The 143197-nt window shown below is 47.1% G+C and overlaps 3 protein-coding genes and 1 pseudogene across 7 annotated transcripts; 1 reads left to right on the top strand and 3 right to left on the bottom strand.

Moving 5' to 3' along the window:
• Positions 1–25671: 25671 nt before the first annotated feature.
• Positions 25672–96695, top strand: DHRS7B (dehydrogenase/reductase 7B). 5 transcript variants are annotated; one of them, XR_015715838.1, is made up of 8 exons: positions 26504–27174; positions 59741–59919; positions 67508–67617; positions 82750–82966; positions 83513–83605; positions 86932–87084; positions 89294–92072; positions 94894–96695. XR_015715838.1 is itself a non-coding variant. In XM_087825725.1 (8 exons), exons 1-7 carry the CDS (start codon positions 27071–27073, stop codon positions 89497–89499), a joined length of 1062 nt encoding a protein of 353 aa, XP_087681851.1. In that variant the 5' UTR covers positions 26504–27070; the 3' UTR covers positions 89500–89516; positions 94894–96659. The 5 variants fall into 5 exon arrangements, 4 of the variants coding, with proteins under 4 accessions (XP_087681852.1, XP_087681851.1, XP_087681853.1 ...); XM_087825725.1 differs by having other exon boundaries at positions 89294–89516; positions 94894–96659; XM_087825726.1 differs by lacking the exons at positions 26504–27174; positions 94894–96695 and adding an exon at positions 25672–25717 and having other exon boundaries at positions 89294–93395.
• Positions 93859–107047, bottom strand: TMEM11 (transmembrane protein 11). Its single transcript, XM_087825728.1, has 2 exons — positions 104517–107047; positions 93859–94737 (listed from the first exon to the last, which is right to left on the bottom strand). Exons 1-2 carry the CDS (start codon positions 104528–104530, stop codon positions 94221–94223), a joined length of 531 nt encoding a protein of 176 aa, XP_087681854.1. The 5' UTR covers positions 104531–107047; the 3' UTR covers positions 93859–94220.
• Positions 107048–120054: 13007 nt separating this feature from the next.
• NATD1 (N-acetyltransferase domain containing 1) lies at positions 120055–137030 on the bottom strand. The gene is made up of 3 exons (XM_087825722.1): positions 136919–137030; positions 126101–126219; positions 120055–123918 (listed from the first exon to the last, which is right to left on the bottom strand). Exons 1-3 carry the CDS (start codon positions 137022–137024, stop codon positions 123802–123804), a joined length of 342 nt encoding a protein of 113 aa, XP_087681848.1. The 5' UTR covers positions 137025–137030; the 3' UTR covers positions 120055–123801.
• Positions 132337–136562, bottom strand: LOC107542214 (glycolipid transfer protein pseudogene; annotated as a pseudogene).
• Positions 137031–143197: the final 6167 nt, after the last annotated feature.

Below are 143197 nucleotides of genomic sequence, written 5' to 3'. Positions count from 1 at the left end.
GGGGCGAGGTGGAGCCCGCGCCCGCTGCGCGGTGGGCCCGCTGGGCGGAGAGAACGGCCGGCCGTTCAGGCCAGTCCAAAGGTATCACAGGTTTTAAAAAATAAAGATGATAATGTCATTGCAGTTCAAGCTGCAGGGTTTGGTGGACTGAGGACCGGAATGAAGCATTTGTGGTTAGAGCAGAGGGCAAAGCGCGCCGGCCCGCGGGCCTCGGGGCCCTGCGCGCGGCGCGCTCCCGCCTCCCGCCGCTCGTGCCGTCGGAGGGCGGCCAGCCCGCGCCCTGCGCAGAGCCACGCCCGCCCCTCAAGTTCTCCACCCCGCTAACCTGCTTCATTTTTCTCAAAATTTGATTGTTTACTTTTTATTATTTATTCCCAATGTAGCATAAAAACTCCCCGAGGGTAATAATTTTTGTGTTTTATTTGCCTCCGTATCCCCCAGTGCCCAGGGTGGTACTGACTACATGCAGGTTCTCAAAATTACCTGTTCAATTAATTAACCCAAACAAACTGTTAAGATCATTCTCAGAATAAAACACTGATTAAGTAAGGCACCCTATGGATATGTTACCGAAAAGAGTATCAGTTTACTAAAAAGTGAATCACAAATAGTTAATAAGTTAGGAATTGCAAATTAATGTGATTCACCTCTATATTATATGTAAGGAATATTCCAATATTACTGGGCTTACACATATGATTTGGTTTCAAGAATGTGTACTTAGAATTCAGGCCTCTAATATCATAATATATTTATCAATATGTCATTTAACAATGGAAGAATTCCGATGTACTCTACTTGAATTATAAGTAATGATTTAGAAAGCTCTGTAATCATAATAGCCTTACACATAGGTAAATTAAAACAGAATGTATCCTTCAGAAGCAATTTCCAAAAGAGGCATGGACAAAGCTTTCTAGTACAGCATTTTTTGCCAGGGGAGTTGAAAACACCTTAAATGGCTATTAATAGAAGGATGATTGAATAAACAATGGAATTGCCATTCTAAGAAATACTATTCGGTGGTTTTAAAAAAATGAAAGATCTATAAGTACTAATATGGAAAGGCTATAAGTTAATAAAACAAATTGCAGAAAAATACAATATGCTCACATTTGTGAAAAATAATACTATATGTAGGTGTATATTAAGGGCTTCAAGAAACAAACCCATCAATCATAGTTACCTTCTGTTAAAGGATAAAGTTAATGTACAATGTTTGAATTTTTTAGGATGAAAATCCTATTATTTTTTACTTGCAAATCACCAAAACTTAAAAAGAAATGATGAAATGTCACGATACAAGGGAACATAAAGAAACTAAAGCCCCCCTGGCCGGGCGTGGCTCAGCGGTTGAGCGTCGACCTAGGATCCAGGCGATCGGGGTTCGATTCCCAGTCAGGGCACATGCCCGGGTTGCGGGCTGCAGCTGTTCAATGACTCTCTCATCACTGATGTTTCTATCTCTCTCTCCCTCTCCTTTCCTCTCTCTGAAATCAATAAAGATATATTTTTAAAAAAAGAAAAAAAGAAACTAAAGCCCATGGAAAGGGGACTTGCTCAAGTTCATAAATTCACACTGTTCCAAAAGTTCTATTTCTTCATCTATCCAGAAAACAAGATAGAGTGCTAAATTAGAGTCCTGGCTTCACCACTTACTATCTGTGGAACCTTGGGCAGATTCCTTAATTTTCTCAACCTGTTTACTTATCTCTTACGTTTTTATTGAAATTATTGGGGTGACACTGGGTCACAAAACTACGCAGGTTTCAAGTGTACAACTCAATAAAACATCATCTGCACAGTGCATCCTGCGACCGTCACCCCGAACAAAGTCTCCTTCTGCCCCTACTTTCCCCCATTTGCCCACCTCCACCTACTCCCCACCCCCTTTCCCTCTGGCTATCATCATCACACTGTTGTCTGAGTCTGTGTGTGTGTGTATATATGTATACACACACATATGTGTATGTATGTGTATATATAGGGGGTTGCTTAATCCCTTCAACTTCTTTCATCCAGTACCCCAGCCCCCTCCCCTCTGACAGCTGTCAGCCTGTTCCACGCATCCATGCATCTGTTTCAATTTTGTTCATCAATTTATTTTCCTCTTCATTACATTCCACATATAACTGATATTATATGGCATTTGCCTTTCTCTGACTGGCTTATTTCACTTACCATTATAATGTACAGGTCCATCCACGCTGTTGCAAAAAGTAAGATTTCCTTTTTTTTTACAGCCAAGTAGCTTTCCATGGTGTAAATGTACCACAGATTTTTTAATCCACTCATCTACTGATAGGCACTTGGGCTGTTTCCAGGTCTTGGCTATTGTAAATAATACTGCTATGAACATAGGGGTGAATATATTCTTTTGAATTAGTGTTTCAGGCTTCTTAGGATATATTCCCAGAAGTGGAATCACCGGGTCAAAAAGCAGCTCCATTTTTAATTTTTTATTTTTTCCTATTGGTGGCCTGACCAGGAATCGAACTGGCAACCCTTTGGTGCACTGGACCACACCCAACTAACTGAACCACGCCAGTCAGGGAACATTTTTAATTTCTTGAGGACACTCCATACTGTTTTCTGCAATGGCTGCACAATCTGCATTCCCACCAACAGTATACTAGGGTTCCCTTTTCTCCACATCCTTGCTTGCACTTGTCGTTTGTTGATTTATTGATGATAGCCATTCTTACAGGTGTGAGGTGATATTTCATTGTGTTTGTTTGTTTGTTTTTGGTTAATCCTCACGCAAGGATATTTTTTTCCATTGATTTTCAGAGAGAGTGGGAGGGAGGGGGGCAGAGAGAGAGAGAGAGAGAGAGAAAGAGGGAAACGTGGATCGGTTGCCTCTCATATGCGCCCAGACTGGGGATTAAACCCGCAACCCTAGTATGTACCCTGACCGGAAATTGAACCTGCCACCTTTGGGTGCACCAGATGACACTCGTACCAACTGAACAACACTGGCCAGGTCACCTTTGCCCATATTTTAATTGGGTTGTTTGTCTTCCTGGTGTTGAGTTGTTTAAGTTCTTTATATATTTTTAATATTAACCCCTTATCAGATGTATCATTGTCAAATATATTCTCTCACTCAGTGGGTTCACTTTTCATTTGTTGATGGTTTCCTTTGTTGTGCAAAAACATTTTAGATTGATGTAGTCCCATTTGTTTATTTTTTCCATTGTTTCCCTTACCCAAGAAGATATATCAGCAAAAATATTGCTACAAGAGATATCTGAGATTTTACAGCCTATGTTTTCTTCTGGGATTTTTATGGTTTTGTGACTTACATTTAAGTATTTTATCCATTTTTAGTTTATTCTTGTGTACAGTGAAAGTTGGTGGTCCAGTTTCCTTTTATTCTGTGTACCTGTCCAATTTTCCCAGCACCATTTATTGAAGAGACTGTCTTTACTCTATTGTATGCTCTTGCCTCCTTTGTCAAATATTAATTGACCACTAAGACATGGGTTTATTTATGGGCTTTCTGTCCTGTTCCATGGATCTATATGCCAGTTCAAATGCCAGCACCATGCTGTTTTGATTACAGTGGCCTTGTATCAGATAGTGTGATTCCTCCAACTTTGTTCTTCTTTCAGAAGATTGTTGAGCCTATTCAGGGTCTTTTTGGTTCCATATAAATTTTTGGAATATTTGTTCTAGATCTGTGAAATATGCCATTAATATTTTAACAGGAATTGCATTGAATCTATAGAATGCTTTGGGTAGTATGGACATGTTAATGATGTTAATTCTTCCAATCCATGAACATAGTATATACTTCCTCAATTTCTTCTTCAATATCCTATAATTTTCCAAGTACAGCTCTTCTACTTCTGTGGTTAAATTTATTCCTAGGAATCTTACATTTTTTATTGCAATAATGAATGGGATTTTCTTAATTTCTCTTTCTGATAGTTCATTATTGGTGTATAAGAATGGCATGATGCCTGGCCAGTGCAGCTCAGTGGTTGAGCATCAACCAATGATCTAGGAGACAGCGGTTCAATTCCTGGTCAGGGCACATGCCCGGGTTTTGGGCTCCATCCCCAGCAGGGGGCTTGCAGGAGGCAGCCCATCAGTGACTCTCTCATCATTGATGTTTCTATCTCTCTCTCCCTCTCCCTTCCTCTCTCTGAAATCAGTAAAGACATATTAAAGAAAAAAAAAAAAAGAATGGCACCAATTTCTGAATATTAATTTTGTATGCTGCTACGTTGCCGAATTCATTTATCAGATCTCACAGTTTTTTAGGGTTTTCTATATACAATATCATGTCAACTGCAAAAAATGACAGTTTTACTTCCTCCTTTCCAATTTAGATGCCTATTATATCTTCTTCTTGTCTGACTGCTGTGGCTAGGACTTCCAGTACTGTGGTGTATACGGTTGGTGAAAGTGGACACCTCTGTCTTGTTCCTGTTCATAGGGGAAGTGCTTTTAGTTTTTGCCCATGTGTATGATGTTGGCTGTAGGTTTGTCTTATATTGCCTTTATTATGTTCAGGTATGTTCCCTCTATTTCCATTTTGCTGAGAGTTTTTATCAGAAACGGGTGCTGGATTTTATTGAATGCTTTTTCTGTATCTATTGATAATATCATGTGATTTTTATCTTTCAATTTGTTTAAGTGATGTAGCACATTTATTGATTTGTGAATATTGTACCAACCTTGCATCCTGGAATAAATCCCACTTGATCATGGTGCATGATCTTTTTAATATGTAGCTGGATCCAATTTGCTAATATTTTGTTGGGGATTTTAGCATCTATGTTCATCAGGGATCTTGGCCTATAATTTCTTTCTTTGTAGCATTTTTATCTGATTTTGGAAATAGGATAATGCTGGCTTCGTAAAAAGAGCTTGGAAGTCTTCCCTTCTATTGAATTTTTTGGAATAGTTTGAGAAGGATTTACCTGGAAGCTGGCCGAAGACTTTTGTTTTCTGGGAGTTTTTTTTTATTACTGCTTCTATTTCATTAATTGTAATTGGCCTATTCAGGTTTTGTGATTCTTCAAGATTCAGTTTTGGAAGATTGTATGTTTCTAGAAATTTATCCATTTCGGCCAGGTTGTCCAATTTGTTGGCATATAGTTGTTCATAGTATTTTCTTACTATCCTTTTTATTTATGTGGTGTCAGTTATTTCTCCTCTTTCATTTCTGAGATTTTGTATTTGGGTCCTCTTCTTTTAACTTTTCTGGTTAAAGGTTCATCAATCTTGTTTATCTTTTCAAACAACCAGTTCTTGGTTTCATTGCTCTTTTGTATTGGTTTTGTTGTTGTTGTTGTTGTTTTGGTTTTTGTTTTTTTGTTTTTGTTTTTAGTTTCTATGTTGTTGATGTTCTCTCTGATATTTATTATATCCTTCCTTCTACTTAATCTCTGGGCTTTTCTTGTTCTTTATCTAATTCTTTTATTTGTATGGTTAGATTGTTTATTTGCTTTGTGTCCCATACATTTTGGGTTGTTGTGTGTTCATTTTCATTTGTTTCAAGGTAACTTTTGATTACTTCTTTGATCTCATTGTTAACGATTTATTGCTTAATAACATGCTATTTAGCCTCCGTGTGTTTGAATTTTTTTTACTTTTTGGTTGTAGTTGATTTCTAGTTTCACAGCACTATGGTCAGAGAAGATGCTTGATATGATTTCAGTGTTCTTGAATTTATTAAGACTTATTTTGTATCCTAAAATGTTTATCTTTAAGAATGTTCCATGTGCACTTAAGAAGAATGTGTATTCTGCTGCTTTGGGATGAAATGTTTTGTAAATTCAATTAAATTCATCTGATTCAGTGTGTCGTTTAAGGTCGCTGTTCCCTTGTTGATTTTTTGTGTGGAAGATCTATCCATTGATGTCAGTACAGTGTTAAAATCACATAGTATGATTGTTTGCTTTCAATCTCTCCCTTAATGTTCACCAATATTTCTTTATACATTTAGGTGCTCCTATGATAGGTGCATCTATGTTTACAAGTGTTATATCTGCTTGTTGGATTGATCCCTTTAGCATTATATAGTGACCTTCTTTGTCTCTTTTGTTTTGAAGTCTATTTTGTCTGATATAAGTATTGCTATCCCAGCTTTTTTGTTTCCATTGGCATAGAATATTTTTTCCATCCCTTCACTTTCAGTCTGTGTGTATCTTTTGTTCTGATGTGGGTCTCTTGTAGACAGTGTATATATGGGTCATGTTTTCGTGTCCATTCAGGTACCTTATGTGTATTGATTAGTGCATTTATCCTGTTAATTTTAAGATTATTATTAATAGGTACTTATTTATTGCTAGTTTATTCTTTATACCTATGTTCCTTTCTCTCTTTCTGTCTACATATATATATTTACATGTGTGTATTTTTTCTTCTTTTTCTCCTCCTCCTCCTCATCCTCCATCTCCTCCTCCTCCTGCTCCTCCACCTCCTCTTCCTGCTCCTCCTTCTGCTTCTCCTCCTCCTTCTACTTCATCTTATCCTACATTGTAACCGTCTTCTTCTTGAAGGAGGTCTTTCAACATTTTTTGTAATACTGGCTTGGTGGTAGGAAACTCCTCTATGTTTTTTGGTTTGGGTTTTTTGGTTTTTTGCTTATTATCCGGGAAGCTCCTTATTTTGTTTTCTATTCTAAATGATAGCTTTACTGGATTGAGCAGTCTTGGTTGTAGGACCTTTGGTTTCATCGCTCTGAATACTTCATGCCAGTCTCTTCTGGCCTGAGTTGTTTCTATTGAGAAATCAGCTGACAGCCTTATGGGAGTTTGTTGGTAGTTAATTGCTTTCCTATTGCTGCTTGTAAGATTATTTTTGGCCCAGCTGGGTGTGGCTCAGTAGTTGAGTATCAGGATCCAGTTGAGTACCTAGGATCCGGGAGATCAAGGTTCGATTGCCAGTCAGGGCACATGCCCGGGTTGCGGGCTCAATCCCCAGTCACGGGTGTGCAGGAGGCAGTCGATTAATGACCACTCTCTCATCATTGATGTTTCTATTTCTCTCTCTCCCTCTCCATTCCTCTCTCTGAAATCAATAAAGATATATATTTTAAAAAGAAAAGAAGGAAGAAGGGAGGGAGGGAGGGAGGGAGGGAGAGAGGGAGGGAGGGAGGGAGGGAGGGAGGGAGGGAGGGAGGGAGGGAGGGAAAGAAGGAAGGAAGGGAGGGAGGGAGGGAGGGAGGGAAAGAAGGAAGGAAGGAAGGAAGGAAGGAAGGAAGGAAGGAAGGAAGGAAGGAAGGAAGGAAGGAAGGAAGGAAGGTGCACTCCAAATTTCCTAGTTCTGAGCAGAGCCACCTCCCCCTATGGAACTGAGCCCAGAAGAACAGGGCCAGCAAGACTTATAAAAACAGATCAGGGAAGTCTTTCATTGGGGGTGGCACTGGCCATCAAGAGGAAGCAAGCTGCACGCCTCCTGCTAGTTTTATTGCCATGCTGTCAGAGACCCCAAAAGAGCTACATCTGAAGTTCCCGGCTTCTAGCTACACTCCCTTCTCCCCATGGAAAGGAGCCCAGTGGAAGTTGGAAGAACAGATCAGGTGGCCCTTGATCAAACTGTTATGTGTTAGGTCAATTAATAAGAAAAACATAAGTTTTTATTTTACTTTCACTTGTTCCTTCACCAATGTGCTCCCTTTCTTTATATAGATTTGAGTTTCTAAATTGTATCATTTTTCTCTCTGAAGAACTTTAACATTTCTTTCAAGGCAGGTCTACTGGCAACAAATTCCTTCAGTTTTGGTCTCAGAGGTCATTATTGCTTCTTCACTTTTGAAAGATAATTCTGCAGGGTACAGAATTCTAGGTTGGTAGGCTTGTTTTCCCCTTTCAAAACTCAATATTTTACCCTTCTGTTAAGTCAGATGTAGTTCTTACCTTTAGGTGAGGTGTTTTCTTCTTTTGGCGTCAAGATTTTTTCTCTCTGATTTTCTGAAGTTTAACTATGGTATTCCTAGGGATAATGTGTGCGTTTTTTTTTTGGGGGGGGGGGGCTGTTCCATTACCTTACTTGGTGTTCTCTGAGATTCCTGGGTCTGTGATTTTGTTGGTCAAATTAATTGGGAACATTCTCAATCATTATCACTCCAAATATTGCTTCTGTGTGTTTTTCCTTCTGCTAGTCTCATTACACATATGTTACATACATTGTAGTAGTTCCACAGTTCTTGGATATTCTGTTCTGTCTTTCTGCGTTTTGGTTTTGGAAGTTTCTATTGTCATATGCTCAAGCTCAGAGATTCCTTCCTCAGCCATACCCAGCTGACTAATGAGCCCATCAAAGGCATTTTTTTTCTTTTCTCATACAGTGCTTTTAAAAAAATCTCTATAATTTCTTTTTTATTCTTTCCTAGTTTCCATCTCTGCTTATATTACCCATCTGTTCCTGCATGTTGCCTACTTTTTCCTTCAAGTCTTTAGCATATTAATCATATTTTTGAAAAATTCCTGGTCTGATAATCCCAACCTCCCTGTCATATGTGACTCTGGTTTTGACGCTTGTTCAGTCTTTCCAAACTGATGCCTTTCAGTATGCCTTGTAATGTTTCGTTGAAAGGCAGACATGATGTACCAGTTTAAAAGAACTGCAGTCAGTAGCCCTTTAGTTATGCAGGGGCAAGGGAAGCATTGTATGGCTCTAGGATTAGGTCTTAGTCTTTTGGTGAGACTATGCCCTGGACTGTGAACTTTAGTGCTTCTCAGTGTGTGTGTGTTTGTTTTTTCCTCCTCCCCTTAAGTGAGACAGGATGGCTGAAAGGAGGTGGAGTTAGGTATGTCCCTGTCCCTACGTAGGTCAGGCTCTGGTAAAATAGTTTCTCCTCAGGGGAGGCCTTGTTGAGAACGGGATGCTCTGACATATTTCAAAACCATCACTTCCCCACTCCCCCTACTGGAAGCACAAGGGGATTTTTCTTGAACATTCACTATGAGGGCCTCCTAGAGCTCCTGGAGGTAAAACTCACAACAGCGTGGGGCCCCCTTTTGATTGGGTTCCTCTGAAGTTTTTAACTCTCAGACTGGCCACATTCAGCCTCCAGCAGTTTGTCACTTAGCAGTTGGTCAATTGCAGTTGAGGTTTTCCTGCCCCAGACTTCTGCTCCAGTAAGTTGTGATTCTATGTATCTGCCTGTCTCTCCAATTTGGGGGGCAGCAGTTTTCCTTTTGACCTCAACTGATGGATCTACAAAGAGTTGGTTGATTTTCCAATTTGTTCAGCTTTTCACTTTTTGTTAGGATGAAAGGGAAACTCCTAAGTTCCTTACATACTGAATAGGAAACTGGAAGTCCCAACACCATTCTTTATATATTATTATTTTTTAATCCTCACCAGAGAATATTTTTTCCTTTGCTTTTCAGAGAGAGTGGAAGGGTGGGGGGAGAGAGAGAAACATCGATGTTAGAGAGATACATCAATTGGCTGCCTCCAGCAAGCACCCCAACCAGGGCTGGGGATCAAGCCTGCAACTGAGGTATGTGCCCTTGTCAGGAATCAAACCTGGGACCCTTCAGTCCATGGGCTGAGGCTCTATCCACTGAGCCAAACTGGCCAGGACCCACACCATTCTTTATGATAAGAAGTTAGCCATTAATCAGATGGTTGTGTCCCTGTATGTAATTATAATTTTTATCTTGTTGCTTTTAAGTGTCATTGATCTTTTGTTTTGTTGTTTTAGGCTCGTTTTCATTTATTTCCACTCTAGTATTTTCTTCATTCTACTCACTTTGGGCTTTGTTTGCTGTTATTTTTCAAGTTCCTTTAATTGTAAAGTTAGATTTTTATTTGAGATGTTTCTTGTTTCCTGAGGTAGACCTACAGGAAATGCTATGAATTTCTGTTTTAAGGCTGCTTTAGCTGTGTTCCAAGATTTCTATTTGGATTGTTGTATTTTCATTTTCATTTGTTTGAAGGTATCTGTTGATTTCTTCCTTGATTTCACTCTTAACCCATTAACTGTTTAATAATATGATATTTGGCCATCATGTCTTTGTGTTTTTAAATTTTTTCTTTTGATTATTTTCTTTGTTAAAAAAATATCTTTATTGATTTCAGAGAGAGGAAGGGAGAGGGAGAGAGAGATAGAAACACAGTGATGAGAGAGAGTCATTGATTGGCTGCCTCCTGCATGCCCCCCTACCTGGGATCGAGCCTGCAACCCATGCATGTCCCCTGACCGGGAATCGAACCGGTGATCTCCTGGATCCTAGGTTGATGCTCAACTGCTGAGCCACGCCCAGCCTGGTTGATTATTTCCTAGTTTCATAGCTTTATGGTCAGGGAAGGTGCTTTATATGATTTCAGTCTTCTTAAATTTATTGATATTGTCTTGAGGCCTAACTAGTGGTCTATCCTAGAAAATGTTTCATGTGCACTTCAAAGAAGGTATATCCTGCTGCTTTGGGGTAAAGTGCTCTGAATATATCAATTAAATTCATTTGGTGTAGTGTTTCTGTCTGCCAAGGAGATACAGATGGAAATTCAGGCTTCCTCTTAAAGAGCCAGTGCACAAAGTTTCACGTGCAACCAATCACCTTGGGCTCCAGCAGAGGGAAGGCAGAGTGGACTGGAGCTGTGTGAGGAGAATCCAGGGGGCCTGGCTCTAGGGATAGGGCTCAGAGGGCAGCCATCTGGATTACTGTGCCCAGTCATTCCACCATACTGCAGAGGACATCTTTCACAGGCAGACATTTATCTTCTAAACAGCTTTTGCCTGGGGCGGGGATGGGGAAGCAATTTCCTCACCCTGTTGGAAAACCTCTCTACCCACCCTATGGAGTTACTACGGCCTAAGGCTCGTTAACAGACTGAATGACAATCAGACTCTGGGTACTTTGAGTCTTTGCCTAATCTGCTTCTGGACCCGAGCTTGGAAAAACAGACCTTGGTGTGCTTCTTGGTTCTTTCCAGAGACACCCAACCCCAGCAGAGGGAGCCACAAGCTGCTGAGAGCACCAAACAGGGTACTCAAGGCCAGTCACAAATAGCATCTGACGTTGACCTGCACCAGACACCATCCAAAAGACTGGGAGTCCTAGCAGAGGGAGAGGGTACAGGGTGGAGGGGACCAATGGGGGAAAAAGGGAGACATTTGTAATACTTTAAACAATAAAGATAAATTAAAACATTAAAAAAAAAAATACGGCCTAGGGTGTCTAATAGAAGCATTACTACCCCAGGGTTTTTCATTTTCTTGCATTGCATCAAATATCTTTTCCCATCTCTTTACTTTCATTCTGTGTGTATCTTTTGTTCTGAAGTAGGTGTCTTGTAGACAGCATATATATGGGTCTTGTTTTCTAATCCATTCAGCTACCGTATGTCTTTTTAAAAAATATGTCTTTATTGATTTCAGAGGGAGGAAGAGAGAGAGGGGGAAACATCAATGATAAGAGAATCATTGATCTGCTGCCTCCTGCACACCCCCTGCTGTGGACCAAGCCTGCAACCCGGGCATGTGCCCTGACTGGGAATTGAATTGAGATCTCCTAGATCCTAGGTCAATACTCAACCACTGAGCCACACCGGCTGGGCTACCCTATGTCTTTTGATTGGAGCTTTTAATGCATTTACATTTAAATGTGATTAGTGATTGACAAGTTCATACTTATTGCCATTTTTTTTATAATAATGTCTCTTTTTTCTTCTTTCTTCTTCGTAAAGAAGGTCATTTACCATTTCTTGTAATGAACTCGTTAGCTCCTTCCTGTCTGGGAAGCTATTTGTCCTTCAATTTTAAATGCTAACTTTGCTGGGATAGAGTAATCTTGGTTGCAGTTCCTTGCTTGTCATCACTTTGAATAGTTTGTTGGCAACCCATTCTGGCCTGAAATGTCTTCTACTTCTGGTACCCATATGACGCTGATGTTGTTATGCTTGTTGTTGTCCTAGCAGTCCCTCACGCCATGTGAACCTGACAGAATGAACCAATGGAATGCATTAAGCCTGATGCTAAACTGGACCCAGCTCCACCACGGAACAGAAACTTTGGGTGCTGGCTTTGATTCTAGCTCTACTCAATCCCCAGCTGCACATCTTTCAGGACTGGATTAAGGAAATGGGACTTTAGAAACACAGAGACATAATTCCATGCAAATAAAAATCACTCATCCTCCCGTGCAAGTCTCAGAAATTTTTTTTTCTTGAGATATTGTAAGGACCCCTCCCCAAGTACTCAGTGGGGAAAAGGATACCTCTTTTCTATAGATAACACTTCTTCTACTAGTGTAAGTTGCTTTTAAAAGAATTGTTTCCAGCCCAGCCTGCACAGCTCAGCAGTTGAGCATTGACCTAGGATTCAGGAGATCAAGGTTTGATTCCTGGTCAGGGCACATGCCTGGGTTGCAGGCTCGATCCCGAGCAGGGGGTGTGCAGGAGGCAGTCCATCAACGACTCTCTCATCATTGATTTTTCTTTCTCTCCCTCTTCCTTCCTCTCTCTGAAATCAATAAAGATATATTAAAGAAAAAAGAATTGTTTCCAATAATTACTTATATATTATAAGTAAAAGTCATTTATATGTATATTCTCCACACTGTTGTTTGCCTGTTACTCTCCTAATGGTGTCTTTATATGTCTTAAATGTAATGACACCCAATTTATCAATTTATCAGCCTTCTCCTTTGGTACTTTTTGTGACCTCATAAGAATATTCCTATCTCAAGGTCACAATATCCTGTGGTTATTTTCTAGACCTGTACCTTTCACATTTATGTCTACAATGCATCTTAAATTGATTTGATTTTTTTGTTGTTGTTTAAGGTAGGGGTCAAGGTTCATGCCCCCTTCTCTCTATTGACATTCTATTGATCTAGTACTACTTATTTTTTAAAAATGTTTTTAAACTCCTTACCCAAGGACATGTTTTCAGAGAGAGAAGAAAGGAGAGAGATGTTACCAGAAAAGGGGATCTGGCCCTGAGCAGGTCTGCCCAGGGCCAACAGACAGTGTGTGGATTCTTGACATTGTACAGGAAAAATTTCACAACACAAGTCCAGGTAAATTTTAGAGGACCATCTAAATATAAGAAACATTCAAGCCTGTGAAGAATTTTTTAGTTTATTTGAGCCAAACTGTCGACCATTGTTGGGAAGGAAAATCTCAATGGATTGAGACAATGCTCCAGAGAATAGCAGTTTTGCACCTTATTTTATACATTACGATCAAAAGAGGAGGTGCCAGAGGGTCACATGAAATCCATTGGTGATTAGTGAGGCGGGACAAAGCAAAGTCAGGAGCGGGGGGAAACCTCTGGGATTGGATAAAAAAAATAATGATAGACACACACATCTTTTACATAGGTGGGTGCAGGTTCATAGCCAACGAATAACATAATAAAAATAACAATGAGAGGGTTTGTAATTTCTGCTGTGGTACATTGGTTGTTCCCTGAGCGGTCCAGAAAAAGGGAAGTTACCCGGACATTCCAAAGTATGTTATGATAGATGTAAAAGACAGTAGACAGTCTCAATTGAAGTAAAGATTGACTTTTGTCAGGGACGATTCTAGCCTAGGACATGACTACCTGCCATAAACTGCTTTTAGTTAAAAGTTTTAATTTCAGACCATCCTTTGTGATTCTTGTAGGTCTCTGAGTTTGCACGGCTACCATGCAGGCCTTCCCTGAACTTGTCAGGTTGCCATTTACCCTCTTTTCATCACAGGATGTTTATTAATCTTCATCGGACGAAAGGGAACTTTAGTTCCCAGCAAAATGTAATTTAAATTGTAAATGTAATTTTTATATTCTTTAACATCAGTAACATATTAAAAGATAACTTTAATAATAAACAATACATTTTCTTTATAAATGTTTTTACTTTTCATAAATAACAAAAAATAGAGGAACAACAAGATGGCGGAGTAGGTAACAGCTGCACCCACCGCCTCCCGCAACCACATCAAAATTACAACTAAAATACAGAACCACCGTCACTCAGGGCCCCTGAAATCTGGTTGAACAGAAGCCCCACAACCAGGGACCTGAAGAAGCACCGAGACTGGTAGGAGGGGCACAGACGGGGGCGGATCGGGGCTGAATCCAAGAGACGCGGCCGCGGGCCCACCCCCGGTGCCGCGGTTGAAACCCCAAAGGGAATCTCTGCGGTGGAGGTTTCCCGGAGGAGGGAGGAGGGAGGGGTCCCAGCCCCACAGCAGGCCCCCAGCCCAGGGCTCCAGGCCGGGAAGAGACGTCCCCACACCTCGGGCTGTGAACCCAGCGGGGACTGTCCTGAGGGTCGCAGAGGCTGCGGGAGCCCCAGCAGCTCCTCTAAAGGGCCCGGCACGGACTCACTCGGACGCTCCCTCTGAGCCCAGCGCCGGGAGCAGCCTGAAAGGACCCGGGACACTCGAGGGGAACTAACCTGCCTGAGATCCGGGCGAGAGGCGGAGGGCGGCTTCCTCCCAGGCAGAAGGGCTGGCAGAGGCCATGGCTCCTGTGGCGAGTCCTCCCCGCACAGCCGGCAGGCGCCATGTTTGAATCGCCAGCACCTGACTCTCACCTTTGGCCCCGCCCCGTGATTCCCGGAGGCCCCGCCCCTCCCCACCTGCAGCTCATCCGGGCCATTTCCAGGGGCTTTTCTGTGCAAGTGGCCTCTCAAGCCTCATGCTTAGGACTTTCCTAAAAATCTCTCAAACAAGCAGCAGCTGCCCCATACAGCTTGATAAGTGGCCCCAGGCCTGGCACTAGCAGCAGCCTGCATTGGCTCATAGCTTGGCCTCTCCTGGACACCTCCAAGCCCAGCACAAGCAGCAGCCAGCTACGATTTGCTGTGTAGCTCATGCTGGGTGGCCCTGGGCAAGGCACTGGCACAGGCTGACTCTGCACCTCCTGGGAGGCCTCAGAGACAGTGCACCTGGTGGTCAGACTCGACCACGTGGATTACAACCCTACCACATCCACAAGTGACACTCAAGGGGCACACTTGGTGAACACCAAAGCTCCACTGAAGTAAATCCTGCTCCATAAGGGTGTCTCCAGCACAGCAGCTCTCTGGCTGTAGTTGCAGCTGGTCCTCACAGCTGATTGGCCTGGGGGTCAATTCCTCCCAGTGACGCCAACAGCAACCAAGGCTCAACTACAACAGGACAGTGCACACAGCCCACACAGGGGAGCACCTAGAAGGCCCAGCTCAGGTGACTGGGGAGGCTGAGCCACTGGTCCCTAGAGGACACCTACTACACAAAGCCACTGTACCAACTCCAGGAGACATAGCAGCTCTACCTACTACATAGAAACAAACACCTGAAAGTAGCCAAAAGGCGGAGGCAAAGAAACATGTCACAAAGGAAAGAACAGAAGAAATCTCCAGAAAAGGAACTAAATGAAATAGATCCAAGCAAGCTAACAGATAAAGAGTTCAGAATTTTGGTTATAAGGATGTTTAAGCAGACTGTTAGGGAAATAACTGAGAAAATCGATAACATTATAAAGTACCAATTTGAAATGAAGGCTACAGGAACTGAAATGAAGAATAATTTACAGGGAATCAACAGCAGAGTAGAGGACGCTGAGAATCAAATCAGGAATTTGGAACATGAGGAAACAAAAAACACCCAACCAGAAGAGCAGAAAGAAAAAAGAATCCAGAAATATGAAAATAGTATAAGGAGCCTCTGGGACAACTTCAAGAGGCCCAACATTCGTATTATTGGGGTGCCCGAAGAGGCAGAAAGAGACCAAGGAATTGAAAACCTATTTGAAAAAATAATTACAGAAAACTTCCCCTACCTGGGGAAAGAAATTGACTTACAAGTCCAGGAAGCACAGAGAGTCCCAAAGAAGAGGGACCCAAAGGGGCCCACAGCAAGACACATCATAATTAAAATGCCAAAGGTTAAAGACAAAGAGAGAATCTTAAAAGCAGCAAGAGAAAAGCAGTTAGTTACCTACAAGGGAGCACCCATATGACTGTCAGCTGATTTCTCAACAGAAACTTTGCAGGCCAGAAGGGAGTGGCAAGAAATATTCAAAGTGATGAAGAACATGGAACTACAAACAAGATTGCTCTACCCAGCAAAGCTATCCTTTAGAATTAAAGGTCAAATAAAGAGCTTCTCAGACAAGGAAAAGCTAAAGAAGTTCATCACCACCAGACCAGCACTACAGGAAATGTTGAAGGGTCTTCTTTAAGAAGAAGTTAATGAACAAAAGAATCTGATGAACTAAATAGATACAGAGACATTGACACAGGTAGCAGACGAACATATTTCAGGGGAAAGAGGGAAGGGGGGTGGAGGGTGGGAAGAGATTAACCAAAGAAGTTATATGGATAACCCATGGACACAGTTAATAACGGGGTGAAGGCCTGGGAAGGGGGTGGGAGGGAAGTGGAGGGGATCAATTGTGGGGGGAAATGGTATACCTGTAATACTCTCAACAATAAAGATAAATAAATTTAAAAAAATAAAAAATAATAATTTAAAAAAAAAAACCTCAAAAAATAGATAAGATAGAGGCAAAAAAGTAAATGCCTGCAGAGCTGAATTTAAATGCCCAAAAATGCTCCGGCTGGGAGACCCCACTACGGGAATTTAAATACCGTCTTTTAAAGGTTAAAGCTGGGACAATGAAACAAGGAAGGGCTGGAGGAAATGAGCCTAGGCTGGGCAGCTTTGGCTCACTAAGAAGTCAGAAAAGAGGACCTTGGGGACAGGTTCAGGGAGTTTGCCTGGGAAGACTGCCCCTGGCTACTGCTGCCCTGGTTGCAGGCCTTGTGGGGGTCCCCTAGAGTTTAGGAGATGCATGCCTGTGGGGAAAGGAGGAGATGGGGAGGGGGCAAAAAACCGGGGTTGCTCCTGGGAGGGAGAGTGTATGCTGGGTCCTTTGCTTTGAGGGTTTTTAAGGGCTGGGCATTTGGGGGAGGATCTCAAAAAAATATTCATCAACTTTAGGGTGATGCACTGAAATGAGATTTATTCTCTTAATTTGTCTGTCCTTGGGTAGGGTTGGGAAATGGCACTCATTGGATTTCTCCTATCTGTCTCCTTGGGTAGGGCGATTTAAGCTATCTACCCTCTGGTTGGGAGGAGAAGTGTAAACCATTTACTCTCAAGTGTCCCTGTTTTAGGAAGATAGGATTTACTAGGTGGCCACAAACTGCTGTTTATCTGTCTTAGTTTCCCTATTCCGCTTGTCCTGGCTTACTAGCCTGTCTCAGAGAGAAAGACAGAAAGAGAGGGAGAGAGAAACATCAATCAGCTACCTCCTGCACATGCCCCTACTGAGAATTGAACCTGCAACCCTTTGGTGTCCTGGACAATGTTCCAACCAACTGACCAGCCGCCCAGGGTTCATCTGGCACTACTTATAAAAAAGAACTGTCCTGCCCCGCCGGGCGTGGTTCAGTGGTTGAGCATTGACCTAGGATCCAGGAGATCGGGATATGATTCCCGGTCAGGGCAAATGCGGGGTTGCGGGCTAGGCAGCCGATCAATGACTCTCTCATCATTGATGTTTCTATCTCTCTCCCCCCCTTTTTTCCTCTCTCTGAAATCAATAAAGATATGTTTTTTTAAAAGGCGAAAAAAAGAAAGAAAAAAAGAACTTTCCAATTACATTACAGTGGCTCCGAGGGGGCGGTGAACACACACCTGTGGGTCTGTTTTTGAACTCTCTCTTCTATCGTTAAAAGGAAATAACAAACCCAAAATGGAGTCACTTGTACTAAGCAAACCAATATTTAATACCTAACCGATTGCAGTTGCAACCTTCCTCCAGAATGTAGTCTTAACTAACCAGTGTGGCACTTTCTGGTTAATACCAATGAAGTAATCCTTTCCATCCCCCCAAAAAATATGAGATAGTCTGCCTCATAAGCCCCTTTCCTGAGCCATAGATAGGTTACCTAAAGCTGAAAGACTCTATTTGTTTCTTTGTTTATTACTACCTTATCTTGCCTTTTTTAAAAATATGTTTTTATTGATTTTTTAGAGAGAGGGGAAGGGAGAGGGAGAAAGAGAAACATCAGTGAGAGAGTAACATCAATCGGCTGCCTCCTGCAGGCCCCCAACTGGGGATCAATCCTGCAACCCGGGCATGTGCCCGACCGGGAATCGAACCCCGATCTCCTGGATCCTAGGTTGACGCTCAACCGCTGACCATGTAGGCTGGGCCTCTTGCCTTTTAAAAGCTTTCACTTTTGGACTTATGGTCAAGATGGTGGCATAGGTAAACACGGTTAGCACCTCCTCCCACAACCCCATCAAAATTACAACTACAGAACAACCACCATTCAGAACTGCCTGAAGTTGGGCTGAATGGATGTCCTACAACTGGGGCTTAAAGCCTCACAGGCCCTGGCTGGCTTGGTTCAGTGGTTAGAGTGCCCAGGTTCTGTTTCTGCCAAGGGCATGTACCTGGTTTGCAGATTCCGTCCCCAGTCCATCAGGGCTTGTGTGGGAGGCAGCTAATCGATGTGTCTCTCTCACATCCATGTTTCCCTCTCTCTCTCTCCCTTCCTCACGTGCTCTCTCTCTCACACACATCCATGTATGTGTCTCTCCCTCTCTCGCCTTTCTGCTCTCTCTCTCCCCCCCCCTTGGCTGTCTCTGAAAAACAATGGGAAAAGTGTCCTCCTTGAGTGAGGAGGGGCAGCGACTCCTAACAGGTTGGTCTCACACCCAGCTGTGGCAATAAAAACTGGGAGGGATAACTTGGTTGCAGAGGTCCCCCCTTGTTCTACCCAGTTTTCACGAGATTAATTCACACAGACACCAAATCGACGATTTGGAATTTATTAGCTGGCTGCTACGAGGGGCTCATGCCCTAAACAGACTCACAGCCCAAACAGCCTTCACAGGGAGACTATAAAGGCAAAACTGCAGCCTGGTTGGCATGGAGATGGGTGGGAACCTAGCAAAGCAATGTACAGAAGCCGAAACAAGCATTGTTCAACCGTTATGGTTGGCTATTTCCTGGCACTAGCTTGTAACTGTGTGTTCAGGGATATAGAACAGGGTTGACAGATTAAAAATGAGGGTTACATGCTTCACCCTGAAGAGCAAGGGGTCCCAGCCCCACACCAGGCCCTCAGACCCCCAGCCTAGGGTTCTGTTGTAGGCAGTTAGGCAGGAGCAGAGCAAAGATGATGGGCTAGGTACAGAAGGTCACCTGGGAGAAAAGCCCCAGGTGCCTAGCAAAGGACAACTGTAGGGTGGGACCTTGCCCCCAGGATAACCTTCCTCCCCTAGCCTATCACTCACTGGTCATGGGTTTGGACCCCCTGAACTTTCCTCCCTAGAGATAACATCTAGGCCTGAGTTGTATTTTAGCTCTAGGCCCAGAAAAGCAGGAAAACCAGTCAAGCAACTGAACTCAGGACTAGCTGCACTGAACATGACCTCCTGCCCTGGCACCAACCAATCAATCAGTGGAGACCACACCCTGAAAGGACACACCTGGAAAGCTGATGCATATTCTATTGAGATCTTGCCCTGGGACCTCCCCTAAAATCTCCACCCTTAAAACCCTTTGGACTGAGGATTCTGTGTGCTCCCCTTCCTGGAAGCACTCCCGCGCCTTTCCATTCCCTTTCCCCTCACCTTTCTCCCCACCAGGTGTGTTACCATTACTTCCCTCACTCCCAAGCTCCAAGGGCCCTTCCTTTGCCTCTATAACTTGTTTCCTCAGTCCACTTCTTACAGGAATTACTTTTTCTACCTCTGTGATTTTATAAATAAATGTTTTCTTATAGTTTGAGTCTTGATTCTGAATTCTTTCCTAGTCAGAGCTCAAATACCGAGGTTGTTGAACCCAGTCTGGTCTGACCCCACTGGTCTAACACCTGGTGCTGTTCCCCTGCTGCCTACAACAGTTCCAGTGCCAGGAAGAGAAGTCCCCATAACTTCTGGCTGTAAAAACCAATGGGAATAACCCTGGTCAGTGTGCAGAAGGGTCACAGGTTCCATTTCCAGTCAAGGGCATGTACCTGCGTTGCAGGTTCAACTGCCGGCCCCCGTTGGGGCTCATGTGGGAGGCAACCAATCGGCGTGTCTTTCTCACATTGATGTTTCTCTCTCTCTTCCCCACTCCCTCACTACTACCACTCTCTCTAAAAACCAATGGAAGCCTGGCCAGGCGTGGCTCAGTGGTTGAGTGTCGACCTACGATCCAGGCGATTGGGGTTCGATTCCCGGTCAGGGCACATGCCCAGGTTGTGGGCTCAATCAATGACTCTCCCATCATTGATGTTTCTATCTCTCTCTCTCTCCCTCTCCTTTCCTCTCTCTGAAATCAATAAAGATATATTTTTTTAAATAATTAAAAAAAAATAAAAAATAAAAATCAATGGGAGCCAAGCTGGTGTGGCTCAGCAGTTGAGCATCCACCCAGGAATCAAGAGGTCACATGGTTTGATTCTCGGTCAGGGCACATGCCTGGTTGTGGGCTTGGTCCCCAGTGGAGGGTGTTCAGGAGGCAGCCAAATGGTGATGATCCCCTCACATTGATGTTTTTCTATCTCACCATCCCTTTCCCTTCCTCCCTCTAAAAGTCAATAAAAACATATTTTAAAAAAAATCAATGGGGAAAAATATATCCTCAGATGAAGATTATAAAAAAACAAAAAACAAAAACCATCAGGAATTGAGGCTGAGGGAGATGAAGTTCCTCTTTTTTTTTTTTTAACATGTTTTTATTGATTTCAAAGAGAGAGGGAGAGGGAGAGAGAGAGAAACATCAGTGATGAGAGTCACTGACTGGCTGCCTCCTGCAGGCCCCCAACTGGGGATTGAGCCCACAACCCAGGCATGTGCCCTGACCAGGAATCAAATGGAGATCTCCTGAATAGTAAGTCAACTACTGAGCCATGCCAGCTGGGCCCAAGCAGCTCCTCTTAAAGGGCCTGTGCACGGACTCACTTGGACTTACTCCCTCTGAGCTCCAGCCCTGAGGCAGCTGCTCAAAAAGCACAAAAGACACCAGGAATAACTTGTGGATGAAAGGGGCCACATACTAAACCTGACAAGCTCTGGGGAAGCCTCAGTTGTGGGCTTACAAACTCAGAGGCCTAAAGTAACCACATAGGATGGTCTGAAATGAAAACTTTCTAACCAAAAGCAGTTTAGGGTGGGTAGCCTTGTCCTAGGCTAGGATCTTCCCTGACAAAAGTCAACCTTTACCTTAATTGAGCCTGTCTATCGTCTTCTTGCACCTATGATAACATACCTTTGGAAAGTCAAGGTAATGTCCCCTTTCTTGGGCCCTTCTGGGCACAACCACAGGGAGGGGGCCACAGATCCTCTCGTGAGTTTTATCATGTTAATTGTTGACTGTTAACTATCCTGCACCCACCTATGTAAAAGAAGAATGCGTTGCCCAGTGGTGTGGCTCAGCAGCTGAGCACCGACCTAAGATCCAGATCTCGGTTTGATTCCCGTTTAGGACACATGCCTGGGTTGCAAGCTTGATCCCCAGTAGGGGGTGTGCAGGAGGCAGTCAATCAATGACTCTCTCATCATTAATATTTCTCTCTCCCTCTCCCTTGCCCTTCCTCTCTCTGAAATCAGTAAAAACATATTTTTTTTAAAAAAGTATGTGTCCATCACTTTACTTTTCATCCAATCCCAGAGGTTTCCCCACTTTGCTTTCTCCCATCTCCCTAATCTATCACCATTGGATTTCATGTAACCCTCTTACACCTCCTCTTTTGGTTGTAATGTATAAAATAAGGTGCAAAATTCCCATTTTCTAGAGCATTTCCTCAACACACTCAGGTTTTGCTTCCTGGCAATTGTTGTCACTTTGGCTCAAATAAACTCATAAAAATTCTCTATAGGTTTGAACATTGCTTACATTGACAAGCTGAATTGTCTGGCATCAGGATGAGAGCTTGGGGGACAGTTTCCTGTCAGACAGAAGTGCTAGCAGAGGCCCTTGTTCTTTTACTGAGATTCCCCACCCCCTGCCCCAGAGTTGGCAGCATCTGGCCTCTGCATGCCCCATATCTCTCACTAAGTGGCCCCAGACACAGCACTAGCAGCATCCCCCCTTGGTTCACAGCTTGGCCTTGCCTCGCACCTACAAGCCCAGGACAAGTAGCAGCCATCAGCAGATAGCTTTGTAGCTCATTCTGGGGGGGGCCCTAGGAAGAACACAGGCAGTGGCTGACCATGGACTGCACCTCCTGGGAGGCCCCAGAGCCAGTGCACCTAGTGGAAAGGTTCGGACTATGTGGAAGCACCACCACCCAACCACTTCCACAAGCAGACACACTCAAGGGGTGGACTCAGCAGGCACCAGAGCCATGCTGAAGTAAGTCCTGCTCTGGGGGCGAGCCCTGCACAACTAATCCTCCATGATGGTCAGTGGTTGCAGCCAGTCTTTGCAGCTGGTCACCCTTGGGGTACATCTCTTCCATTGACATGCCAACAGCAATCAGGGCTCAACTACAAGAGGAGAGTGTACACAGCCCACCCTGGGAGCGCACTGCGCACCTCGTAAGCCCAGTTTGGGTGACTTGGGAGGCTGTACCACTGGACCCTACAGAACACCTACTATATTAGGTCACTCTACCAAAGCTGGGAGACATAGTAGCTCTACTTAATACATAGAAACAAACATGGGGAGGCTGCCAAAATGAGAAGACAAAGAAACATGTCCCAAATGAAAGAACAGAACAAAACAAAAAAAAAAGAACTAAACAAAATGGAGACAACCTACCAGACGCAGAGTTCAAAACACAGGTTATAAGGATGCTCAAGGAACTTAGTGAGAACTTCAACAGCATAAAAAAGAACCAGTCAGAAATGAAGGATACACTAACTGAAATGAATAATTTACAGGGATTCAACAGTAGAGTAGATGAAGCCAAGAATCAAATCAGTGATTTGGATGATAAGAAAGTAAATATCGAATCAGAACAGCAGTAAGAAAAAATTAAAAATGATAGTATAAAGAGCCTCTGGGACAACTTCAAGCGTACCAACATTCACATCACAGGGGAGCAAGAAGGAGAAGAGAGAGAGCAAGGAATTGAAAACGTACTTGAAAAAATGACGGAAAATTTTCCTAACTTGGTGAAGGAAATAGACATATAAGTCCAGGAAGCACAGAGAGTCCCAAACAAGATGAACCCAAAGAGGCCCACAGCAAGATACATCATAATTAAAATGCAAAAGTTAAACACAAGAAGAGAATCTTGCCCAGCCGGTGTGGCTCAGTTCGCTGAGCATTGACCCACAAACCAGAAGATCACAGTTCAATTCCTGGTCAGGGCACATGCCCGGGTTGCAGGCTCATCCCCAGCAAGGGGCGTGCAGGAGACAGCCTGTCGATGTCTCTCATGGATGTTTCTACCTTTCTCTCCCTCTCCCTTCCTCTCTCTAAAAATCAATAAAAACATTTTAAAAAAAGAAGAGAATCTTTTGGGTTTTTTTGGTTTATTGATTTTTTAAATCTTCACCCAAGGATATTTTTTCCATTGCTTTTCAGAGAGAGTAGAAGGGAGAGAGAGAGAGAGAGACATTGATGTGAGTGAGAGAGACACATTGATTGCTTGCCTCCAGCACGTGCCCTGAGCTGGGGATCAAGCCTGCAACAGAGGTATGTGCCCTTGGCTGGAATCAAACCAGGGACCCTTTATTCCGCAGGATTCTACTCTAACCACTGAGCCAAACCTGTTAGGGCAAAATAAGAGAACCTTAATAGCAGCAATAGAAAAGCCGTTAGTTACCTGCAAGGGAGTTCCCATAAGACTGTCAGCTGATTTCTTAACTGAAACTCTGCAGGCCAGAAGGTATTGGCAAGAAATATTCAAAGTGATGAAAAGCAAAGACCTACAGCCAAGATTGCTCTGCCCAACAAAGATATCGTTTAGAATAGGACAGTTTAAAAGCTTTCCAGACAAGAAAAAAATAAGGGAGTTTATCATCACCAAACCAACATTATAATAAATGCTAATTAAGGGCTCTTCTTTTAGAAGAAAATGAAAAAAAAGATAAACATATGAATAATAGCGCTGGCTGGCGTCGATCAATGGTTAGAGAGTCCACCTGCAGACCAAAGGGTAGTAGGTTTGATTCCTGGTCAAGGGCACGTACCTGGGTTGCATGTTCGATCCCCAGCCCTGATTGAGGCAGGTGTGTGAGGCAGCCAATTGATATGTATCTCTTACATGAATTTCCCTCTATCTCCCACCCACTCTCTCTAAAAACTTAGTGGAGCCCGGCCAGGCGTGGCTCAGAGGATGAGCGTCAACCTGGGATCCAGGCAATCGGGGTTTGATTCCCGGTCAGCGCACATGCCTGGATTGCGGGCTCGATCCCCAGTGGGGGGCGTGCAGGAGGCAGCTGATCAATGACTCTCTCATCATTGATGTTTCTATCTCTCTCTCTCTCTCTCTCTCCTTTCCTCTCTCTGAAAACAATAAAGATATGTTAAAAAAATAATAATTAAAAAAAATATCAATGGAGCCTGGCCAGCGTGGCTCAATGGTTGAGTGTCAATCCATGAACATGGAGACCTCCGTTCCATTCCCAGTCAGGGCACATGCGTGGGTTTCAGATGGATGCAGCCGATCAATGACTCTCATCATTGATGTTTCTCTCTCTCTCTATCTCCCTCTCCTTTTTTCTTTCTGAAATCAATAAAAACATATTTTTCAAAAAAATCAATGGAAAAAATATTCTCAGGTGAAGATTAACCACCAAAAATATGAATAATAAAATGGCAATAAGTACACATCTACCAACAATTGAATCTAAAAAAGAAAATAAAAGAACGAGCAGAATAGAAACAGACTGATCGATACAGAGAACATTTTGACAGTTGCCAGATGAAGTTGGGGGGATGGGTGAAAAAGGTGAAGGGATTAAGAAGTACAAATTGGTGGTTACAAAATAGTCATGGTGTTGTATAGCATAGGGAATGTGGTCAGTAATATTCTAGCAACTATGTATGGTGTCAGATGGTGGGAGATTTATTGGATGATCACTTAGTAAGTTATGTAATGTCTAAATCACTGAGGTGTACAGCTGAAATGAATATAATAATTTATATCAACTGTAATTGAAAAATTAAAAAAATGATTTTAAAATAAAACAAAATACGTTTCCTTTCTGTAGTGTTTTGGAGTTCCTATTTGCTTGCAATGCAGCCCCATTCATAAGTCACTAAATAAAACCAATCAGATTTTCATATTTGCTCCTTGAATTATTTTTTACACCAATGATCTTTTTTTTAATAATTATTATTATTTTTTAAAAATATATCTTTATTGATTTCAGAGAGAGGAAAGGCGAGGGAGAGAAAGAGATAGAAACATCAATGATGAGAGAGTCATTGATGGAGCCTGCAACCCAGGCACCTGCCCTGACCGGAAATCAAACCCCAGTGCTCAACCGCTGAGCCACGCCCCGCCGGGCAACACCAACGATCTTTTGGTTTATCTTTGCGCCAATATCATAAAGTTTCAATTACTATGGCTTTCTAATAAGTCTTGATAAGTGTAGCATACATCCTCCAAATTTGCCTCCTACTCTCCCCAAATTCGCGGAACCCAAACGAAAACCTTCCCCAGCTCCCTCCGGAAGACAGAGAGAAGACCCTTAGATTGGAGGACGCCCTTCCGGACGCTAGCGTTCTGCGGCTCCTACCTGCGCCTGGAACGCAGGTCCATTGCGCTTGCGCAGCCCGAAGGCTGTAATTGGATGGAGCTGGGTGAAGGGCGTTCACACACTTCCGCGGCGGAGGAAGCGTTGATTGACCTACGGTCTCTGCGGCCGCCAGGTAGGGGCTGCGTAGGAAGGAACCGGCGGCAGGGCCGTGGGGCCCCAGAGCGGAGGGCGGTTGGGCGTCCCCGCCTCGCGTGTCCCCGTCACGGGGAGGAGGGGCGCGGACCCCGCGGACCCTCCCCGGGAGCCTGGGCCTCGCCGCGCCTTCGTCTGGGATCGCGCGGCCGGGAAGGCGGGCGTTGGGCCGGCGGGCCCGCCTCGCCGCGAGGAGCGCGCGCTCCCGGCTCGGGGCGCTCTTCCTGCCGAGGGAGGGGCGCCCGCGGCGTGGGCAGGCGGCGTGGGCGCGGCGCCGGGGGCGTGGGGCGAGCCCCGGAGAGCCGGCTTGGCGGCAGGGTGCGTGCGGACCGCAGCCCCGGGGAGTGGGCGCCTGGCGCCTTCCTAGAGCCGTGCTCGCTCCCACGCTTTCTGGCTGCGCGACTGTGTCCTCAGCCGTAACTTTGGAAATAATACGCCCGCTCGTAAGGTGGTCCGGCACTCATTAGGTGGCGCGTGGGAGGCACTCCGCTGGCGCCTGGAAACGCGGCCAGGCTTCCAGACGACCGGCGGACTGAACTGTAACTTAGGTAGTCCTGGCGCGGCTCGCTTTAAAGGAGCCTGCGCGCGCTCGGGCGTCGCCCTGGCCCGTGGCGCGGCGGCTGGAGCGCCCTCCCCAGCGCGGGAGGTCCGGGGGCTGATTCCCATCAGGACACACCGGGGCTGCGGGGTCATCCCAGTGGGGGCGTGGGTGTGCGGGAAGCAAGGATCCGTGTTCCTCACTTCCCTCTGCCCCCCTTTCCCCCCCCTCCCTCTTTTTCTAAAATCAATGAAAATCTATGCTTAGGTGAGGATTTTTAAAAAATGGACATACATAAATTGTGTTATGCTAACTTAATCTTTTTTAGGAAACAGATGAACAACTAACTTGTTAAATTATTTTCCTTTGCAACATTTGGAATTTCTTTGGGATCATATATTTTAATCCAGTACCTTGGTTAATGGGGCAGGTTGAGGGTCTTTTAAAATATGTTTTTATTGACTTTTAGAGAGGGAGGGAGAGGGAGAGAAGGAAACATCGATTGTTTGCAGTCTGTGTGCACCCCGGCTGGGGATTGAACCTGCAACCTGGCATGTACCCTCCCTGGGAATCGTACCAGTAACCCTTCGGTGCACTGGGCAACAATCAACCAACTGAGCCACACCAGCCCGAGGCAGGGGTTCTTTTATTGTAGAAAACACAGACTCTGGAAAAAACCCAACACATTTGTGCTATTGGAAGGGCCTTTGTTGTAATCCTTTTCTGGGTTGTAGATTGATTAGGGATCTGGTAGAAACACTAGAATGATAGTTACTGTGCGCTGATATATGACATATGCTCTGTCATTTAGCAGAGAAGGAGTACTGTTTTCATCCCATTTTTACAGGTGAAGAATTGAGGCTTGGCGAAGTTGACCAGTGTGTGCAACGTTGGAAAATGTAAGGACAAAAACAAAGTTAAGGGGGGGACTGGGTATGTAGAATGCGCCAGGAAGAGGACAGGAGGGGACTGGGGTGCTAGAGAACAGCAGAGTGAAGGGAGATTTTCTCATTAAGGCCTGGAGTTTCCTACTGGGAGGGAAGGGCAGTTGTCTTTTTTATTTTATTTTAATATGTCTTTATTGATTTCAGGGAGAGAGAGAGAAACATCAATGATGAGAGTCACTGATCGGCTGCCTCTTGCACGCCCTGGACTGGGGATTGAGCTGGTAACCTGGGCGGCATGTGCCCTGACTGGGAGTTGAGTCGAGCCTCCACCTCCTGGATCCTAGGTCAGTGCTCAGCGGCTGAGCCCCACCTGGCAAAGGGCAATTGTCTTAAAGGCAAAAGCCTGTTGTTTTATCTGCATGTCCTGGGCTATGGTCAGCACAGCTATAGGTTTTGAAGCTGGGTTTGGAACCCTGAAGTACTAATGGATTCCTGATGTGCTTTGCTTTAAAAGAACGTGACACTGTACACAAGACTGTGCAAGCCATATAAATGCATGGTCACTTAACACCTAAAAATATTCTTGGCTTTATAAACAAATCTGTTTCAGGGTTCTTTTAGATAGTGCATTCCTATTGCGTAGTTAAAATATTTGTTTTATTCAGATTTGTTCAGTGCACTAATCAAAAGCATGAAATATACCTTTCCTACCATACACTCCTTTCTGTCTCCATTCTTTCAGAATAATAGTTTCTATTCATTGAGTGTTTATGTGCCAGACACTATGAACCATTTAATTGGATTATTCAGTTCTCACAGTAACCTGGTAAAATAGAAACAATTATTTTATTTATAGAGGAAGAAAGGGGCTCAGAAATAATAAGCAATTTATCTAAAAGCACAGAGCTAGTAAGGGCAGAGCCAATTCCATGTCACTCCAAAAGCTAGTGCTTATCTATGTATTTCATTCATTCGTTCACTTAACAGATGTTTATTGAACACCTACTTTGTAGCAGTGTGTTGGGGATACAGTGATGGCCAAACAGACACAGACCCTGACCTCAAGTTGCTTATACTTATAACAAGGGATATAGACAGTAAATAGAGAATCACAAACTAAATATTAATTACTGTGGCACATGCTATGTAGGATGGTAGAGGGTGCTATGAGAATATATAATAGGGTTGTTTGGCAGGGGGAGGGAGTGGGGAGATACAGGAAAGGCTTTTCTGAGTTAAAAACATTTAACTGAGACCTCAGGGACTGAGTTGGAGTTAAATTGGGCAAAGAAAAGGGTGGAGCCCCGCTGGGCATGGCTCAGAGGTTGAGCGTCGACCTAGGATCCAGGCAATCAGGGTTCAATTCCCGGTCAGGGCACATGCCTGGGTTGTGGGCTCGATCAATGACTCTCTCATCATTGATGTTTCTGTCTCTCTCTCTCCCTCTCCCTTTCTCTCTCTGAAATCAATAAAGATATAAAAAAAATTTAAAAGAAAAGGGTGGAGAGCTGCAAGGGAGAAGAAGGGACAAGGGTGAAGCCTTAGGAATAGGGGGGACTTGTACTTGTGTTATTGAAAGACCTGTGTGGCCAAAGGGTGGAGAATGTCACAAAGTCAGATACAAAATAGAGGCAGAGATCTTGTCCTGAGAACAATGCTGCTCTCCAGTCTTGGTTTATTTGCTTCTCAGAGCAAATAATCAACTCCACAGACCACATCTATTTACCAGCTCTGTCTTGGAGTTCAGCCTCCTTCAAACATGTGGTTGGACTCTCTGGTTGTCCACAGGATAAGAACTGGGAATTAGAGGAGGGATAAATACCTAAATGTGAGACTTAACTGGCATTGATAATTTGCACTGCAAAGCTAATAGACATAGAATGCCAATATTGTATTTCATCATATTTGTCTCTGGTTTGCAAAATGATTTAACAAACATTTTTTAGCCCCACTATGGTCCGAGCCCTATGTTAGTCACCTAGGATACAAACATGTATAAAGACACTCTTTCCTTCCACCATGCATAATTAATTTAGTGTTTCATTTGCCTTCCATGTCAGATGCTACAATTGTTTTATAACATTACTCTTCAACATTTATTTATCATCTACTTTGTGCTAGTCACAGTTCTAGGAATATAGCATCAGCATTATAGGCATGGTCTCTATCCTTATGGAACTTAAGCTCCCAGGTGGGGCTAGAAGACAGAGGGAGAAAGTCTGGGAGATGAAGTTGGAGAGGTAAGCCAGAGTCAGACCATGCAGGTCTCATGCATGCCAACGATTTGGGGCTTATCTTAAGAATGGTGAGAAACCATTGAATTTCAGTCATAGGAGTAGCACCAGCAGATCTGTGTGTATTAAAGATCACTGTGGTTCCTTAGTAGAGGCGGAAGTTGATAAATGTGAGGGCTATTTAGGAGGTATGATCACTGGAGCTTGGTAAGAGGTTCACTCTGGGATGAGAAGGGAGAGCGAGGTGTCGGGGCTAATTCTTCCTTTTCTCGCTTGTGCATCTGAGAAGGAAATTCTGGAGGAAGAGCATGAATTCAGTTTTGAATAAAATGTCTTTGATATAATCCAAGTAAAAGTGTCACAGAAGCAATGATAAAGAAGGATCTAACACTCAGACAACAAGAATGAGCTCTGTCTCTAAAAAGCTTTTGTCAGGGAGGAATATTTTTTCCTGTTATAGAGGGGGGAAAAAGTGGCAGCAGAAAGTGTAGCCTGTTCTTCATGGTTATGTGGGGAAAGTTTAAAACCTCCTGCCAACCTAGAAAATGTTTATACAAATGTAGAAGGAAAGAAAATAGTTCTATTATTGAATAAACATTAACCCAGAATGGGATGCATCACAGCTAATATGCTAGTAAAGTTACAAAGGCAAAAATCCCATCATTTACAGTACATTACACAACCTCGAGTAACGGTAATCGTCCACTTGTCTGAAGACCTGATGGCACCATCTGCTCTATGTGCTTTTATAGTTAGTTCACCCTAAATTCACCTAGTAATTGCGGTGGCCATCTGTGCCAGCGAGTTACCTTTATCTGAAGGAAAAATAGAAAATCTCTAATTTCTAAGCAGATAGTTATGTTATCTCCCAGGGTGGAGTTGGGGTGCTGTCTTCCTTTATGTTTCCATTTAAAAGAGATGGCTTCTAGGCCCTTCAGAAAAAAGTTTCTGGGTATTACCTGTGCCTAGAGCTAGTTTATTTAGCCTTTTAAAAGATTTGCATACATACCAAAGTAACCGAGGAAGGAATTAAAAATAATAGGTTTTTCAAAGAAATGCTTTAAGAAAAGGGAGGGAGGAAAGAAAAATCTCTTTCCCTTTGGCAAACGGGAAAATTCACTTTTTAAAGTTTACTTTCAGTGCAGTAAAGTGTTGAACTGTAGAATGCACAGCATGGGGATTATTCTGGAGATCATTTTTAACTGAGTTCCTCCTAGTTGAGCATGGTTAGGATGCCCTCCAGTGGTCAGATCCAGCCCATAATTTCTTATGTGTTGATTTAAAGAAGGTTACTTGTGTTCCAGATCCCGCTGGATTCCAGCCAAATTCCTGTCTCTGGTTGTTAACCCTTTGAGGACTTGACCTCTTTCATGTTAATGATGTCATTTCTCACACTCACCCAGTTATACACATACAAGACCTTTCTTTGGTTGGTAATGTTATGATTTTAATGGGAAAATGAACTCTCCATTAATCTGTAGCATGGGGGTGAAAATTGAGATTGACTGGCATGTAAATTTAGCTTGGAAGCTTCTCGCCACCCACCAATGTAAGAAGTTCAACAAATTAAATTCCTTTCGATTCTCCCTTCTGCATCTTCCTAACTTCAAGATGGCCTGAGGCTCGACCACTAAAATGCTTGTGAAGGGAGAGGTATGCTGATGGCAGCTGAATTAATTGAACACTGCTTACAATAGTTTGAGCTTACTTGCTATAGTTAGCTCTTATTTTATTAGGTAAGGACATGTTTGTATTAGGAACACTAGGTTTTGAAGGGAAGTGTAAATTTTTCCAGGTTTATGTGAATAGGACTTAGCAGTTGTTAAATTGGAAATTAGTAAACTATTACTTCAAAATTCTCTATGAATGTGGTATTATAATCCAGGTTGGCTTAACATAGGTAAACTAACTCAGGGAAATTGTACTAAGTTCCTGTTAAGCAATTAGCTTATTTACATTCAGTTATCTCATAAAAGCCTTTATTCTGTTTGGATGATCAGAACTGAGGTTAGGGATCTATTCAACTCCTAGACAGTATTAGAATCCTTCCTCCAAGGCTTCAACTAAGGATTAATTTTTTTTACATGACCCCCTATTTGATGCACTTAAGAGTTAGAATGCAGGCTTTAGAGTCTGAATATCTGGTTCAAATCTCTGTTTTGCCATTTGCTAGCTATGTGACGTCAGGTGCTTTTCTCATTTAGCAAATGGAAATAACTACCATACCTACCTCATAGGATTGCTATGAGGATGAAACAAGATCATGGGCATGAAGTTTATAGCCCAGTGTTGTGGCACATTGCAAACACTAAAAAAGATATTGTTATTAATATTTTTCTTTCTACAATAGCCATATATGGTAACAGGCTAAAAATTATCTTTTTTAGTTTGTTTTGGAATCTAATAATACTGTTTTAGTTCATTGTCATGTATGTTAGAAAGACTTATAAAACAGACAGAAGGTTAATTGTATTAGAAATAAAAATGTACTTCTGGTTTGCAGTTTGTATATAAAGTTCTTTCTGCTGTGACGTTAGATCTCATGGCACCTGGAAGTAGCACATTCCCTCTTTTCCTGTCATTTGCCAGGTCTTTACAGGGGGTGGGCTTTTTCTCTTATCTTAACCTGGAGATTTAAAAATTATTACAGTAAAATAGTGGTTCTTACATACCTGTGGTGTACCTTCCAAGGGTCCAATCCAGCAGCTTGCACAAAAGAGTTGTAGTCTTTGCTGGCCGCTGACTCTTTGGAGTAGCAATGGGGCCCTGAAGTCCCAGTTCCTAAAAGCTAGGAAATAGGCCTACTATGAGGGAGCCAAGGTGTCAAAGGTGTTTAGTTTGCTTATTTCTTATATGCTGTTCATTTGTTCATTTGTTGAACAACATTTATTGTGCCCAGCACAGGAAACAGAGGTGAATCAAGCACCTTTTCGTAGGCCACCAGAGAGAAACCACATGTTGATGGATCAAGTGCAACAAAGTTTTCTAGAACTTCTGGCAGGAGGCACCAAACAATTCTGGGCTTCCCCCTCCATCTTGTTGTAGAATATTGCACTGTGTAGAAGCATCTCAGTTAATGAAAAGGGGAATAAAAAACAGAAGGTGACTCCATTGTTCATTGATGGATAAGGAGAGATAAGGAAATTTAAATGAATTAATTTGGCCATCCATTAGTGGTAGGCACAGCAAGGAAGAAGATGTATTCCTTTTCTTTGTTCTTTCTCTTTATTCTTTCTGACATTGCCTGCCATCTTTCTAGACAGATAACCCAGCAATTGTGATAAGTGCTGTCATTTATCTGGGTCATATAGAGGGTGTCTTAACATACATATACTTATCTAATTCTTATTGCAACTGTGTAAGGCAGATATTAGATATATTTTGCAGGTGAGGAAACTGGTTGAAATATCAAGTAACTTAACCAAAGACACTCAGTCTGATTATTGGTATTCAAACCAAGGTCTGCCGGTTTCCAAAGACAGTTTACTGTATCAATAAACAGTTGAAATTATTATTCTTACCTCTCATTTATATTTTAATAGAAAAGTGGTAGCTGGCAACTTGATCTTAGTGAAAAAACAAGACAGACTTAAATTTAAAGAGAGTTAGTGGGGAAAAAAAACCACTGAATTATTAAGAAACAATTATCCGAAGGAAGGTGTGGTTGGACAACTGTAGCAACTGACACCAGGCTAAGGGAGCTGGATCCAGTGAGGAAATGTGAATTTATACAAGAAGAAACTTTTGCAATAACTATCTCCTCCCCCAACTTTAAATGAAGGATAATGGCTTTTTTCCTCTCAGCATTTTTAAATTTAACTTGGCACAGATAAGATCTTACAGGGCATCTCTTGAAAGACCCTAAATGATATGCAGTATTTGATAAGTAAGACATTCAGATAGGCATGTTTGAGAGTCACATTTCTCTTTGATTAAGTGTGTGTTATTCTCAGAGTTTCAGTTTCCAGCAGTAGAAAAAGTTCTATTAAAAAGTCCTTGAGACAGGGGAGAAGACTTCTGGTATGGCAAAATGAGAATGCTGGAAAATCTCAAAAAACAGCTATAAGACAGGACAAAATTGTCAAAACAACCATATCAGAGGTCTGGAAATTGACCAGGTACGTACAACAAATTGGGAAACATTTATTCGTGAAAAACTACTGAACATTAGGTAAGACCAGATAGCATTCTTGTCTGGGGCAGCTTCAATCCCATAACCCCAGCTCATCAGTCAATGCAGTAGTTTTAAATTTTTTTTAAATGTAGATTTTAAAAACATGTTTTTTATTGATTTCAGAGAGAGGGAGAGAAAGAAGTTTCAAGCATGAGAGTCATTGATTAGCTGCCTCCTGCACAACCCCTGCTGAGGATCAAACACACAACCCTGGCATGTGCCCTGACAAGGAAACGAACCTGTGCCTCCTGGTGCATAGGTTGGTGTTCAACTAACTGAGCCACACTGAACAGTAAATGCACTAGTTATACCAACACAGGGTAGGCCATGAAGAGGGAGCCAACTATTTGGAACAGAGAGAAAACAGCACCATGCCCAGTTAGCTTTGTCAGTAAGGGTAGCAATACTGGTGGCTAGTGAGTGGTGAAGGCTAGCAGCTTTGCTAGTTTGAGTTTGTGGCCCTAACTGGACAAGCAGTGGACCAGTGGACTAGCTAGAAATTTCCCAGAGGTTCTGTGAGACAGCCGTAGACAGGCTTCATAAACTTCCACACATCTAGGATGACTGGAAGACTACATACATGAGCATACTTGACCAGAGAGGGCCAAGCTATCCACAAATCCCTAGATGACTGGGTGCGCATATAGAAGAGATGTGAGAGGGCCTGATGGAAAGTAAAAGCTGAGGAAGACTTGAAAATTGCCTGAACTTTGTGCTTTTCATGCCACCCACAGATCCATCTGCAAAAGGTGGAAACTATACTTTTTATTGACTTTTTTAGAGAGAGGAAGAGGGATAGAGAGATAGGAACATTGATGAAAGAAACATCATCGATCAGCTGCCTCCTGCATGCCCCCCACTGGGGATCCAGCCTGCAACCCATGCATGTGCCCTGACCGGGAATCGAACCATGACCTCTGGGTTTCTAGGTCAATGCTCAACCACTGAGCCACTCCGGCTGGATGAAGCTGTACTTTTTTGAGGTGTTTGGGCACAAACTCTGGGAAACATAGTTGGTTGACCTCTAAGATACGAAGATACAGAGTCTACCCCAAGTTGAAATTCAAACATAAAAATTAAAATAAGGGAAAAAAGGAACTGAGCTGAGACATCAGTGGACACACATTGTGGATGAGAAAAAAAATCCATAGATTTACTACAGGCAAGTTATTAAATAAATTAAAAAACCCAGATTATTATGCTAAGTGAAATAAGCCAGTTAGAGAAAGACAGATACCATATGATCTCACTTATATGTGTAATGTAATTAACAAAATAGGATCAGAGGCATGGATACATGCAACAGACTAACAGATCTCAGAAGGGAGGGGGTGAGGGGACTGGAAGAGATTAGCCAAAGAACATACGTGCATATATGCATAGCCCATGGACACAGACAATAATGTGAAGGTGAGGGGGGTTGGGTTGAAGGGAGTAAAGGGAGGGGGAAGTGGGGGACATCTGTAATAGAGTCAACAATAAAAAAAATGCTAGTTATCAAAACTCTGGACTTCAAGTTTATTTTTTTATTATTTTATTTTTTGGACTTCAAGTTTAGTAGACATAGTTATTTCTAACAAATGTCCTCACAGTTGTATTTCTGGTTATTTTTGTAAGGAATTTTTACACAGTTTTTGATAAAGTATATTAAAGAAGTTTAAAAAAAACACACCCAGCTACTATACCAGTCTACAGAAGGAAAAATCAGAATCTGGAGTTGCTCTAGTATATCTAAAATGGCCAGTTTTCAGCAAAAAATTTTATAAAACATGAAGAAACAGGAAAGTGATTCATCCAGATGATTGGGGAAAGCAGTCAGTAGAAGGGGTCTTCAGGTTGGCCAGATGGTGGACTTCGCAGGTAAAGACTTCAAAACAGCTCTTACAAGTATGTTCAGGGAACTAAAGGAAACCGCATTTAAATAATTAAAGGAAAATACGACATTGAGTCTAGACATAGGTAATAAAGAGCGTATAAAAGAGAACCAAGTAGAGACGAGTTGAAAGTACAATTACTGAAATTAAAATTTTTTTATGCCTTCATTTCCCCTGTCTTTTTTTATTCTCTCCTCTGCCATTTCCCTGGGCAACTCCTTTGGTTATCGTCAGTATTTCTAGAATTTTCTTCCATTCTTTCCCTTTGTAAATCCAGTTTACCCATCCACTCATTCAAAATACTTTCATTGAAATGTCTAATAGGGGCTGGGAACTATATGTATTGGGAAAAGAGAAAATTTCTACTTTGAGGTACTTACAAAGGATTAATACAAAACTGAATGAGCATTTATTACTATTGCCAAAATTATGCTAAATGCTTTATAAACATGAACTTACCTGTATTTTACAGATCAGGAAACTATAGCGTAGAGAGGTCAGATTAGCTTCTTTTTTTTAAGTTGATTTGAGAGAGAAACATTGATTTGTTGTTCCACTTATTTATGCATTCATTGGTTGATTCTAGTAGGTGCCCTGACTGGAAACAAACCTACAACCTTGGTGTATCGATCGGGATGGCACTCTAATCAACTGAGCTACCCTGCCAGGGCTAGGTTAATTTCTCAAATTCAACAAAGCTATTGAGTGGCAAGCTGGGATCTGAATTCAGATTTCTGATACCACACTTGTAATTGTTACTAGAAATGAGCTTTTGACCTAGTGAGTTTTTCTCAATTCTAACCAAGCTGTGCTGCAGAGTCAGGGTCTGTCCACACAAGTGCTGTGGACAAACGATGGGGCTGTGGATGTGATTGGCATTCATATCTCCACCAGTCTGAGTCTGTGGTTTATTTACCCTGTTCATACTTAGTTTTGAACTCAAAAGAGTTAACATGTTAAACCCCATTATAACCTGCAAGTGGAAAATCATATGCTGAATTTTCTGGTAATAAGAAGCATGGGGTTATGCAGTAAAGGAACATGAACTGTTTTGAAAATGACAAATATTGCAATTTGAGTGCTGAGATGCAGTGGTATGGAGTTGGAATGACTTCGAAGGAGAAAGAATAAACTGGACAAATTGAAGTATTTTGTGTTCCAACAAGAGTAAAGTCACTGACAAAATGAAAATGAAACAAAACCCCAAAGCCAGAGGTGCATCTTTCAGTTATGTGGCTGGGAAGTGGGCATCAATCCCTGTTGCCTTATCTCCTAGTGTTGGTTCAGGAGAAGGCAGGGAGTTTGAGAACTGAAAAGCCAAGCACAAAAGAAGAGCTCCGTAGGGATCTTTGTTTGACCTTTAGCTTCAGGTCCTGTGTGTCATACTGGCCACAAGTCAAAAGTACAGATGTAGAGTGGTCAAGGTGTTCCCAGTGTCTGAGGCTTTGGGGGAAGGATGGGTGGGTGAGTTTGCCTGCAGAGAGAATATTTGCAAACAACAGGAAGTGAGATAAAGAGATAATGGTAAGAATCTCAGAGGGCTGGTGAGTTAGCCAATGACTCTAGCAGAGAGTAGGAGAGAACCTGAGACCCAATCTTGAAGTTCAGTGTGGGCCTCATCCTGGCAGCATTAAGCAGCTTTACAGATTCCAAGCAGTGCTGTTCCAGCTTAATTGCTACACCCTTTGTGAGGTTTTCCCCAGTCTCTCTAATCAAAACCAGTCACCTTTCCCTGTATGCTCTGTAACTAGAATCATTCATTTATTTATTCTACAAATGTTTCTTGACAATATACCACATAGAAAGCAGTGAGAGGGAGACTGACAAGTAAACCCAAGGGAGAGATTGCTTTGTTAGAAGACACTAAGGGAATTAGCAGAGCACAGAGTCTTCAGGGTCCAAACCAGGCTTGGGAATCTGGGGAGCATCCCAGAGTAAATACCAGAGGTGGAGGTAGTCAAACAAAATGGCAGTGGGATTTAAATTCTTAGAGGAACTCATTAGCAGGTTTGAGATGGCAGAAGAAAGGATCACTAAACATGAAAAATATCACTAGAAATTATTTAATCTGTAGAACAGGACAAAGGTTGGAGACAAATTAACAGCCTCAGAAATCTCTGGGACAACATCAAGTACACTAACATTTGGGAATCTCAGAAGAGTAGAGAGAGAATGAGGCAGAAAAAAAATATTTGAAATAATGTCTTGAAATCTCTAAATATGATGAAAAACATTGTATTAGTTTCCTATTGCTGCTGTAATAAGTTACCACAAACATAATAGTTTAAAACCCCACAAATTTATTATTTTACGGTTCTGGATGTCAGACGTCCTGAAATCAAGGTGTTAGGAAGGCTGCATTCCTTCTGGAGGCTCTAGAGGAGAAACTGTTGCCTTTTCCAGCTTCTACAGGCCACCAGCATTCATTGGCTCAGGGACTCCTCCTCATAGTCCAGCCTCTACTGCTGTTGTCACATCTACTCTATGACTCAATCTCCTGTCTCTTTATTATGAGAACTCTTGTGATTATATTGGGCACACCTGGGTAAGGGAGTATAAGTGCCCCATCTCAGGATCCTTAATTTAATCACATCTGCAAAGTCCCTTTTACCGTATAAGTAAGGAAACTTCCAGTTTCCTATTCAGTATGTAAGGAACTTAGGAGTTTCCCTTTCATCCTAACAAAAAGTGAAAAGCTGAACAAACTGGAAAATCAACCAACTCTTTGTAGATCCATCAGTTGAGGTCAAAAGGAAAACTGCTGCCCCCCAAATTGGAGAGACAGGCAGATACATAGAATCACAACTTACTGGAGCAGAAGTCTGGGGTAGGAAAACCTCAACTGCAATTGACCAACTGCTAAGTGACAAACTGCTGGAGGCTGAATGTGGTCAGTCAGAGTTAAAAACTTCAGAGGAACCCAATCAAAAGGGGGCCCCACACTGTTGTGAGTTTTACCTCCAGGAGCTCTAGGAGGCCCTCATAGTGAATGTTCAAGAAAAATCCCCTTGTGCTTCCAGTAGGGGGAGTGGGGAAGTGATGGTTTTGAAATATGTCAGAGCATCCCGTTCTCAACAAGGCCTCCCCTGAGGAGAAACTATTTTACCAGAGCCTGACCTACGTAGGGACAGGGACATACCTAACTCCACCTCCTTTCAGCCATCCTGTCTCACTTAAGGGGAGGAGGAAAAAACAAACACACACACACTGAGAAGCACTAAAGTTCACAGTCCAGGGCATAGTCTCACCAAAAGACTAAGACCTAATCCTAGAGCCATACAATGCTTCCCTTGCCCCTGCATAACTAAAGGGCGACTGACTGCAGTTCTTTTAAACTGGTACATCATGTCTGCCTTTCAACGAAACATTACAAGGCATACTGAAAGGCATCCGTTTGGAAAGACTGAACAAGCGTCAAAACCAGAGTCACATATGACAGGGAGGTTGGGATTATCAGACCAGGAATTTTTCAAAAATATGATTAATATGCTAAAGACTTGAAGGAAAAAGTAGGTAACATGCAGGAACAGATGGGTAATATAAGCAGAGATGGAAACTCTAGGAAAGAATAAAAAAGAAATTATAGAGATTTTTTTAAAAGCACTGTATGAGAAAAGAAAAAAAATGCCTTTGATGGGCTCATTAGTCAGCTGGGTATGGCTGAGGAAGGAATCTCTGAGCTTGAGCATATGACAATAGAAACTTCCAAAACCAAAACGCAGAAAGACAGAACACAATATCCAAGAACTGTGGAACTACTACAATGTATGTAACATATGTGTAATGAGACTAGCAGAAGGAAAAACACACAGAAGCAATATTTGGAGTGATAATGATTGAGAATGTTCCCACAGCTGCCTTAGACTGTCCTTTTTTAAATATTTTTTCTTTTTGGATCTCTGATTGAGTGATTTTTTTCTACTGTGTCTTCTAATTTGCTGATCCAGTCCTCAGCTTCCTCTAATTTGATGTTTATCCTTTCCAATGTATTCTTTTTTTTTTAAATGTCTATTTCAGAGAGAAGGAGAGGGAGAGAGATAGAAACATCAATGATGAGAGAGTCATTGATCAGCTGCCTCCTGCATGGGGATTGATCACACAACCTGGGCATGTGCCCTGACTGGAAATGAAACTGTGAACTCCTGGATCATGGGTTGATGCTCACTTACTGAGCTATGTTGGCCAGGCCCAGTGTATTCTTTATTTCTAATTTCTATTACTTTTCTCATACTGTTGAGCATCCTTACAATTAGTATTCTGAACTCTATATCTGATAGATTGCTTATCTCTATTTCATTTATCTCTTCTTCTGGAGACTTCTCTTGTTCTTTCATTTGGGGCTTGTTTTTTCTTCTTCCCATTTTGGCTGTCTTTTTGGGTTTGTTACTGTGTATTGGGTAGTTCTGCTAGGACTCCTAGTCTTTGGATGGTCTCTGGTGCAGGCCAATGTCAGATGCTGTTTGCGACTTGCCTTAGTACCCTGCTTGGAGGTATCAACAGCTTGTGGCTCCCTCTGCTGGGGCTGGGTGCATTTGGAAAGGGCCAAGATGCACACCAAAGCCTCCTTTTCTAAACCTGCTACCCCAAGCAATTTAGGCAAAGATTCAAAGCACCCAGAGATCCACCTTTAGAGCATCAGGCTGTAGGCAGAGTGGCTCGAGATGTTTTTCAACAGGGTGGGGCAGTTGCTTCACCCAAGCAAAGGCTGCTTGGATGGTAAAGGTCTACCTGGGAAAGATGTCCTCTGCCACATGGGGGAATGACTCAGCACAGGAATCTAGATGGCCACCCTCTGAACTGTTATCCCAGAGCCCACAGCCCTAGATTCTCCTCACACAGCACCAGTCCACTCTGCCCTCCCTCCACTGGAGCCCAAGGTGAGTGGCTGCACAGAAAACTTTGTGCATTGCCCCTTTAAGAGGGTGTCTGTTTTTACAGCCAAATGTTATGTGGGCACCTTTCTCAATTCTGGTGCTCTGGACTGGGGATCCCAGCTTGGGGTTTAGACCCCAGAGTTCTCAGTGGGAACCCCCCACAGCTGATATATCCCTCTGGACCTTTAGCTGCTGCCTGTGGGAGTCCAGCCAGCCTTCTCTCACCTCTGCAGTTCCTACCAGTCTCTGTGCGGTCTCCACGTTAGGTCTTTGGTTATGAGGGTGCTCTTCAGCTAGTTTTCAGTTGATTAATAAGGATGATTTTTCTGTATTTTAATTGTAATTCCAATTTGGTCCTTGGAGAGTGTTAGTGTAGCTTCCACTCAATGTGCTGCTGTCTTAGAATCTCCAGTACAGCATTTCTTAATGTGTGTGCCCTAACAACAGAGTGCCAAGGTGCATGAAGCAAAAACTGATAGAAATACAAGGAGAAATAGATGATTTATATACTGGCATGACTGGAGACTTCAACACCTCTATCAGAAATGGAGATCTAGCAGGCAGAAAATCAGTAAGGACAAAGAGGAAAGCGTATTATTATATGGAGGTGCCATAGGTGACAGTCTGACAGGAGTCACAGCTGGGTGGTTTAAGAGATGGATGAGAGGAGGGAGGGGAGAATAGTAAGGAGAAAAGGTGACCCCACTGCACCTTCGAGCCAGTATATGAGAGTTGTGGGAGAGCAAACGGCTACCACTGGCAATGGTCCACAGCAAAATCCATTTCCTCAGGAACCAGACATTGTTGGAAGAAGGTGAAGGAGCCATTCAAAGTAGAGATTAAAGATGCAGGGGATTTTGCTGATGACAGACTGAGGACCAGAGGGTTTCAGAATATGGGGAGGGGTGGGAGATGGAGTCAGAAAATGGAGTGCACTGAATGATTTGGGATCCAGGGCATAGCTCAGGAAATCTGGACTTCCTGTGATGACTGAGAGGGATAAAGGGCATGATGAGATTGGTCCCAGTCATTTCCAGCAGATGGGGGTGGTAGGTTGGACACTGGAATAGTCGTGGGGATGGAAGGCCTTGCTAGGAGCTTCCACTGAACTCTTGATGGATGTGCTTACTTAATCTGTGGAAAGAGGTTTGCAGATAGTTTTGTCCTCCCCAGGGTGGCTCATCTCTCTTGGTAGATTACTGTAGAGATCTTCAGGGGTTTTGATCTTTAGTACCCGTTAAAGTTATCAAAGAAGGAGTGTAGTGTAGTAAGAGTCCAGATTTCCAGGTCTCGCCCTTTGTGATATTATCAGTTTCAAAGGTCTGTGCTGGGTAAGGCCCTTGGTTTACATTTTAACAGGTGCTTCTAGTGCAAGTAGTGATTGGACTATAAGAGTAATGTGGCTCTGAATCAGCACGTTCATGAGATATATCAGGATTCGAGGCCTAAGAAAATCTGGTTACTTGCTCTGCAGTCAGTCACCTGGTCTTAGGTCTCATGAAGGGTCCAGATCAAGACCCACCGAACATGTTGCTCTATGTAGATGCCACCATAACTTGACATTGGTAAGTTTGTTTCTCTTGGTGTTCTGCTTTGAGTATTTATCAGCTAATTTTATTTTACAAGGTTGGTACTTCTAGTATAGCTCATTATTCACTTTTCCAATTTTATTTTGGCAAAGTAGAGCATGAAAGAGAAATTATAGAAATGCTCAAAAATGCACAAAAGTAAAATAATACAGCGAGCCCTTATTTACTCATTACCCAATGTCAACAACTATTAGCTTTTTGCCATACTAGAAGGAAACTTAAGTCTTTCATTTCCTGACTTATAAATTTGATTTTAAAATTGTTTGCTTTCACCTCATTCTGTGGCGAAGCTTATTTAATGCTTATATGATTGGGAGAAAAAGCTGTGTTGTATAACAGTGCATATTGGCTTTCTAGTATAAATGCAGTTTAAAATATAGCCCTTATGCTGTTACACTCACAATAAATACTGTGAATGTATAAAAGACATTTTAAATTTAAGGAATTCTGTGTTTTAATATAGACTGAAATTTGGCAAATCTTTTTTAATTGAAAAAGCTTTGAGGGAGAAGTAGGTGGAAAATTATGCATGGGGGAAAGTTGGAAATCTGCTAACATTGGGTGAAACAGATCGATCAAGTACTTACTGTGGGCCTGTCCTGACAAGGTGTAGCCGTGTCCTCGGGGAGGTATTTGCTAGGATGCTGGGAAAATAAAGTGATAGGGCGCTAACTAGGCTATTTTTAAATGACAGCTTAGAGATTGGTAATGGAAAAACCCTCTCAGATTATTATACTACCTTTTTCCTTTAGTCCTTCCAGTATGTGAAATTCCTTCCTGCATATTTTCTGGCACTAAAGTCAGTGCACTACATGGTTTAAGTAGGAGCATTATGAAAACTGTTTCAGAGTAAAGGCCATTTCTAGTTAAATTTCAAAATAATGTTTTTTAGGTCTAAAATGTAGCTTGGAATTCAGGGTTACCCATCATCCCAAACAAATTAAGGCAGATTGTCTAAAAGAGAGACAGTAAATAGAAGTCGGTTAATAATACAAATTCATGAGGACACCAAACAATTTTTTAGAATTCCAAATTATCTGTTTTCAACCATAAGCCTACTTGATATTAGAGAGCATTTAATATTTAATCGTCCGTGAATGACATACTTAATTTTTTCCTATTTTTCATTCTGATAAAATGTGCATAACATAAAATTTACTATTTTAACCATTTTTAAGTGTACAGTTTAGTGGTATTAAATACATTCCTAATGTGCCACCATCATCACTGCCTGTCTCCAGAACTTTTCATCTTTTAAAACTTAAATTCTATACTCATTAAAAATCACTCCTCGTTCTCCTTACCCCGCAGTCCCTGACAACCCTATTCTACTTTCTGTCTCTTCAGACCTCATAGAAGTGGTTTCCTACAGTATTTGTCCTTTTGTGACTTGCTTATTTCTCTTAGCATGTCTTCAGTGTTCATCCATTTTTTAGTATATTGCAGAACTTCCTTCCTTACTAAGGCCAAATAATATTTCATTGTATGTACATGTCGGATTTTGTTTATCCATTCTTTGGTTGATGGACATTTGGGTTACTTCCAAATTTTAGCTACTGTGAATAACACTGGTATGAACATGGATGTACAGAGATCTCTTTGAGACCCTGCTTTCAATGATTTTGAGTATATACCTAGCAGTGGAATTGCTGGATTGATTATATGGTAAATCTATTTTAAAATTTTGGATGAGCCCATGTACTGTTTCCCACAGTAGCTGTACCATTTTACATTCCCACCAACAACGCACAAGAGTTCCAATTATTCCACATCCTCCCTAATACTTATTAATTGCTGCTTTTTGATAATAGACATCTTAATGGGTGTGAAGCAGTATATCGTAGTTTTCATTTGCATTTCACTGGTGACTAAATGATGTTGATCATCTTTTCATATACTTACTGCCATTTGTATATCATCTTTTGAGAAATGCCTATTCAAGTTTTTGCCCAGTTTGAAACCAGGTTGCTTTTTTGTTGTTGAGTTTTAGTAGTTCTTTATATGTTCTGGATATTAATCGCTTATCAGATATATGGTCTGCAAATATTTTCTCCCATTATGTGTGTTGCCTTTTTACCCTGTGGACAGTATCTTTTAATGCACTTAATTTTTAAATTTTCATGAAGTCCATTTCGTCTATTTTTTGTTTTGTTTCCTGTGCCTTTGGAATCATAGCTAAGAAATCATGGCCAAATCCAGTGTGAGCTTTTGCCCTGTGTTTTATTCTGAGAGTGTTTGTAGTTTTAGATCTTACATTTAGGTCCTTGATCAAGTTTGAGTTAATTTTGGTATATGGTGATAGGTGAAGATCCATCTTCATCCTTTTTTGTTTTTGTTTTTGAGGGGTTTTTGTTTGTTTGTTAATCCTTATTGGAGGATATTTTTTCCATTGATTTTTTTTTTTTTTTTTTTTAGAGAGAGTGGAATGGGGGGAGAGAAACATCGATGTGAGAGGGACACATTGATTGGTTGCCTCCGACATGCGCCCTTTTGGTGCTGGGGATCGAACCTGAAACCCAGGTACATGTCCTTGACTGGGAATTGAACCTGTGACCCTTTTTTTGTGCGGGCCAACACTAACCACTGAGCTACACCAGTCAGAGCTCTCAGGAGTTTTCTTAAAAGGCCCATGAACAGACTCATTTGTTCACAGGCCCTTACCCTGAGCTCCAGCTAAGGGACAGCTGCTCAAAATGCACCAGACTCATATGAAGAGAAACTGAATTATGTGTCTTCAGGGTGAGGGCTGCCATTGTCCCTGTGTTAAGCCGTTCCCTAACACAATTTGGAGGAGCAAGCTGGCCCCAATTCTGAATCTGCATTAACTAGGTGGTCACTCTGGTGACTGGACTCCCTGATACCCCACTCCACCCAACTTGCGTACTTCCCTGTTTCAGCAGCTTTACCTCACGAGCACCTTTGGCCTGCACTACAAGATTTCTTAAAAACTCCCCAAGGTCTGCAGGCCCCAAGGAGACAGCAGTTGTCTTCAGTGTGCCCTGTGCCATTTGCTGAGTGGCCCCAGGTCCTGCGTGGGTGGCAACCAGCCTGGGGTCTCAGTCTGGCCTCTCCCATGCACCTCCAGACAGCACAGGCAGTTTCCAGCCACTGATTGTTTTATATTTTCTACCAGGTGGCCTGGGCCAGGTACATGCAGCGGCAGACCTCAGCCTGCACCAGAGCCCCAACCAAGAGGCCCCAGAGCCAACAGACCCGGTGGCTGGCCTAAGACCACAACAGAGCACCACCCAATGAACTCCACAAATGGCGTACCCAAAGGGTGCTCTCAGCAGGCATCAGAGTCCTGCTGGGGCTAATTCTGCTCTGTGGGGTCAGCCCACATTGTGGTTGTGTCCAGTCCTCAAAGCCAGTCAGCCTGAGGTTCAGCCCAACCCATTGATGAGCAAACAGCAATCAAACCTCACCTACTACAGAGGCACACACAGTCCACACAAGGGACACTCCTGCAGCACCTGTCTCAGGTGACCAGGGAGTCTGAGCCACTGAGCTGCACAGGACATATACTACATAAGGTCACAGACATAGTAGATCTACCTAACAGAAACAAACACAGAAAGTCATCCAAAATGAGGAGACAAAGAAACATGTCCCAAATGAAAGAACAGGAGAAAAGTCGACAAAAAGAACTAAATGAACTAAATGAAATGGAGGCAAGCAATCTACCAGATACAGAGTTCACAACAATGGTTATAAGGATGCTCAACGAACTTAGAGGAAGAATACATCAACTCAGGGAGAACATCAACATAGAGCTAGTAAACAAATATATAGGAACTGTACAAAAGAACCGTCAGAAATTTAGAATACAATAACAAAAATGAAGGATACACTAGAAGAAATCAACAAATTAGATGAAGCAGAGGATCAAATCAGTGATTTGGAAGACAAGGTAGCAGAAAACACCCAATCAGAACAGCAAAAAGAAAAAAAGAATCCCCCCCCCCCAAAACGAGGACAGTTTAAGGGACCTGTGGGACATCAAGTGTACCTTTGTATCATAGGAATAACAGAAGAAGAATAGAGACAGCAAGTAATTGAAAACATATTTGATGAAATAATGACTGAAAACTTTCCTAACCTGGAGAGGGAAATAGACATACAAGTCCAGGAAGTGCAAAGAGTCTCAAATAAGATGAACCCAAAGAGACTCACACCAAGACTTATAATATACTTAAAATGGCAACAGTTAAAGACAGAGAGAATCTTAAAAGCAGCAAGAGAAAAACAGTTATCTACAAGGGAGCTCCCGCAAGACTCTCAGCTGATTTCTCAACAGAAACTTTCCAGTCCAGAGAGATTGGCAGGTAATACTCAAGTGACCTACAACCAAGATTACTCAGCAAGGTTATCATTTAAAATAAAAAGAGATATAAGGAGCTTCCCAGATAAAAAGCTACAGGAATTCATCACCAGTATTACAAGGAATGTTAAAGAGACATTTAAGAAGAAAAGAGGGGGAAAAAGAAACCAGAATAACAAAATTACAATAATTACCTATCTATCAATAATCACTTTATGGTGAAGGCATGGGAGTTGGGGGTGCAAGGTGGAGGGGGTCAGTGGGGGAAAAAGGGAACATCTGTAATACTTTCAACAATAAAGATAAATTAAGAAAAATAATAATCACTTTAAATGTATATGCCTTAAATGCTTCAATCAAAAGACATAGAGTGGCTAATAGATAAGAAAACAAGGCCCATATATATGGTATCTACAAGAGACCCACTTCAAATCAAAGGACACATACAGACTGAAAATAAAGGGGTGGAAAAACATATTTCATACAAATGGAAACAAAAATGCTGAGGTAGCAATATTTATATCAGACAAAATAGACTTTAAAACAAGGCTATAATGAGACAAAGGACAGTGCATTATGATAAAGGGATCGCTTCAACAAGAGGATATGACCCTTGTAAAATTTATGCACCCAGTGTCAGAGCACCTAAATTCATAAAGCAAATATTGATGTACAGTAATATATGAATTGTAGGGGGCTTTAACACCCTATTCACATCAATGAATAGATCATCCAGACAGAAAATCAACAAGGAAACAAGGGCCTTAAATGACATAATAGACCAGATGGAGTTAATTGATATTTTTGGGACATTTACCTCAAAGCAGCAGATTATACATTCCTTTCAAGTTCAAATGGAATATTTTCCAGGATAGGCCACATGTTAGACCACACAAAAAGTCTCAATAAACTTAAGATTTAAACCATATTAAGCATTTTCTTCTACCACAATGGCATGAAACTAGAAATCAATTACAAGAAGAAAAGTGAAAATCACACAAATATGTGGAGGCTAAATTACATGCCACTAAACAATAAATGGGTTAACAACAAGATTACAGAAGCAATCAAAAATACTTTGAGACAAATGAAAATGAAAACACAACCACCCAAAAATCTATCAAACAGAGCAAAAGCAGTTTTAAGAGGGAAATTCATAGCATTACAGGCTGACCTCAAGAAATGAGAAATCTCAATCTAACGTTATACCTAAACTATACTATAAGTCTGTATTAATCAACCCAGCATCATACTGGCATAAAAACACCCATAGGTCACAGGAACAGAATAGAGGACCCAGCAATAAATCCATGGCCACATGGTCAATTAATCTATAATAAAGGTTGCAGGAATGTACAATGACGTGTGGACCCTGAGAAACAAGATTCTTACTAAGAGGGGCTCCTAGTGGACAACTGGACTCAAAACAGCAGCCTAGCAACCATTTCTATACAAGTGACTCATGCAAACTGCACTTGAACGAAGGAGAAGCCTGCACTGAACTGCCTGCCTACACTGTGTTCCTGCCATCTGATTCAGCCCTTATAAAGGAGTTCCTGGAATTGTATTTCAACCAATAGGACTGAGGCTTTTCCTGTATAATCAGCTGTGCAGCTAGGTCCTTATCAGCATCTTCACCGACCAATTAGAACAGCTCCATTCTGACCAATCAGGACAGTGCCTTTTGGACCAAGCTGTGAAGATTCGCAGTCTTTTGCATGAGAATGAACCAATCAGAGGCCAGACCAGGGCAGAGCAGAGCTGTGCAGCTGCAGAAGGGCCTGGCCCCAGGCCCATCTGGTCCCAAACCACCTCAGCCCTGCTGTTTCACAGCCCTGCTGCTTCATAATTGAACTGTAACACCATTGAGCAGTTTCATAGCTATGCTGTTCTCACAGCTGTGCTGCATCACAAGGGAGCTGTTTGCACTGAGTAAAGTTTCCTTCTTCACAACTGACCAAATTGGCAATTCCTGTTGGCATTGAATTGGTGCCAAAGACCATTGGTTGATAGGGGTAAAAACAGTCTTCAATAAATGATGCTGGGAAAACTGAGCATATACATGCAAAAAAAGAAAAAGAAACTAGACCCCCTTCTTACACCATACACAAAATAAACTCAAAATCGGTTTAAAACTTATATGTAAGACCCAAAACCATAAAACTTCAAGAAGAAAACATAGACAGTAAACTCTCTGACATTACTCTTAGTAATATTTATGTTGATATGTCTCCTCAGGCAAGAGATAGAAAAGAAAACCATAAACAAATGGGACTACATCAAACTGAAAAGGTTTTGCACAGTGAAGGAAACCATCAACAAAATGAAAAGATAACCTACTGATTGGGAGGATATATTTCCTAATGATATATTCAATAAGGGGTTAATATACAGAATTTATAAAGAAGTCATACAACACAACACCAAAAAAGCAAAGCATCCAGTTAAATGGCAGAGAACCTATATAGACATTTCTCCAAATAAAACATACAGGTGGCCAATAGACATATGAAAATGTGCTCAGTGTCATAGAGATACAAATTGAAACCACAATGAAATACCATCTCACCTGTCAGAATGGCTATCATCAATCAACAAACAGCAACTGTTGATGAGGATGTGCATTGTTGGTGGGTTTATAAATTGGTGCAGCCACTATGGGAAACAGTATGAAGTCTCCTTAAAAAAATAAAAATAGAACTACCTTATGACTCAGCAGTTCCACTCTGAGTATTTATCCAAAGAAACCCAGAACACTAATTTGAAAAGATACATGCATCCCTGTTCATTGCAGCATTAGTTACAATAGCCAAGATATGGAAGAACCTAAGTGCCCATCAATGGATGACTGGATATAGAAGATGTGGTACATATGTTCAATGGAATATTACTTGGCCATAAAAACAAAAAAAAAATCTTTTTTCATTTGCAACAACATGGATGGACTTAGAAGGTATTATGTTAACTAAAGTAAGCCAGATAGGGAAAGACAAATGACATGATTTCACTTATATGTGAAATCTAAAGACTACTTGAGCCCGGCTGGCGTGGTTCAGCAGTTGAGCATCAACCTATGATCCAGGAGATCATGGTTTGATTCCTGTTCAGGGCACATGCCCAGATTGCAGGCTCGATCCCCAGTGGGGGGCTTGCAAGAGGCAGCCAATCAATGACTTACATCATTGATGTTTCTCACTCTCCCTCACCTTTCCTCTCCCTGAAATCAATAAAGATATAATTAATATATATATATTATAAACAAGCCCTGGCCAGTGTGGCTCAGTTGGTTGGGTGTTGTCCCATGCACCTAAAAATCACCAGTTCAGTTCCTGGTCAGGGCACATGCCTGGGTTGTGGGCTTGATCCTCGGTAGGGGGCATGCAGGAGGCAGCTGATGGATGTTTCCCTCTCACACCAATGTTTCTCTCTCCCTATCTCCCTCTCTCTGCAAGACTCAATAAAAAAAAATCTTTAAAAACACATGAATACTGTAAAACAAGCAAAACAGAAACAGACTCATAGATACAGAAAACAAACTCATGGTTGCCAGATGGGAGGGAATGTTGGGGGCTGGGTAAAAAGGGTGAAGAGATACAAAGTACAGTTGATATTTACAAAATAGTCACAGGGATGTCAAGTACAGCATAGGGTATATATAGTAAATAATATTGTAATAACTGTGTGATGCCAGGTTGGTACTAGATTTATCAGGGGGATCAGTTCATAAATTAAATCAGTGTCTAACTACTATCCTGTACACCTGAAAGTATATAAAATAATAGTGAATGTTAATGTAATTGTAAAAATAAAGTAAAAGTTTTAAAAGATGCTAATTTAAATATAGCAGCTCAGCTCCGGCTAGACAGGGAAAGCCTTAGTCCCATTAGTTGAAATACCATTCCAGGAGCTCCTTTATAGGGGCTGGATCAGGTGGCAGAACACTTCAGGCAGGCAGCTCAGTGCGGGCTTCTCCGTGAAGCATGGCTTATGTGAGAGGCCTCTGTTGAGCAATGGGCGCTAGGCTGTGTTTTTAAATTTGAGCCCAGTCAGGAGCCCTGGTTCTCAGGGTCAACAATAGTCTTAATGAGGATCTCTTGTTTGTGACCACTCACTTTTCTCTCCTAACTTTCAAGATTCTTTCTTTGTCTTTGCCTTTCGAAAGTTTGATTATAAATGTCTTGGTGTGGGTCTCTTTGAATTCATTATATCTGGAGTTGTTGAGTTTCTTGGCTGTTTATTTTATGGCTCACCACAGTTGGGAAGTTTTCAGTCATCATTTCTTCAAATATCCCTCTGCCCCTTTTCCTTTGGATACTCCTGCAAGGCCTATGTTGGTTTGCCTTGTGTGCCCCACAGGTCCCTTATACTCTGTTCGCTTTTCTTCAGTCTTCGTAGTTCTGTTCCTTTGAGTCAGTAATTTCCATTATCTTGTATTTCAGTTCGCTGATTTTTTGTCCTGCCTTGAATCCCTCTAATGTATTTTTCAGTGCAGTTATTTTACTTTTCAGCTCCAGTATTTCCGTTTTAGGTTTTCTGTCTCATTATTTGTATTTCCATTTTTTCATACATTAGTTTCTTTACTTTCTATACACCTTCCTTTAGTATTTTGAGCATCTTAAGACAGTTTTTATCTTTTTTTGTGTGTAGATCTACTTCCAGATCTTTTTCAAGGATAATTCCTGTTGGTTGATTTTTTTCTTTGGGCCATACTTCATACTTTCCTGTTTCTTTGTATACCTTTTTATTATTTTGTTGAAAACCATACATTGGAATCTAACAATGTGGTAACTGAAAATCATATTTTTCCCTTCCCTACTATTTGCTGGGTTTTTCTTTTGTTTTTATTTATGTTTTTTTGTTGTTTTTGTTTGTTTGTTTTTGTAGGCTGTCTCTGTGCCAAGGATCAGCTTGATCTTCTCAGGTCTTTTCTCAGCCTGTGCCCTTCCATGGGTATGCATGGTCACTTTTTTTTTTTTTTTAATATATCTTTATTGATTTCAGAGAGAGGAAAGGAGAGGGAGAGAGAGAGCTAGAAACATCAGTGATGAGAGAGTCATTGATCGGCTGCAGCCCGCAACCCGGGCATGTGCCCTGACCGGGAATCGAACCCTGATCGCCTGGATCCTAGGTCGACACTTAACTGCTGAGCCACACCCGGCCAGGCATGCATGGTCACTTTCAATTTTCTCCAAACATTTAGTTGCTTTTGAATGTCCTCCTACTTAAATACCTGGGAAGCCAATTCAGGAGGACGAGGAGGGACTTGCAACAATTGGGAAGGCATAACAGTGGCTGCCAGCTTCTTTGTCTGCGGCTCTGTGATAAGAAGTAGGGATCAGCAATTGGAGCACAGATCCCCACTATTTGGAGGACGGAGTCCTTTTTGCCCACATGCATTCCCGTCAGCTGTGTACAAGCTGCTCCCGGGCCTGCTATTCAGCTGCCTGTCACTGGGTGGGCCATGTGAAGCTGCTACTGTTCTCAGAGCTGAAATGGATTGAAATACCCCGCATTTACCCTGCAAGCCTCCTCCTGAAATTTTCAAGCCTTCACTAGTCTCAGAGTTTCAAAATATTATACCACACAGATTCTGTCCGTGCCGCTGTTCTCTAGGTGGAAACGGATTTCTAGTGCTTCCTACTCCACCATCTTTCTAGAATCCTTCTAATGTACAGTGTATTTGTTTATCACTTTTATTGTTTGTCTCTCCCATTGGTATGTCATCTCCATGAGGAAAGTGGCCTGTTTCTTGTTCACTGCACTTCAGAGCCTGGGACAATTGACATAAAGTGGGTGCTTAGTAAATATTTGTCAGATGAACCTATACTATAACAGATGTGTTAGCATAGGTAGCTAGATATTAATGGAGGAGAGGAGCAAAGGGAATCAGACATTATTAAGCATAATCACCTGGGGAGCATAAGCCTGCTGAACCCGGGAGCTATGCCTTCACACACTCCCCAGGTAACCACCAGTCTGTTCCCTGCCGATCGCTGGGGCAAGGGACGGGACAATAAAGAAGGTAGCACATGTGCAGCAGGAGCCAAGATGGCAGCCCCAGAGGCCTGTCCGTTAAACCTGGGGAACGAATAGATTGGTTAGAAGGCAGACCAGTGCAAGCCTGCGAAAGCTTGGAAAGTTGATCAGTTATTTTGAAAAAGCGCCTTGCCCTTCCCAAGCCTGAGATAATGTAATCCCAGCCAACAAAGCCTGTCTCTCTCATGCTCCGTAGCACGTGCTCGCCCCATTGGTTGGTGTGTTCTCTCCCTTTCTGTACCAACCATGTGGGTCTAGCAGTCACCTGGGGCCCATGGCAGACCACACGGGCTCCAAAGGACTAAGCTTTAGTATGACAGAGACTCTGGACACTGGCCTTGATGAAGACAAGACTGGATTTTTTTCCATGGCGGGACAGATGGAGATGGGACGCTGGAAACTCAGGGGCAGCCTTCTACCTGAATAAATCTTACCATGTCACAGTCTCTCATATGTGGGTCCGTGGAATGCTTTCCTCTTGATCCCGTGGAAGAACACGATTTCCACCCGCAGCAGATATAGTGGGTAATTGTGCCCAATCTAGAATATAAGTATCGTGAGTTTCTGTGTTTTATTCTTTTTTTTTTTTTTTTTTTAAATATATCTTTATTGATTTCAGAGAGAGGAAAGGAGAGGGAGAAAGAAAGAAACATCAATGATGAGAGAGTCATTGATCGAGCCCACAACCGGGGCATGTGCCCTGACCGGGAATCAAACCCCGATCGCCTGGATCCTAGGTCAACACTCAACCACTGAGCCACGCCCAGCCGGGCTCTGTGTTTTATTCTTAAGTTTCTGAAACTGGTGCTGGTACAGCTCCTTTTAGATACTCTGGTGTGAGCTCTAGCACTTCTTTAAATACTGGATTCCTGATTTCATATTTACATTGGTGCCTTTTCTGTCTTGCTGCTGTTATGCATAATTTTTTTTTTTTTAAATACATCTTTATTGATTTCAGAGAGAGGAAAGGAGAGGGAGAGAGAGATAGAAACACCAATAATGAGAGTCATTGATTGGCTACCTTCTGCACGCCCCCAACTGGGGAGCGAGCCCGCAACCCGGGCATGTGCCCCAACCGGGAATCAAACCCCGATTGCCTGGATCCTAGGCCGCCGCTCAACCGCTGAGCCACACCCGGCCGGGCTATACATAATTAAGGTAATAATCTAGAGTTTAAGAGTCACAAACTAGCAGCTGTCCCTGGTTGTGTCTTGTGAGGCTAGCACAGTGGTTTGAATTGTTTTGACTTTGAATTAAAGCTTTAAGCCAGGCCTGTCCTTTAGATAGGCCACCTCTTTGTGGTTTTACAGTGATTATTTCTTTCATTGTCACAGTGATAATCACTTAAATTTTGTTTCTTTGCTATCAGTTTTCCCATCTAGGCTGTGAGTTCTATGAGATCAGAAGCCATGTCTGCTTGGCTCATTGCCTCATGCCCAGTCCCAGCGCGTCTGGGGCTAGACAGCACTGGGTGGGTAGTTGCGTGGATGAGCAGGTGGCATCCAGACCTGGAATGGTCCACAGCGTGTGAGGTGTGGATATAAAGTAATCTGTTTTGTCTTTTTATCAAACATATTTAAACATGGATAGTCCTTAAAGCTGCCAGCATGGCTGCCATTGCTCAGCTCAGCCCTGAAACCCTCTGTGGGAATTGCCTGTCCTCAGTCATCTGGGAGTGAGCAGCATGTTTGTTCGGGATATTAGCATTTTCGCAGTGCTTTCCTACGTCTTCTCACTGAAGTAGTGCTCTTCCTTTTGAAATTAGGGCACTTAGGTGCAGAGAGAATAAATTTGCCTGTATCAAACAGCAAGTGCATGACAGGACCTGACCCCAGCGCCCAGTGCCCCTGCGGTGCTTCTTCACCCCCATGGTGATGCCTTGTCTGGTTTGTGTGTTTTCTAGGAAAAGGGGTGAGATCACTCCAGCATCTTCCAGTAATACTAAATTCATTTTGTGAAGCACATTAGAAATCAACATTGTTTTTTGAGTCAAGATGTCTAGGTAGCCAGCAGAAGTGCTGTGTTTTTTTTTGAAGAGACAGTTTCGTTATAAATGCTGTTTTTAAAAACTGAACTAAGAGTTTGGCTCGTAGTGAACAGTTAGCACTGGCGCCTTGTTTCCTTGCAGGCAGCCTGCACTGCAGGGTCTGGAGCTGGGCTTGGTGCCTCTGTTCTCCTTGGCTGGGACTGCTGTGCCATGAGTGCTCAGCCCTGACTGGAGAGCAGGGCTTGCTTCAGTGGGTTTCTCTTCCTAGGACTGGACGTTCAGAGCCTGGTCTGAAATATTCTCCAGCCTTCCTTTTGGTATTATTTTTACTAATGCCAGCCTGGAATCCTTTAAACTGGGGGCTCTGAGGCTGGCATCCCAAAATACAACCACATCTGTGGCTTGTTCCAACACTCTAGGGAGGGCTAGCTGACCTGAAGGTGTCCTCTGGCCTCTAGTCTAAGTCACTCTGCCCCAGGTCAAAAGATCAGAGAAGACTCTGGTGCCAAGACCCACTTCTTTCACAGTAGCTGCCACCTGAGGTAGGATATTTGTCTTTCTTTTCAGTCGAAGGCAGCCTGAGCAGCTGCTGCTCACTTGCTTCATACCAAAAAAGAGCAGCTTTACTCTGCTTTTACTTTCTGAAAATAGACACCTGTTTTCAGATGCATTTTCAGATATGGGTCATAAGCATGACCCATAGCTTATGTCACCTTTAATAGATCTGCTGTTTGGAGCTGTGTGTCGGTTATGGGATATAAGAACGGGTAGGTATGTGGCAACCAGATCCTAACTGCTCTTGGTGATTCTAAGCTGCTTCTTGCCGCAGGATTTCAGCACCCTGCCCTTTAGCCTGGTTTTCTTGCACGTAATGTGGAAAATTACTTCAAGACAAGGCCTTTTCACAAACCTGAAATTATTATTAGCTTTTAACCTCGGAGAGTTTTCACATTCCCTTCTTTGATTTCAGATGTGTCTGTTGGTGGTTTGATTTCTGTGTGGTTTCTAAGTAGATTCCAACAGTCTGTTTTTATTAATAGTACAATTTTAAAGATTTTCATGATTGCTTGAGAGAAGAAGGAATATTAGGAACAGATTCCATCTGTGAAGTGTAGAATTTTCATTAAAGTATGAGAAATGGAACAAATGTTATAAAAGGTGACATTTCTAATCAGTTGCTTTCTTGATGATCGTCTTATTTCTAGTGTGAGGTTCTAAAAGTCCTTTAAAGAACCTCTCAGTGGGAAGTAAGAGAGCAGCTGAATTCTGAAGCCACGAACTTCCTGGCTGCCCAGCCCCAAGTAACACTCTCCTGAGAAGGAACCGTCTGCCTTTACACTCTTTCAGCTTAAGTCTATAGCTCCATAGTCTTGACGTGTGGCAGTCCCAGCAGATGGGCTCAGTGTGTGAACGCCTGCACTCTCTGGCTCCCTCGTGCCAGCTGACAGGCCGCTCCAGGTGACTTCCCCGTCAGTGCAGAGGGTGCCCGCGAGTGCTAACTATTGAGGTGCACCTTGTACTCCCAGACCAGGTGTGACCTGTTTGTCATTTCTGTTTGAGGGGGGTGGCCCCACCTTCTCTCTTTTATAACCCCCCCTTCCATATTCCTGTCCTGCCTTCCTATGTGGCTCATAGTGGTACTGGGCCACTCTGTCCATTCTTTCTACAAGCTGATCTCTAAATGCTAGAAATTGTGAGCAAGATTTTTCCCCTAACTCCCTTTTAATGCCATCCATCTTACCTTTCCAGTTATATCTGAAACTAGCAGTTAAAAGCCTTTTGGTATAAAATGCAAAATTTATAAACATATTTCAGTCCTTCTTGTATGCCATTTTCAGAGAAAACGGGCCCTCTTTGAACTTGCTTTACATAAGAGATGGATTTCCTAGTCTGGAGTTGTGGCCAGCCAAGACACATTCCTTTCTTCTACTCTTGAGCTGTCCCTTTTGCTTGGAGAAGGCCCCAGTTACCACAGCAAGGCTATGGGGCCGAGCTATCTCTGTGTCTAGCTCTCTTGGCTGCCTTGACTGCCAAGAGTGAGACGGAAAGAGTTGGCACAGCTGTCTCTGAGAGCCCAGGGAGGCACAGCGGCCCTGGGGCACATCGGTGTGACCGCATGCACTGAAGAGTGGAATAAAAGTTGGGAGGTTTGTAAGAATTTGAAAAACCCCCATGAAGAGTTGGCATTGCTGATGTGACCAGCTTAACCCAGTCAAGAAGGTTGCCCTGAAATCGAACCTGATTCTCTCAGGTAAATGGTTTGCTCTGGAGTGTCGTTTTCCACCAGCATTGTCTTGAGTTAGCTGGAAAGCCAGTGCTGATTTCTGACTTGCTTGCATCCTGATGCTGTGACAACTGTCAGGCTGAGTGCAGATGTGTGCTGTCCTCACAGAAGCTGGCCTGTGGGTGAGATGGGTCCCACTCACATGGTGCCATATTTGCCAGGAGATCATGGCTGGCAGGCAGTGTCTGGTCAGGTGCTCAGGGAATCCCGGAAGGGTACAAGGCTGTGCAGTTCTCTCTTTTTTTTATGTCAGAGCTGTCGGCTTGGGTGTTAGACAGGAACATGAAAGTGCAGTGTGTTAGAAGCTCTACTTGTCCTCCAGTAGGAGCCCTGCCTGGTGGCTTTGTTCACATCCTGCTGCTCCCGGGGTCTGGAAGACGGTGGAGGGATATCAGCTCGCCTGCCCTCTTCCTGAGGTGTGGCCTCAGTGACCGATGGCAGCCACATTTTCTGAAACAAACCTTGAGATATGGTATCCTGACTTGACAAAGTTGGGTTTTATTTTCTATCAGTTAATTTAATTAAACTATAGATATGAAGTTATAAAAATTTAATTAAAACCACAGAAAAGTATATGTTTAATGAGTTTCCTTTATTTAGAAGAAACCAGTGTTCATAAACTAGGGACTCTTTCAGACAGCCTTGGAAATCTGACTGCTCTGAAACTCATTCCTGGGCCAGGAGCTTTTAGTCAGTTGGGTTGTGATGGTGCTGATGGCAGCTACATTTACCGAGCACTTACTGGCACCAGGGACCATGCGCACATTTCCATGGACTAATTCATCCGATTCAACAAACCTGCGAGGTGGGTACTCACATACCCTAATTTACAGATGAGAATACTGAAGCTCAGAGCTGTGAAGTCCCTCACCCAGGCTGGCAAGTGGCTGAACCAGGATGTGAACCCAGGCAGGCTGTCTCGAGGGTTCCTCCTTGTAACCCCTGTACTGTGTGTGTTTTCTAGGCGGTCTCTGAAACCTCTGAATTTCAAGAGGCAACAGGCTGAGTACTGGTGCTTGGAGCTGCCCACACAACACACACACACACACAGAACCTTCAGTGCAGCTCAGGCTCAGCCCAGCTATAGGTGTCACTCAGGCAGAGTCCTTAGCCTGTGTTTGGAGCAGTGTGCAGGGTTGTTTCCACCCTGCTGACCAGGGGGAGCTCTGATTCCCAGCCCAGAGGCTGAGCCCCACTGCCCTTTTGTGAGCAGTGTCCCCATCCCCCTGGTCATCCTAGGCAGCAACTGGTCCCCACATGATTCTGGGCCAGGCAGGGTGGTTCCCTTTCTGACCTGCCTGGTATAAGGACCTGGGATTGCAGTGGGAAAAAGCTCTTCCCAAACAACTATCCTGCTGGGTTGAAAGCCCTGCCTCCCAAGTTTATTACCTAAAACCTCTGAGCTATAATTACCTTGAGGCCTACTTGTGTTTTATGTCAATTGCTGTAATTTTTTGGTGAAGCTACACCATGAAACTGGCAATCATTTCTGCCCCCAGCAGTCACTCCTCCTGCTCCCAGGAAACACTTGCAGCAACGTTTTAAGTACTTCCAGGTGCCAGACAAAGGATCCTTGGGTCCTAGCATATACCCTGGGATTCAGCCGGCATTATGGCCAGAACAGGCCTGAGCTTCCTGTTGGGCAGGGTGGTGCCATCAGTACCCAGGTGGATGCTTTAAATTGGTTACTTTAATTACCCTCCCATCCAGCTGTAGGCCTGGCACAATAGGGTGAGAGCGAAATGTATTCACTTAGACAGTGGCTGGGGTCTTTCAGAAGTAGATTAAGTGGAGGTTGATTGGGAGTTGTTTTACAGGTGTTTATCCAAGACTGCAATTAGTTTTTTATGGTGAGTGAGAATTTAGGTGTGTTTGGAAAGGCAGGTGAAGAGTTCATCTAAATACTAGACTAGCTGACCTCACAGTTCACATTGGAGCAGAACCCAGTTGCCTTGGAACAGCTTGGTTTTGATCAGGATAGCCCACCCTGAACCTAAAGGATCAGAGCCACTTGGGAGGTAGGAAGTGGGTGCTGGCGCTGAGTGGGCTCTGGCTCCAGGGCATGCGCAGAGTTGGTGTTGTCCTGGGACAGGAAGCAGAGTATTTTAGAGATGAGGAGTTGAGGAGGTAGGACATGTAGTAGGTGGCGAGGTTTCACAATCGCTCCTAATGTGATGAGTGCGTGGGAGCTTTGGCTGCTTCACAGGAACTCTGCCCATGGCTTTCAGCCTCTCCTTCGCTGAAGAGGGTCACTGTGCTCATAACACCGCAGTCCTGCCGGGGCTGTGGGAGACGCTGGCCACCTGACAAGTGGCCTCATGGCGTTTCTTTCAGTGACTGACGCGGTATTGCTCCTCCCTCACCCACATCTCCCCTCTTGGCTGTTGCTTTAGACACAGGGGCATAGGTGAGTGATGGGAGGCTGGCAGGAGGAAGGAAATTAGGGGAAGTTGTGGAAAAAACCTGTGTGTTTCCTAAGAATTGACTGCACACTGTTGCACAAATGCTCATGTGGCCTCCTGGTGTCACCTGTCCGACTGGCTCGTCGGTGATGCTGAGGGAGAACTGCCTTGGTGCACTGCAGGGCTACCTGCTCCATAGCCTGAGCCAGGGCCCTTCTGGGCAAGGCCAGCTCCCTGTGCTGAATTCCATTTGGGTGTCCAGGAGGCCTGTGGCAAGAGCACACTTGGGGGCCATTGCAGGTGCCACCCAGGGATGCCCCACTCAGGAGCATCATCTGCTCAGGGAGGAGTATAAAGATTGGTTTGATTTTTTTTTTTTGTCCTTTGAAAAAAATTTTTTTCTAGTTTCACAAATACCCAGGAATTTAAAATGATAATGGTGTTACTTAAGTTTCCTAAAATAGGTGTCTGAAGGAGAATCAGGTGAGTACTCATACACTAGTGCTCCTGTGACACTCACCAGGTAACTGGGCCCCAAGCTAAGTGACTGTCTCAGCCTGCCCTGGGTCACTGTGCACCTCTGAGGCACAGCATGAGGTCTGTGGCTTTGCTCTCTGCTCCTGTCAGTGCAGAGAGAGAGAAGCAAGTTCCATGATGCACAGGATAGGAAGACTGGCTGGACTCGGAGCTGAGGTCCTCGCAGGAGACACTTGGGCTCTGTATCTGACTAGGAGAAGAACGTTGGCATGTTTCTTGAGTTTTCCCATTTTTGTAACTAGTTTATTTGGTTTTGGTTCTTCCAGGAAGAGTCTGCTGACAGTGAGGGTCATGGACTTTGTCACCTCAACGGCCGCCGCGCCCCTGCTGTTTGGCTGTGTGGGCATCTTCAGCCTCTTCAAGCTGCTGCAGTACATGCGGGTGAAGGCCTGCCTCCAGAATGCTGTGGTGGTCATTACAGGCGCGACCTCGGGGCTGGGGCGAGGTGGGTCCTGGATGCAGGGCTCTCGGGAAGGAAAGTTGGCCTGAGCTTGAGGAGCAGCTCGGCTGCCCAGGGACCACCAGCACAGGTGCAAATAAGCGAAGCGGGTTGGTGACGGGAACCAGAGTATGTCGCTGTCCTCAGTCCAGTTGGTAAAAGCAAGAGCTTAAGTGCAGTGAGACTTTCAGCATCAGTTTTGGGAGGCAAAGGCTTGTGAGGAAGACCGAGCAAAGTGGAGACTGCAGGTCCATCTAAGGCGGCGGCCTTACTCCACACCCGCTGGATGTTGATATAGGGCTTTTTATGTGAAGGCTCCCAATTTTTAAATATGGACGACGACCTACCTCTGTGAGGGCCAAAGCATGCCTTTTCCTGGGCCCAGCCAGCACCATGGTTTATGGCCTTGGTGTCATCTTTTCCATGTCTTCTCTTTTTTGTTGTTAACTCTCACCCAAGGATATTTTTCCATTGATTTTTAGGGGGGGGGGGTAGAAACATCACTGTGAGAGAGACCCCAATTGGTTGCCTTCTACACATGCCCCAACCCGGGCCAGGGATGGAACCTGCAACCCTGGTACGTGCCCTTGACTGGAAATTGAACCCACAACCCTTTGGTGCTCGGGCCAACGCTCCAACCACGGAGCCATACCTGCCAGGGTTCCACACATTCTCTTGACTGGGCCATGCCTCCAGCAGTACTCTGGACATAGCTTTGGCAGGGTTGGAAACAGAGAAAGTGATGCCTCAGCTAACCAGTTTCTCCAGGTTAGTTCCAGTCTGATTCGGTGAACACCTTGAGCTTCTAGGTCCCAGTGAGTCACGGTCCCTACCTCCCACCACAAATGAGTTTGTAGAGCTGTCCTCATTTCCCTTACAAACATATATATTGACTTTGGCAGTGAAGGAGAGCATTATGTCACCCCCAAATATGCCACTTTGGCATGTTGATTATTTTGAATTAAAGTTACTGCCTTCCTTTGATCCCTCGAAAGCACAGATAAACCTCCCATGTGGAAGGTGCTTCACTGACAATCAGTGGCTGGTAATTACTGTGGTGCCCGGTGGGTGCCAGACCTGTCAGGGGCCACTTTGTAAAGTGTGTGATGTCTGATCACTACACTGTACACCTGAAACCAGTACACAGCAATGTTAAACGTCAGCTGTAATTGGAAAGGTTTTTAAGAAAGGTCCCCTCCCTGCACCAGGAGGTAGGAGGCATTCTTCTCACCAGAGGTGGTGAGTTCCAGGCTGAGAAGGCCATACAACAAACGTGGGTAATTCTCCACGAGTTTACTGCCCAAAGCTTGAACCCCTTTGTCTTGTCAGTTCTTCACAAATGTATTGTCTGTTCACTTTTTGTCTAAAAGATACAAACACTGCCTGCTTTGGTCACTTCCTAGAGCTTCATGTTGAATGGGGGGGCTTTTCTACACACTAAGTGAAAATGTTTCCCCCATTAACCTGTCTTACATTGATCTAATTGTTAGACCAGCCCTGGCAGTTAGAGGGAAGAAGGGGAGTTGCCCTTCCTACAGCAGGCGCACAGAGGGCAAACTTGGGCATGGGGCGTGGACCCTCTGGCTTTGTCCTCAGCACCTGCATACACGCGCAGCCTCCTACACCAGCACGTCATCCACGCTCGAGCTCTGTTCCATGAAGGCCGAAAGGCGCCCAAATTGTGGTGGACCCACCATTGCTGCAACTTTGGTTGGTGATAGTGCAGCCAGCATGGATGGGGCATCTCCCACGGGCCAGGCGCTGGGCCAGGTGCTGGGACACAGATGGAAGACAAGGCCCAGCCCATCCCTCACGGGGCGCACGGTCTAATGGAGAGGCAGGGACTTATCTCAGTATTGCTATGTCAGTAACGGGGCCTCCCAGCCAGCCTGGTAGAGGGAAGATACGTTTATTTATATGCACTGGCTGTGCATTGGATGCTTATGGCAGCTGAGAGTCAGAGAAGGCACGACTTACCCTAGGACTTCTAGCCCGAAAGTGTGAAGCCAAGATTTAAACCCACACCTCTGACTTCAGAACTCAGTCTTGTCTTACCTGAGGGGGATTTGACCAAGGAACAAGAAGGGGGGCCAGCAGGAAGGGCCTTGCAGCAGGCCAAGGCTGGGAGCAACATGCTGTGCAGGGGCTGGGAGCACTTGGGGGTGTCGTGGGAACACAAAGGAGCAGACAGGGTCTGTCTGCACGGTGAGTGGTGCAGGCAGCTAGGGGGAGCCTGGGAACTTTGGTGGATGGATTCCTTTGTGCTCACTATGGTGTTCGGGGGAGTCTCTGGGTGAACCCTGACCTGTCATTAGGTACACAGACCTGCACGGGGACAGCTGCCTCCAGGCCCTTTGCCACAGTTGTCCCCTGACCCTGACCTCACTTGATACTATATATAGGTTAGTCAGCAGCTGCTTCTCTTAATGTCAGAGAGAAGCATTTTTCTGAGAATCCCTGAGGAGTGTTTGAGGGTGGGTGAGATGGAAAGGTATGGGGCAGTGGGTGCTCCAACAGGCAGACACTGGAGGTGGACGTTGAGACGGACACTGTTCTCGTCATCGTCGCTCCCTGCTTCCTTTTCCGGACACCAGGATTGTGAAGGGAGTAGAAAATATAATTAAAAAAACCCACCCTGTGAATATTTATATGTAGAGATAGATAGATATAATGTCATCCACTTCCTGAATTCCAACTCACTCTGCTTATATTCTTCCCCATTTAACATGTTAGGGACAGGACTGCATATATCTCTTTCCCCTCCAGCCAAATAAAATAGGAACAGATTAGCCTGGCTGGTGACAAAGTGGTTAGAGCATCGGCTTGCGCACCAAAGGGTTGCGGGTTCAATTCCCAGTCAAGGGCATGTGCCTGGGTTGCAGGTGCGATCTCCACCCTGGTCAGGGTATGTGCGGGAGGCAACCAGTCAATGTGTCTCTCTCATGATGTGTCTCTCATGATGTGTCTCTCTCATGATGTGTCTCTCATGATGCGTCTCTCATGCTGCGTCTCTCTCATGCTGCGTCTCTCTCATTGATGTGTCTCTCATGTCTCTCTCATGATGTGTCTCTCTCATGTGTCTCATGATGCGTCTCTCTCATGATGCGTCTCTCTCATGATGCGTCTCTCGTGATGCGTCTCTCGTGATGTGTCTCTCTCGTGGTGCGTCTCTCATTGATGCGTCTCTCATATGCGTCTCTCTCATGATGCGTCTCTCATGATGCGTCTCTCTCGTGATGCGCCTCTCTCGTGATGCGCCTCTCTCGTGATGCGTCTCTCATTGATGCGTCTCTCTCATGATGCGTCTCTCTCTCATTGATGCGTCTCTCTCGTGCGTCTCTCATGATGCGTCTCATGATGCGTCTCTCTCATTGATGCGTCTCTCTCATGATGCGTCTCTCTCTCATTGATGCGTCTCTCTCATGTGCGTCTCTCATGATGCGTCTCTCTCATGATGCGTCTCTCTCATGATGCGTCTCTCTCATTGATGCGTCTCTCTCATGATGCGTCTCTCTCATGATGCGTCTCTCTCATTGATGCGTCTCTCATGATGCGTCTCTCTCCTGATGCGTCTCTCTCATGATGCGTCTCTCTCATTGATGTGTCTCTCATGATGCATCTCTCTCCTGATGCGTCTCTCTCCTGATGTGTCTCTCTCATTGATGCGTCTCTCTCATGATACGTCTCATGATGCGTCTCTCTCATTGATGCGTCTCTCTCATGATGCGTCTCTCTCATGATGTCCCCCTCCCTCCCCCGCTTCCGCCCCCCTCCCTCTCTCTCCCTGTCCGTCTCTCTCTCCCTCTCCCCCTCCCTCGCTTCCACTCTCTCTAAAAATCAGTGGGAAAAATATCCTTGGTGAGGATTAACAACAACAACAAAGGAACAGATTGTTAACCAGCCAACTCATGTGCGACAGCCCCTCTCGGTGGCTTCCGAGGGTGAGTGCTCCTCAGCTCCTGGGAGGAGGGAGACCCTGTGTTGCCCTCGGTGGCTTGGCCCACTGTCTTAGCCTCTCGGGGTCTGAGTTGCGAGATGAGTCTTCAGACAACTTTCTGTGATTCTCCTGTTCTGTGTATTGAAGTTGCATGAGCTTGTCCTTGTAAAACAGCAGGACCATTGTCTAAAGGGACGGAATGTTCTGGATGCCCACTTTAGCCAGCCTAAGCCCTGAACAGTCACAAACAGTTTTTTTGATTTACAGAAGCCAGGACAGGCGTCTGGCAGCCCTAGATAAATAGTACTTGAGACTCTTCCTTTTTCCCTTGACCCTCCTGCCTCCCTGTATCAGTTTTTTCAAAAAATGACGGTGAAATCCTTCCAATCCGTTATTTTCATTTCTGTCTCTCCCAACACAAACTTTAATTTCTTCCCTTTTTGGCTCTGCTAGGAAGCAAAGCTTAAGCAGAACGTAGGTGACCATTTCCAGAAACTTTATACACCAGTGTGCCTTCCCCACCTTTGGTTCTGCATGTCTGTTCCCTTTAGTGGCACCTCATAAAATATCCATTGTGTGGGTCAGGACAGGACAAGATGGGGTGAGGAAGCCCACAGAACTGGAAGTTCCTACCTGGCCAGCATGGCTCAGTGGTTGAGCATCAACCTATGATCCAGGAGATTGAGGTTCAGTTCCTGATCAGGGCACATGCCCGGAGTCGATCCCCAGCAGGGAGTGTGCAGGAGGCAGCCGATCAATGACTCTCTCATCATTGATGTTTCTCTCTCCCTCTTCCTCTCTCTGAAGTCAATAAAAATATGTTTAAAAAACAAAGAACTGGAAGTTCCTAATCTCAGGGAATGATTTAGACCAGATGAGCAGTTCTAGCCTCAGGAATGCTGGCGTCTGGCTTTGAGTGCCCCCACCCCCCAGGCCTCTGCTGCTCTGTTGAGAACAGCAGGGCAGGCAGGACAGGGCTGTGGCCCTGAGCAGACCACCAGGGACAGGCAGAGCAGGCGCTGCAGCGCTGTCTGGATTTGTGCCCTTTGTCGGGATGAGGCAGTGAACAGACCAACCAGAGCTTCAAAGAAGATAAAACAGCACACTTGGAAATGTATTGATTTAGTACCTCCACACGTTCCAGAGAACTCTACCTGGATCGCGCAGGGAGGCGCTGCCGAGGGGAAAGAATGGGCCGTGCCCGCAGGCGAGCCAGGTGCCAACACTTCCTCTTCCTGGAGGGCCCTGGGATTCCTTCTCCCTGATTTTGAAGACTTTTGGCTTTACGGAATTTTGACCCTTTTCTGGAAGGGCTGTCAGAGCAGTGACCCTGCCTGGAGCCTGCCGCCACCTTCCCGCATAGAGCAGTGACAGCCTTGACCCCTCCCCTCCCTGAACCCCTCCCAGGCGGGCCGGTCCCCCCGGGAGTCAAGGGGCAGGCACTGAGACTCCGCTCGACTGCCTGGGCCTCGGTGACCCTGCCCCAGACCCTGGTCAGCTAGGGGCTGAGGGGCCTGGCAGACTTGCCTGCGGGCTTTTGAGGGAGCCGAGCCTGGTGAGGACAGGCGGCAGTGCTTCCAACCCTTGCATTTCAGCTTTCACCGTCAGCTGTTAGAGCTTTCAAAAGGCCACTTAGAAATACAAAAGCAATACTCTGTAGTGCTTTTAAATAGTGTTTGTATCTACTGCTGTATCCGCTTTAACTCACTTCCAGGGCTGTTTTTATCTGTGTCTTACATAAGAGGAAGGGGAGAAACACAGAGGTTATAACTTAACCAAGATCACGGAACCGGTGAGGGTCAGAATCAGAGCTGAGCACAGGAAGCCTGGCCCGTTCTCTCGACCCCTGGGCGGCACTGGTTTCCATTAGCTGTCAGTTTTCAGGGCACTGGACATTTAGTTAGGACGTTTGGGGGCAGGGCAAGCAAGAAACAAGGACCCCACCCTCCTCTTCCTCTTTCCCTATAGGTTAGCTCCCCTCCCTGCCCCTGTTTTTGTGGGGCCCCTGCTAGGCTAGTCCTATTGGGCTACCCCCACCATGGCCGACCACAGCCCCTCGCTGAAACCTTGACACCGGGGCTTGGAGGAGACAAGCCGAAGGCTCCCCCTGTCTGGAAGGGGAGTGTTTCGATGTGAGCACAAAGCTGCCTTGTGGAGAAGCCAGGCTGTGGAGGTGCAGGAAAGGTGTGCGGGCACTAGGGAGCCTGCTTCCTGCTGCTGGAGGCCCTGGGCAGCTGCCACTTCTGTCCTTCCCAATCGCGGCCATTCAGCTTTTTCTCTTAGCATGGGAGCTGTCCCAGAAACCTCTGGATAAACCCTCTTTGCTTTGCCACAGTATGAGCCGGGGTCCTTGCCACCAAAAGAATATTGACTAGTAGAGGTGCCCAAATAATTCGGGACTGCTTCTCGCCATAGTCTCCTCAATGATGTCCTTGTCACTGTCCCCTGGAGTGTAGGAGTGGGCTCAATGGGGCCTGGTCTTTTCCAGTCTCCTTCCTTCCCACCCACAGAGGGAGTCCTTTAAGCATAGATGAGACTAACAAATGTGAGAGGGATGGAGGAGGGCGGGTGGGTGGAGGGGGAGAGAGTAACCAAAGAATTTATATGTGTATATGCACAACCCAAGGACACGGACAATGGTGGGAAGAGGGACTGGGGAGGGGGGTGGGACGGGGTGGAACGGGGCATTGAGGAGAAAAAGGGTCATCTGTAATATTTTTATTTTTTTATTCTTTTTTTTAACATTTTTTTAAATATATCTTTATTGATTTCAGAGAAAGGAAAGGAGAGGGGGAGAGAGAGAGAGAGAAACATCAATGATGAGAGAGTCATTGATCGAGCCCGCAACCCGGGCATGTGCCCTGACCGGGAATCAAACCCCAATCTCCTGGATCCCAGATTGACGCTCAACTGCTGAGCCACGCCTGGCCGGGCTCATCTGTAATATTTTAAACAAAAATTAAATTTAAAATGAAATAAATAAAATGCAGCCTCTCTTCATATCCTCTTGCTGTTGTAGGCACTCAGCATGCTTCAACTCTTTCCCCACCAGCTGTATTATTTCCCAGCCTAGCGAGGCTGATGAACTCTCCAGCTGCATCTGTCCGACCCCTCAGGTGCCTTTTGCACTCTGCCTCATCAAGAAAAGATCCCCTCAGGCCTCCCAGCCCTTCTCAATAGAGCCCGGTGTCCCCTGTGTTTCTATAGAACCATTTAAGCACCCCCAGGAGATAGGTACCTGTTGCATTCAAGTGACCTGGGAAGCAGCCTGGGCTGTTCTGGAGCATAGGCCTCGGGGACATGCCTGATCGTGTGCACGTCACTCGGTCCTGCTGAGCTTCGTCAGTTGTGAGAATGGGGATGTAGCTCACAGGGTTATTCAGAACTAAAGATGATTGTGGAAAGTTTGAGCATGGTACCTAACAAATCTGTCAACCGGTCCGGGTCAACACATGAGCTCTCTGAGGCAGCAACCGAGTTCCTTTATCATTGGACCTGAATTCCTAGCTCCGTGCCTGGCCCATAACTGGGGCTCATACATATGTGTTCACTGCAGGTAGGAAGAGTACATATTATGAAACATTGGGTAAGTTTGAACTGCACTGGGGAAGAAAGGCACTGAATTTTCTCAGCCAAGATTCTCTCTTCTACCTTTAGAATGCGCCAAAGTCTTCTGCGCGGCAGGTGCTAAGCTGGTGCTGTGTGGCCGGAACAGGGAGGCGCTAGAGGAGCTCACCAGAGAACTCACTGCTCCTCAGACCACCAAGGTGAGCCCACGGGTGTGTTTTCTGTGGGGAAGGGGTGCAGTCCATCCTCTGCCTGTGTAGCGTCCCTCTCCTGGGCTACTGGACATGCAGGACATCCACGTGGTCACATTGCCAGGAAGGCAGCATGTCTCCACAACAAGCGAGGCTTCATAGCCTGAGGAAGGGCTATCCTGGGGTCCAAATCCAGCTCCACCACCTACTGGCACTGCTCCCCTCTGTCCCTTTACCTGGCTGATATCTGCCCATCTCCTTTCTGTTGGGTGGGGGGAGGGCAGGTTGGTAATGACTTTTATAATTTTAATTATGGAAAAATAGACATAACACAGTGTTTATCATTTTACTGATTTATAAGTGTACAACTCAGTGGCATTAAATACACTCACAATGTATGTAATTATCACCACTGTCTATACCTAATCCTTTTATCATCCCTTACAAAATTGGTACCCATTGAACAGTAATTCATTCTTACCCCCTGGAAACCTCTATTCTACTTTCTGTCTCTATGAATCTGTCTATTCTAGATACCTCATATGAATGGAATAATACAAGATTTGTCCTTTTGTGCCTGGCTACTTCACGAAGCATAATGTTTTCAAAGTTCATCCGTATTATAATAGCATGTATCAAAATGTCATTCCTTGTGCCCTGGCCAGTGTGGCTCGGTTTGTTGGGCATTGCTGTGCACCTAAAGGTTGCTAGTGAGATTCCCTGTTAGGGCACATGCCTGGGTTGTAGGCTTGATCTCCAGTAGGATCTGTGACTCTCTCTCATCATTGATGTTTCTGTCTCTCCCTCTCCCTTCCTCTCTCTGAAAAATCAATCAATAAAATTTTTTTTTAAATTTCATTCATTTGTTGATGGACACTGTGGTTGTTTCCACGTTTTGGCTATTATGAATGCTACTGCTGTGAACATTGGTGCACATGTATCTGTTTGAGTCCCTGCCTTCAGTTTTTTGGAAGTACATCTAGGAGTGGAATCTCTTGATCATATGGTAGTTTCATGTTCAACCTTTTGAGTAGCTGCCAAACTGTTTTCCACAGCAGCTGTACCACTTTATATTCCTACCAGCAATGCACAGGGTTCCAAATGTCTCCACATCCTGCCAATACTTGTTATTTTCTGTTTGTTTGTTTTTAATTATACCCATCCTAGGAGGTATGGCCAACTTAGTTTTTTTTTTTTTGCAGACTCTTAAATTTTATTTTTCAATTACAGTTTATATTCAGTATTATTTTGTATTAGTTTTGGGAGTACAGCATAGTGGTTAGATAATTGTATACTTTACAAAATGTTCGCCCGATATTTCCAGTATCCACCTGGTGCCATACATAGTTATTACAGTATTACTGACTATATTCCCTGTGCTGTACTTTACAACATGTGACTATAGTCATGGGACTACCAATCTGTACTTCTTAATCACGTCACCTTTTTTTCCCAGTCTCCAGCCCCACTCTCCTCTGGCAGCCTGTCTCAGTCTGTTTCAGTTTTGTTTGTTTTGTTCTTTAGATTCCATATCTAAGTGAAATCATATGGTATGTTTTTCTCTGACATTTCACTTGGCATAATACCCTCTAGGTCCATCCATGGTGTTGCAAATGGTAAGATTTTGGTTTTTTTCTATGGTCGAGTAATATTTCGTTGTGAACGTGTACCACAGTTTTGTTTTTTTTCTGTTTCTGTTTTTCTAATCTCACCCGAGGACATTTTCATTGATTTTTAGAGAGAAGAAAAGGGAGAGAAAGAAACACAGATGTGAGAGAGAAACCTCGATCTGTTGCCTCCCATACATGCCCCAACCAGGGATGGAACCCACAACCTAGGTATGTGCCCTGACCAGGAATTGAACCAGCGACCTTGCAGTGTATGGGCCAGTGCTCTAGCCAACTGAGCCACACCAGCCAGGGCTGGGCCACAGCTTTTTTATTCACTCATCTATTGATGGGCACTTGGGTTATTTCCCTATTTTGGCAGTTGTAAATAACACAGGGTGGGCATACTCTTTTTTTAATATATTCATAATTTTTATTTTATTTTGTTTTAAATTTTTTGTTCAGTTTTCCAGATTTTTAAAAATTGAATTTATTAGGGTGACATTGATTAATAAAATTTAGGGGTCAAGCATAAATTCTGTAATCATCATCTATATATTGTATTGTGTGTTCACCACCCCAAGTCAAGTTTCCTTCCATCACCATGTATCCCCTCTTCTCCCTCCCCCAGCCCCATTCCCCTCTGGTAATCACCAGGCCATTGTCTGTGTCTATGAGTTTTTTTGTTTTTGTTTTATTTTTGCTTTTGCTTAATGCCTTCACCTTTTTCACCCAGCCTCCAACCTCCTTACCCCCTGACAGCTGTCAGTCTGTCCTCTATCTATGAGTCTGTTTCTATTTTGTTTGTTAGTTTATTTTATTGATTAGATTCCACATATGAGTGAGATCATATGGTGTGTGTCTTTCTCTGACTGGCTTATTTCACTTAGCATAATACTCTCCAGATCCATCCATGCTGTCACAACGGGTAAGATTTCCTTCCTTTATACAGCCAAGTAATATTCCAGTGTGTTAATGTCCCACAGCTTTTTTTTTTTTTAATTTATCTTTATTGTTGAGAGTATTACAGGTGTCCCATTTTTTCCCCACAACTGACCCCGTCCACTTCGCTCCCACCCCCTCCCCAGGCCTTCACCCCGTTATTGACTGTGTCCATGGGTTATGCTTATATGCATATAATTTCTTTGGTTAATTTCTTCCCACCCTCCATCCCCCTTCCCTTTCCTCTGAAATATGATTGTCTGTTACATGTGTCAATAAATCTATTTAGTTTGTCAGATTATTTTGTTCATTAGCTTCTTAAAGAAGACACTTCAACTTTTCCTGTAGTGCTGGTCTGGTGGTGATGAACTCCTTTAGCTTTTTCTTATGTGTGAAGCTCGTTATCTGACCTTTAATTCTAAATGATAGCTTTGCTGGGTAGAGTAATCTTGGTTGTAGTTCCATGTTTTTCATCACTTTGAGTATTTCTTGCCACTCCCTTCTGGCCTGCAAAGTTTCTGTTGAGAAATCAGCTGACAGTCTTATGGGAGCTCCCTTGTAGGTAACTAACTGCTTTTCTCTTGCTGCTTTTAAGATTCTCTCTTTGTCTTTAACCTTTGGCATTTTAATTATGATGTGTCTTGCTGTGGGCCTCTTTGGTTTCCTCTTGTTTGGGACCTTCTGTGCTTCCTGTACTTGTAAGTCTATTTCTTTCCCCAGGTAGGGGAAGTTTTCTGTACCCACAGCTTTTTTACCCATTCATGTACTGATGGGCAATTGCACTGCTTCCAAATTTTGGTTATTGTAAATAATGCTGCAGTGAACATAGGGGTGCATAAATTTTTTCTGATTAGTGTTTTAGGCTTTTTCAGATATACCCCTAGAAGTGAAATCACTGGGTCATAAGGTAGTTCCAGTTTTAATTTTTTGAGGAAACTCCATACCGTTTTCCATAGTGGCTGCACCAGTCTGCATTCCCACCAGCAGTGTACCAGGGCTCCCCTTTCTCCACAACCTCGCCAGCATTTGTTTGTTGATTTATTGATGGCAGCCATCATGGCAGGTGTGAGGTGATATCATTGTGGTTTCAATTTGCATTTTTCTGATGATTAGTAACACTGAGCATCTTTTCATATGTCTCTTGGCCATTTGTATGTCCTCTTTGGAGAAGCATCTATTCAGGTGCTTCGCTCATTTATTAATTGTTTTTATGGTGTTGCATTTTATAAATTCTTTATAAATTTTGCATATTAACCCCTTATCAAATGTATCATTTGCAAATATGTTCTCCAATTCAGTGGGTTGTCTTTTCATTTTGTTGATGGTTTCCTTTGCTGTGCAAAAAGTTTTGAGCTTGATGTTGTCCCATTTGTTTATTTTTTTTGTTTCCTTTGCTGGAGGAGACATATCAGAAAAAATATTGTTACAAGAAGTGTCTTGAGATTTTACTGCCTATGTTTTCTTCTAGGATTTTTATAGTTTCATGTCTAACATATAAACCAAAAAAAGAGACCTATATCTCTGATGAACCCAGATGCCAAAACCCTAAACAAAGTATTAGCAAATCAAATACAACAGTACATTAGAAAAATAACACATCACGATCACATGGGGTTCATTCCAGGGGCACGAGGGTGGTTTAACATATGCAAATTGATCAATGTGCTACACCACACTAACAAAAGAAAGAACAAAAATCATGATCATATCAATAGATGCAGAAAAAGCATTTGATAAGATACGACATTCATTTATGAATAAAACAATAAAATAGGAATAGAAGGACAGTACCTCAACATAATAAAGGCCATATCTGACAGACCCTCAGCCAATATCATACTTAATAATGAAAACTGAAAGCTTTTCCTCTAAGATCAGGAACAAGACAAGGATGCCCACTCTCACCATTTATTCAACATAGTCCTGGAAGCCTAGCCAGAGCAGTCGGGCAAGAGAAAGAAATAAAGTAAGTGAAGTAAATAAAAGTGTCACTTTTTGCAGATGACATGATGCTGTATATAGAAAACCCTAAAGATGCCACCAAAAAACTATTAGAAACAATAAACAAATACAGTAAAGTTGTAGGATACAAAATCAATGTACAAAAATCCACTGCCTTCCTGTATACTAACAACAAAACTTCAGAAGAAGAAATGAAAAAAACAATTCCTTTTGCAATTGCAACCAAACGAATAAAATACCTAGGAATGAACTTAACAAAGAACATGAAAAACCTATATACTGAAAATCACGAAGCATTATTGAAAGAGACTGGAAAAGACATAGCACTACCTGATATCAAACTATACTATAAGGTCATAGAACTCAAAACCAGATGGTACTGGCATAAAAAAATACACATAGATCAATGGAACAGAATAGAGAGCCCAGAAATAACCCATGCCTGTATGGTAAATTAATATTTGACAAAGCAGGCAAGAACATATACTGGGGTAAAGATAGTCCATTCAGTAATTGATGTTTGAAAAATTGGACAGATACATGCAAAAAAATGAAATGACCACCTTACACCATACACAGAATAAAAATGGATTAAGACTTAAATGTTAATTTTCAATTTCTTTTTATTAAATTTATTGGGGTGACATTGGGTAGGATCATACAGGTTTCAAGTGATACAAGATTTCTATGATACAGATCTGTATATTGCACTGTGTGCCCACCACCCAAAGTCAAATCTTTAGCCATCACCGTATATTAGGCCCCTTCACCCCCCACCTGCTTCCCTCTGGCAGCCACCACACTGCTGTCTATGTCCACAAGTTTCAGTTTTATGTCCCACATATGAGTGAAATCATATGGTTCTTAGCTTTTTCTGACTGGCTTATTTCACTCAGCACGATGTTCCCAACATCCATCCATGTGGTTGCAAATGGCAGTACTTCACCCTTCCTCATGGCTGAGTAGTATCCACTGTGTACATGTCCCACAGCTTCTTTTTTGTTTAAAATATTACAGATGTCCCTTTTTCTCCCCAATGACCCATTCCACCCCCTTCCATCCCCCTCCCCAGTCCCTCTCTACACCATTGTCCGTGTCCTTGGGTTGTGCATATATGCATGTAAGTTCTTTGGTTACTCTCTCCCCCTCCACCCACCCGCCCTCCTCCATCCCTCTGAGATTCATCAGTCTCATCCATGCTTCCATGTTATTGAATCTATTCTGTTCATCAGTTTATTAAGTTCTTTAGATTCCACGTATAAGCAAGATCATGTGATGTTTGTCTTTCTATGACTGGCTTATTTCACTCAGCATAATATTCTCCAGGTCCATCCATACTGTCCCAAAGGGTACGAGATCCTTCTTTACAGCTGCATAGTATTCCATGGTGTAAATGTCCCACAGCTTTTTTATCCACTCGTCTACTGATGGGCACTTGGGCTGTTTCCAGATCTTAGCTATTGTAAACTGCGCTGCTATGAACATAGGGGTGCATATATTCTTTCTGATTGATGTTTCAAGATCCTTAGGATACATTCCTAGGAGTGGAATCACTGGGTCAAAAGGCAGCTCCATTAATTTTTTGAGGAACCTCCATACTGTTTTCCACAGTGGCTGCACCAGTCTGCATTCGCACCAGCAGTGTACCAGGGTTCCCCTTTCTCCACACCCTCGCCAGACATGTCGTTTGTTGATTTGTTGATTGTCCCACAGCTTCTTTATCCAGCCTTCAATCACAGGACACTTTGGTTGCCTCCGTATCTTGGCCACTGTGAATAATGCTGCAATGAACATAGGGGTGCGTAAATCTTTGCAAATAAATGTTTTTGAGTTTTTTGGGTATATACCCAGGAGAGGGATTGCTGGGCAGATAATTTTTGACAAAGGAGCCAGAAACACCCAATGGAGTAAAAAAAGCCTCTTCAGTAAATGGTGCTGGAAAACCACATGCAAAAGAATGAAACTAGATTACAGTTTGTCCTGTGCAAAAATTCAAAATGGGTCAAACACCTAAATACAAGATCTGAAACAATGAATTACATAGAAGAAAACATATGTACTAAACTTACGGACCTTGGTCATAAAGAACATTTTATGAACTTGACCCCAAAGGCAAGAGAAGTAAAGGCAAAAATAAATGAATGGGACTGAATCAAACTAAAAAGCTTCTGCACAGCAAAAGGAACTGACAACAAAACAAAGAGGCAGCCAGTGAATGGGAGGTGGTATTTGCAAACAGTAGCTCCAACAAAGGCTTAATTTCCAAAATATATAAAGAACTCATAAAACTCAACACCAAACAAACAACCCAATTAAAAATGGGCAGAGGACCTGAACAGACACCTCTCCCAAGAAGGCATATGAACAGCCAATAGATACATGAAAAGATGTTCAACCTCACTAGCAGTTAGGGAAATGCAAGTCAAAACTACAATGAGAGACCACCTCACACCTGTTAGAATGACTATTATCAACAAGACAAGTAATAACAAGTGTTGGAGATGTTGTGGAGAGAAGGGAACCCTCACTCATTGCTGGTGGAAATGTAGACTAGTACAGCCATTGTGGAAAGCAGTCTGGCGATTTCTCAAAAAATTAAGAATAGAGCTACAGCCCTAGCTGGTTTGGCTCAGTGGTTAGAGCATCAGCCCGTGTACTGAAGGGTCCTGGGTTCTTTTTTTTCTTTTTTTAAAAATATATCTTTATTGATTTGAGAGAGAGGAAGGAAGAGGGAGAGAGAGAGAGATAGAAACATCAGTGATGAAAGTCATCAGTTGGCTGCCTCCTGCACGCCCCTGACTGGGGATCGAGCCCGCAACCCGGCATGTATGTGTCCTGATCGGGAATCGAACCATGATCTCCTGGATCCTAGGCCAACGCTCAACCGCTGAGCCACTCCTGGGTTGGCAAGGGTCCTGGGTTCTATTCCAGCCAAGGGCGTGTACCTCAGTTGCAGGCCTCATCCTGGCCTGGTCAGGGCATGTGTGGGAGTCGACCAATCAGTGTCTCTCACAACAATGTGTTTCTCTCTCTCTTTCTCTCTCTCCCTTCCACTCTCTCTGAAAAGCAGTGGAAAAATATACTCAGGTCAGAGAAGATGCTTGATATGATTTTAATCTTCTTAAATTTATCAAGACTTATTTTATGCCCTAACAGGTGATCTGTCCTAGAGAATGTTCCACGTGCACTTGAAAAGAATGTATATGCTGCTTCTTTGGAGTGAAAAATGCTCTGAAGATATCAATTAAATCCATCTGATCTAGTGTGTCATTTACGGCCACCATTTCCTTGTTGATTTTCTGTCTGGAAGATCTAGCCTTTCATGCCAATGGGGTGTTTAAATCCCCTACTAGGTATTACTGTTGATCTCTCCTTTTATGTCCATCAAGGTTTGCTTTACATATTTGGGTGCTCCTATGTTGAGTGCATATATGTTTACAAGGGTTATATCTTCTGTTGGATTGCTCCCTTTATTATCATATAGTGTCCTTTGTTTTAAAGTCTGTTTTGTCAGATGTAAGTATTGTGCCCCAGCTCTTTATTCCTTTCCATTTGCATGGAGTATCTTTTTCCATCCCTTTTGGTCTGTGTGTGTCTTTCATTCTGAGATGGTCTCTTGTAAACAGCATATATATGGGTCTTGTTTTCTTATCCATTCATCTACCCTGCATCTTTTGATTGGAGCATTTAAGCCATTTATATTTAAAGTGATTATTGATTGGTACATAGTTATTGCCATTTTATTTTTTTTAACTATGTTCCTCTGTTTTTGTTGTTGTTTTTCTTTGAAAAGAAGGCCTGTTAACGTTTCTTGTAATACTGGTTTGGTGGTAACAAACTCCTTTAGCTCTTTATTTCTCCTTCAATTTTAAATGATAACCTTGATGGGTAGTTTTGGTTGTAGGTCCTTGCTTTTCATCACTTGAATATATCATGCCAATCTTTTCTGGCCTGAAATGTTTTTTGTTAGCAAGTCAGCTGACAGTTTTATCTGAGCTATCTTGTAGAGAACTGGCTTTCTCTTGCTACTTTTACAATTCTCTCTTTGTCTTTAATCATTGCAATTTTAATTATGATGTGTCTTGTTGTGGGCCTCTTTGAGTTCATCTTGTTTGGGACTCTCTGTGCTTATTGGACTTGTGTATCTTGTTCCTTCTCCAGGTCAGGGAAGTTTTAGTCATTATTTCTTCAAATAGGTTCTCGAGCCCTTGGTCTCTCTCCTCCTTCTGGTACCCCTATGATGTGGACATAGTTATGCTTCATGTTGTTCCAAGGTTCCTTAAACTGTCCTCATTCTTTTTCATTCTTTTTTCTTTTTGCTGCTCTGCTTTTTTCTACCTTGTCTTCCAAATTGCTGATTTGACCCTCTGCTTTATCCTACCTACTGTTTATTCCTTCTAGTGTATTCTTCATTCCAGGTATTTTATTCTTCATGTCTGACTTTTTTTTTTTAATGGTTTTTGTGTCCTTTTTCATGCTGTTGTTGTTCTCACTAAGTTCCTTGAGCATTCTTATAACCATTTTTCTGAACTCTATATCTGATAAGTTGCTTGCCTCTGTTTCATTTAGCTCTTTTTCTGGAGATTTCTCCTTTCATTTGCAGCCTGCTTCTTTGTCTCCCCATTTTGGCTGCTTCCTTGTGTTTCTTTCTATGTATTAGGTAGATCTGCTATGACACCCAGTCTTGGTAGGGTGGTCTTATATAGTAGGTATCCTGTGGGATACAGTGGCACAGTCTCCTTGATCACCTGATCTGGGTGCTCCAGAAGTGTCTCTTGTGTGGGTTATGTGGAACCTTCTGTTATAATTGAGACTTGATTGCTATTGGCTCATTTGTGTGTGGGATCGACCCTCAGGCTGGCCTACTGTGAGGCTCAACCCCGACCACAGCATGTAAACTGCTGTATAGGTGCTGAACACATGACACAGAATTCGCCTCATCAGGGTCTGGTGCCTGCCCAGATCTCCCTTTGGATATGCTGCTTGTGAAGCTTATTGGATCCTGTTCTGATATTGTCTGAAGCTGGCCACTGGGTTTGTTGCTTCTGGACCTTGGGAGGGACTGTGGTGCAGGCCAATGTCAGACGCTGCCTGTGACTGTCCCTGGGCAACCTATTTGGAGCTACAAAACCATCCACGGTTCATGGCTTCCTCTGCTAGAACTGGGTGTGCGGGGGAAGTGCACACCTGGGCCAGCTATTACCAGCACCAGGCTGGGGGCAAGTCAGCAAAAGTCCCAAGGCATCCTGAGACCCGTGTCAGCCTGTCTTTACCTGCTGGCTGCTTGTTAGGCTCGTTTACTGAAAGATCCTCTGGTGGTACTTGTGTTGCATGAGGTAGGATCTCAGTGAGTCTCCAGGTAGGGTCAAGTGGTATTCACCCAACTGATACAGGTTCAGTCTTGGTGCCAGAGCTGGGTCTGAGGCCACTCATCAAAAGTCCCTGGATATACCAATTCTAGCTGCCTCCTGGTGAGTACTTGCATACCTTTGTGGTGGCGTAGGGTCTCAGAGAGTCATTGGGGTGAGGCCAGCAGAGTTCATTGGGCCCAAGATTTGTCCGTGTGAAGGGAGCAGTACTCGGGCATGTGAGGGAAAAATGGCCCCTGTACTAGAACCACACAATTCAGTCTCTCCTAGGTTCTGCTGGGATGGACCTGAGCTCAACAGAGCCAGCCTCCAGGAGTCGGGAGGGTAGGGCTAGTGGGTCTCCTGTGAGGTGGAGGTGCAGGTCAGGCTTTGTGGAAGGTGAAGAGTGTGGCTCTTATCCAAGAACCACACAGCTCAGTCCATCCTGGGTTTTGCCCTGCCCTCAGCAGGGTGGAGCCACTGGGACTCAGGTGGGTGGGGCTGCTGGGAGCCCCAAGGGTGGGGCTAGTGGATCTCCCATGAGGAGGAGTGCCAGTCAGTTTCTTGGGAAACTGAGGAAATGGCACCCACCCTAAAGCCACACAACTTAATCACTGATAACCCCTGAATCTGCCTAGACCTCTACACCCCCGGCAAGGCAGCTGACTCCTCAGTAGGGCATAAGCTCCACATATGGGGCAAGAGAGAGTCCACAGGGTGGTGCTATTACTTCCCCCCTGGCTGATGCCACACAGAGGAAAGTGCTCCACCCAAGGAAGATGGTGACTGTGATATGGGAGAGGGACTCAGCACAGGTCTCTCCCCAGGGCCACAGACCCCAGATCTCTTCATGTGACTTTAGTCCAATCCTCCCTCCCTCTGCCAGAGTTCAAGGTGACTGGCTACAAACAAAATTTTGTACATTGGCCCTTTTAGAGGGTGCCTTGTCTCTAGCAGTCTTCTGTTTCTCCCTGATGGACAGAATCTCTGCTGCTTTTCACAGTCAGGTGTTATGTGGGTCCCTCTTCCTGGCTCTGGTGCTCTGGGCTGGGGAGCCCAGCTTGGGGTTGAGAGCCCACACTTCTCAGGGGGAATCCCCCAGCTGAGATATCCCTCCAGAACCTCAGCCACTGCCCATGGGAGCCTGGCCAGCCCTTTCTGTGTCTCCACCCTTCCTACCAGTCTTGATGTGGCTTCTTCTGCAAATCCTTGGTTATAAACTTCTCTTCAGGTAGTCTTTGGTTGGTTATTCAGGATGATTTTCTATAATTTACTGGTAATTCTAGTTTGGCCCTCAGAGGAGGTAAGTGTAGCTTTCACCTACTGTGCCACCATCTTGGATCCATGGCCAGCTTAACTTGAATAGTCTATAAAAACTCTACTCCTATACAGTTCTGTCCTCCCCCTTCTCCTATGTATGTGATACATTTAATTGCTTATCCAATAACATAGATTAAAAATCGTTTTTAGATGTATTTGTTTTTTAAATTCTGTAGAAAATAAAAGGTAGAGTTACAAACCAAAATTACAATAATACTCACTTTTATATATAAAGATTGTATACATAATAAAAATATAAAGTATTGTATATAAAGTATATGTATATTTACCTAATTTATCTTTATTGTTGAAAGGGTTACAGATGTTCCCTCTTTTTCCCCATTGATCCCCTCTACCCTATACCCACCCTCCCTCCAGGCCTTCACCACACTATTGTCTGTGCCCATGGGTTATACATATATGCATATAAGTTCTTTGATTAATCTCTCCCCGCCCACCCCCACCTTCCCTCTGAGATTTGTCATTCTGTCCATGCTTCTATGTCTCTGGATCTATTTTGTTCATTGGTTTATTTTGTTCATTAGATTTCACATATGAGTGGCTCCCTATGCTGGAGCTGGGTGCATTTGGAAAGGGCCAAGATGTGTGCACCAAGGTTTGCTTTCCCAAGCCCAGGGTCCAGAAGCAGATCAGGCAAAAACTCAAAGCACCCAAGGAACCACCTCTGCCTTCATGCGGATTGTTATTCTCTGTCTCTTAAGGAGCCTCAGGCTATAGACCATAGCAAGGTATAAACTCCATAGGGTGGGACAAGAGGTTTTCAGCTGGTGAGGCAAATGCTCCCCCAACCCCCAGGCAAAAGCTGCCTGGATTGTAAAGATCTGCCTGAGAAAGATGTCCTCTGCAGTATGGGGGAATGACTCAGCACAAGAGCCCAGAACGGTACCCTCCGAGCTCTATCCCCAGAGCCAGCCCCCGTAGATTCTCCTCATACAGCTCTAGTCTACTCTGCACTCCCTCCACCAGAGCACAAGGTGAGAGGCTGCACACAAAACTTTGTCCATTGGCCCTTTAGGAGGGTGCCTGCATTTCCAGCTGTCTCTCCCTGGCAGACAGAAACTCTGCTGCTTTTCACAGCCAGATGTTATGTGGGCACCTTTCTCAGTTCTGGTGCTCTGGGCTGGGGATCCCAGCCTGGGAACCCCCCACAGCTGATACATCCCTCTGGACCTTCAGCTGTTGCCTGTGGGAGCCCAGCCAGCCATCTTGCATCCACACTTCCTACCAGTCTCTATGTCAGGGGTGGGGAACCTTTTTTCTGCCAAGGGCCATTTTGATATTTATAACATCATTCACAGGCCATACAAAATTATCAACTTAAAAATTAACTATTAAAAAAGCTTCTAGATTTATTGAATTTTGACTCTTGTGGTTGCCTTGGCAGGGCCAGACCAAATGATTTTGCACAGGCCATATACAGCCCGTGGGCCAGATGTTCTCCACCCCTGCTCTTTGCGGTCCCCACTTTATATCCTTGGTTATGAGGATTCTCTCCAGCTAGTCTTCAGATGATTATTCAGGATGTTTTTTCTATATTTTAGTTGTAATTCCAGTTTGGTCCTGGGAAAGTGTCAATCTGCCACCATCTTGGATTCTCTATTTATATTTTTTTAAAAATAATAATAGGTTTTAAAATTGTCCAGGTATTTACTTTACTGGAGATCTTTCGTTCTTCATATGGCTTTAAATGATACTCTCTTGCTTCCTTCATTTCAAATCTGAGGGCTCCTTTTAGTATTTCTTATAGGGCAGGTCCAGTGGTAACAAACTCCTTCAGCATTTGTTTAATCTATGGATCTTAATTCCTCTCTCATTTTTAAAAGATAGTTGTATCAAATATAGAATCTTGGTTGACGTATTTTTTCTCTTAATACTTTGATACTCTGTCTTCTGACCTCCAAGGGTTGTAATAAGTCGGGGAGAATCTTTTTGAAGATCTTTTTTTTTTTCCTGGTTTTCTTTTTCATTGATTTTTAGAGGTAGAAGAAGGGGGAGAAAGAGAGAGAAACATCGATGTGAGAGCGAAACATTGATCTGCTACTTCCTGCTCGCCCCCTACTGGAGATAGAGCCTGCAACCTGGGCATGTGCCCTGACTGGGAACTGAACCTTTGGGTGCATGAGATGATGCCCAACCAATTGAGCCACACCAGCCAGGGCTAAGAAGATCTTTTCTATGTAAGGAGTAGCTTCTGTCTTGCTGTTTTCAGAATTCTTTGTCTTTGTTTTATTGTAATGTGTCTTAGTGTGAGTCTCTGAGTTTATCTTACTTGTTATTGAACTTTTTGGCTGTGCAGATTCATGTCCTTCATTAAATTTTTTTCGGCAATTTCTTTTTCAAAAATTCTTGCTACCCCCTTTTCTCTCTTTTCCTTCTCAGATTCCCACAACACATATGTTGGTCCACTTGGTGGTGTCCTACATATCCCTTATGCTATGTTCAGATTTTTTTATTCTTATATTCTTTTTGTTCTCAGACTTGATAATTTCAGTTTTCCTGTTTAGAAATTCACTGATTCTCTCTTCTACTAGCTCAAGTCAGTTACTGTACTTTTGAGTTCCAGGATTTTAAAAATAATTTCTGTTTCTTTATTGATATTTTCATCTTGTTTATACATCAATTTCCTACCTTTGTCCATATTTTCCTTTAGTGCTTTGAGGGTTTTTAACACAGTCGTCGTAAATTTTCTGTCTAGTAAGTAGCCATCTGGGCTTCTTCAGGTATATTTTCTGGGGATTTATATATATATATATTTTTTAATCCTCACCTGAGGATATTTTTTCCATTGTTTTTCAGAGAGAGTGGAAGGGAGAGGAGAGAGAGAGAGAAAGAGAAACACTGATGTGACAGAGACGCATTGATTGGTTGCCTCCTGCACGTGCTCCAACCAGGGCTGGGACTGAGACTGCAACTGAGGTACATGCCCTTGGCCGGAATTGAACCTGGGACCCTTCAGTCTGAAGGCCAACACTCTAACCAGCCAGGCTACTTATGTTTTTTAATATGAAAGAAAGACAGGTGACTTCTTTAAATCTAGTAGAAGCCACTTCAGTCAATAGTGGTTAAAAAATGCCGCCTGTCTCCATGCTGTGCCTTGGCAATCAGAGCAGGAATCCAGCATCGGAACAGTACCCAGGTATTTGGAAGACAAGGTCTTATTGCCTACCTTGGCTCCCTCAAGCTGCACCAGAAATGTTGGTTGCCTTTCCCAGCTGCCTGCCCCAGGGCTGGGTGGGTTGGGGATGAACAGCCCCAATTCTGGCTGAAAATGACCAGCACTCTCCTGTAGATTCCAGAGTTCCTACATAGTCTCTTCAGAGAGTCTGTCAGTCCCGTTGTCCAGGTAGAGTCGGGTTCCTGGCACTTCCTATACTCTGCCATCTCCTTTGATTTCACGTATTCTTGACGTCTTGTGAAACTCACTTGGGAAGCTCTAAGGCCTCTTACACTTCTATGTGTACCTCTCCAGTGCGTCTGCCGTCCCCCCTAGACTGCTTTAGGAAGACAGGAACCACTTCTGTCTTGCTTTCTGCTCTGTCCTCAGTGTCTGGCACATAGGGGACGTATTGAAAATGTTTCATGAACAAATAAAGTGACTTAACCTGAGAAGGATAGCACCTCTCAGCAGGGCCACTGTTTAATTAATTATAATGTACAGCTCCTGTGGTAACCTCACCACAGCCTCTATCACATGTGATCCTTGTCCTGTGGAATTTGCTGTCTGGCTCCAATAGTAATTTTCAGTTCAGGAGAACATTTGCCCAGGTCAGGTGTGAGCACTATAGGCAGGATGCCCCGGGCCACGTCTCTTCCGAAGATAGGTGCTATAGCCTGTGCCACGCCGTGCCCAGGGCCTGCTCCAGTACTCTGGTTAGCAGGGACACGTGGCTCGCATGGCCTGTCATTCTGAGGTGCATGTGGTTTCTGTCGTACCTGACCAGGTGCAGACACACAAGCCTTACATGGTGACCTTCGACCTCGCAGACCCTGGGGCCATTGTTGCAGCCGCAGCAGAGATCCTGCAGTGCTTTGGCTACGTCGACGTGCTTATCAACAATGCTGGGATCAGCTATCGTGGCGCCATCCTGGACACCACCCCAGATGTGGACAAGAGAGTCATGGAGACCAACTACTTCGGCCCAGTAGCTCTAACAAAAGGTAACGTTTTAGATTAAAGAAAAAAGAACACTGATATGTTGGTTGGTTTTTCACTCCACTTGGTTTCTTGTTGGTTAAACGTTGCCTGTGCTCTTCCTCTACCTGCCCTGGAAAACATGCTGTCGTTTGCAGCTTGGGTGCTTGCTTTTTCTGGACTCTTATCTGCATTTTCTTTATCTGCTTTTAGCCCCTTAAATCAAGATGTTCTCAGTGACAGGTGCATTTGTACAGCATTGCCTCCATTTCCTCTTAGCGGAGATATATCCAGGCTCGGATTTCACTCCCTGGGAAGAGGAACTGAGCTGGCTGTTGGTTACCAGGCTCTGTCTGCCATGCTCGCCCTCCCACCTCCCACCCCGCTGGCCACTGGAAGACCGCTAGGTGCAGGAGGCCTAAAAGTCCCAACAAAACATGGTCCTCCCCACTGAGGGGCTTTCACCGTTCACCTCCCTTGTTCCAATGAAGTCTAATAAGTGACTTCATTGGCATTAGGTTCGGTGACCAGAAGGAAAGTCCCCTTCTAAAGTCTCTGACCTCTCTCCTTAGCGCTCCTGCCCTCCATGATCCAAAGGCGACAGGGACACATTGTCGCCATCAGCAGCATCCAGGGCAAGATCAGCATTCCTTTCCGATCAGCATGTGAGTACTTCCCTCTCCCTCCTCCAGGTGGTTTTCTTTTTGTTTTCTTTCCTGATTATAGAAATACTTCATTTTCTATCCAGAATTCAGACATTAGAGAAACACTCAATACAGAATGTGAAGGAGCGTCATCAGAGGGGTTCTCCGGAGCGGACTGTCTGGGCTCAAATCCCATCTGTGCTCCTCACCCCTCTGACCTTGTGCGTGGTCCCCGCACCTGCCCTGTCCTCATCTGCACGGCGGAGACGTGCCCCCCCGGGATGGCCACGAGGAAGGCGGGCTCGTCTGTGCACCGCTGCACGGCACGCCGAGTGTGCCTGTGAGCCCAAGCTTGGGCTCGTTGCAGTCGCCCAGCCCGGTGTCCCGCGGGCGCTGCCACTTCTGTCCCTTTCGGCATGTGCCTCGGACTCATCGTGCATGGGGTCAGACATACGAAACGGAGCCTCGTGGTGATGCTGTTTTGTGGCGTATTTCACTTGACAGCGCATCTTTCTCCGTTTAGTGTATATGGATTTACCTAATCCTGTTAAGTGGATATATAGTAATTCATTGAATGGATATATGGCGTAATTTATTCAGCCATTTTCCTGCACACTTGATATTTTTCCCTTCAGTCTTTAACCATTAACAGTGATCCACTACCTAGAACACCCTTAAAATATTTATATCTCTAGACACTCACCGGGAGGGTTTCAGTAAGATGAATTCCCAGAAGTGGAAATAGGTAGGGCCAAATAATTAAAACTGCGAAATGGACTTCCAGTTCATATTCTCACCTCCATGTATGCGACTGGCTGTGCCAAAATTTTGAGATATCATTTCATTCATTCATCTGCCATCCTGTAGCACCAGCAAGCAAACAGAATCTAGTTTGCTTAAGTTAAAAGGTTTCGAAGATAGTTTCACAAACTGCTTTCTTTGCTCCACCCTCTGTAAGTAAATACTTATAACCGACTCGCCTGCTCTCACCACCTCCAAGTGCCAGACTGAGCCCCACCCAGCTGGCTGGCGAGAAGTGGGGGGAGCAGAGCTGCCTCAGCACCTGCAGGGCAGGAGCAGACGTCCGGCTGCTGACGGGGAGCCACCTGTCTGAACTGGAAACAACAGAAACTTACCCTGTCCTTCCGCACCCAGCTCTGCCTTTTGGTTCTAGTTGTATGTCCTCAGGCAAGTTGTTTAACTTGTTTGACCCCTCATTTGCTTCCGTATAAAATGAGACTTACAATCATCTTACCTGCCTCACAGAGCTGTGTATAAGGGGCGAGGAAGTGGGGATGAAAAGTGCTTTGTAAGTTGTGAAGCACTATATCCATATTTGTCTCTGTGGTTGTTACTTTCTTTTAACTCCCAATAGCCGAAGACAGCCATCTAAGGCTGCTCAAATGGTTCAGGAATAAATATATATGTAAAGTCACAAATGATAAAGCCAGTGAGGTAAACTATTAATAGTAGCTATGTCAGAATAAAGGATATGCCATGTTCTTGGCACCAAATTATTTCCAAACTTTGATTTTATCTGAGTTTTGTTCTCCACTTGGCCTGTGACTAAAGCAGGTCCCACATGGTTGGTCTGGGCACTTTATGATGACCAGACTGATGTGGTGTCCTCCTGGGCAGGTCAGTGAACCCTGACGAGCAGCGTCTCCTCATCTAGGAAATGGGAGAACAGCTTTGTCTCCCTCACAGCTGGCATGAGGACCGGGTGAGATGATGCAGGCGGCGTGCTGAGCACTGTGCCTTGTGGGCAGCAGGGGCTGAGACTGCAACACCCAGGAGGATGACTGGTCAGCACAGCCTGGCTGAAGACCTATAGCCCGAGAGCTCTGGGAGGCTCATTGTCAGGGTGCAGCCTTCTATTCTGGGGACCCCCAGGATGATTCACTCTGCTCAGTCCTTGGGCCTGGGCAGCTCTCCCAGAATCAGGGCTGACAGGAGTGGTTCTGTCCACCCCTCACCCCCCCAGACTGCTCACCCAGCCCAGCAGCTTGGCCTAAACCAAGAAGCTGCCCAGAAGGCCCTGCAGCCAGTTCAGGCACCTGTTTCTCATGGCACTTGCTGGGGCACGTCCTGGGTTCCCCTTCCTGCTTCATTGGCTGATGGTCCCCCTTCCTGAGGCTAAAACAGAAGTCTAAGTGGGAGGAAACTGATTTCCAGCGGAGGTGCTGTGTGTTTCCCGAGAGCGTCATGGTAGGGTCGCCGTGCCTTCCGGGTACCTTGCCTGCTGGGTGGAGTCATCCCTGAAGAGCAGAGGCGGCTTCGTTTCTTGGAGGTGGAGCCAGCTCCATAGCTCTTCCTGATGAAAAGCCACTGCATGGAAGTTTGTCAAATAAAATACTTAAGAGAGCCAGCCTCAGATTTCACGCACACACCCATGCATGCAGAGATGCTCACTAGTGGCACAGCTTCAGTCACAAAGCCCGAAACTGCCTCTGAAGGCCCACTGATGGGCCAGTCCCGCATCGGGTGACTCACTGAGGGCTGCGTGGCTGGCACGGAGGCTTTCCAGTCTGTTGTTACCAGGTGGAGAAAGGTACTTGCAGGAATAATATGAACAGTATGAGCTCATTTCTGTAAAAAAAAAATACTTATATGTAAAGTCACAAATGTGCATGTAGGATATATACAAATAGGTCCTGAGAGACCATTAGTGTCGGTTCCCTCTGGAGAGTGGAACTGGGAGGCAGAAGGTCGTGTACTTTTTACTCTATAGCTTCCATACTAGTTGAATATTTTACCCGTTAGGTATTAAGATGCTGATGTTGTTGTTTTGTTTGTTTGTTTTGTAGTTTTTTTCTTTTAAAGTGGAATAATTTCTGATTTAAAGAAAAGTTGCAGGGACAAGTGTAAAGAGCTCCCATTGTCCCTGCATGCAGATTCCCCAGCTGCTCACATTTTACAACATTTGCTTTATCATGTTCTATTGGTGTGTCTGCATATGCACATGTACATGTATATGAAATTTACAATTTTTCTTTCCTGAACCATTTGAAGAAAGTTGGAGACATGTTGCTCCTTTCTTCCGAAATACTTCAGGATACAAACTCTAAAAACAAGGTTACAATGTACTTCTCTAAATAAAGAGATGAACATTGCTCTAATACTGTAATTTTATCATCTTTAATTATAAAACTAGTTTTCTAGTTAAAAGAGAGAGGACGAGTGGAATGAGTATGTGGTCTTACCCCAGCCATGTCCCACCCCAGCTCACTTGCTGCCTCTGGATGTGGTCTTACCCCAGCCACGTCCCACCCCAGCTCACTTGCTGCCTCTGGATGTGGTCTTACCCCAGCCACGTCCCACACCAGCTCACTCACCAACCTTTGCAGACGCAGCCTCCAAACACGCAACCCAGGCATTCTTTGACTGTCTGCGTGCTGAGATGGAACAGTATGAGATCGAGGTGACCGTAATCAGCCCTGGCTACATCCATACCAACCTCTCCCTAAATGCCATGACTGCTGACGGCTCCAGATATGGAGGTGAGGCCTGGTTTATCTTCTCTTTTATAAAAAGCTGTTGGTTGGCCACAGTGAGATACTCTGCTCTTATCTGATGATTGTTTGCTCATTCATTTGAATATAATTTTTAAAATGAAAATACTGCCCTGGCTGGTTGCTCAGTGGTTAGATCATCGGCCCTCAGACTAAAGTGTCCTGGGTTCAATTTCGGCCAGGGGCCATACTTCGATTGCAGGCTCTATTCCTGGCCCTGGTCGGGGTGCGTGCGGGAGGCTACCAATGTGTCTCTCTCTCATTGGTGTTTCCCACATCTCTCTCTCTCTCATTCTTACTCCCTTCCACCCTTTCTGAAGGGCAATGGAAAAAATATCCTCATGTGAGGATTTAAAAGAAAAAAAAAAAGAAAGAAAACATATATGGGTGTTTGTTGTATATGCTACCGAATAATCTTCACTTACCATGAACCACCCCATTGTGGCTATCGGAACAGGCCTTTGAGGGCTGGAAAGGAAGTCTCCCGGCTGAAATGCCACCAGACTCCCAGTGAACCCGTTCTCAGTGAATTAAAGAGAAGCTAAAGGGGATAAACCTCGAGCAAACTATGGGTTGCTTGACCCCGGAGGTTACTACTCACTGTGCTTGAGAAGCAACCGATTTCAGTGCATTCAGAGCAACGAGCCCAGTCTCCAGGGTGAGGCTGGGGGCGCCACCCTCAGAGTTGCCCTATGGCTTCAGCCAGAGAGCTGAGCTGAGCTGCAGTCGCTGCTAGTGGGCCCAGCTGCCTGGCCCCAGGATGCAGGTTCAGGCCAAGCAGAGACCGGTTGGTTTTTGCCTCAGGTAGGTTGACCCATGGATGCTATTGCTGTGGAAACCAACTTTGCTTCTCCAAGCTTGAATAGGGCCTGCTTACCACTTGAGTACTGTCCATGTGCAGCCTCCTTGGATGTGATATCTTGGGCCTATGCCCTGGAATTCACCAGGGGCCTCCTGGTCGTGCACCTTACCCCAGCCAGACTGAGCCAAGACTCCCATGCCCAGGGTGGCAGCTGCTCTCTCCCTTCACCCATGAGGCATGTTAATAGAAAACAGACAGAGGCACAGACTGGAGAGATCCGTATTTATATTATTTATATTTAGAATAATCTTTTTTAAAAACTCCCTCTGGGCATTTAAAAATAAGCAACAATCAGCCCTGGCCAGTGTGCTCAATGGTTAGAGCGTTGGCTTGTGCATTGGTTCAATTCCTGGTCAAAGACATGTACCTGGGTTGCAGGCTTGATCCCCAACTCCAGTTGGGTACATGCAGGAGGCAACCAGTTGATGGTGTCTCTCGCACATCGATGTTTCTCTCTCTCTCTCTCTCCACCCTCCCTCTCTCCCTCCCACTCCATCTAAAATCAATGGAAAATTGATTTTTTATTATTTTATTGAAAATAAAAATAACAATCAGAAACCTCCTATTCTTGTGTATTAACAAAAACACAATGAGAACAAATGCTCGTGGGAAGTTCAGACAGCTTGGTTTCTAGTGGTCTGAGGTAGTAGCCTCTCTGTGCCTTCTCTGTGCCTGCCAACTAGCCCTGCTTTGTTGGCAAAATTGTCAGATTACTGGGGAAGGAGGAACACCAGCTCCTGTTAACCAGCCTAGCACCTCCTGCCCTCCCACGGCTGTCTCTAACACCCAAAACAAACCAAGGATTTCTTCCTGCTGCGTATCCAGTTAACACATGGCACGGACTGTGACGTCTCTCCTGACTCCCTTCTTGGCTTTCACTTTAGTGAGCTTGTAGTGCATATGGCGTCACAGTCTTCCACCCTGTCCGGCAGGCCTCACCCTAGGCCCCGAGTTGAATGTGATGACTCAACTTCTTAGTCACTGGTTGTTTCAAAAGGCAAAAATTCTTAAGGAGAGGGAGCTCCTTCTCAACTGTGGTTGGCCTTTGTCCGTTCTTGTAGACCAGCCCTGAGCACCTACTGGGCCCCACCTACCTGTTCCCATGTCCCACCCACACATTTTTTACCCCAGCTCACAAACTGAGCCATAGGCGGGTCCTCATTTACTGAAGCATGGGAGAGTTAGGGATGGTGGTGTGCCACCTGCCTCCTGGCAGGCTGGGTGGAGCTGCATGATGGGAAATCTGGCAAGCTGACTGGACCACAGTCCACGTCAGCTCAACTTGAGAGATTAACTTCTGCTCCCAAGTTCATGTGCTGCTTTTGTTTATTTTAGTTATGGACAAGACCACAGCCCAGGGCCGAATGCCAGTGGAAGTGGCCCAAGACGTTCTGGCTGCTGTGGAGAAGAAAAAGAAAGAGGTGATCCTGGCCGACCTGTTGCCTTCCTTGGCCATTTATCTGCGAACTCTGGCTCCCGGGCTCTTCTTCAGACTCATGGCCTCCCGAGCCAGAAAAGAGCAGAAATCCAAGAACTCCTAGTGCCACCGCAGAACTGGGTATTACTGATATTTGTCTCACAGGTGGAAAGGTGGAGATGCACTTCTCCCTGGTGGGCCCCTGCTGGGAGACAATGGGAAATGCAAAGGGACACAGGCGTCTTCCCAGCTGCGAGGGGCGACCCATGGGAGTAAATGTGGAGCTGGGTTTAGTGCTAAGAATATGAAATAAATGAATGGACAGTAGGAGCCATAGTCCTCAAGGACTAGAATAACCTGCCTCCTCTGAATTCCGGCCTCCGCCAGCTCCCAGAAAGGGCTTCCATCTCGAAGTCAAAAGACATCCTGGCATCACCTTGATCTTGTTTTCGCATTTGACTTACCCAAAGCCACGTGCCTAACTGTTTTGGCAGAGTCCACTTCCAGTAGTAGAGGGAGGAGCCTGCAGTTTAAGATGTCGGTATTCACGTGCACTCCCAGGGCCCTACACTGTCTCATTCAGCACAGCAAATGAGCTCACATGATCCACCACTGACATATCCCAAGTGACACTGGCTTTAGTACCAAAAAGGAATTCCCCAGTTTCCCTGCTGACTCCCTCCAAAGCCCTGGAGGACCAGGCACAACTCCAAGCAGGAAATGAGTTTACTAAGGAGACAGCAGCCAGTGGGGAAAGGAAAATCCCACATGGTCCCATGTATCCTCTGGTGTAAGGCTCAAACCGGTCAGGTGGGGAGGAGTCTTGGTGGGAGCAGCGCATCTGTTAGCTGTGACAGTTGGAGACTAGCCAGAAAGGATGCCTGTGTCTACTTTTCTGACTTATTAAAAATACATGGTTGAGGCCCATTAAGTAAGTCAGCTTCATACCTCAAGTTTAGAAGGAAACTTTTCCCATTATTGAAGCTGACAGTGGAAGTTGTGGGTCCATTGTATAGGCTTCCCCAACTTGGAATAAAAATCTCCTAGCATATTATACTGTTATCTTACACTACGTCCTGATTGTGGACCTATGGAGCTTATATTTTAAACAGCTACTCCCCACATGAAAATGGCCAAAGCCAGCCTGTGGTTTGGGCGTTCAAGGCTCTCAAGTTTCCTGAAAGTAGGAGGGTGAGGAGTGGATTAGACCTGCCGACCTATCCCAGCTCCCAGCACAGCCCCAACATTCCAGGAGCCTGGTTGAGATGTGGATATAGGCGTCATGCGTGGTTCTCACACCTCAGAGACCATCTGCCTCCCTCCAAACATGGAGGAGAGGGCTCCTTCCTTAGTGTTCATGTCAGGGAAGAGCTGGCCTGAAACAGCAGTGGCAGCCACGCTAAAGCCTGGCCGGAGTCTGAGGTAAAATAAAATGGCCATGGCACAGCAGCTCCTCAGCAAGGCAGTGATGAGCAAGCTGTCTCTGTAAGTGGGAATGAGAGATCCTCCTCCATGGACACTTGTTTGCTAGTACTTTCAAAAGGGCCCAGGTGCTGTCCTTTTCTCGCCATTAAATAAAAGACCAGCGGTGGAGGCTGATACGGGGCACTGCCTCTAGGGGGTGCAAGAGTAGCAAGTGCATGCTTGTCTGCAGGCCTGTAGCAACGTGTCGCAGAGGCTGCTGGTTTTGGAGCAGTGGCCTGACTCAGGTGTGGGCTGGGAACAGAGCTTGGGACAGAAAGGGTCTCAACCTAGATATGACAGTTGAGTCATATTGAAATACCACTGAATGTTTACTTAACATTTTTTAAAAACTCACTTTCTAAGGTATACTTTAGAAACTTGGTGTTCTACCGTATAAATAGGTAGTAGAACACAAACAGAACCAATAAAATCTAGCTAGATCCACTGCCTGCCAAAGGCTCCGTCCGAGGCCCTGCTCTTGAGGAGGCTGCAATACCACAGGTGTTACAGATGTGCTTGCACCACAGATGCTGTTGGTGGCTTGAGGCTGGGAAGAGACTAGAGAGGGCCAGAGACGGGGTTCTCGATGCTCTGCTGCCCCTAAAGCCATCCTGGGTGCCCCTGGAGTTACATGCGCCTCCCTGGAGAGCACTGTTTGGGTAAAGGTGGGGCTTGAGCCTGCTGGAGTCCTGAGGGCAAGTCACCCCCACAAAAGCCCCCCTAAGATGGGAACTGGGCCAGGACTGCCTCTGGCTCTTAGTCTCAAACCTGCTTCTGAATATGAGCGTCTGCCACCAGGGCAGTAGTTTTCAGTTTCTCTTCTGTCCTGGAAGGCTGCTCTCCCACCTTTTACCCTTGAGTTCTGCTGGGTAGGTTTGAAAAGCACAATTCTGACTTAGTTCTGCCTTCAGATAAAGTTCAAAGGCACTTTCCACTCTACTTTCCTGGTGTTTCACTGGTCCAAGGGCAGAAGCAAGCGTCCTGTGCTTTGGGCCAAACTCAAGAGTCTGAGAAACACCGTTTCCCAGACAGCAGCACTGCCCGTTGGTGCACCACTGAGCGACCACAGCTCGTGTGTGGTGAGGTGTACTGAGCACACAGCCACCTGGGCACACCACCTGCTTCCCAGCAGGCAGTGAGGGAAGAGCTTCCCTTCTCCTCGGGGACTGAGAGCTGCTGAACCAGATGTGAGCGCTTTCAGGGAGCTGGTCGACTGTAACAAGGAGACACACAGTAAGTTTGCCAGCTCTGCTCCTCCACACTTCTTGATGAGTTGGCCTTTATGAAGGCTTTGCTCTTCCCTGAAATTGGAGCGAGGCAGGCAGTTAAAACATGACTCAGGTACTAGGTCAACTACGTGATTCATTCACTGGAACTACACACAGAACTCACGTACATGGACTTGGCAGAGGAGGGTCCCAGCTAACCTGGCCTTGCTTTCCCAGTTGGCAGATGTTTAATGTCCCTTCAAGGGCATTGTGGCATGTTACACATGTGGCACTACACCCACCAGCGACGTCTATGAAGGTGACAGAAAGGTAGGGCACCCAGACACCAGAGGTGTGGCTCTGTGACTCCTTGCCAATTGGGACACCACTCAACTAGAGTTCTGGACACAGCCCCTGCCCACAGCCCACACCACGTCCTCACCTCTGGCATGGGACATGTGATTGAGTGGCAGATTAAGTGGCATTTCAGAATCAGGGCTAGTCCACCCAACAAGAATCACTGTTCAGTGCACCTGGATTCTATTTCTGGTGAGGGCTTCTGCTCAGCTGACCTGAGATGGCCACTGCTTGTCTGCTTTTAGCAGCCTCCCCCATGAAACCTGACTTGCAGGCAGGGGATGGGGTTCCCTGTCCAAATCTGGGCTGTTACAGGACGACCTATCACTCCAACCTTGCAGGCCCCAGAGCCAGCAGTCAGCCGAGTTCTGGGCATTGCACAGTCCAGACAAGGCCTGTCTGTCTGGGATCACTACCAACTCACCACTGTTTAGATGGCCAGACCACCACGCAAACTGTAGTGTTTACCCAACACCATTTTGGCTCCTAGCACTCAACTGAGTAATTAGTATCTCTAAGGCCCTTAGGATTAAATGAGTTTCTCAAGCTTGGTGGGCCATGGGTCCCTTTTTTAAAATTTTTATGAGTTTATCTGAATCAGACAATACTCAGGAGCAAGAGCTCAACTGCTTTGTCCACCATGGGTTCCTTTTGAAATCTTTTAAGCTCTGGATTTTCCCCTACAAAAAAAAGGGCTGTCAGCTCCTCGATGCCTTCTTATGCATCCTGTCATTACTCTCTGGTATGACCTTCCAGATGGACCCTTTAAAAGTAGGTAAAAACCAGAGAGGTTGCCTCTGAAGGATGGGCCTTCAGAAGGAAGTGCTGTGTAGCCCCTCAAGGATGGCTAAGCAGATCTCAGTAAAGTTGCCGTTCAGACAGGGGCTCAGCTCCTTTGTGGAGGAAATAATTTTCCATTTATGCAAAGCCTTAGAGGGAATATGGATGAAGCATCATAGGCCTTTTGGTGTGGGGGAGGAGCACAGCGCCCGGCGCCTGTGTTATAGGGGCACCAGGCGGGCAGCGGAGGATGCTACAGAGGCGGGAGGGCCTCTCCCTCCGCCTAGGCCATGGGTTGGACTCAGGGAACACCAACAGGGGCAGCCTCAGTGATTTAAACAAGTGCAGACACTAGTTTCTGTATCACTCCTAAATCAGGTTCTGGACAAGAGGTCACAGGCCCCTGTTCTCCACATGAACCTAGAGACCCAGTAACCTCTAGGCCTTATCACCCTATCCTACCACGTCCCTGAACATCAGTTAGCAGTGCTGGCCTTGGAAACAGGACCAAGGTGAGACATGAGATGCTCTGGATGGGGTCTGAGCCTGCCCCGTTCAAGACCTACCTGTTCCTGCTGCACATGGGACACGGGTGCAGCCAGGTGCTGGGCAGCCTCTGGTGCTGTCCAGGGGCAAACTGCAGCACAGTCATGGAAAGAAAAGACACCTGGAGCTGAAATTCTCATGATTTTAATGGTCAATCGCTTCTGGTTGGCTCTGGAAGGTACAGTTAACAATAACTTCAGGACCCACCCCAAGCACAGTCACCCCCCAGCTTCCACCACCATCCCACTGCCCAGTCAGCTTCCACAGCTTGACTCCCTGTGGGTTACGGAAACCCACATCTTAGTGTGACGAGTTGAAAAAACCCTTGGTTCATTTGTGATCTGTGCTATTTTTTAAAAATAACAACTATTAAACCAAACACCTTCCCGGGCTCCGTTGACTCATGGAGCAAAAAAATGTTCCTGTGTGATATGAACACTGTTGTCTCCCGTGGGCTGGGCTGTCTGCTCCTCTCCCTACTCGACGGAGATCATACGGCGTAGAGCTCGTAAACCTTCTTTACACAGTACACCAGGGCGGCGAGCGCTATCGTGTTGTGCAGTCTCTTTCTGTGCAAGTCGTCCTTCCGGACCAGCACCACAGGGGTGGAGGAAGTGAGTGTGTGCAGGGGCAGGCGGGACAGTTTATAGGCATCGTACTCCACTTGGTACTTGCAGCAAGGGTCAAACTGCCAGGAGATTCCATAGAGGGTGCAGCAGGCCAGGCTCAACACGCCAGCGGGCAGGGAGATGTAATGGGAGTAATCTAAGGGCAGTGCCAGTGGGGTGAAGAGGCAGGCAGTGCCCGCCAGCACGGTGGTCTTGTGCAGACAGTTGCCCACGGTGATCCAGCGAGCGGTCTCATCACCAATGCGGGTGGGCTCGATCACGATGTACTTGTACTGGGCTTCCAGAGCCTGCTCCAGCTCATACTCAAACTGATCTTGTGCGTTCTCCCCGTTGTAGATCTCATGCACGATGTAACAGTCTGTGGCCGACAAGCTCACCCTTAGAACGGGGGTGAGAGAGACAAGAGTTAGGCTGGAAGCACTGACTATATTTCTTTGCTGAGACACTGAGGGGAAGGCCACTGAGGTGGAGTCTGGGCAGAGAGGATGGGCTCTTGAGGGGACCTCATCTCACTTATGTTTCTCTCTCTCTTAGAGCCCAATATTCAAGGTCCTCAGTAAAGAACTGTTTTTCTGAAGGAATAAAATAATGGACTATAAAAGAACGCAGGAAAAGGAATGCCCTGATCTCAGATGACACCCTACAACGTGCACTGTGCCTGGCAGTTAGTCTAATACACTGGACTGGCAGGTCTGTGAGTTAGCCAAGCAGTTCAAGGAAACAAGAATGCTGCCAGCCCCAAATCACATGAACATGCCCACAAGGAAGCTCAAGGCCAGCAGGATGGGATCTGCTCTTGGTTAATCAGGGCAAGCACAGGAAGAGGACTCTTTGATGGAACCAACAGACCCCTGAGGCAAATACAAACACCCTACCCTGTGCACAGCTCAAACAAGGGAAAGAGGGTCGCTTTTGCCCTGGATGACTGAGAACCAAACTCCTCTAGCCTTGGGGAAGGACAAGCTGCACAAAGCCCCCAAGGCCCTCCTCGGACCAGCAACCCCAAGCACCCCAGCACACTGCTTAGAGAAAGGAGCCCTTTGATTTAATTAAGAAAAGACACCATCTCAGCAACAGTAACGACCCTGACATTTAGTCGACATGGGGATCCCATGAGGGCGTGGAAGTGCCTGCCCATTCTGACCCTGTAAGCCCAGGACTGTGTTTATTGTCAGCAAATGCTTCTCTCACTCACAAAGACCCACTTCAAGTGGCTGAGTTGATCTTTTTCTCTGGGACTAGGAATGGGTGAGAGGATCCTCAAAGCAGAGCCTTATGGAAGCCAAACAGCAGCAGTGACCACAGGCCAAGGGGGGATTTCAGGCAGTGTCAGGATTCTCAGTCTGAGGCCTCTAATGGAAACTTCCCGTCTAGAGCAGAATCTTCCCACATCCCTGACAGGCAAACCTTTTTACAAACCTGTACACACCTTGTCATTTCATGTGTCAGCCTGTCCAGATCTTTCTGAACCGCCATAGTGCTGTCCAGCACAGACAGACACTGTTTCTCCTAGTTTTGTGTTGTTTGTTCTGATTAGAAGCCTTCTTTAGCCCAACCTCTGACAGGGACACTGCTAGACAGATCTTGAGGCCAGATCAAGTTGCTTAATCCACATTACCACCACACTGTACAGAGCCATCCTGTCACATGCCTCAGTGAAAAGCAGCCCCCTGCCCTGGCCAGTGTGGCTCAGATGGTTGGGTGTTGTCCTGTGCACCAAAAAGGTTGCTGGTTCAGTTCCTAGTCAGGGCACATGCGTGGGTTGTGGGCTCAATCCCCAGTGGAGGGTGTGCAGGAGGCAGCTGGTCAATGTTTCTCTCTCTCCCTTCCTCTCTCTCAAAAATAAAATTAAAAATCTTAAAAAAATAAAAGCAGCCCCTTTCCTTCAGCAACCTCTGGTCCCCAGGCTGGTCAGACTGTCACAAAGTAGATGAGGCCCAGGGATCCCCATCTGGCTCTTGGTGATCACTGATCCCCCCCACCCAAGTCCACACCCCTCCAACTGGAGCTCTGGATCCATGTGCTGGGCCACACTAGGGAGAACATGGGCCACCCACCTAAGCTCCGACTGTTCAGTAAGAAACAGCCCTAATTGCTCACAGGCCCAGCAGTTCAGAGGGTCCAGCATGTACAAACCACATGGCCATTCAGAGTAAAGCTACAGAGGAGTTAGGCTCCGGAGGTTGGTCAGTGAGTATGGACATAAGGGACCAATGAGGTCTTTTAAAAGACCCCCCACCCCATGCCTTGGCCAGTGTGGCTCAGCAGTTAGAGCACCAAAGGGTCATGGGTTTGATTCCTGGTCCAGGGCATATGCCTGGGTTGCAGGTTTAATCCCCAGCCCCAGCTGGGGCATGTGTGGGAGGCAACCAATTGATGTCTCTCTCACATCAATGCTTCTACCATTCCACTCTCTAAAAACAAAAAAGAAAAAAAATTCAATGGAAAAAATATCCAGTGAGGATTAACAACAACAAAATAATAAAAAATCACCCCCCAGAACCTCTGAGTTCAGCATAACGTAGTCTCAGCCTCCATCAAAGATGAAAGCTATTACATGTTAGGTGTGGTGGAAACTGGACTGTTGGGCAAACGTTAAGGAAAAAGGACATGGGATCAAAGAGCGACACTCTAAAGACATACCACCAGTTGTTATACACCCAGGCAGGATGCAGCACCGTAAAGGCTACTTTTAGCAAACAAGCAATTCTAAGCAGCAGGGTTTCATTCTGGTTGGATCAATGACTAATATGCTCTCCTGTGGTCACATCAGAAATGAGAAGTCATTGGTGATGGGCTGGTAGTGCCACAAGTGCAGTGGGAGGAGCATCCTCTGAGAGGGGCCTCCGCTCACAGGTGAAGCCACTTTAACAAAAAGCACTGGCTGGGACTCAGGCAGAGGTAACTTTTTTATCCTGAAAAGGTAAGTGTAATTCAGCTAGGCTCAGGGAAGCCACCAAATCAAATCACAAGCCCTAATTAAACTGTGTGCACGGGGGGAGGGGGGGGAGTTCCCCGGGGGTCAGACAAGCCGCCTCAACATGGGACCTTGCCAAAGCACCTTGCTGCGTGTGCCGGGGGGGGGCGGTCAGGGCTGCCTTTCCAGGTTGAGTTAATGAGCCGTGTCTGTAAGAACCCATGGAAGTTTCAGAAAAAGGAAAAGTCGGGTTTTCCCTTGGAAGGTCTTTATGGAGTTTTTCCATTTGATTTTAATTCAGAGAGGTAAATGGGAGGTGCTTTCAATTATTACTCCCAGGCAGGCTACAGCCCTTTAGAAATGTAAAGGTGGCAAAGAAAACCTAAGAGGAAATCACATGAGATGAAGGTCACTGGTGATAGGCTGCCTGCCCCCATGTGTGCAGGGGCCAAAAGAGACTGCCTCCCAGGCGGAGCAGCCCTGGCCCAGAGATTTCCTTTGTGTTCTCAAGTTCATCAGCCAAAAGAGGCAGAAGGGAGAGACAAGAACAAGGGAAGAGGAGGGGTCAACTCATTCATGATCTGTGAACTGAAGAGGCAGCACTCCCAAATCAGCTGTGTGTCCTGCTATCAGTGAGGCCAGGGACAATGCCTGGCTGCTGGCATCCGAGGCGAGCTTTCTGGCCACAAAGTCCCCTGGGACACTCAAAGCAAACGGAGGGATCAAGGTTGGGATTACAGATGTTCCTTCAAACCCCAAATCTACCTTACTCATGTAGTGCCCTTCTCTGCCCAGCTGATTGTAATCCTGTTATGAAAAAATACTGTTAGACCTAACAAGAAAATGCCAGTTGGAACCACAGCACCTGAACAGACTGCTCCATCTTGGAAACACATCAGTGGGCAGATCCCACCTCACCCCACCGCATGCTAACCCCAGTCCCCTGCTGCCCTTGCCTCTGTAAGCCCAGCTGGCATCCATGTCCACCCAGGCCCTCTTTTCCCAGCCCATCCTGGGGGGGCTCCCTCTGGTTCCTCAGGTAGGCGTGGTAGGCAAGGCCATCTCCAGTCATTTGTTAACACAGATTAATGTGTGTGTCCACGGGTCCCATCCAGCCTGGAAGTGTGTGAGAGGCCAGCACCCTCTCACTGCTGTCATCAGGTGTGCCCACTGTCAGCCCCAACAGCACAGGAGCGACAGCAAGCAGACACAGGCAGCTGGTCACCCTGCATCTTAGCTATGGGCAGTCATGACCACCATAGCTCGGAGGGGCACGTGTACACACAGGTGCACTCACCTAGTACACATACCCTGCCAAAGCTTCCTGGAGCCCCCATGCCTTACTGTGGACTGGTCACCACCCCCTATCCATCACCGTAAACCAGCTCTCTATAGTGTGAAGACAGAAGCATAATCATACCTTCAAACAAGGCAGTCTCGGCAGCCAGCCCAGCTGGCAGTGCCTTCTACCTGCCCAAGACACTAATTCCTCATGGAAAGCAACGCTGTTACACCCAGTTCAGAAAGGGACTCTGTTTCCACTGGGAAGGAATGAAATCTGAAGCCAAGAGATTTCTAGGATTCCATATGATGTACAAGGAAGGAAACAGCAAGGCTCGAAACAAACCTGGATGCACAAGTAGGATGCCCCCTTGTCAGAGGCCACCTACCCAGCAGTTAGCACCTACCCCTTTCACCTGGGCTGGGGCAGTTGGGACACCATCTAACTCTGCAAATGACGGTTTTAAAAACTTCCCCAGACTACCAAATTCAGTTCTGCATGGCTGACATTAACTGGTACTTCAGAAACCTGGTGGTAGAGGACACCCTGGAGAGAGCCATGTCTACAACAGCCTAGCTACCCCAGTGCCCCTCCCAACACAACTTGCTTGTTTTTGGGTCAAATGTAACACAACTAAGGAAAGAACCCAATTAGAAGGTTGCCTTGAACTATTTCAGAGCATCACCTACCAATCCCCAACGTGAACCCTAGTACACGAGAACAGACTTTTTAAAAAGTTAATTGGAATCCTTTGAACCAGGAGCTTCCTAAGAGACTGTTTTAGCTTTTTATTGCAGTTGTGAAATGACCAGAAGAGAGCATAATAAAAAGAGTGTTTTTAAAAGAGAGAGCGAAAGCACTGGTAATGGAAAAGTCTCTAAGAAATAAAGTTATGTGGCAAGTACACAGCAGTGTTTATAGTATGCTACCTTTAGGGTATTTTTAAAAAGGTACACATGTGCTTTCATACCTAGAACACTTCTGGACAGATGTACAAATACCTGAGGATTATGTCGTTGGGAGGGGAATGAAGTGGCTCCAGAGAAAAAAGGGGTCCCTTTTTACCAAATGACTTTTGAACCATTAGTACTTACAGAACAGAGTTCTTCTCCCAGACACCCTCTGCCAGTGCGACATCACTTTGCACGCTGAGCTCTGACCAGCCTGTGCAGCAGCGTCACCCCACCTGAGCTAGTGGCTGCTGCACACATTGCACTGTGACTGGGGCTCTTGAACCTCTCCTCTTCCACCTTCAACCAGGAGCCTGAGACCCGAGACCCTCCTCTGAATCCACTCTTGCAGTACTCAGGAAATACTCCCCTAAAAACACTGGCTTCCCCATGAAAAGGTGGCCACTAGGAGGATCACAGGACAAACCCTGTTTCCCCTGGGATCTGGGCACCTCTTGGTCCCCCAAACCATTGCACAGCTGATCTCAAAGGAATCTGGGATTACAGAAGTAGTCACAAACACGGAATCCCAAAACCTGGAGACACCTCCCCCAAAGTCAGAGCTGCACAGGAATGTTCAGAGCAGCACTGTTTGGCAAAAGGAAAAAAATGACTGGCACACATCCATGTGACACCCTCCATGACAGGGAAAATGATGGGTGCCAGCTGCACACTTCACAGCTGAGTCCCTCACGTAAGGGGGGAGGGGAAGCAGGTGCAGAGCACATGCAGAACGTGTTTCACACACACAATTCAAAAGCACAGAGAACTAAAGGATATGCTAGGACTTAGGAATGTTTTCATGCATGGAAACTGTGAAGGCAAGGAGAGGACAGACAATTCAGGAGCGAGGTGGCCTCTGCCCGGGGGAGACACGTGGGCCAGGATAATGCTAGTTTTCTGTATCTTAAGCTGAGTGGTGAGTACACAGGTTTATTAATTTTTTTTAACTATGGTAAAATACATACAACAAAATTACTATCTTAACCATTTTTTTAAAATCCTCACCTGAAGATATTTTTTCCATTGATTTTTTTAGAGTGGGGAGGGGAGTTTGGGGGGAAGAGAGACGTTGCCTCCTGCACAAGCCCCAACTGGGGCCGGAGATTGAACCTGCCAACCCAGGTATGTGCCCTTGACTGGGGATCGAATCTGACACCCTTCAGCCTGCAGGCCAATGCTCTAACCACTGAGCCAGCCACTGAGCCAAATGGCTATCTTAACCATTTTTAAATGCACAGTTCAGTATTGTTAAGTACATTCATATTGTCATGCAACCAGTCTCCAGAACATTTTCATCTTGCAAAACTGAAACTCTGTACCCATCAAATAACTCCCATACCACCACGGACCCAACCATTCTACTTTTCGTCTTTATGGAATGACAACTCGAGGTCCCCGATATAAGTGGAATCATACAGTGTTTGTCCTTACGTGACTAGTGTATTTCACTTGGCACAATGTTTTCAAGGCTCATCTGTTATACGGCATGTGTCAGATTTTCCTTCCTTTTTAAGGGTGAATAATACTCCAATGTATGTATAAACCACATTTTGTTTATCCATTCATCCATCGATGGACACTTCTGGGTTATTTCCACCTTCCAGCTATTGTGAATGATGCTATGAACATGGCTATAAACATACCCGTTTGAGTCTCTGCTTTCATATACCTAGAAATGGAATTATTAGATCATATGGTAATTCTACTTTCCCTTTTTTAAGGAGCCGCCACACTGTTTCCCACAGGGGCAGCACATTTCACACTCTCACCACAGTGCAGGAGGGCTCCAGTTCTGTACACCCTTGCCCACACTGTCCTGTTTTTAATAGCAGCCATCCTGATGGGTGTGCGGTGATATCTCATTGTGGGTTTGATTTGTACTTTTTAAAGTAACAGCTTTAGCCCGGCAGGGCGTGGCTCAGCAGTTGAGCATCTGCCTGGGATCCAGGAGATAACGGTTCGATTCCCAGTCAGGGGCGTGCAGGAGGCAGCCGATCAGTATCATTGATGTTTCTATCTTTCTCTCCCTCTCCCTTCCTCTCTCTGAAATCAACAGACATATTTTAAAAATAAAGTAAAAGCTTTATTGAGATAGAATTCACACACCATATAATTCACCCACTTAAAGTGTACAATTCAATGGCTTCAGCACTTTCACCCAGTTGTGCAATGAACACCACAATCCATTTTAGAACATTTCATGACCCTGAAAAGAAACACTATCAGTCCTCATTTCCCCCAACCCTCACCAGCCCCTGGCACCATCCACCCACTTCCTGACTGTGGGTTTGCCTATTCTGACCTTTCATATACATGGAGTCATACTGTGCACTGCTTCTGTAACCAGCTTCTTTCATTTAGCACAATGTTTTCAAGGGTCATACATATGGTAGCAAGCTTATGACTTGTCAGAAATATACTTCTGATGTGTTTAACACAATTTTTAAAAATCCAAGACAAACTATAGAGGAAGGGTATCAAAGGTGCTATACACAAAAATGGTCAACAATGGTTTTGTTTGAATAGTGACCTAGCAGGTGACTTTTAAATTTTATTTTTCTTCATAATTAGAATTCTGTATTAAAAAATATAAAAATATAAATATGTTTCTTTTATAATGGGAACATTAATTATAAACCTTTTCTGGGAAAAAATGTTGTTCAACATCCTGCATCCTCGGGGTGAAGGGATCAGAAAGCCAAGGGGCCCTCCAAAACCAAGGGGAGCAGAAGGCAACCCACTTCAACCCCTGCAGCTTCTGGGTGCCCACAGAGAAGCCTGCGCTTGCAGGAAGCGAGCCCCATCTCAGCAAGTCTGAGTGCGGCAGCTTCTCCTGGCTGAGGTGTCGGGCTGTCCTCACTCCTGTGGTCCTGCAGTGAGGAGGAGAGTCCCACTTCCCTGTTTCACTCAAGCATGCACTGGCCAAGCTGCCCTGCAAGCCACCATCCTTTCCTGGTCATGCTAGAACCAGAACCAAACAGAACTATAGTGGAAGCACCTGGTTTAGGCCTATTTCCTGGAGTGGGCCCTGGGCTCACAGGGAGGACTGAGGTGTGAGCTCCCATCTGAAACATAGAAGGCTTTGATTCCAAGCTCCCTGAAAGCAGAGTGTGCATGTTCATCCCAGAAGCCCTGAACTGCCTGACCCTGACAGGCATTAGCAGAAGTACGTTTGAAATGAGTGACAGGAGAAAAACAATTACAGTAATTGAGAATGTGTGGCTGAAAAATTAAACTAGGTCCGTATGTCATGTTGCTTTCCACCTAATAAGCATGTGATCACTCGATCACCTATGGCATGTGAGGTGCTAGATTCTACCTCTACCCCCTAAGTCTAGGAAAACCCACTTCTGGCTAAACCAAAAACTGCTTCCTCCAGAGTCAAAGAAAGCAGTAAAATTCTATGCTGCGGACTTAAAGGCTAGACAGGACAAAAAGGTACAGGCATGCAGCTCCAAATATTGAGGACAGTTCCAAATAGGTCAAGGAAATTCCTTCCACAGGGAGCCTGACATTTTCATTTGCCATGTCAAGAGGACCCTCTCCTCCTGTGCCCCGGCAACTGAGCAGCTCTCGGCTTTGGAACAAGAACATGGTACGTCAAGTGCAGGAATCAAGAGGCCTAGATTCAAGTTCCCTCTTAGTCACTCCCTGGCTCTGTGTCCAAGGGCAAACCCCCTTGTTACTCTGAGCCAGCTTCACTGGTGTCAAATGGGGCAAAGGCCTAGCTCTCCCAGAGGGCTTCAGCAAAGATGGGATGGGGGCTGGGTGTCCAAACCAAAGTGACAGCTGCAAAGCACCACCCAGCTGTTTAAATTAAGTAAAAATAAAACACTCAGGTCCTCAGACACATGAGCCACATTTCGAATGCTTGAAAGTCACAGGTGGCTAATGGCTGCCCTAACGAACAGCCCTGAGTCAAGGCTGCTAGGACGACAAAGGGATCATTGCTTTCCCAAGAACTCTGTGGGCCATAAAGTTGCTGCTGCGCCAGGGACAGAACAGTGGCAGCTAGGAGGTTCCTGTGTGTGCTCACTCTGTGGAGTATTTTCCACCCCCTCCCACTGTCCTCACTCACTGAGGGGCATGTACACACACACGCAGACCCACAGACACACAGACAAACATGTATGCACGCTCCAGGCAGAGAAGCTGAACTCAGCCCTCTTCTCACCTCCCTGGACAAAAGATCATTCCTCTTCTTCAGAAAGTTGGGCCTGAACTACATGGAATGCGGCCTAAAGGACTAAACCACGGAGGCACAAGTCACTGCAGTTGAAAATCCAGATTGCTCGATTGAATCAAGGAAAACAAATTTATGCCTAAGAGGACGCACCCCAGCAGATCCTAACCTACAATGCCAACTTCTAGCATCAGAACATGTGGCCAACCCGTGCACAACTCAACCTCTGGTAGACAGCTTGGCAGGACCCACCGCCCTCAGGGTTGCACATGTTGCATCTGCACTGGGGTGCAGATGCTGTGTGCATGGCTCATCTGGACCAGGAGGAAATAAACTTTCCCACCACACACTAGAGCCATAATGGGAGTCTTTCAAGAGAAATAAAATACCACAAACCTCCAAGGTTCTTAAGCTCTAAAAGCAAAGGATCAGATCAGAATGAGGGGAATGTGTGCCACCTGCCCACATGGCTCATGGACCTTCTATTCAACTGGACTGGGAACTAAACCCTCCACCGGCAGGGCAGTCTAGAACCACATCCGTTGGATTCACAGGTTAAAGCAAAGCTTTCAAAAGATCAAGTACCAAGGAATAAAGCATGAAAGATGTGCAAGTGATCCCCAAACTGGCTGCCTAAAGATGCTGCATAAGCCAGGGGAGTCAGGCCACAAAAAGTAACCTGAGCATTGAGTCCAGCACACCAGGCCCTCTAAACACCTCAGGCCTTTAAATAGTGCTGCTACCTCAAAATCATGATCAGAATCAGATCAGACCTTCACATGATGATAAAAACAGGAATTGAGAGCATATGGCTATACTCACATTCCAACAATCATGAAGAACTCAGGGATGCTCAGGGGCCCTGAGAGAATGAAGACGACAAGGAGCCCAAGGGGACAGATGGGACCGTCTGTGAGCTGATCCGGGTTGGCACCCAAGTGGCAGAACACACAGATACCTGCACTGTGCCTTCCTAGATGGGCAAGTGTGTCTCAAAGACGTCGACAGGCCAAGTGGCAATCTGTTTCGTGTGCTTGCTGCCAGTGTGCTGAATTTTGGACAAGAATTCAGGTTACAGCTCAGAGTCTGATGCTCTTCATTACAAACACTGTTGATTTCCTAGATTTAATGGAGTGGAGAGAAAAATCAGCATGCAAGCAGCTTTCATTTACTATTTCCACCCCTCTCGTACTTAAGTCTAGACCAGCACTGTCCTGTCGATAGGACTTTCTGCACTGATGAATGTGTCTCTGCCATCCACGATGGTAGTCACAGCTACATGTGGCTACTGAGCACTTGAAATGTGGCTAGTGTGACTGAGGAGCTGAATTTTTCATTTTACTTAATTTTAATTAATTTAAATTTAATTGCCACGTGACTAATGGCTACTGAAGTAGCACAACTCTAGACTCAAGAAACAGGTAAACCAAAAATCCACACATTGTGTATTCTAAACTCGACCACCATTAACACCCAGCTGACGACAGTAATTCCTGTGGACCATCTGGGACCAGAGCCTTTAAATACAAGGCATGCTTTGGAGTTTTCAACCACTGGAAAATCTGGAGAGTTTGCCCAAAGCATTGCTCTGCTCCAGCCCATGCACCAAACCAGAGAATGTTTCCTTCAGTTTCAGCATAAAGCAGATTCCAACCAGGTTTGTGCAGCAACTCAGGGAAGTGGTCTTACAAGGTGGACCTGAGATTTGCGTCAACACAAATGTGACACGGAACAAAGTCATGTTAAGACAGCCATAAACAGCCATATTTCAGTCATAAGAGCCAATAATACACTCCGACCTCATACTCTTTGGTGCTTACCAATCAATTAATCCAGCCTGCCCCACCCAGTCTTCCCACCCACAGAGCAGGAATGGAGGTGTGCCCAGAAGTTAGCTAGCTGGCAGGGGAAGGGGTGTGTGGGAGGATAATGTTTCCATCCCCTGCTCAGCATGGGGTGCTCTTAGAGAAACCAAGCTCCCCCAGCTAGGGCCTCACAGCAAAGGCAATTAGAGTCCCTGTGTGTCCCCCTACTCCCACCCCCACCATACCACATCACTAAGAAGGAAGAGAGATGGTGCAAACAGAAGGATACCCCCTCAACAGTGCCATATTGTGGGAGAGATGGTGTCACCCTAACCACAAAACGAGATGCCCATACTGGCTAACACACAGCATCTGCGTGTGTGAGCAGAGCTTTCAGTTCCAGGCCAAAGGTTGCAACCTGACACCTAAGGAGACTAGGCAGGTAACAGCAATGAGTCAAGCTGTCAGGTGAGGAACGATAAACTAGAAAGCACTTGACCTGATCAAAAAAGTCGGCCGCTACTCAGCTTTTCAAGTAGAGTGTTGTGTGTGTGAAATCTTTCAGTTTGAAAGTGCTGGCAACTAATTTAAATTATCTTAAAAACTGGGGGTCTATAATCAAGGACTGGATTCTGTCTATGGGCTGCTAGTTTAGAAACTGAGTTTTGAATTTATGATTGTTTGAGCCAAGGAGAAAAAGTCCCCAATATCTAATTTCTTAGATCAGTAAAAGCTTAACAGCCCCTGTATAATGTCTGGGGCATCCCGATATGGCCCTTTCACAGTTGTTTTTATCCAGTAAGGAGGAGTGCCTTTCTCTCTGATAACTCTTAAGTTTTCTGAACAGGTTATTTCCTATTAATAAAGAATTAATGTTTGCATTAAAGATCTTGAAAATGTTTCCTAGCTTTTAAGACCCTTGGAAAATCATCGAAGTCACTTCTTTAATTTTTTTCTATGGTCTGATCCAAGAAATGCCAGGTGGGAGTTGGGAAAACAAAAGTATCTGGTTGCCACTCACTATTTTCCAAGAACCAGGAAATGCAGAATGGACAATGCTGAGCTCTAGAATAAAATGCAAGCTAAAGGGGTCCGTCTATAACAACGAGACAGGAATAATTCAGGCTGGGAAAACCATCTACAGGCAACAGCAATGAATAAATGAATACCTGATGGAATCAGTCAAAGAAAAAGAATAACGCAGAACAGAGTAGTTGAGAGAAAGGGGGGAGGAGCAGAGAGAACTTTTCTTCTTACCAATCTTCACCAGAAAGACAAAACTAGCAAACAAAAAACGTTCCTCTCGCGCTGACCTCCACTACACCAGTCACGCCGTAAGGGCACCGACAGGACAGGGATCCGGCGACTCCGCCTATGCACATCCTTTCCCAAACGTCTTCCTACGGACGAACAGCTCCTAGGGGCTTCTACGGGCTGAAACTGCTTCGCAGGAGCAGAAGCTGTGGATTCAGCACGGACACTACTCCAGGCTCATCTTCTAGAAACCAGTTCTCCAGACCGAGACCCACCTGGGAAGAAACAAGCTCCTGGCTCCCTACCACACACCACCCGTCGGGAAAGGTCACTGGAAAGGACTTGCACGTCCCCGGCAGGCGCCGCGGAGCCCGCGCGGGGCAGGGTCCCCTCTCGCGGAAGCGGCGGACGCGGCGCGGCCACGACGGGAGGGGCCGGCGCCCGCCCGCGGCGCGGCCCCCGCGGCCGCCCGCCCGCCGAGGCGCCCTCCTCCCGGGGCCCTTCCCCGCCACGTCAGGGGCCGCGGCCGGGCGCCACCGGAGCCTCGCACGCCGCTCGGCCCGCGGCAGCAGGCGGCTCCCTTGGGCCTGCGCGGCCCGGCCCCTGCCTCGGCCCAGACCCGAAGCCTTCGCGGAGGCCGCTCCGGCCCGGCTCTCCCTCGGGCTCCGGGTCGGCCCGGACAGGAGCTCCGCGTGCCCGGCGGTGGGACGGGAGGGAGGGTGGGCGCGAAGGCGGCGCCCGGGACCCGGGGCAGGGAGAGCGCTGTAACCAGGGCAGGCCTCACTGAGTCTCGGCTCCGAACCCCACGCCCAGGGGGGCGCACGCCGCCGGGTCTCACCTCTCTCGGGCGCTGCCGCCGCCGCTGCTGCCCGGGCCCAGGCGCCTCCTTCCCCACGCGGCCATCTTGCAGACAGTCCGCTCGCAGACGCCTCGCGCCCGGCGGCCTCGGGGCGGCGAGCGGGCGGACGGGAAGTGTAGTCCGGCCCGCGGCCCGGGACCGCGCGGGAGGCGGGGCCGAGCCGGCCCCGGACTACAACGCCCACAATGCACCGGGCCGGCAGCCCGCCTCTTCGAGGTCGCCTGGAAAACGGGGCCCTCCCCGAGGCGGTGTACTGGGGGCCGTCCTGGGAAGAGCCGGGTTCCCGGCGCCGTTGCAGAAGCCAGAGTTCCCCGAAGTTCCCCGCCTGGGAGGCGGGCGCCCGTCCGCGGGCACGCTCGGGCCTTCCGGCTGGGAGCGGAGGGAGGGCGGCGAGAGGCGCCTACAACTCCCAGGGCGCCGCGCGAGGTCCGGGCGGCCGCGGGCGCCGCGCTCCCGCCCCGGCCGCCGCCTCCCGCCCGGGCTCGGGCTCGGCCTCGCCTCCGGAGGCGGCCGGCCTGCCCTTCACAGCCGCCTCTGACCGTTAAGGTCGCCGCGGCGGGAGGCGCCCGGCCCTCTCGGAGGCGGTCGCTGCTGCGCCCTCTCCGGCCCCCAGTTATCCGGGCGCAGGACCGGCGGGGCCCCTGCCGCGCGGGCGTCCGGGCTCGCGGGTTGTTGGAAGCAAAGGCTGGACAACGACGCGGGGCGGTGCTGGGAAGGAGAGGGCCCCGCGGCGGGGACGGCGCGGGGTTGGGCGGACTGGCGGGGCCGGGGCGGCGCGGCGGGGCCTCGCGCCGGGCGGCGCCACGTCGTCGTCGGCGGTGACTCGCCGGAGCGGAGCGGAGCGAAGGGAAGGCGGCCGGTGGGCCTGCGCCGGGCTCCACGCCCCCGGAGGGGACGGCGGGGCTGCGGGCGCCGGCTGAAGGGGCTCGCGCTCAGGCCCCCTGGAGCGCACGGCCGGCGGACGGGCCGGGCCCCGGGCCCCCGCTGCGGCCTCCCCCCGCCCGGGCCGCTCCCTCGGGTCTCCGGCGGACGGGCCGGGCCCCGGGCCCCCGCTGCGGCCTCCCCCCGCCCGGGCCGCTCCCTCGGGTCTCCGGCGGACGGGCCGGGCCCCGGGCCCCCGCTGCGGCCTCCCCTCGCCCGGGCCGCTCCCTCGGGTCTCCGGCGGACGGGCCGGGCCCCGGGCCCCCGCTGCGGCCTCCCCCCGCCCGGGCCGCTCCCTCGGGTCTCCGGCGCAGCTCCCCGGGCGGCCCGCGCCCCGCGGAGGCGGGAGGGAAGCCGCGCTGGCTCTGCGGCCCTGCTGGCGTCGCACCCGCACGTCTCCTGTGATGGGACCGAGGGAAATGGGAGTCGGAACCGCGGGGGGTAACTCCATCGAGACAGCTTCCCACTGGGTCCCATCCTCCCGCGGGTCCCCTGGAAATGCTTATTCCAGCGGCACCCCAAGAACCCCTCTTCAGAGGGCAGCCCCTCCTGCCCTGCCCTGCGGGAGCCCGCGCAGGGAGTCAGGGAGGACGAAGTGACCTCGGTGACCCCTAGATTCCCAGAGACCTGTGGGCTAATTCTGGGGGAATCCCTGGCAGGTTTTGAACTTCTAGTCCCTCTCCTGCTTTCCACAGTCACTATTGCTAGACAGTAATTGGCTTCAAATATTTGAGCAACTCACGTCTAAATCTCCAGATTCTGATACTGGAAGAAGCACCCAGGTCTGGGGGACTCGGCAAGCGGGGCAGGAGGGCCGCAGGTGTAGACGCAACTCACATGGAGGACCCCTGGTCTCCTTCTGGGTCAGAGTCTACAGTAGTTTAAAATGCTTGACATCTTCTCAGTCCCTACAAGACAAAATTTAAGCTCCTTAGCACAACCTAGAACCTCCATAGTTTGGAGGTTACCTACCTCTCCAGCTTCAACTGCCCCTCTTACCTTTCTGAAACTTGCCAGGCTAGCAAATGCAGAGGGTTTGTAGGTCTCCAGATGTTCTGTACTTTGCCTAAATGCCTTTCTCTCCCAGTCAACTATGCTTCTAGACTAGTGAGTTTCAATCCGTGTGTGCAGCACACTGGTGTGCCACAAGCATTTTTAAAACAAGCAGCCCCGCCAGCATGGCTCAGCGGTTGAGCATCGATCTATGAACCAGGAGGTTATGGTGTGATTCTTGGTCAGGGCACATGCCGGGGTTTCAAGCGCAATCCCCAGCAGGGAGCATGCAGGAGGCAGCTGATCAGTGGCTCTCTCTCATTACTGATGATTCTATTTCTCTCCCTCTCCCTCTCTCTGAAATCAATAAAGCATATTTAAAAAATAAAGCATACAATACATGGTTACTTAGGTATTGACCTCTTTTCCTTTAGATTGTCAAATAAAAAAATGACAACAGCCAACACAATAGCCCTCTGTATGAACACCCTGTCCTGAACCATAAATGTATAGGCCATAGAATAGAGCTGCATCTTACTGATCATGTCACATAATAAGGTTACATCTGATTAGTTAATTCTTGGTACCAAAATCCTTATATACAAGTATAGACACCTGATTTTTTTAAAAAAAATCACTTTGGAGCAAAAAGGGTAGGTAATTACTATTATTGTGAGTCAATAAAAAGTACACCTATTTTTTTGTCAGATTGGCAAAAAATATATTTTTTGGTGTGCTGCAGAATGTTACTTTATGTGCCACAAGATGAAAAAGATTGACTCTCACTGTTCTAGACCTTGGGCCTGTCTCAGAAGCACATACCTGGTCTTCCTGTAGGGTGTGCTAGAGACCTGAACAATTGCCATGTAGCCATGTCACTACCTACAGATAGGTCTGGTGTATTGTTGCTTTAAATTTTTTTACATCCTCACCCAGCCCAGCCAGTCGTGGCTCAGCAGGTGAGCATCAACCTAGGATCCAGGTGATCGGGGTTCGATTTCCGGTCAGGGCACATGCCCGGGTTGCGGGCTCGATCGCCAGTCGGAGGCGTGCAGGAGGCAGCCGATCGATCAATGACTCTCATCATTGATGTTTCTATCTCTCTCCCTCTCCTTTCCTCTCTCTGAAACCAATAAAGATATATAAAAATAATAATAATTTTAAAAATCCTCACCCGAGGATATTTTTTCCATTGCTTTTCAGGGGGGGAGAGAGAGGGACATCGCTGTGAGAGAGACACGTCAATCGGTTGCCTCCCTCACGTGCCCTGAGCGGGGCTGGGGATCGACCCTGCAACTGAGGTACATGTCCTTGGCCGGGATTGAACTCGGGACCCTTTAGTCCGTGGGCCCCACGCTCTAACTACAGAGCCAAACTGGCCAGGGAAGGTCTGTTTTTTCCTGGACCAGTGGTGATTCCGGGGGTTCTAAGGATTCTGGAACAGCTGGGTGGGAAGCCCGGCCGCACACTCTGATCTGGGGCTGCTCGTATAGAACCTGTTTCTCAGCCTCCTGGTTACATGAGGCTGATACTAGCTCCTCTCTTCAGGGGACTGCTGAGTATTACGTAAGATGATACATGCCAGGAACTTAGAACAGCACACAAGGTAACAATAGGAACTTGTCAGTGCCAGGCCCTGTTCTAAATATTCTAAGTGATTTAACTTGATCTTCACAACAACCTTATGAAAGTGATACTGTTATTGCCAACATTCTCATTTTGCAAATGAAACCAAGTTCCAGAGGACCTGAGTGACTTGCCAAGGTCATGAAGCCAGTCAGGATTTGAACCCAACCTGTCTGGGTCTAGAGATTACAGTATGCTATGATGCCTCTCAGGAAGAGCTCCGGAAATGCCACTGTCATTGTTAATGAGGACAGGTCCCAGGCCAGTGTCCAGCACACAGAGGAGATGCAAGTGCTCAAACAACTGTGGACCTAGGGTGATCTGCCACCTGCTGGGCGCTTGTGCTTAACCTCTAACATGCTGTCTGCTTCCGGCCTCCTGACTTGAGCTGAGACCTCCCCTCCCCCCCAGAATGTTGCCTCTTGGTCACTGTTAGTGCTCACACCTCTTCTGGAAGGTTCACGGGCAGGTTCGCTCAGCATGTAGCGACAGCACCCGCAGAAGGCACGGTCTGAATGGTGGGAGCTGAACTCCCATGCAGCGGAGACTCCTGGCAAGACCCCCGAACTGCCGGCAGAGGCAGCCATTGGGAAGGCTTGTCCTGGCTGGTCCTCAGAAACAGTCTGTTGCTTCTCTTACTATCCTTTTCATTCATTCATTCTTCTAGCAAATACCTGTTGAGTGCACAGCAGTCTCTTAGGCACAAGAGACACAGCAGTTAGTAAGACAAACAGTGCTCCTGGTCTCGTGGACTCGCCAGTGCAGTGGGGTAAACAACTGAGTGAATAAACATTTTCAGAGAATGGTAAGTACTAAGAAGAAATCAAGCAGGACTAGTGACTCGGAGATTTTGGATGGCTACGGAAGGTCTCTTTCAAGAGGTAACATTTGCATGGAACCTGAATGAAAAGAAAGAATGTGGACATGAAGAGCTGGAGATAGTGTTCTGCCCCGAGAGAACAGGTGTGAGGCTCTGGAGGGCAATGAGCTTTCTGTTTTCCGGGAATGGGACCAGGGTGGCTGGAGCACAGTGGGGGAGGAGAGGTACTGGGTTTGCCCTTTGGTTAAGTCATTTCCTCTCTGTTCAATTTTCTCAACTGTAAAATGAGGGTTATGTTACCTATATTAGTGTCTATTTGGGGGGGGAAATAAAAGCCACCCTTGGTATTTCAACAGAAGGAATTTAATACAGACCTTTGTCTACAGAGGTGTTGGGTGGGCAGGAGAAGCCAGAGGGCAGTAAGGACACCCACAGACCAATAAATGGAGGGACCTCCTCTGGCAAAAATAGTATTTTCCAAAAACTGATTCCTGCTGCCTGAGCAGCTGCTGCCACCACAATGGCCTGAGATGCCACCAGGGGCTCAGGACTGGAGGGCTCCTCCCTCCTTCCCATCCTCTGAGCCCGGCCAGTGTCTCCCACTGGCAGTCAGCTGATCGGGGCTCTGGGAAACTTGCAGACCTCCAGCCGGCACCACAGAGAAGAGTCTAGCAAGGTAAGTGTGGGATGAAGGCAGCAGACACTATTCACACACCAGCTACCTTGCAAGGCTCTTTTGAGGAGTAGAAATGACTATGTACTCAACAGAGTATGGTCATTCCTATGCTTCATAGCACACAGTAGGCACTCAGGAAAGGCAGATCTGCCAAAACCATATCTTTGGTGTAATATTTCTACATAAAGCTTTGCACTTATGATTAAAAACATCAAAACTGAGCATTTTAAAAACAATTTTAATTTTGAATGAGTAATATGTTCACATGATATAAAATTCAAATTACAAAATAATATGCAGTGAAAATAAGTTTCTCTTGCCCTGTCTTCCCATGACCTAGCCCTCAACACCTTCTAGACTAGCAGTGATCCTTATCTTATGTTTCCTCTACACATAATTCACACACAGGCAAGTGTATACATATATTAAAAACAAAACAAAAAAACCCTACATTGTTTTCTTTTACCCAAAAGGTACATTCTATACACACTGCTCTGTGACCTGTTTTTCCCACTTAATTGTATCCTGGAGACGCTGTCAGCACAGCTCAGATTTGCTTTAACAGTACATGGCATTCCATGACTAGATGTGCCCTAATTTTATCAGCAGCCTCCCAATTAGCCTTTTACCGTTTCAAAGGGTGCCTCAGTAAGTCTGCCGGCACAGCTTCCTTGTGCCGTGTGCTCGTATTACTGTGAGATAATTCCCTGAAGGGAAGTTGCTGAGTCAAAGGACATGGGCACTTGTCACTTAGATAAATATTGCTGAGCCACCTGCACTCCCACTGCCAACCTATGACAGTGCTGTTTTCCCACAGCTTCACAGACACAGTCTTCGCAACATCCCGCCTGGGGCCCCAGACACGGGGGGCGGGGTCGAGGCAAGCCCTCCCTGCTGCGCCGTCTGGACACTGACCCCCTGACTCCATGAGCAGAATAAAATGGCTGTTGTTTCATGACACTGTATTTTGAGATGGCTCATTACACAGCAATAAACAGCTGAAATACCCTAGAATCCTGTCGGCAGACGCTCTCCACTTGCTTCTCCGTGGCCTGGCGCTCAGTGGTGCAAAAGCCCCGTTGTTAGCCCAGCTGCAACCAGCCAGGGTCTCTCCGGGATATTCCTGGGAGCCTCAGTCATCCCACCCTTCAGCATCCCACCTCAGACCTGGGGAGGGCCACTGGTGAGTGCACAGATAGCACTCCTGGGAGTCCCTCAGGTGTGTACCTGGTACCCAGATGGTGAAGCAGTTGCTACGGTTTTACAGCATGACTCTGCAAAACACATCGATTGCTTCTGATTTATGCTCATGTCCTCACTGGCGGCCAAGAGCAGTCAGCAAGAACAGTGATCCCTCTCAGCCGTCATGGAGATTCATAGGGGAGGTGCTACTCTTGTATGTCACCAAACCCTTGTGGGCACCTGCCCTTGTGACAGAGGAATAAATGGACAAGACCCCTGCCTTCCATCATCCCACTTGGGGGGCCCCTAAGTCAGTGCTGTGGGCAAGCACAGAGCACAGGCACAGAGGGTGACATGGGAATATCAGGTTTAAAATGGGGAAGGTCCTGGGCACACGGGGCCCCGTTGGTCATGCCAGGGTGGAGTGATAATAATAGTGCCTTCAGAATAGTGCCTACTTTCTAACATGTGGCACCCTCACAGCAAGCCACTGAGGTGGGTGAGACATTTATTAGTATTTTGATTTCACAAACAGACTGGGGCTGGTGGATGCCCAGGGAAATGGAGAAATTTAAGATATTCTCAGGACATTAAAACATATTCCTATTCCTTTGCTAGGGCTTCCATAACAAAGTACCACAGACTCAAGGGGTTAAACAACAGAAATTTATTTTCTTGGGATTCTGGAGGCTGGCAGGGCTGGTTTCTCCCGAGGCCTCTCTCCTTGGCTTGCAGACAACTGCCTTCTTGCTGTGTCCTCCCGTGGTCATCCCTCTGTGCATGCGCACCCCTGGAGTGTATTCTTGTGTGTCCAAATTTCCTCTTATGAGGACACCAGTCAGATTGGATTAGGTCCACCAATGTGACCTCATTTCACCTTACCTCTTTAAAGATACTGTCTCCAAATATAGTCTCATTATGAGGTACGGGGGTTAGGGCTTCAACATATGAATTTTGGGGGGACACGATTCAGCCCAGAACACACTCTTCCAGTTTGGACTGAGGCCAGGAAATGAAGCAAGGCCCTGCATCACCCATGCAGTGACCATCCCCAACCTCCAGCCTAAAAAAGTTGAGGATCACAGGGAAGATTGATTTGAGACAAGGACACATGGGCAAGGACACTTGTGCTGGGTGTCCTAGACTGGGGCACAGTGAGCTGTGGGTGGCCACGTGCAGAGGCATTGGAAGGGGAGAGGCTGCACGGGTGCTGAGGAGCCGGACACACGGAGGCAGGGGTCTGGGCTGGAGCCTGCTTCATTTCCCAGCTGGGCAGAAGGAGATGGGCATGAGGATCTGACACTATTCCTGCGTGGGGGCCCCGAAGAATAAAGGGAGATGGCCACCCCACTAGGGAGATGGGCCACCGGAGTCCTAGGGCTTGAAAGAAGAACTGAAAGGCTGGTTGCCACAGGAAGCGGCAGCAGAAGTGCCTTTCGGTGGGGCCTCTGCAAGAGGTAAGGCAGGAGCGTCAGGCACCACGTCCAGAGGGACGTGTGCCCCCTTTTCTCAGCGGCACTAGTCACGGTGGCCTAGTGGTGGAACCATCCAAATGCCCATGGACATTCTGGGTAAAAAGAATGGGAAAAACTGTGAAGTACTGACACGTGACTAAACCTGGGAAGCACTACGCTGAGGCAGGAAGCCTGTCCCAATAGGAAACTGTGTGATGCTGTGTGTAGGACATGACCGCAATAGGTACGTCCATAGAAATAAAAGTAGGCGAGCGCTGTCTGGGGCTGGGAGGGGCATGGGGACTGGCTGCTGAGGGAGCCAGGTTTCTTTGGGCATGAAGAAAACGTTTAGGAACCAGAGAAAGTGATGGTTGCACTGTGGAGGCACCGAAGACCACTGACTCTATTCTTTAAAATGGTATGTTCTACGTTATGTGAATTCCACCTCAATTTTTTTTTTTTAATATATCTTTATTGATCTCAGAGAGAGGAAGGGAGAGGGAGAGAGAGAGATAGAAACATCAATGATGAGAGAGTCTTCATTGTTGGCTGCCTCCTGCACGCCCCTGACTGGGGACCGAGCCCACAAGCTGGGCATGTGCCCTGACTGGGAATCCAACCGCAATAGCCTGGATCCTAGGTAGATGCTCAACCGCTGAGCCACGCCCAGCTGGACTCCACCTCAATTTTTAAAAATTTATCTTTATTGTTGAAAGTATTACAGGTGTCCCCTTTTCCCCCCATTGATCCCCTCCCCCTTGTACCCCTCCCCCAGGCCTGCACCACACTGTCGTCTGTGTCCATGGGTTATGCACATATACATGTAAGTCCTTAGGTTAACATTTCCCCATCTACCCACCCACCCCACCTTTCCTCTGAGATCCCTCAGTCTGTTCCATGCTTCTATGTCTCAGGATCTATTTTGTTCATCAGTTTATTTTGTTCATTAGATTCCACATGTGATGAGATCATATGGTACTCGTCTTTCTCTGACTGACTTATTTCTCTTAGCATAATACTCTCCAGGTCCCTCCATGCTGTCTCAAAGGGTAAGGGGTCCTTCATTTTACAGCTGCATAGTATTCCATGGCCTAAATGTCCAAGAAGATGCTTGATGTGATTTCAGTCTTCTTGACCTTGTAGAGACTTGTTTTGTGTCCTAACATGTGGTCTGTCTTTGAGAATGTCCCATGTGCACCTGAGGAGAATGTATATTCTGCAGCTTTGAGGTGGAATGTTCTATAAATGTCAATTAAATCCATCTGATGTAGTGTGTCATTTAGTCACTGTTTCTATGTTGATTTTTTGTCTGGAAGATCTGTCCAGTAAAGTCAGTGGGGTGTTAAAGTCCCCTATTGTGACTGTATTGCTATCTCTCCTTTAAAGTCCTCCAGAATTTTTTTTTTCCCTGCCTGTTTGAGTCTTTTGTTCTGAAGTGAGTCTTTTGTAGACGACATATATTTGGGTCTTGTTTTCTTATCCATCCAGCTACCCTATGCCCTTTGGAGCATTTAATCCATTTACATTTAAGGTTATTATTATTATTATTATTTTAAATATATCTTTATTGATTTCAGAGAGAGGAAGGGAGAGAGAGAGATAGAAACATCAATGATGAGAGAGTCATTGATCGGCTGCCTGCTGCACGCCCCTGACCGGGGATGGAGCCCGCAACCCGGGCATGTGCCCTGACCGGGAATCGAACCCTGACCGCCTGGATCCTAGGTCGCTGCTCAACCGCTGAGCCATGCCCGGCCGGGATTAAGGTTATTATCGATAGGTACTAATTTATTGCCATTTTAATTCTTTATGCCTATGTTTCTCTCTATTTCTACTTCTAATTACAGCAGTCCCTTTAACATTCCCTGCAGTGCTGGTTTGGTGGTGATAAACTCCTTCAGCCTTTTCTTTTTTGCCTGGGAAGCCCTTTATTTCGCCATCTATTTTGAATCATATCCAGCAAGGCTGAATAGAGTAGTCTTGGTTTCAGATCCTTGTTTTGCATTACCTTGAATACTTCATGCCATTCCCTTCTGGCCTGTAGAGTTTCTGATGAGAAATGAGCCTTATGGGAGCTCCTTTGTAGGTAACAGACTGCTTTTCTCTTGCTGCTTTTAAGATCCTCTCTTTGTCTTGAATTTTTGGCATTTTAATTATGTGTCTGGGTGTGGGCTTCTTTGGGTTCTTCCTGCTTGGGACTCTCTATGCCTCCTGAACTTATGTGACTTTTCCTTCACCAGGTTAGGGAAATTTTCTGCCATATTTCTTCAAATAGGTTCTCTAACCCTTGCTTACTTTCTACCTCCTCTGGCACTCCTATGATGTGAATATTGTTATGTTTCATGTTCTCCCACAGCTCCCTTAGACTGTCCTCCTGTTTTTTGTTTTGTTTTTTTTCTTTTTGGTTCTCTGATTGATCTTTTGCTACCCTGTCTTCAAATTCACTGATCTGATCCTCAGCTTCCCCTAATCTTCTGTTTGTTCCTTCCAATGTTTTTTTTTTTTATTATTTCTACTATGTCACTCTTAATTTCCTTCATAGGTTCCATATCTTTTCTCATGTTGTTGAGCATCCTTGTGATCACTATTCTGAACTCTATATCTGATAGATTTTTTATCACCATTTCATTTAGTTCTTCTTCTAGAGAATTCTCTTGTTCTTTTATTTGGGGCTTGTTTTATTGTCTCCCCATTTTGGCTGCCTGTTTGGGTTTCTTTCTATGTATTAGGTAGATCTAGGACTCCTAGTCTTTGGATGGTCTCTGGTGCAGGCCAATGTCAGATGCTATTTGTGACTGGCCTTGAGTACCCTGTATGAAGCTTTCTACACTCCACAGTTTGTGGCTCCCTCTGGGTATGTTTGGACAGGACCAAGATGTGCACCAAGGTCTGCTTTTCCAAGCCCTGGGTCCATAAGCAGATCAGGCAAAGACTCAAAGCACCCAGAGGCTGATAGTTATTCATAGTATCTTAAGGAGCCGCAGGCTGTAGACCATAGCAAGGTATAAACTCGAGTGGAGAGAGAGGTTTTCAGTGGGTGGACCAATTGCTTCCCCCCAGGCAAAGGCTGCCTGGATTATAAATTTCTGCCTGAGAAAGATGTCCTCTGCTGTATGGGGGAATGACTCAGCACCAGGGTCAAGATGAGTACCCTCTGAGACCTATTCTCCCACCCAGTCCCCTTGAATTCTCCTCACACAGCTCCAGTCCACTCTCCTCTCCCTCTGCTGGAACCCAAGGTAAGTGGCTGCACATGAAACTTTGTGCATTGGTTCTGTAAGAGGGTGCCTGCACTTCCATCTGTCTCTCCCTGGCAGACAGGAACCCTGCTGCTTTTCACAGCCAGATGTTATGTGGGCACCTTTCTCAGTTCTGGTGCTCTGGGCTGGGGAGCCCGGCCTGGGGTTTAGGCCCAGAGTCCTCAGTGGGAACCCCCACAGCTGAGATCTCCCTCTGGACCTTCAGCTGCTGCCTGTGGGAGCCCAGCCAGCCGTCTTGCGCCTCTGCACTTCCTACCAGTCTCTATGTGGTCCCCACTTTTTCTTCTTGGTTATGAGGGTGCTGTCCAGCTCGTCTTCAGTTGATAATTCAGGATGGCTTTTCTGTATTTTAGTTGTAATTCCAGTTTGGTCCTGGGAGAGTGTCAGTGTAGCTTCCACTTAATCCGTCGCCATCTTGGAATCTCCTCAAGTTATGATTTTAACAAATATCTTGCCTCTGCATAATGAGTCTGCAACTGTCCATTCTATGACATCTATGTCCACATCCTGTCTGCCTGACCACTAAGCCAGTCCTATTATTTCCGATTTTAAATTATGGAGGCACCATCCTAAAAGTTTCAGCACAGTATATGGTATAACAGGCTCCAAAATGCAGAATGCATGCTGTAACTATGTATTTCTTGCTCACTAAGAAGCCAAAACGAGTTTGTGACTGACAGGTTCTTCTCCATGCAGCAACTCAGGGGATTGTGTTCTTTAGAGCCGGTGGACTTACCGTCCCTGAAGCCTAGGCATCAACAGCACCCAGCAGTGGAGCTGGACAGAGCCTGGGAGGACTCTCCCTCATTTCCATGCACATTCCATCAGCTAGAACTCAGGCTCGGGCTCACCTGCTACGAGAGAGGCTGGCAGGTGCAGCTGTGTCCTCCAACGGAACGGCTGAGCTGCAGCAGCCTCCATCACACCGCAAGGCTGTGCATCACCTGGCCCCACCCACCACCCAGGCGAGGTCCCAACAGCAGCCCAGCGACCACAGCTTTGGGTAACACTCAGTTCCCGCAGCCCAGTGTGACAGCAGCCTCGTGCATTGTGTTCGGGCCATCTTACCTTCTTGCTTTTGCTCTCTCATCCCCCACACCAAATCCTGTTTGAAGCACCTGCAGGAGTCTCCACTTTCTGACTCTGCATAGATCGCTCTTCATAGCAGGAATGGCATCTGAGGAACCATCTCTTACACACAGAAGCCTGGGGCCAGTTATCTGACCCAACTGGGTCACAGTAATGACTTGACTGGCCAGGGGAAATGGCACCCAGTTCACAGCATTCAGGGGCAAAATGGTGATTTAACATCTCACCTATTTTATGAGCCTGGGGTGAGGTGCCTCTTGATGGCAGAACTGGGAGACTGATCGGCTGCTACCCTAGTGACTGTGGTGGGGACAATACAGCTACAAAGCTCTGCTGTAGGCTGGCTGCTGGGACCACACTGGAGTCAGCAGAAAATAAACTAGACTCAGCTCAAGGCGCAGGTACAAAACTAGACAGCCTCTTCAACAGCCAGAAAAGAATCTGTTTAATATCCTGTAGCCATAGGAATGATAGAACTAAAAACATAACCCAATATTTGATCCTGCAGGCTGCAGTCACATGCCCTCTCATATAAAATTTAGGGTGTTGATTTAAAAGAAGTGGGACCCTGAGAACAGTAGAGGGAACATTTGGGTGGACTTCAGCAGATCTGAGACTCCTGAACTGAGGAAGGAACGTGTGTATGGTTGGACGCTCCATCAACGTTCCCATCACAACCCAGCTTTGCATGCAGTGTCATCTTTCCAACATCACCCCTAATTATACATGTACCTCAACACAGAACCTACCTCAGCCTTCCAAATGGTCAGGGAAATTGCAAGAAGTGTTACCTGTGTATTGATCTCCAAGACCATCTGCCACCTAAGTGGACATAAGACCTAATGACACGTAAGGGCACATCCTTTTATAGAGTGGGCAGGAACTGGGCACAGATCCTGCTCCCCTCCCCTTCCAGCCACATCGAGGGCAACAGGACCTGTTTTCTCATCCATAAGATAGGCCTGATGACTGGAATCTCCCAGAACTGCTGGGAGAATCCAGCCTGACAAGATTGTAAAGTCCTTGCAATTGCAGTGCCGGCCTCCTCCTCTTGTGTTGGGGGGGAGCACTGTAACCCCAGGGTGGGAATTAAGAGGAAAACATCCCACTCAGGAAGGAGTCCCTGGGCAGTGAGAGGAAAAACCTTCGCTTGGTTGCTTCCCACACCCTGACTGTGGATCAAACCTGTAACTTGGGCAAGTGCCCTGACCGGGAGTTGAACTGGTGACCTTTCAGTGCATGAGATGCTGCTCAACAGAGCCAAGCCGGCCAGGGCTCCCTTGATCCTGTTTTGAGGCCATATGTGACTCTACACCACAGGCTTGCATGGGTGCCCCACCTCCCTCCCCAGGACTAGAAGCCCCAAGAGAAGGCTTTTTAGGGGGAGAGAGACATGTCTAAGAGCGGCAGCTGATGTGAGGTCATATGACATCACATGTTCTTCCAGGTAACGCTTCCAGCTGCTCTGCAGGTGGGGGGAGTCCACATTGAGAGCATGACTACAGCCTCAGAGTGGTCTTTACCTCAGGTGGAGGCAGGAACCATGGCAGGGGCCTGGTAAAAGATGCAGAAGGCACGATGCCAAAGTCCCCACCCAGATCCTTATGCCACTGCTGTCTTGCCGTGAGACCTCCGCCAAACCTTGATGCCTCTCAGAGCCTTACTTTCCCTACCTGAAAACAGGGGCTGCGCTGCCAATTATGTAACAGAAGTAGGGATGGGAGGCTGGGGTACCCACCAGGCCTGCCTGCACCCCCCTCCTTACACCCTGGGAGCTCCCAAACCTTGCTATGCCTGTTTATGCCTTGGTGAAGCGGGGCCAATAATCAGATCGCCTCGGAGATGGAGCAAGGTGGCGTGGGGACACCAGCCCATACTGTGCCTCTCCTAGAAGTCGTCCTGAAGCCGTGGGCTAGGCCATAGCTTTCGAGGAAATGTATGTCATGCAGTCTGTTCAGGAGTTTGAAAAACAACAAAGGGAGGTCTGGAGCCTTAGCCCAGACATCACCTGGAACAGGTCCTGAGTAGGAAAGGCACATGAGTTACTGGGCAAGTAAAAATTCCACAAAGCGAGATGTGACAGAACACGGGGCCTTTGAGCAACCTGCTGGAAGGGGGCTGGGGGTGCCCTGCCTCCAGAGCAAGGGCTCCCGGGGCATCCTGCCTCTGGCACAGGTCGGGGAGAGGCCGGGATGTCAGACATATGGGGCAGCACCAAAGGCAGGCCGGCCATGGCGAAACGAGCCATGTTAACTGAGGCTCCAGGCCAGGGTCTGCAGTGTCCCTGGCCAGGCAGAGTCGTCAGCTATGCTGCTGCCTTGAGGCTCTGCTGGAGCCCGGAGCTGGCCTCAGCATCAGATGCCTGCAGTGGTGCAGCAGCACTTCAAGGCAGTGGAGGCAAGGGGACAGGTCACACTCGTATGAACTGGGGGCGAGCTGTCCCTGGGTCCTAGGCTCACAGCTCTCCTCCAACCCCAGACCCTGAGCAGCTCCTCGTTGAACGAGTTTTGTTTGCATGCTGGCCCAGGCATGGTGAATCAACTGCTGTTAGAACACAGGTGCAGGCTGGGACACAGTGGGGACAGAAACAAGCCCCTTCCGGTGCCACCTGGCCCCCTGCTCCTCAACACCCTGCTTGTCCTAGGATCCTGTGTAGGGCACCCTCCTAGAACTAGGTCACCTCGCCCCACAGGCTGCAGAGGGAGACAGCACCAGCTCGCTGAGCTACTGGAGAGTTTCATGACAATATCTGTGCTTAAACTTGGGGAGATGTGTGAGTGGGAGGGGGTGGTCCTAGGGAGGGAAAAGACAAGACCCTGGGCTGGACTGTGTCCACTCTCAGGCCTACAACCCTCCCTTTTCTTCAACTATCCTAGGAATGGGACACCTCCAGCCTTGGAAGAGAGCCAGTAGCTGAGCCCACCTCCTGCCAGCAATTCCTTTCTGGCCCACAACTCCCAGCACAGCAGGGGCCCAGGGGCTTCTCTGGCCCTCACAATAGCACACTGCAAACAGAGCTGGGGAGCACAATGGGAAAGGGGTGCCCTCAGCCGTCCTGGGAACTCCTGGAGGCCAGAATGTGCATGTGCAGGTCACAGACCACGCCCAGCCACAAGATCACCATGAAAGATGCCCTGATGTTTGGCGGCCACAAAGGGAATCCCTTTGCAGAGATATTTCTTTCTTTGGGTGCTGAGGATGGTTTTTGAGGACAGATTGCCTCCCTTCCGTCTCAGCTCCAAAGGATCCTTTCTGAGGAAGCTCACCCACAGGGTGGCCAAGAGGCCAGTGAGTGGCAGAGATCCCTGTGAGGCTTAGCTGCACCTGGAGCTGGCCTCTGGGAGACTGGCAAATGGAGAGGGTAGGGTGCCACAGGGGATGGGGACCTTGGTTTCCTGCAGAGCTGACAGACAAGGAGACAAGGAGGCAAGGAGTTATGGGAATGGTACCAAGGAGAGAGCAGCCCATGCTCCCTGCTTCAGCTCTCCACCAATGCACAGCTTGGCACTCAGCATTGTGTCTGTGTGTGCCTGTGTGCGTGTGCACAGTTGTGCCTGGGCCAATGCCCAGTCTGCCCATTCCTGGCTTCACACATCAGGGAGAGCTGACCCTTGCCACCCTCTGCCAGGGCAGACAGCTGGAGGAAGAGGAGGGGCAGCGTTAACGGCGGCCACAGCTTGGCGCTGGGCCCCTCAGAAGTTGGCACATAGTTTGTTATTGCTCCTCTCAACACAGGGAACACCCTCCTTATCTGCAAAAAAGACATAGACTGAGAGGCAGTGGTGGTGGCGGGGTACCAAGACAGCCTACCTGCCAATCACAGGGCAGGGAACACAGATGGGACCCAGACAGGCCACAGGGATGCCCCATCCATGTTCCAGTCCTGGCCACAGGCCCTCACAGGCCTGCCCACGACAGGCCGTGTGCAGTCTTCTGAAAAGCTGGCCAGTGTCTGCCAAGCAGGAGCTGCTGGGACTTCAGTTGCTTGGCCTCCCCTTGGCCACAGTTGCTGGAGCACTGCCTGTCCTTGGCCAGCCACCTCCAGGGGCCACAGGTGAATGTCCTTACAAAATAACTGAGTTGTCGCCCATGGGACCCAGGTTTCCTGAGAGCACGCAGAATGCCAAGGAAAGGTCTGGCAGGAGCACTCCTGCCCTGCAAGCCAGGGTCACGGCTGCAGACGCTCCAGGTACTGCGGCAGTGGGTTCTCCTTGACGTACTTTTGGATGTACCAGCAGGTGAGGTGGGCCTTCAGGTCCTCCTCCACCACGAAGTCCAGAGCAGCCTGACAGCCGGGGAGAGAGAGAGAGGTCAGTGCCTGTAGCCTACACCCTGGCTCATGGCCTGACCCCCACACCTTCCAGGCTATTCCCTCCGAGGACGGGAGCTGGCTGCCCATGACACCTGTTCTACTCAGTCTGCAGTAGAGGGAGGGGTGCCGTCACCACCACCCCTATTTCAGTTGGGGAAACTGAAGCAGAAAGTGTTGGTAAACTGCCTGAAGCACATGTAATGGAAGAGAATAAGCCAGGACTGGATCCTGAGCTCCTGCCCAAAACTGCCTGGGAGGTGTTCTCCACACAGAGCAGCCAATGGCCAGGGGTGACATGGGCAGGGGCTAAACCTAGAGAACCCTGCCCCACTGCCTATCTTGTCTGTCTCACACCCATCCCAAGCTTGTCTCTACAGCTTGCCCTTTCCATTCTCAGGGCTGTGTGCTCCTGGGTGCCTCCCTAAGCTCCTCTTTTTCATGTATTCTTCATGTGACAGCTCACTTGAGGCTTCCTCCTGGAACCTTCCTCTGGAGGCTGGGTCAGGGTGCCTCAGGGCTCTCACTGCCCCCCCAGGGCTTCCTGCACCCAGCAAAAGGCACACTTAGTTATTACAAGGCTCCCAAAGGCAATGGTGGGGTAAACGATGGGGGACCAGCACACGGCTTTGGTCTATGACTGTTGTCATGGTCTCCAGTGAGGTCCGGGGATGGAGGAAAGGGTATGTGTGATGTCCGTCTCTGCCCCAGAGCCTTGTACACAGTTGGTGTTTAAAAATGTTTGCTGAGCCCTGGCTGAACGGTAGCAGGTTCGATTCCTGGTTAAGAGCACATACCTGGGTTGCAGGTTTGATCCCCAGCCCCAGTTGGGGCATGTGTGGGAGGCAACCAATTGATGTGTCTCTCTCACATCAATGTTTCTCTCTCTCTCTCTCTCTCTCTCTCTCTCTCTCTCTCTCTCTCCCTCCCTTCCACTCTCTAAAAATCAATGGAAAAAATATCCTTGCGTGAGGGTTAACAATGTTTGCTGAAACACCGTAGAGGGCAGCCTGGGGGTGCTGGCTCTTCTGATGAAAAAGGGAGCAGCATTTACTGAGCGCCTATGAGGTGCCTGGTGCTACGCGGTTGGCCCATTTGACCTTCCAACACCCAAGCTGGCCTTCGTGTGCCTCACCATGCAGTCCACACCTCACCCTGGGGTTTACAACCTGAGAACCTCTAGTGACAAGAACCCAGTCTATTCTCTCATTTTGCTGATAAAAAACCTGAAAGCCCATGAAGGTGCCAAAGTAAGTGGCACAAGGTATATGCCCGCATGCCCTAGCCAGGCAGGGCTCAGGGAGACACGGGCAGGGCTCCCTAGGGTTAGAGTGGGGCCCAACTCCCCTTTACCCAGGTCAGTAAATCTCAGTTGACTTTATTTTAGTTAATTTTTTCCATTGATTTTTAGAGAGAGTGGGAGGGAGGGGAGGAGAGAGAGAAACATCCATGTGAGAGAGATACATCAATTGGTTGCCTTCCATACTCACCCTGACTGGGGCAGGGAATCGAACCTGCAACCCAGGTACCTGCCCTTGACCAGGATCAAACCCGAGACCCTTGGGTGTGTGGGCTGATGCTCTAACCACTGAGCACACTGGCTGGGGTCTCAGTTTCTTTATTGGTCACACGGAGGGTGGAGGAGGAACAGAGGCCTGGGGTGGGGTGGGGGCAGGAAGAGCAGGCAGAGGCAGGAAACTGGGCCCTCAGGAGCAGGCCTCAAGGATATTTAAGGCCGTTCTCTGGTCCAGGCTGCAGTTCCCTTTATTAAGTTCAAACTTGTTCTCCAGTAGTCTGGAGTTTGAGGTGCTTTGGGGATACAGGGGGCGGGGCAGGGAATGGGGCACTAGCCGATTTAGTTGAACATTCATGCTGGATGCTGGGGCCCCAGCCAATGAGCTCCTGACACAGCAGGGGCAGTGGCCTTGGAAGCTAAGCTATGCAGAACCTGGGGCCTGGGCTCAGAACCAGTGCTACCAGCCCAAGAGGAGCCAGAAGTGGGTGAAACATGCTGCCTGACAACCACCAGCTCCCAGCTGCAACCTGGTGGCAAGGTGGGCACCCATGTGCACTTTGACCAAGAAATAGGTTGAGGCTGCCACCAGGGCCACGGTTTCCTCTGAGTGGGAGAGCTCACCTCCTACCACCACCTCCCTACCTTGGCGAGGTGCTTGGCAATGCCACGCCCACGATAAGCATCAGGGACCTCGGTGTGCTGCAGGTCCACAATCCGCTTGCCCACGTACTCATAGAGCAGGACGGCCCGGTCATGACATCCTGCAGGGGGAGGTGGTAAACACATAAGGCTGCGGAGACTCTAGGGGCCTGACCCAGGCATGGCAGCTGGGGTGGAGGGACAGGCATTTGGAGCCAGGCTGTTGCACTTAGATCCTGAATAACCTCTCTGTCTCGGTTTCCTCATCCACAAAGTGGGGATATAATAGGGTTGTTTGGAGAATTAAATGAGGTAATCTCCATAAAATGCTTAGAACAACACCCAGATCACTCTGGGTTACCATGAGCCTTTGTTGTTGTTCTTGGTCTCAGCACCCCAGGACCCCCAACACTCCCACAGCCCAGCTATCTGTGTCCCCACCTGAGCTCCCTCCAGAGGGTCTGGAGTCCTAGGCTCAGCGCTGGATGCAGAGCAGGACTTGGCAAGCCCCCAACTAAACCAGAGCCTGAAGAGATGAGAGCAGGTCAAGAGGTGCATCAGGACTACTGGCCAGGCCCATGGAAGGTCAGAAGGTGTGGCACCAGAGTCCACAGGAAAGTGACACTGGGTACATAAGCAGGAACAAGCTGGCCTTTGTTCCTTCGCAGTCTTGCCAAGACTGGAGCTCACCAGTCCATCCCAAAGTCCCAATAACTGGGGTTCCTCTAACCAATGTCTTTAGTCCCATCTGTCTCTGTCCATCCATCCATCCAACCACATCCATCCATCCATCTCCCATCTGCCTGCCCATCTACTTACCCATTCATCTCCACACATCTATCCGCCAGTCCCATTTAACAAATGTTTACTGAGCCCCAGACACTATTTCAGGTGCTGGGAACACAGCAATGACCATGCCGGACCAGACCCCTCTCTTATGAAACTCACTAGAACAGGAGACGGAACAAAGAAGTGTTAGGGGGTGGGGGAGGGGGAGTGCTGGGCAGAAATGAGGAGGAAGTGGGCCATGGCTGTCTAGGGAGCAGCGTCCAGGCTGAGAGAACAGCCAGTACAGAGGCTCTGAGGCAGGAGTGGCCAAGGGAGAGGGTGGAGCAGACAAGGGCGGGGAGGGGCGGGTGGGAGGAGGTCCTGCAGAGCCTACGCCATTGTGAGCTGGGAGTCCCAGGAGGACCCTTGGAGGAGGAACAGGACATGGTCGTCTCAGGGCCCCTCCTCTGGCTATGAGGAGCGGCGCTGCACTAACCCAGGAGAGCAGTGAGGGACACAGAGGGAGGCAGAGGGGGCATCTGAGGGGTCAGACTCATGGTCTGGGGCCCTGGGGTTAGAACACCTAATTCACTGTCCCTAAAAGAAAATGTGTCAATGCCAAGTGTGTTTCCCTGATTTCTAAAAGCAAATTGTATTTCATCTGTTTTTCACTTTAAAGCACCATAGAGAATTTGCTAAGTGCTGCTGGGCTTGGGGCCTGTAGTGTCACAAGTGGATGACTGACAGGCTGAGGGATACAAAGGACCAGTCCAGGGTTTCACAGCAAATTGGACACCAGAATAGGATCCAACACCAGTTAGGAGGCTTTCTGATTCTCCCCCAAAGCTCCATGAGTTATGCTATAATCCACCCCCCTATTTCCAGATGGGGAAACTAAGACCCAGAGATCCACATCCCACAGCAAGTCAGAGATAAAGCTGGAACCCAGGCCTCCAGACCCAGTGCCCAGTCCTGTCTTCCTGCTCCACCTTGACATACCCTGTCTCCTGCCTTTGCCCAGGTAGTTTCTTCTGCTTGGAATACCCCTTCCCCTCATCAGGTCCTGCTGAGGGGTGGCCCCGTTCCCTCTGCAGGTTCTAGGGGCCCCAGCATCTCCTCCTCACTGCTTGACTGCTGCTCTGGTGGGCCAGGGCCCAGTTTTGGCCTCCACTGCCACCTGCCCTGGCTGTGCAGCACAGGACTCAGGTCTCAGCTCCCACACCTGCTGGGGTTAATTCAACTCACCCAGAATAGGACAGCAGAGACCAGCAGGCTATTTTTGGACTACCCGGTCAGTAGTCACCAAAGGATCTGCCTGCCTGCCCACCCTGGCCACTTAATTACCCCAAACTCATCAAGGGCCTACCACATATCAGGTAGGGTTTCAGGCACTGGATGTATAAAGAAAACGGAGCAAATGCTCCCTCATGGAAGGAAACAGAAAATAAGCAAAGTTATAGACAATATAGGATTCAATGGGGCTAAGCTGGAGACTACTACAGCAGAGAAGGGGTGAAGGGCAGGGCTGCCATTTTAAAGAAGGTACACAGGAAAGGCCTCCCTTGAGCAAAGACCCAAAGGGGTAAGGAATGCAAAAGGAGATGTGGGGGATGAAGAGTCCAGGTACCAAGAACAGCATGTGCAAAGGCCCTGAGGTACAATGTTCCAGAAGCAATGAGGAGGCAGCAGGGCTGGCTGGAGTGAGTGGGGAGAGTGGTAGTAAGCCACACTGGAGGCTCTGGGGCCGAATCACGTGGGGCCTCGCAAGCCCTGAGGAGATCTCGGCTTTTAGGCCATTGCTATCTCTACAGAGAGGGAAGTGGTGGGGCCTCAAGCCATAGAAAGCTTGCGAATTCCTCTGTTCATCCGCCTACCCATTCCCTCAATCAATATTCCTGAAGTGGCCACTTGGGCCGTGGATGGAACAGATCCCAAATGGCCTGGGGTTGTGCCCCCAACCCTTGTTCATCAGCTCCTGGTGGTCACATGGGTTCCATCACCACTGCATCTTGGTGCCCAGGGAAGACGCTCAGGAGATACTGTCCTACAAACAACTGCTGTTCTCTCTCTGCCAGACATTTTGGGGGTTTGAGGCTGACTTGTGGGCTACTGGTCTGCCTAACACTCCAGCCTTCCCACAGCCTGGGCCCAAGCCTTGGAGGAGACAGCAGATGGCAACAGCTGCAGCTCACACCTGTGAAGCCTTGGCATTGGCCAGGCCCATGTCAGCTCTCTCCACACACTAATCCTCATGAAAATCTTACAAAATGGGTAGGATTCTCAAATCCCTGTTTACAGATGGGAAAATTGAGGCTCTGAGAGGCAGTCACACACCTCTCGGTGTATGGAGCTGGCTGGAGACAGGCTAAGCTCAATTAGGAGGCTCTTCTGGCTGAAAGAGAAACAGAGGGACATTGGAGCTGCCAGGGTGGACATACGCTACGCGTGAGGGAAAAAATGCATTAATGATGCCCCCCTTCCAAGGCCTCTACTGGCCAGATCACACCACCCTGGCTAGGGAGGAACCAGGCCCTCAGTGGGCAATTCTAGAGCACCTGGCCTGTGGCCTGGTACCTTGGTCGTAAAGGCCTGCAAAGGCCACCCAGTCCCAACCACTCACACCCAACATCACCTAAACGCCCTTCCCCCTCCCCTAAACCTGCCTGGAAAGCCCCAGAAAATGGCCACCCCCTGTGGCTCAGGTCAAGATCCTGGGGACCTCCTTGCCTTGTCTTTCTCTTATGATCCTGAGACAGGTACATGGGTATAACCTTCAAAACATGCTTAGCATTTGGCCAGTGCTGCTCACATCTCCGTGGGCACCTCTGCATCAACCCATGGAAGCCGAGTCAGATCCCATCTGTCCTCTGCTCAGGGCCCTAGTCCAGCCACACTGGCCTCCTCACTGCTCCTCACGTACACTCAGTTCTCAACCCCCAGCTTTTGTCAGGTTGCTCCCTCTGCCTGGCATCCCTCCCCCTAGGGCCTCCTAAGGTTGGCTCCTCCTTATTTTCAAGGTGAACCCAATGTCACCTCTCCAGAGGCCTCCCTGACCATCAACAGAAGGGAAGGGCAGGGCTATGTAATCAACCTTGCACCCCTGGGCACCATGTCATCTGTCAGTGTCGGCAGCTTGGCTCATGGATAGCACTATCTCTGCTCACAGTGTTGTAGGACGAGCCCCAGGGCAGGGTCTGGCTGGGCCCAGGACATTCTCAGGGCTGGGTTCTGTGAGCCATCAAGACTCTGACTAGCAAAGGGGACCAGTACTTGACACTCCTGGGGGCCATAGGAACAAGTCCAAGGTAGGGCAGAGCCCTGGGTTCTAGTCCCAGCTCTGCCAGGTGACTCAAAACCAGTCTCGACACCTTGTGCCCAAGATCTCACCTGTCCTGGGACAATTGCTACTTCTCCCCTGGGCCTGAGAATCACATTGAGATCACAGACTGAAGTAGTTTTGAGAAAAGTTGAAGCTACTCAGGGACTGAGAGACCCTACCATTGGGACTCTACCTCAGTACCCTCTGCTGGCTTCAACCCCAGGACCAAGGGCCCCAAGAAGGTATCAGAAGGTGGTCACTGAGAAATCGCCTTCCCTGGCAGGTGGGAAGAGGAGCAGAGTTCTGGGTGGGAGATATGGGGTCTGTGCAGAGGGCAACGACAGCCACCATCTCCACTCTGCCAGCAACAGCTGAGAGGTAGGCCTGAAGGTCAAAACACCCATTGTACAGATGAGGGGCAGGGGCCTTCTGTTCCCTCTGGGAGCTGAGGAAGCTGACCAGGGACAAGTGGGTGCAGGAGCAGGGAGCAGGCCCCAGAAGCACCCAGACAGCATTGCAGGCGTCTCCACACACAGAGCCTGGTTTGGGGAGGGGCCACAAGTTTGTGGCTCAGAGGTAGGTTAGGCAGAGGGGGCTGCCACGTGGGAAAGCTCAAGAGGACCAGCCAACATAGCCAGGAAGCATGTGAGGGCGGACCCTGGGGGTTACCCAGGAAAGTCCACTCACAGACCCAACTGGTACCCTTGCCACAGCAGGCATCCCTCCTGGGGACACAGTTCTAGGTGGAACGGTACGGGGCATGGGAACTTCTTGGGGCTCATGCAGGAGCATGGGCTCATGCAGGAGCCTCATATCCAGGGATCTGAATGCCACAAGACCCGAGGCTGCACTTTCCGCCCTGCTGCCTCTGGGGGTGCTGAGGGAGCCAGAGGCAGCGGCTGGCTCTCTGGTACCTCAGAGGGTTGGAGAGGATGTGGAACGCAATAGGATTCTAGGACCCACAAATGAACCTTCTTTTTTAAAAAAATTTTTTCCAAAATAGAGATTTATTTATTAAGAATTATTTAGTTTCTGCATAAAAATCCCCAATTGTTCCTCACTGTATTTTTAACACACATCAGTTGTTTGGGGGTACCTCTATTCACCTTAATACCTTCAAAAATACAACTCGTTAGTGCCAGAAAGGACAGTTAAGGTAGCGAGGTATTTCCTTGAGTCTCAGCATCGGGAGGCTCGTGGTCTCCCCTTGGAGAGAATGTACATGTAGGTAGTTTCTTAAATTGGAAAAGCTGTCCCTGAAGAAAATAAAAAAAAAGCTGTCCCAGAAGACTGGCAATTTGGTCATCTCTGGTCAATTATTTGTGCCTGATAGTTTTAACACAAAGTCCCCATGGTCACGGTCATCAAAGGCTTGCTGGTTATTTTCTGCTATAAAACAACTGTCTGGGCTCCAGCCGGGTGGTTCAGTTGGAGTATCGTCCTGTACACCAAAAGGTTGCAGGTTCAATTCATGGTCAGGGTGCATACGGGAGGCAGTCAATTGATGTCTCTCTCTCACACTGATGTTTTTTTCTCTCTCCCTTTCACTTTCTCTAAAACCAATAAAAATATATCCTCAGGTGAGGATTAAAAAGAAAAAAGAACTACCCTGGCTCCCTTCCAGGTCAGGGCACATACCTGGGCTGTGGGCTCATTTCCAGGTAGCAGATGTGCAGGAGACAGCCAATAGAAGTTCCGCTCTCATGTTGATGTTCTCTCCCTCTCCCTTCTTCTCACTAAAAATCAATAAAAATATATATTTTTAAAAACTGTCTGGAAAAAGACAGTCAGAAAAAAAGAGTAGGGTATCTAGAATGACAGTGATATGAGGTTGGGCTGTGCAATCACATGAGGGCACACTCAGTTTGTTTTAAAAAAAGAATCCTACAATAGGGGTCCTGTATAATTTCAAATCAAACTCCTCATGGTCCTTAAAATACCCAAAACATAATTAGAAGGACACATCCTCATTTTTAAAGTGAGGTGAATGACATGGCTCTCCCAGAGTCATGCTCTGTGTGTGTGTGGGGGAAAACCCAAGGACTTGATTTATTGGCAGCGTTTCTTTTTTTGTTTTGTTTTTTAAAAATATATCTTTATTGATTTCAGAGAGAGGAAGGGAGAGGGAGAGAGAGAGAGAAACATTAATGATGAGAGAGTCATTGATCGGCTGCCTCCTGCACGCCCCCAACTGGGGACCCAGCCCGCAACCTGGGCATGTGCCCTGACCGGGAATTAAACCCCGATTGCCTGGATCCTAGGTCGATGTTCAACCGCTGAGCCACGCCCGAATGAGCGGCAGCATTTTTTTACCCACTGAATGAAGGTACAGTCAGTCTGAGCTGATGTGAAACTCAAAGGACTCAGAAGTAGGATCGTTACGTATTGCTCCATTAGGATAGTCCAAAAAATGGCTTTTAAAAAGCCAGGGCCCTCCTGGCAGACCCCGGCCAGGCTCCGGGCCACCCTGGGGAGGGTGATGCAGGCCAGGGGCCTGACTCACAGTGACCTGGGTCTGTCTGTTCTGTGAGGGGCCGGATGTACCAGCTCTTGGGCTCGCCTACACCTCACAGTTGAGCTCGGCACTCTTCTTGGTGTACATCTCGTAGATGACGAGAGGTCTGCAGGAAGAGGCAGACCTTCTCTAGGTGCTCTGCTCCGTCACGTTCTGGCCCCTGGAGAGCGCTCTCAGGAAGCCGGACTACAGGGTGCCACCTACAGAGCCATCTGGAGGTCTTCTCAGGATCCAGCCGTGGTACTTCCCGTGGGCCTTCTCACAGGTTTTGATGGCACTGACACGGATGAGGCTGGGTGGTTCTCATTCCACTCCTCTGGAAGAGGACCTGGATGAGGCAGAGGCCTCTTTTCAGCCACATCAGCACCAGCGTGGTCCCCACTCCAGGCCACTGTACTCCGTACATTTCCTTCTCTACCTCCAGGATGCTCTGCAAGGTCTAGCACTTGGCTGGGTCGGTGTCACACACAGCTTTGATTTTTGTGGTACTGCCACCTATGTCTGCCTTGATGGGGGTGAACACTGGGGACCCAGGGCAATGAAGGAGAGGGCAGGTTGGACATCACCTTGAGGAAGGGCAGGGTCTCGATGTGCTTGTCTGTGGGCAGCAGCTTCAGCAGGTGCTCACCAGCAGCGCCATTCTGGGATCAAGGCCTGTGGTGATGCCCCAGCCAGCTCCACAGGAGTCGAAGCAGTGCCTCTGTCCCCTGCCCCATCAGTGCTACAGCTGTCACTGCTGCCTGCCGCAGACTCTGGGGACACCAGCCTTAGACCCTTCTTCTTGAAGGAAATGGGACACTTGGCCCTGCCTGAGAGGGGAGAGGGAAGGCCAAAGAAAGGGCCCCCTGGGGGGAGCACAATTCTGGCTTAGCTGCCTACTGGTTGTGTGCCCTGTTTCCCCACCTATGAAATGGGGACATACAAGCAAGCATTTCTGAACCTGAATTTGGAGGTCAGACAAGCCTGAGCTCCAGCATTCTCTCATGCCCACGTCAGCAAGTCCTAACCAGGCTTCCTTCAACAATTGTCCAGGAGCTGGCTACTTCTCCCCACCTCTGCTCACACTGCCTGGACCAGAACAGTAGCCGCTTCCCTGCTCTGTCCTGCTCCACAGTCTGTTTCCCTCAGACCACCTGGAGGGAGCCTGAAACCTCCTGACCATTTTCTGCTCAAGACCCTCCTGTGCACCCATCTCCCTCAGAGTCAAAGCCAAGTCCTCACAACGCCTTCTAAGGCCTCACACCATCACCTCCTGACAACATCTGCTAAGATCCTCTCTTTGTTCCTCCACCCCCTGCTGCTCCCGATGCCCACCAGGCTCCACAGGGCCTCCACACTTGCTGCTCCGTTCTTTTGGAAAGCTCTTCCCACTCTAACTCCCTTCCTTGCTTCTGCTAGGTCTTTACTAAATGCCACCCCCCCCAGGGAGGCCCTCCTGGACACCTGGTTCTGAACAGCAGCCCTTTCCCAGCACACCCTCCTCCCGGCCCTGCTTTATTTCTCACAAGGCCTTTGTTTTCTAGGACACCTTACACTTGATTTATTACCTGACCTGGGCACTGGAAACCCTAGGGCCACTGTCTCTCAGCTTTAGTGCTCACATCTCTCAACAGGCATGCTAAGCTGGCCACCTGGGCTGGCCTTGCAGTTGAGAGACACTATGGCAAACCGATCCATCCCCTCCCCAGCTGAGGCAGGGTGCCACCCAGATACAGATGGTCCTGCTCTCAGAGCCCCCCACCCCCAATATCCAGTGCCAGACTGGACCAGGATGGGCTGCAGAGCCCTGGTGTGCAGGCTGGAGAGGGACAGGCAGTCTTACACTGCTCCCTGGACTTGGCGGGGGTGGGGGGGGGGATCCCTGGGACACTTTATAGTTAGCTGTCTGGACAGTAGGTTCCAGAAGTGGGCAACTTTAGAAATATAGCTGGGCACATCTAGCTGTCACCACAGCCAGCTCTAGAGGGGGTATCCTTTGGCTGGACTCATTTGGAAGGAGAACCCTGAAAATCCCTTTTTTCTTTTGTCTCTGTGAATGTACAGACCCGCTGGAGCACCCAAGGGAACCAGAGGCCTCTCTGGAACCTCAGAAAAGAGGATTTGAAAAGCCAGAGGCCCCTTTGTTAGATAGGACAAGGCTGTCAAGGTCTGAGCCATTCTTACTAAGTGCTGTTCTTGCTGAACATTAAAATGTAGCACAGTGCTTTGCAAACCAGCTGTAAACAGGAGGAGCTTGACAGGAACCCACCTCATAAACCTAAAAGTAGCTAACTGTAAAGAAGAAATCAACCTGTAATTGCCTGCAGGCAGAGTTTTGGAGATGGGTCTCCACTCTCTTTTACTTGCTGTAAGTATATAAAACTACCTGGCAAGAATGGAACACCCCCAAGTAGTGAACCCCTTGAGTTTGGTAACACCTCTCAACAAGAGCAGCCAGGGCCCTGGGTGTCATGCCCAGATGGGCCACAGCAGTGGAAGGACTTGCTTCCATGTGGAAAGAACAGTGTCTGAGTTCTGGCTCTGGCACTTCATTGATGCTGAGAAAGTCACTCCTGCCCTATGCTCTAAGCCTCAGTTTACTCATCTGTAATGTGGGGTTGTTACCATTGTAATTAGCTAGCTAATATTAATAATAAGAAGAAAGCAAAGAGAGAAATACACGCATGCGCAGTGGAGTCGGGGTGACATAGGAAAGATGCTTGCCTATCAGTCTAGCCTGGGAAACCATGGATTGGCTAGGAGGGTAGAGCCATAGCAAGCTCGAGAAATCTTTGGTTAAAATCCTCAGACAAAGAAGCTTTCTCTCTCTTGCCACCTGCACTCCTATTTCTCGCTTGCTCTGTCACCTGCAAGCACCTGCCATATGGCCCTAGAAGTTGCATGGCCCATGGCCATGCAGACCCGACACACAATGGACTGCAGCTGGGAACACAAGCTAAGCGAGCCAGATGCTGGGCTGGACTGTGCTTCAGTATGGGACGGAAGCTCTGGGCAGTGGCTTTAATCCTCTCTCTGCTGAAGACAAAATGGGACTTTTTCCACGGCAGGACGGAGGGAGAGAGAACCCTGCAGGGGAACTCCCTTAATGTAACATTAATAAAGCTTTCCCCAGTACCTCACCCTCCCTCAGGAGCACCCCAGGAGCTCCACTTCCACCTGCAACAGGTAGGAACATGGAGGCGGCTACTCCCCCCTGACAGGGTAGTGATGCCCACATCACAAGGATATGCCAGGACGTGGCTGAATGCCCTGCACAGCCCAAAAGGGGGTCTCAGAAATGTCCCCGCCCCGCCCCGCCCCCGCCGATGCGTCCGCCTGCAGGCCGGGGCTCAGCGGGGAGTCAGCCCAGGCAGGGCCCCGCGCCGGCTCTCCCCGCCCCCGGGCCTCCGCCTTCCCTTCTCGGCGATGGCGCGGGTGGGACGCCGGGGGTCACGGCCCTTCACTTCATAGTTCCACTTCCCACCCCCAGGCTTCGTAGGAGACGGGTGTGGGCTAGAAAGCGGAGGAAGCTTTCTTCACAGGAAATGAAGGCTTGGCCGTGCTTTCTGGTTTAGAAAACAAGGTCAGGGCCGCCGACTGGCGCCCGCGCCCGCCGTCCCGGCCCCGCTCTCCCGCAGCATCCCGCCCCGCCGGCCGGAGGCGCTCCTCCCGGGGGCACCGGGCGCGGCGGGCGGCCCGCAGGCCCCGCTCTCCCGCAGCATCCCACCCCGCCGGCGGGAGGCGCTCCTCCCGGGGGCTCCGGGCGCGGCGGGCGGCCCGCAGGCCCCGCTCTCCCGCAGCATCCCACCCCGCCGGCGGGAGGCGCTCCTCCCGGGGGCACCGGGCGCGGCGGGCGGCCCGCAGGCCCCGCTCTCCCGCAGCATCTCGCGCCGCCGGCGGGAGGCGCTCCTCCCGGGGGCTCCGGGCGCGGCGGGCGGCCCGGCCGTCTCGGGCGCCGGGTCGGAAGGACCCGCGGGCAGAGGCGCGGCTCGTCACCCTCGGCGCGGGCGGGCGGCGGGCGTCAGGGCTGCTCGCCCTCGGCGGGCGCCGGGGCGCGCGAGGCCCGGGCAGGTGCGACTCCCGGCCGCCCCGCGCTTCCGCTTCCCCGCCCCCGCCGCCCCGCGGGGCGGTCCCGCGTGGGCGCTCGCCCCGCAGCCCGTCCCCCCCGGCCCGCGCCCCGAGCGGACCCGCCGCCCGCCCGCCCGCGGACAAAAGGCGGGAGCGGCCGGGCCTCGGTTACCGTTGAGCCGGACGGTGAACTGGCGGCGCCGACGGTCGTGCTCCACGCGGATGGGGCAGCCCTGCTCCAGCGCGCCCGGCGGCGCGGCGCCCGGCGAGTGCGCCATCGGCGCGGGCACGCCCCGCCCCGGCCGGCGGGCTCCTAGCCGGGCGCGGGGGCCCCGGAGGCCTGCGCCCGCCCGGGAGACGGCGGGCGGCGCCGACGCTGACACCGGCGGCGGCCGCGACAAAAGGGCAGGAAATCAGCTGTGCGGTCACGTGCGGCGCGCGGCCAGTGGGCGCCGGCGCTTTTGTTTTGATACATTCCGGCCCCTCTTAAAGGGGCCGCGGGCCCGCCGCGCGTTCCGCGCGCAGCGGCGAACAAAACGCGCGCCGCCGCCGCCAGGGGCCGCTGTTCCCTCTTGCGCTTAACCACTGGCAGCTGGGGCCCCCCGCACGGACCCCTCCTCAACAAGATAGGATGACCTGTAGGGAACCCCAGCTCTTCCCTCGCAGGCACCGCTGACTAAGCACTTGCTGTGTGCGCGGCTGTGCTTAGCAAAACCCTAGCAAACGACGGGAAGCGCCCCGGAAGGACCCCGCGAGCTCGGCCAACACTCGCGGCGCGCCTGACACAGGTGCACCGCCCTCCCGGCGAGGGGCAGGCGCGGGGCCGTGGCAGCCCTTCGTCAGCTCACGCGCAGCTGGAGCCCCGGGAGGATGGGTGCTGCGGCCCACCCGTGGGTGAGCTGTTTGCGATAGGGGCGAAATGCCTCCTCGCCTCAAAAGAGGCAGAATTGCAGGAAGAGGACTTGGAGATGTCTGGGTTCAATCCAAAGATGGAGAGACTGAGTCCCAAGAAGCCCGGGAACTTGCTTGAAGAGGCGCAGGGCTCTCCGGGGGTCCAGATTTCTTTTTTGAAAGGGAACTTGGCCAGGCGCTTGCTGCCCCGGAGCTTGTTCACACCTGCACTGTGCCCCTCCCACCCCCAGCTGCGTCACTGGATCGCATGACTGTAGGTTACTTTTTACTAGTTTGCTACTTCGAGTGTCAACCTGCTGTTCGCTCCCACGTGACCGCTGCCCAGTCAGGATCCGTAACACCAGTGTCTCCGTTGCCCCCTTCCATCGGTGCCCCAGCCCTTGAAGTAACTGCCACCTTGACTTCTAGCGTGAGTGACTCATTTGCTTATCCCAGAGCTTCACATAGACGAAGTCACACAGTATGTACGACTTAATGTACAATTTCTTTTGTTCACTTGATCCGTGAGATTCTTCTATGCTGCTGGGGGTATCTTTTTCATCACTGAGTAGTATTCCATTGTGGCATTTACCACAATTTATTTATCCACCTATGACGGGCATTTGGGCTGTTTGGGGGTTTTGACTTATTAAGTAAACCTGCCATGGACATTCTTGACCACATCTTTTGGTGTCTGTATTGTACCATTTCTCTTGAGTGGCCGCAACAGTAGTTGCATCTTGAGTGTCATGAGAAATCGCCAGACTTTTTTCCAAAGTGGTTGTATCACTTTACACTCCCACCAACAATTTTGGGAGTTTGGTATTGTTGGTCTTTTCAGTCTTCTTTATTTTAGCCATTCTGATGTGTGCGAAGTCTCCTCTCACTGGCTTTAATTTGCATTTGCCTAGTGACTGATGGTGTGGAGCCTTTTTTGTACACTCCTTGGCCATTAGGAAATCTACTTTTGTGAAGGGCCAGTTAAGTATTTTGTTGATTCATTTTTTTCTCGTTGATTAATTGGAATTCCTTCAATTGTTTGGTTATGTGTCCTTTGTCAGATATATTTATTGAGAAAATACTAAGAAATTTTATTTATTTTTTATTTTTAGCAAGAGTGTGTTGTATCATGGAGTTTGGAAAGAAAGGCTGAGCCATGATATACAGGCAGAGAGGAAGACTGCTGGGGTCAGAGTCGGGGTGGGGTGGGGAGGGGCTTGGCCTCAGCTGAGTCAAGGCCGGCTGTAATCCTGAGCATGCAAGATGTGGTCTTGTATGTGTGTCAGGTGATTTGTTTTAAAGAGCTTGAATGGGGCGAGGGAGCCGAAACAAGTGTCTGGGGATTCCATGAACAGGCTCTGCTGGCTCCCACTCTGAGTCTCTGTGTGTGCTGTTGACCAAATTATCACTTCCTTTAGGAAGCCTCCACCGATGCTCCTCAGCTCCTCAGCTAGCCTGGGTCCCGGGCCTCCCTGGCAGGGCACAGTGCAAGCCAGGCCCAGGGTAAGAACCCAGGACCCTCCCTGTTTTTGACTCCCTTCTTTCTCTCCTATCTTTAAATGTCTATTAGCTTATTGGGGTCTTTGAACCTTGCAGAAATCCTTTGTGGAACAAGGCACTGTATCAATAAAAGAATAAAGCAGGCAATTACTGTTTGCTGAGTTGAATGGATTTGCTCTATCTCTCGGCTCCAAAGCTCGCTGGTCCTGGAGGAGATCTTGGAGAGGGGCTGCTGAATGAGTGTGTGCCCCTGAAGTTAGAAAGCAAAGCTGGGTCCCAACAGTCTTGGGGTAGATGGACACTGGGTGCTGAAAGCCTCCATGGAAGGGGCCTGGCAATTCCACACGGAGACCAGGTCATGTGCATATAGGATATCATTTATTCAGCCAATCAGTAATTCACTTAGCAAATATTTATTGAGCACCTACTGTGTGCCAGTCACTATTCTAGGGGGACACAACAGCAAACAAAGTGGACCAAATTTCTTGTCCTTCAGGAGATACATTCTAGGGGAGGGAGAAACAATGGGCAAAGAAGGAAATAGATATATGGTTCATCTTAAGTGCCCCAGAGAGAGATTCAGCTGGGAGGGGTGTGGGATGGAGGTTTGAGACAGGGTGGCCGGGACTGACCTCAACTGATTGGTCTCTTTTTATGAAAGACTTAAGGAGGCGAGAGAGTGAGCCAAGAGATGTTGGAAGAAGAGCGGTGCAGGCAGAGGGAAGAGCCACTGCAAAGGCCCTGAGGTATGTTTAAAGAATACATGGAGGCCAGCACGGCTGGGCACAGTGAGCCAGGGAATAGGGGGTGAGGCTAAGGGACCTGAGGGCAGATTCAGGGCCCTCCCTGGCCACAGTGAGGCCTTCAACTTTTACTCTGAGCCGGGAGGGAGCCGTGGGACAGTTTTAAGCAGATTGAGGACATGACCTTCGTGGGGGGTTTTTGTTTGTTTAATATTGGAAAATCTCAAACATGTATGTAAATAGAGAGAACAAAAAAAATAAAGCCCAGCATATGCATCATGGCTGAGGTTTTGGTTTGTGTGTTTTTTAATTAAAAAAAAATTAAGGTAGCATCTATATACAGTAAGCATTACGCTTTTCAGTGTAGTTTTGACAAGTGTATACCCTCGTGTAGCCAGCACCACACCCTGGTTGTAAAGCAGCTTTATCAGCCCTCTGCCCCGTGCCCCTTAACCCTCCCCACCCCACTGCCAACTTAACCTTCTGTCCTTGTCGGTTTGCCTTCTCCAGCATGTCATACAAATGGGATCATGGAGCATGTTGCCTTGCCTGCCTGCTTCCTTTTTGGTGTGATGCCTTTGTGATTGGCCTGGGGTGCTGAGCAGTCTGTTCCATGGAGTGGCGTGTCAGCCTATGTTTTGAAGATCCCTCTGCCTGCCACATGGGGGGAGGACCATGAAGGGGAAATGCAAGAGGCAGGGGACCCCTGCACTAATCCAGATAAACAGTGACAATGACCAATGCCTATTGTCCTGAGCTCTTCAACTCTCACAGAAATGCCATGTGCATGGGTGCTATTGTCAGCCTCATTTTACAGATGAGGTTAAGTAATTTCCTTTGGCTACATGGCTGGCCAGTGGCAGAGTCAGATTCAAACCCAGCATCTTTCTGCTCTGTACCCAAGAGTGTGAGTCTCTGTAGGGCACCCCGAGGGGCTCCATGGACATTTGCAGATGTTCTGATCCACAGTGGTGGGGCCAGAGGCCACTGACTCCAGGGAGGCAGACGAGCTTGGCCTTAGAATCCTAAAGGCCAACCTCAACTGCCACCACCACCAGGAGACCCTACCTTGTGCAGGTAGCTCACAGGGTTGGCACCCACTGACGCTATTGCCCTAGTGCAGGAGAGAGGAACTGAAGCTCTATAAGGAAAGGCGGTCCCAGTAAGTGGCAGATTGAGAATTTGAACCAGTCTGTCTCTTGAGCTTCACTCTTAGCACCTCAAATTCTAATTGATTTCCTCATCTGTGAAACAGAGTTAAGGGGCATGAGTAACTTCATCAAGTGTCCTGAAAGGGGCATGAATAACTTCATCAAGTGTCCTGATGTTGGAGGCTGAAACCTGAGCAGGCCCTGCTGTGCACCCCCATGGTAGTCTCAGGCCCCCTCTGGCCCTCCCCTCCCTTCTCTCAGCCCCAGCCTTCTAGGACCTGGGCTCTGTCAGGTCTGGGTGGAACCAATGTGGGTGGGGTACGGTGGAACGCCTGCTCTGGCCACAAGCCCAACGTTCTTCCCATAAATGGAAACTGATCAAGAAGATAAAAGTCCCTGGTAAACTCCCCTCTGAAGCCCTGCCCTGTTCACAGTTTGGCTGTGTCCTTCTAGACATCTTCTTGCTCTTGCAGTTGCCCACCCATTTATTCGTCTCACTCGCTGGCTCACTTATCCAGTGTTAGCTGAGGAACTGCTGTGTATTCTAGACTCTGGGACACCGCAGGGAACAAGGCAGACAAAACCATTCACACGGAGCTTTTTACACACTGGTTTTCTTCCAACAAAAAAACGTAAGCATAGTCACTGTTTTGCAGTCTTTGTTTTTTCCACCTAACAATATACTGTCACTTTCCATTGTTAATCTATAGAAAACCACAGACTCATTCTTTAAGGGCTTTTGTTGTTGTTTAACCCCCATCCATGGAGATATAGATATATATATAAAATGTCTTTATTGACTGCAGAGAGAGGAAGGGAGAGGGAGAGAGAGAAATATCAGTGATGAGAGTCACTGACTGGCCGCCTCCTGCAAGTGCCCCCCCCCCCCGGGGGAGCAAGCCCACGACCCAGGCCTGTGCCCTGACTGGAAATCCAACCTCCATCTCCTGGATCCCAGGTTGACGCTCAACCCCTGAGCCAGCCAGGCAAGGACATTTTTTCCATTGATTTTTAGGGAGAGTGGAAGGGAGGGGGGGGAGAGAGAGAGAGAGAATTATCTATGTGAGAGAGACACATCGATTGGTTGCCTCCCTCATGTGCCCTGACCACGGCCAGGAACACACCTGCAACCCAGGTGCATACCCTTGATCGGGACTTGAACCTGTGACCTTTCCGTACGTGGGCCGACACTCTAACCACAGAGCACACAGGCCAGGGCTCTTTAAGGATATTTTTAATTCAATTTTTGATTAGGTAATACAGTCACATTTCAAAAACGAAAGCAAAATATATATAGGCAGCCCTGGCTGGGTGGCTCAGTTGGTTGGAGTGTCGTCCCAGGCACCAAAAGGTCATGGGTTTGATTCCTGGTCAGGGCACATGTCCAGGTTGTGGGTTTGATCCCTGGTCGGGGTGCGTGCAGGAGGTAACTGACTGAGGTTTCTCTCTAAACTAAAAAAGAAAAAAAAAAGAAAAAAAGGTTAAAAAAATATGTAATACAGGCAACTGGGAACAATCTGCCTCAGACCCCTATCTTCCATCTGCCCCCTTCTCCCCACCACACAGAGATGAAGTCTTTTTACTTGTTTCTTATGAATGTTTCTAGTTTCCCACATATAAACCCAAGTAAGAACAAGGACATATTCTTTCTTCCCATTTTTAAACTGTAAGTCAGCATGTTACTCAAAAGTTAACCATAGCGCCCTGGCCTGTTTGGCTCCGTGGTTAGAGTGTCAGTCTGTGCACTGAAGGGCTCTCGGCTCGATTCCAGCTAAGGGCACCTACCTTGGTCGAAGACTCCACCCCTGACCCTGGTTGGGGCGTGTGCGGGAGGCAGGTAATTGATGTGCCTCTCACATCCGTCTTTCTCTCTCTCTCTCCCCCTTCCACTCTCTCTGAAAAGCAATGAAAAAAATACCCTCAGGCAAGGAGTAAACAAGAAAGTGAAGCACGTTGCCCACCAGGTGCCCTGGAGCTCTGCCCCTGCGGGCGCACTGCAGCCTCCTGCTCCTTTCCAGCCGCGTAGTCTTCCCTGAGTGGCTGCCACGGTGTCCGAGCAGAGGACTAGACGGCGCCGTTCCCTTTCATACACAGTCCTTCACTAATGGCTATTTGGATCATTTCTAAATGCAGCTGCTTTGTCTCAGCTGCCGATTCTTCTATCTT

This window comes from Miniopterus natalensis, chromosome 17 (genome assembly GCF_054644295.1).
Source record: "Miniopterus natalensis isolate mMinNat1 chromosome 17, mMinNat1.hap1, whole genome shotgun sequence".
In the NCBI taxonomy this organism is placed as follows: Eukaryota; Metazoa; Chordata; class Mammalia; order Chiroptera; family Miniopteridae; genus Miniopterus; species Miniopterus natalensis.
Note: the sequence above shows the minus strand (reverse complement) of the source record. Positions and strands in the feature narration are given on the sequence as shown.

Excerpts from the sequence above, each read along its gene's own strand:
- DHRS7B (XM_087825725.1), top strand. The coding sequence starts at position 27,071 with ATGCTCTGTCATTTAGCAGAGAAGGAGTACTGTTTTCATCCCATTTTT. Across the intron at positions 27,175-59,740 it reads TGTGTGCAACGTTGGAAAAT|GAAGAGTCTGCTGACAGTGA; the intron begins GTAAGGACAAAA and ends TGGTTCTTCCAG. Across the intron at positions 67,618-82,749 it reads CTGCTCCTCAGACCACCAAG|GTGCAGACACACAAGCCTTA; the intron begins GTGAGCCCACGG and ends GTACCTGACCAG.
- NATD1 (XM_087825722.1), bottom strand. The coding sequence starts at position 137,024 with ATGGCGCACTCGCCGGGCGCCGCGCCGCCGGGCGCGCTGGAGCAGGGC. Across the intron at positions 126,220-136,918 it reads GTTCACCGTCCGGCTCAACG|GATGTCATGACCGGGCCGTC; the intron begins GTAACCGAGGCC and ends CTCCCCCTGCAG. Across the intron at positions 123,919-126,100 it reads TTGCCAAGCACCTCGCCAAG|GCTGCTCTGGACTTCGTGGT; the intron begins GTAGGGAGGTGG and ends CCCGGCTGTCAG.